Source organism: Eschrichtius robustus, chromosome 14 (assembly GCF_028021215.1).
Source record: "Eschrichtius robustus isolate mEscRob2 chromosome 14, mEscRob2.pri, whole genome shotgun sequence".
Classification (NCBI taxonomy): Eukaryota; Metazoa; Chordata; class Mammalia; order Artiodactyla; family Eschrichtiidae; genus Eschrichtius; species Eschrichtius robustus.
Window position 1 is genome coordinate 50,792,528 of NC_090837.1, and position 144,179 is coordinate 50,936,706.

Below are 144,179 nucleotides of genomic sequence, written 5' to 3' on the forward strand. Positions count from 1 at the left end.
ATAACAAGGTGTGGTAGATTGAATGCAATGATAACTGCTTAAATTTCCTCCTATGTTCAAGCTGCTCTTCCTATTAAAAGGTAGTCTATTTCAAGACGCTTCCCATGAGACTAGTCCTGCCAGCAGAATACAGAAGAAGTATTATGCATATATAAATATAATGCCAGTTCCAGACCTAGGTCTTAAGAGATCAAGCATCTTCCCTTCCTCCTTCACTGTTGGAAACCAGGATGACGTAAGAAAGCCTAGGCTAACTCCCGAATGATGGGCCACTACATGGAGAGAAACTTTATGGAGAAGAATCAAGTAACTCCAGCCAAAAGGCAGCACCAAGACCACAGCAATGTGAGTGACACCATCTTGGACCTTCCAGTCCCAATTAGGCCAAGAGGACTGACACATAAAGCATCTCTGCTAAGCCCTGTTTGAATTCCTGACCACAGAATTGTGAGCAATAAAACACCTGCTGTTTTTAGTCACTAAGTATTGGAGTGCTTTGTTAGGCAGCAACAGCTGAAACACAAGGTTGTATTATTTGTTCTCTTGCTTTGTAAAATTACCATAGTCTGTGCACAACGATTAAGAATTATTTAGTGAGCCACTCTGAATGCTAGTGAATATTTTTTTCCAAATATGTGTTTTAATTGTCTTAGCTCACGAAGGAGAATGTGTTTCTATGCATGTATCACCTTGTACTAACATTTACAAAATAATTAAATACTAATAAGAGGGGAAATATTTATAACAAATGAGAGTCGATATCCTCAGCTAGTAAAAACCTCTCTCAAATACAAAAGAAAAATAGTAACACCTCAATTTTAAAAATGGGAAAAGCCATTTCCATGAAGAACCATAAATGGTCAATAAACATGTGAGGAAAATACTTTAACTCAAGCTCACTAATTTAAAAGAAATGCAAGTTAAAATAACATGAGGCATCATTTTTTAATCTACTCAATAGCCAAAGAAAAATTTAAACCCTAAAACTTAAGCCAGCTAAGTTCCAGTGAAAAATGGAAAAATCCTGCATTAGAGGCGCAATGTCTGGGACCGCAGACTGTCCTTGAACTACGGCGACTTCGGCGTCTCTGGTCACACGTTGCCTGACTTTGGGCAGAGTCTAGCGCTGTAAAATGGGCATAAACAGCTATCGCACAGAGCAGTTGGAAGGCTCAAACGATACGCAGAGGGAAAAGGAATATAAGTGGTTGTTACTTTTTGTTCAGCCCGTTCATCCACGGGTTTACTTCTGTCGGCAGTACTGGAAATGCACAGGAATTACAGGAAAATCCAAATTACTTTCTGGGAAACTGGAGGTAAGATGACTCGGGAACGACAAGACACAAAGTCAGGAGGAAGAAAGCCAGGGTAGGAGGTGGCCGAGGCGTGCAGCAGTGCCCTAGGGGAGGGCGACGTCCCCCTAAGATCCCCGCCTCTAGAGCATCCTCGCCCTGCCGTCGACGCTCCGCGGGGCCCGCAGCCACCCCAGGAAGGCGGTGGGAGGGCTGGAGCCACGTGCTGATTGGCTGACTGTGAGCACGGGGTGGGGCGGATGGAGGTTCGGGAGGGCGCGCGAGCGGAAGGCCGCTAGCGCGCACTTCCGGTCTTTGTGGCTCGCAGCTGCAGGTCAGCGGCTCGCGCCCTGGCGGCTTCTGAGCTTCGCGGTGAGGGACACGGGGCTTGAGACGGAGCGGGGCCGGGGAGGGCGCGCGGCCGGGGCGGCGGGCGCTGGGTGAGGAGACCCGCTCCTCGGCCTGCCCATCCCCGGGTCTTGGCACCTTGTCCGGGCGGCGTCTCCGAACGTCCTGGGGACGCAGAGGAGACCAGCACTCAAGCCCCTGCTTTCCAGCGGAAAGGGCAGTTAGTCCCCCACCGCCGTGATTTCGCTGATGCTGCGATTTAACCGGGATATAAAAATAGGCTAGTGCGGCAGGGCTGGTTAATAAACCACAGATTTGTAGGCTAAATATTCTGTTCTCTAAAGTTAACTGTAGTGTTACTGTTCCGATGTACTGATCTGTCTTGCTAATTCAAGGGTACACCCTTCTATCAATATTCTCCCATCCAAAGATCAGATCATGATCGGTCTATATATTACAAAATTAAAAACAATTATTTGTTGCCATATTTCACTTTTTAAAATGTTTACTCCCCTATCTTCTAAGCTTTTTGAGAGTGGAGATTAACGTTTTTGCTTTTGTCTCTCTATAATATGACAGTTGCGCACATGGTAAGCATTTAACAAATACTTCTTGGTTAATTCCTAGGTAGACTCATTTATTCACGAGCAAAAACCTTTGTATCTTAATACCTGGCTCGGGACAGAGCCCATAATAAGTGCCTCAATGTTTGTTGAAGAAGCGCATTAAATACTAAATTTAATCGAATGGCAAACGTCCAACAATGTTTTTATTTAAATCAACTCATGTTTAATATGGATTTTTAAAAATGTTTTATTACTACCTAAATGAAAAGCACCATTATGTGCCATAGGTTAAAGGTAACTAAAAATAAATGTTTAAAAATCAGCATATCAAATCCTAGCTAGATACTGTTACCCATGGAAGTCTGAGGCCTATAGTTTATTTAAAAGGGAATTCTGTAAGTAACATCTTCAGAAGATGTTAAAGACAGACTATTCTCCTTGATGCAAACAGGATTGAAAGAGAATTGAAAAGGAAATTTCTCAATATGTGAGTCATGTTAATATTGCATTCTTTTGCCTCTAAAATAATTTCTTACAGCATAAATGTGGTAGGAATTCTACAAAATGAGAGACGTTGAATGAGGTGAGTGATTTTTAGTTTTGTCATTTGATTATTACTTAGTTACAGTCTCAAACCTGATCCCTTTCCATATATTACTTCGATGACTGATCTTTATCATTGTAAGTTCTTAGAGCGATGACTGATCTTTATTATTGTAAGCTCTTAGAGGTTTTTTTCATTGCTGTAAGTTAACAGTGCTTTTATATCCTTCAGGAAAGAAGAGATTACTCAAAAGAAACTCTGAAGTAGAGGACCCAGTTGTAGTGAGCTTTTTGCTAAGCTGTTTCACCCCAGAATGGCTATGGAATCCAGAGCAGTTTCAAACCCGGTACCTCAGAATTCTCAGGAACAAGAGCTAATACTAGTGAAAGTAGAAGAAAGCCTTTCTTGGGGTCAGAAACTTAAGCAGAATAGGAGTACCCGATCCTGCCAGGAACTGTTTCGCCAGCAGTTCAGAAAGTTTTCCTACCAGGAGACACCTGGGCCCCGGGAGGCTCTGGGCCGACTCCAGGAGCTTTGCTGTCAGTGGCTGAGGCCAGAGTTGCACACGAAGGAGCAGATCCTGGAGCTGCTGGTGCTGGAGCAGTTCCTGAGCATCCTGCCTGAGGAGCTGCAGATCTGGGTTCAGCAACACAGTCCAAAAAGTGGCGAGGAAGCTGTGACTCTGTTGGAGGATTTGGAGAGGGAATTTGATGATCCAGGGCAGCAGGTGAGAACAGGGAGATGTGATATGTTTTGGGAAAAGGAATGTACTTCTTGGAGCATGTGGCGGCATCATAAGAATGGGGTGAGAATTTGTCTCTACTGAACCATAACCCTGAAGTGACTACCAGGGCCATACCTGTTTCTGTCCTTAAACAGTTCTTTTGTTCCTATCCATCATCCCTGGAGATGTCTTCGGTGACCTCTTGGAGATTTTTACTAAGCATTTTCCCTAGGGATTTTCTCACAAAGAAATTTTCTCACAAATTTTACTGATTTCAGGTCCCAGCTAGTCCACAGGGACCAGCAGTGCCATGGATGGATTTGACACGTCTTGGAGCATCCCAGGAGTTAACAAACATCGAACTCCAGGCTTTAAAGAGACAGCTGAAACCCTGGGAACCTTGCCTTTCCCCCAGAAGCGGTAAGAAATAGAAACTCATGTGGGAACTGTTATCAGGCCTCTGGTCTTGAGGGCAGAGAATTAACGATATTTTACAGCATGCCCCATGTGAGCCTCACGTTTATTATTCTAGAGTGGAGGTGCTCACTCTTGAGCACCTTTGTATTCAGCAATCCTGATGAATTGCAGTCAGCCCTCCTTGTGTCAGTTTCCCCATCATTTATCCACTTATTCCTTCATTTCATGACTTAATAGGGTGCTAATACACATCTATATTGTGGTAGGCACTGGGTCTCTATCCTGAAAGAATTTTCAAGCCTAGATGGGGTGGTGGACAAGCAAAAAGGCAATTATAATACAGTATAGGGTAGTAAATTACAGAATAATTAATGTACTATGGGGGCACATATAAAGGCACCCACCTAACTCAACCTTAGAGGTCCAAGGAGTACTTCCTGGAGGGAGAGACATCTAAGCTAGGACTTGAACTCTGAGTAGAAGAAAGCCAGGTAAATAGGTGGGAGGAGGAGATTCCCGAGCTAAAGGGAAAAACTGTTTCTCTGCTCACAACATTTCTGACACTGCATATGTGGGGTTTTCCCTCCCATTAAGCAATTCTGACACTAACTACCCAGAACCAGTGCAGACCCCACAGGTTAAGGTTTCAGTCCCAAGAGACTGCCTCCCACATCAGATGCCAGTCGCATGTAATGAGTCCCCAGATTATCCACACTTCTGTCCGATTTGGCTGCAAATTGGTGGTTCCACAACCCCCTCCTCAGGTTTCATAATTTGCTATAATGGCTCACAGAACTCAGGGAAACACCTTACTTACCATTACCAGTTCATCGTAAAGGATAGAAATGAACAGCCAGATGAAGAGGTCCATAGCGCAAGGTCCAGAAGGGTCCTGAGCACAGGAGCTTCTGTCTCTCTGGAGTTTGGGGTTCACCACTCTCCTTGGTGCATTCACCATCCCTGAAGCTCTCTGAACCCCTTTGTTTAAGGTTTTTATGGAGGTTTTGTTAGGTAGGCATGATTAATTAAATCATTGGCCATTGGTGATTGATTAATTCAATCTCCAGCCCCTCTCCCTGGAGGTCAGAGGATGGGTCTGAAAGTTCTAACCCTCTAATCAACCAGCCCCCCCTGCCCTCCAAGAGTCAACTCATTAGCATAACCTCCGGCACCTTCTCATCTCTACCACAGAGGACATTTTCAGGGTTTTTATAAGCTCTGTGCCAGGAACTGGGGATAAGGCCAAATCTATATTTCCCACATTACAGTATCACACGAGCAAAGTCCACAAAATCCTGAAGGTGAGAGAATACAATCCATTCCGGAAATTGCAGGTAATTCAATTTAACTTGAAGAGAAAACTCCTAAGGGAGAGCTGGTTAAAGGGAAACTAGAGAGGAAACTGGGACGCAGGTTGTGAAAACGTGTCTGTCATCCTCATTCGTTTGTACAGTGCAGTGGGGAACAGTTGAAGGGTTTTAGACGAGTGAGTGACATGATCAAATTTGTGTTTTAGGACTCAGTTGCAGAGCAGGAATGGATTTGAGGAAGGCAAGAGTAGGGTCTGGTTAGAGACAGTTGTAATCCAAGTGGCCACAGTGAATAAATCAAGATGCATTGTGGTGAGAGGTGGGAAAGATCACGGCTGACTCCTGTTCTTCAGCATTCAACTTGAATTGCAGTAGCTGGTCATTGTTAAACGTGGAGCATGTGGGAGAGGAGTTGAGGGTGATACTCAGGTTTCGGTCTTGAACAACTTGGTTAATGGCGGTGCTATTCATATAAGTGGGAAAACATAAGGGAAAAAAATACATATGATGATGTGTTTAGTTTGGGACATTTTGGTGCTTGTCAAATATTTACAAGTAATATGGCCAATTAGCATTGGATACGAGAGTCTAGAGCTTCATAGAACTGGGATAGAACTGGGGATCTGGGGAGATATTAGCTTATAACATAAGTAGTGATTGAAGCTTAGGACATAGAGAGTTGGTGGAGTGAGGATATATGAGAGCTCAGAACAGAACCCTGAGGAACTCGTGTTCGAGTGATTGACCTTGAATCTAAGAAGGAACAGCCACAGAAATCAGGCTAGTGTATTTGGAAGAGAATGGCTCTGGAAGGAAGATGTGGTCCCAGTGTCCGTGCTACAGAGAGGCCAACTAAGTAAGATCCAGAAAGAAGCCACTGGATTTAGCAGCTATGAAGTTGATTTTGATGAGAGTAGTTTGGGGGGTGGGAGGTGCACAGGTATGGCAGAAACCAGATTACAGAATGGGAACGCGTACAGACAACCGTTTGAAGAAGCTTTATTCTCATTGGGAGTGAGGTTGCATGAGGGAGATGTGTAGGCAAGGAGCTTGATTTAAAAAGATGAGAGAGACTTGAATTTATTTAAATGCTGACGAACAGGAGTCAGCAGAGAAAGAGATTGAAAACAATAGGAAAGGAATAGTGGGTAACTGATCAACTGAAGTCTCAGAGGAAGCAGGAAAGGATAAATTTCAAACTGTAGATGTAGGCCTTAGTATTAGAAAGGAGGCGGGACCCTATTTTGACCAGTTAAAGAAAAAATACATGCAGATGGCTTTATCTTTGTAAGTAGAAGCATCTATTTTCTCTCATATAGAAAGGGAGTATTGAAAGTGGAGAAATAAAAAGTTGTTTTTTTTCTGTTATCATTTCAGATTGTGAGAACAATGGATCATCAACAAAGAAGGACATTTCAGGAGAGAAATCGCAAAGACTTCCCCAGGAGCCTTCATTTGGAGGAATTAGTGAACATGAAAGCAGTTCAGAGTGGCAGCATGGAAGTTCTACAGGGGAGAAATTAAGAAGATCCCCTTCCCAAGGGGGCAGTTTTAGTCAAGTAATCTTCACACACAAATCTCTAGGAAACAAAGACCATCCTGAGCCCCAGAGAAGCTTGATTCTAAATACAAACTCTATAACGTATCAGAAAGTTCCTACAGAAGAGAGACCTTACAGGTGTGACGTATGCGGGCACAGCTTCAAACAGCATTCTGCTCTAACACAACATCAGAGAATCCATACTGGAGAAAAGCCATACAGATGTAGCCAGTGTGGGAAGGCCTTTAGTTTGAGGTCCTATCTTATTATTCATCAGAGAATTCATAGTGGTGAGAAAGCATATGAATGTAGTGAATGTGGGAAGGCCTTCAACCAGAGCTCAGCCCTCATTAGACATCGGAAAATCCATACTGGTGAGAAAGCTTGTAAATGTAATGAATGTGGCAAAGCATTCAGTCAAAGTTCCTATCTCATTATCCATCAAAGAATTCACACTGGTGAGAAACCCTACGAGTGTAATGAGTGTGGGAAAACCTTTAGCCAAAGCTCAAAGCTTATTAGACACCAGCGAATTCATACAGGAGAAAGACCTTATGAATGTAATGAGTGTGGAAAAGCTTTCAGGCAGAGCTCAGAGCTGATAACCCATCAGAGAATACATAGTGGAGAGAAACCCTATGAATGTAGTGAGTGTGGAAAAGCCTTCAGTCTGAGCTCAAACCTCATCAGACACCAGAGAATTCACAGTGGAGAGGAACCTTATCAGTGTAATGAATGCGGCAAAACCTTCAAAAGGAGCTCAGCCCTTGTTCAGCATCAGAGAATCCACTCCGGGGATGAGGCTTACATATGTAGTGAATGTGGGAAGGCTTTCAGGCACAGATCAGTCCTCAGGCGCCATCAGAGAGTCCACACTGTAAAGTGACTTATGAATACAATGAATACTGTAAATACTTCAGTCAGGCTTCTATCTTTGTTAGTCAAAAGGGTTTAATTTACTTTGGAGTAAGACGCCATGGAGGTGGTTGTACAGTACTAGGTCTCAAATCAACCTGACTTTATACAGCACTTGCCAGTGCTCATGCACATTGTCCCCTGAAAGCTTTTCCTGTGACTAATTAGAAGAGCAGACAGAAGAATCATTGCTTCCACCTGTCTCTTACCAGTAAGAATACTCAGGAACTGTGAAAGATGGGACTATAACATTGAAACATCATTTTCCATGAGAATGTCACGAAGAGGGCACAGCAACTCTGTCACTGCATCTAATTGTCAGTGGGCCAGATTTGGAGGATGGTGTGGAGAGTATGAGGGACATTTTGTCTCAGGAATGCAAAAATTTTACTGACCAGTTAAGAACAGTGGCAGGGCAGCAAGATATGGGGAAGCAGTTTCATCGATGACTTATTGAGCCCAGGGCAGACCAGAAGTGAGATAGTGAAAAGAAAATACAAATTAAGTTATCCAACAGTTATTTTTTGAGTGGCTGCTTTGTGCCAGGCGCTAGGGATACAGTAGAAAATAAGACCATATCTTCAGTTTCACGGACAACACAAACATGCAGTGACACTGTGGTACGATCAGTGCTGTATGATGTTAAGGAGTACCTGACTCAACCTTGGATCAGGGAAGGCTTCTGAGAAAAATTATCTGAAGGATGAGTGGCCAGGAAGGTAGGCCAGCCAGGAAGAAAGTCTGGCACATCTGAGGAAAGGAAAAGGCCACTTTGCCTGGAGTATTCCTTTTGAGTTCCTTTTGAAGTGGATTCCTGTCTGTAGGAAAATCATGCATGTGGCCAGAATCTCTATTTACTACAGTGCCTATAGTGAAACATGAGCTAGTGGAGAAATTTGTTAATAGACAAAACCTGGAGTCCTTGGAGCATGGGATGGTGAGGAGCTTTGTCTTGGTTTGTATGACCCCAGGGTAAGGGTTAAAATGTAGTTTCCTTGTCCAACCTGGAGGCTAGGCCTTCCATGTGGGTGAGGGCAGGGGGCCAGAAAGAGCCTAGTCTAGAAGTTAAGAGTCTTAGAGTTCCAAATCTCTCCCTCGCAGACATAAGGGCTCCTTTGGTTCTTAAAGACGTGACCAGCGCTTCTGTCGGCTTCCTCCTAACTCCCCAGGCTCCGGGTCGGAAGCCGCTACGGCTGCCGTATCATTTGTCTCTGGGTCTGTAGTCCCACAGTTCCTAGTGCGCACCCCTAGGCTCAGGCGCTAAAGACTTCCTCCATTGCTGGGTCTGTTACTCTCCAGGCGCCTCACATGTGTTCAGTTTTGTCATATCAGCAGTATTTCACAGTCTTGTGAATTTTGTTAAAGACCACGCGAAAGGGAAATAACAGAAACGGTCCATCCAGAGAGACTGCCCTCTTCTGAGGGACCCAGCAGGAAAAGGATCCCTAGACGGGTGCTTCTCAGTGCAATGCAGAAAGGTGTGTAGGTTAGTCAGCAACAGAAAGACATGTTATTTAAAATACCTAATAGGTCAGAGTTATAACACACCTTACCAAAAATTCAAACCTTTGGGAATCTCGAGTCCTGTACATAGGTAGAGTTTTCATGAGGATAAATAGAGAAGTAATGCTTCTATTGTGGCATGAGCATGTACTAACCAGTAAGAATGGCAGGAGGACTAGATGTCCATGCTTGGAGAGAGAATGTGAGAAAAGAAAGGGCTAGGTTAAATAACAAAATAGCATGGTAAAGCTATTCAACTCATATTCCTCTTCTACAGAGTAAGATCCAATCAAACTAAAAAGGGCAGAACAAATGTTAGGAATTGATACAACATATATTACAAAAGGCAAATATTCTTTATATAGAGGGTTCTTACACGTATTGGTAAGAAACATAATAGGTACTTGCAAAGGGCTTTGTGTATATGTATTACTTCTCAGACAGCCCATATTTTGCAGATGAAGAAATGAAGGCTTGAGGTCATGGCTTACTCAAGGTCATGTAGCTACAAAGTGGTGAGGTCAGACTTTAAACCCAGGCAGTAGGAATCCAGAACGCGTCTGGGGAGCCACTTCTCTGTACTATCTCCCCATGAAAAAGTCCCAATAGAAAAAAGTAGTACATAAATAGGCAAATCACAAAAGAATAAATGCCAATGGACAGTAAATATTAGCCTTGCTAGAATTAAAAATGTATATTAAAGCAAGAGTTGAGATGGCACTTTTGCTCCCTCATGAAACTAACAAAGATTCAGGGAAATTGGGACTCTAATGCTGCTGGTGAGATGTGAATAGATGCTGTCTGTGGCAATCAATACCAGAAGCCTTAAACATTGCCTTTTGACTTTAAAATTCTACCTGGAAATGTATGCTTCAGAAACCATCATGAATGTATACAAAGTCTTAAAAGCTGTTAAAAGTGATGTTGATTAATACTAAATAAGAAAGCGTTCATATCTTAAGTAAAAATATAGGACGATATGTACAATATGATTTGTGTAAAAATATATTTATGCATTAAAAATATTGGAAATATATATAATCTCAATGTGCTATACTGGTTATATCTGAGTAATAAGATTATAGGAGATTTAATTTTTTCTTGTGTTTGTGTCTTCCAATTTTTTCTACAATAAATATCTAAAATTTCTAAAGTTAGAGAAAAAAAGGTTTAAAAGGGAGTGGAAGCCCGGGATAGCTGAGAAATTATCAAGAAAAGCATGTGCTTTCTATGGCATCTTTGTGCCTTCCAAGTCCTAGGCAGTTAGCTAACTCGTTAACTGATGTGTGACTTCCTAACTGGTAAATGACAATGGCAGATGTACTCATCTCACTAGTGTACAAAAAGAAAGTCTGCAAATTATAAATCTCTGTGAAAATATAAGTTATTTGCATGAAGGTGATTATAGTTGAGAAAAGCAATAGCCTTGAAGTGAAGACTTCTGTTCTCGTTAGTGCTTCTCCGTGAATTCTGCAGCCATAAGCAAGTCACCTGACAACTCTGGACCCTCAGTTTAAGAGAGCTGAAGTAGGTGATCTCTTACAGTTAAAGCTTCAACAGTCTATATGAAACAGAAGGGGCACCAAGTAGGTGGATGTCAAAGGTAATTGTTTTTTCCTTCACCAGAGTTGCCTGAGGAAAAGTAATCCATCCCTTTCCTTTCTGCTCAGAATCCTCATTTCTCTTGGTGTAGAGGCAGTCAACTGTTTACCTTAAATGGGTCCTGCGCAGATTCATGGATTTAAAAAGATGTGGAATTTAGGCAAAGTGCTTAATACCAGTTTCCTACCTCTCCACTCCTCCCTCCTCACTTCCACAGGCTGCAGTTAACACTGTCCAGATGAGAGGATTAGAAATTTAAACAAGTCTGACCTTGGTCTCTCCAAGCCCCCCAGTGAACAACTTTGCTTCTTTTGCCCCGTAAAGTGAATCCTCAGAGCAAGGAGGATTGCCGATCATTTCCATGCAGAAGGAACTGACCTGAAGAGCATTTCTGCAAAGTCAAGAGGAAGGGTGAGCAGGGTAGGCAGACCTACCCTCTGCTCTCTGATGGCCCAAAACCAGATGTTGCTGCTCAGTAACTTTATCGTTCACAGCTGTCTTGTCGGCAGGCACAAATGATGATAGATCTAAAGGGTCGTGGGGTGTTCCTGCACATGTGTGTCTATTAAGGACCTGCTGAGAGGGGTGGGGAAAGCTGTGGCATTCTCCAAGGCTCTTGCTCCCAAGGTGGGGAAGCCTCCTGATTCTTGTGGACGATGCGTCTGTTTGTAGAGGCTACTTGCTCTCATTCCCATGTTCTTTCAACCACAGTGCAGCTCCAGATGTCCCCTCAATTTTGTGACTTCACCTGGTGAACTGCAGCCCCAGGGACTAGGTATCGTTTCCAGACATGTTTTGGCCCAGGAATCAAAGCTAAGACCACCAATTCCCTGCCTTCTTCCCACAACTACTTCCCCCATTCTCCCAGCACATCTCCACTCGTGTTACGGTGCTCCCTATTACTGAATGATTAATTTCAAAGCAAAACTTAAAACTCAAATTTTATTACAAGACATCTTGCATTACATTCTAATACTAAATAGTTAAAGCATAAACAATGAGGTCCTACTGTATAGCACAGGGAACTATATTCAATATCCTGAGATAAATCATAATGGAAAAGAATATTAAAAAAGAATGTATATATATATGTATAACTGAATCACTTTGCTGTACAGCAGAAATTAACACCACATTGTAAATCAACTATACTTCAAAAAAATTTTAAAATAAACAGTTGAAGTATATAATCAAAAGTATAAGTGTTAAAATCAGTTACTAAAAATGATTTACCAAACAAGATTTTCACCAAAAAAAAGTACACATATATTAGGGTTGGGGGGTAAAAAAAAAATCTACTAGAAGTACTCCAAAATGTTAACAAAGTTTCTATGGATGGTGGGATCGTGGGTGATTTATACTTTCTCATTTTCTGTACTATCAACGTTTACAATTAATTCACAATCAGTGAAAAAAATATTAAATGGTATTAAAAATATGAAATCATTTGATTGTCACCCATAGGAAAAGGCAACTCTATCCATTTGAAGGATCTTTTTAGATTTCTGATTGGCCTCACTAATAATCCTACAACCTCTGGACACAAAAGCTGTCCCCCTAATTTCACCTCTCCTATTACCCACAACAGCTTTGATTATCACGTCTTTTTCAGAAGTGACAGTATCAGGAAGAGAAATCAGGACATCTTAGAAGAGGACTCAAACTTTCTCTTAAGTATTAACTGCCCTCAGCAATTGTGAGTTAATTAAAACTGCCAAAATAAAAATTGGAGAAGTAGAGTTTTGAGGAATATTCAACAAATATTCATTGCCCTCAAGTAGCTTAGTATCTGTGAGTCTGGTGATGAGCGGAGGGAACAGGAAATGAGGAAGGCAGACCTCCCATTCCCGTGTTCCTGTCAGCTTCCCATTTCCTGGGCGCCAGGGTCATGGGACACAAACACTCCAGTCCCCACTGTCCCTCTACCCTCCAATATGTATTCTTTCCTTGGTGTACAAACATGCGTTTTTCCATACAATGCAGCAAAGTCTCCCATCACACTAATTCTCCTCAGTACTTCAAGAGAACTGGGATAGGCCACCCAACTCAGTGACTAAATAGGAAGAGAGGAACAAACACCTGTCCTGGCTTCTGAACCAGGGGCCGCAAGAAAAAATTTCTGCCAGAGAGAAGAGTTCAGAGGAAGGGATGTCTCCAGATCCTCTGTTCATGCCACTGCACGTGCTATAACCTCTGCCTGTAACATTCTTCTCTTCCTTCTTGCCTTGGTCTGGCTAACTTCTACCCACCTTTTATGTCTCAGCTGAGATTTCATCACATCCAGGAAGCCTTTAGTGACTCATGGACCAGGCTAGGTACTCCCCTGCCATACATGCATTTCAACAGAACCATATATATATCATATATATATATCATATATATATCATATATCCCAATATCACATATATATCATATATATATATATATCCCATTATTCACCCCCAAAGTGAATTCCTAGTATTGCATAATTGTACAACTCTTACCCAAAGAGTTAAACTCTGGTGTGAGTTCTCTGATGCTGCATAAGGCCTGATCTATGCCTAAATGTTTTCTTACATTCACTACATTCATAAGGCTTTTCTCCAGTGTGGATTCTCTGGTGCTGGGTGAGGGCTGAGCTCTGATTGAAGGATTTTCCACATTCATTACATTCATAAGGTTTCTCTCCAGTGTGAATTCTTTGATGTTCAATAAGGATAGAGCTTCTACCAAAAGCCTTACCACATTCAATACATTCATAGCCTTTGTCTCCAGTGTGAATTTTCTTATGCTGAATAAGGGCTGAGCTCCGGCTGAAAGCTCTCCCACATTCACCACATTCATAAGGTTTCTCTCCAGTGTGAATTCTCCGATGCCTGATGAGCTCTGAGCTGCCCCTGAAAGCTTTTCCACATTCACAACATTCGTAGGGTTTTTCACCACTATGAATTCTCTGATGTCTAACAAGGTCTGAGCTCAGACTAAAGGCTTTGCCACATTCTTTACATGCATAAGGTCTCTCTCCAGTATGAGTTCTCTGATGTCTAATCAGCTTTGAGCTCTGACAAAAGGCTTTCCCGCAGTCGAAGCACTCATAGAGCTTTCCCCCAGTGTGAATTCTCGGTTGTATTATAACATTTGAGTTCAGACTGAGACTTCCTTCACCTTCATTACATTCCAGGACACTCTCTTCTGTGGAGATTTCCTTGTTGAAGCTTGCCAGGCTAAAATGTCTTTCCTGGGAAGGGAGCTGACTCATTTTGTCCCCTGAAGCACTTCCTTTTGGCTTCTCAAAATTGTCCAGACCTCCCAAAGCTTCTTCAACTACCTGTCCTGAAGGAGTTTCCCCAGGGAGTCGTCTTGAGGATATCATGGCTGCTGATGCCACACATTCAATAATTTCTTGCTTTGCTGTCAACAATTTGTCAGCCACCAGCTTGCCATCTAAAAATGTGAATAGAAAATGCAAGTGTCATTTGCTCCCTATGTTGGAAGAAAAGAAATTATTGTAGCAGAAACAGAAAATAAACCAAATGAAATAGGTATTTACTTATTAGAAGGAAAATTCTTAAAAACTAGCTTCCCAACCTAGAATTTAGAAAAGTGGCCTGGGGTAGTGAGAGGTGGCACCCTCAGAGAGTAATATAGACTAGAATGAGAGTCAGCATTGGAAAGGAGGGATGGTGAACAGGGCAAGACTTTAGTTAAAGGAGATAGTGATAAACAGGAGTAGCAGTGAAAGACCAGGAAGCTGGGAGACAATCTTGGGTTAGAGGAGAAGATGTGCTTTTAGGTAATGAGGGAAAGGAAAAGAGGAGATAGAGAGTAATTAGAATAAAGACAGATGTCTAAGAGTCTTGAATCAGCAGTGCTTCTACAAAAATAGGAGAGCAGGAGATACAATTAGGAAATGCTTTAGGGGTTAGAATTGGACAGAGGTAGGTGGTGCAAAGGTAAATTGCAGATTCTGGCAGGTTCTAAGTTGATCAAATGATTATAAGCAAATAGAATAAGACATGCAGAGCATAAGAAAAGGAATATTGTGAGTTCCTGACTCATTCTGAGGCCAGGTGGGAGTCTTCTATGTTCACTTTTTTATGTATAAATGGTCAAAGATGGTGCATGGAAACAAGAGGCAGATGTGACTGCCTGGTGCCAAACCTTCAGCTCTCACACGACACGCCCCTCTCATTTCTAGATTTCTAGTAACCCAGAACAGGAGACTACTGGATGATGGTTGAGGTAACTTCAATTATTTTGAGTGGGGAAAATCTGAAGAACTGTTAAGTTACTTTCGTCCCCCCCAAAGTCCTCTAAACTTATATGCATTTTACAGATCAGGAAACGAAGGCTCAGAGAGGCTATGTCACTGATGTAAGGCCACAGAATTAATAACTGGTAGTGTGAGGATTCAAACAAAGATGCTTAACATCAAGGCTTGCACTTTCCCCCTATGTCATCTGCTTTCCCTACTGGAAGGAAGTAGGGCTGTAGTTGCACTAAGAAAAAAATTAATTTAAAAACCATTTTTATTTAGCTTCAGAAAAGTCATGTTTTTCTATGAAAACAAATACTTCTTTTTGATATTCTTGGAGTTCATCACACTTTAAACACAACAATAAAGTCTCACAATGATTACCTGACCAAAGCAGAGGGCTATCCAGCTTCCCTTTTCCTCACTCCTTACCAGAAATCACAGATGGACAACACTGCCTCTTAGATTAGGACAGAACACTAAAATTCACACTGTTCTTGGATCTTATATAGAAATTTAAATTACTCAAGGCTATGCTCGTTCAAAAAGGGAAAATTTATGAATAAAAGCATAATATATAAAAAAAAAAAGGCAGAAGAATAATAAGCACCAACTTGGTTAAAGTCAGAGACCTGACAACCTAATGAGAAATCTTGTGAAAGTAGTAAATAGGTCAAATTATAAAGAGTATAAATTATAAAGTGGCAATAAAATTGTGTAGGGACAAATTTAGGGCTGTGAAAATTAGAAAAGCCATGTAATTTATAGGATTTAAAATACTTCTTCAAATTCTATAATCACATGAAGACAAATTATGAGACCAGAGAAAAATCTTGACCTTAGATGTATCGATCAGAAAAACATTAAGACTCTTATTCTTTCAACTATATATGTTTATTATATTTAAAAAATTAGGATAAACAGTTAACTAGAGTAATTCTTGGAAATGACAGAGATTAAAAGTAGAATAAGAGATGATTACTTGAATATTTAGAAATATCGGTACAAAAATAATCCAAATAATCTAATTGATATCTTCCAAGAATGAATGATAATTTACAATCAACCCCAAGGTCCAGATGCTGGAGGGCAGAGTACAGATTATAGGAGGCTCTTTGGAAGAGAAATAAGCCACACGTTCCTCTGTAGAAGAGCTCTTCTATATAACATCCCCTCACCCCATCCCACTACTTCCCTACCTTTTCAGTGACCTGTATGGTCTAAAATCATCTTAACTCGGGACTTGGCCTTTAATCGCACATGGACAAATATGATTCAGCCTTAATACTATATAGATGAGGCTCCACTACCCACGCAGATCCCCTTCACCAACAGGGTGCCTCCTTCCCCCAGCTGCTGTGAGTGTTGGCTCCTAACGACCCATAGCTGCCCTCTTCTCTGGAGCGTTGCCCTGGCTGATGAAAGCCACCTGGCCTAGGAAATTACTTCCACCCTCACTGCCCCCCAACCCCGCCTCAAGAAGGAACAACTCAGCAGTACAATTATGCTCCAGAGGGTCCTCCCAAAGCCCCACCTCATGGATTAAGCCAAGGCTAGGTTTTACCCGAGACCATATCATTGCTTGATCTTTTCCCTTCCTAACCCTACCTCTCTCACTCCATCACAGAGTTCTCCTGAGGAGCATGCCCTCAGTAAACCACCTGCACTCAAATCTCCATCTCAGGCTCTTCTTCTAGCAAAACATACTGCTAGGCTAGTGAAGAAGCTAAGGAAAATTATATATTGTATTATATATTATATAACCAAGAGTGTAAGGTTGTAAAAATGACATGGCAACTCTTACAATCCTATTAAGGTGGATTCCTCCAATGATTTAATCCTTATTGACCTAGGTAAAAGATGTGAAATGATCCACATTAATTCTTCAGAGGTGGAGCTAAGACCCTCAAGACTAAAAAGAGATCAGCATAATGAGATTTATCGGAAACCCAGTCAAGGCCATTCAAGACCATATACTTAGGAATCAGGCATAAACGGAGGATGAGGACATTTTGCTAAGGCCAAGGAAGGCTGGAAGATGGAATCACTGTGGCCATAAGTTGATTGAGTCAACAACATAATACCACTGTGAAGGGGCAAACAAATAAAAATATATAGAGTGCAACAAATAAGAGTTGGGGGTGTGTGTGAATCTACCTTGTAAATTGACCAGATCTTCATTAGAGTACTTTATTTTTTTATCCCTGTACTTCAAATGAATGTGGAGAAACTGAAGCACATCCAGAGGAATGAGCTGTGATGACTGGAGAGATGGAACACAGATGGAATCAGAGGCAGTGAGATGCTTAGTTAAAACAAAGTCAAAGGGCAGTGTACTCATTACCTTCAGTAACAGGTGTGTTTTATGAGGATTCTGCTAAACAAATAAAATAAAATGGAATTAAATTAAAGCTGGAAATATTCATATGGACACAGAGAAGAAGTTTAATACCGTTTTAGTTTGCTGGTCTGCCTGCCATAACAAAATACCATACACTGGATGGCTTAAACAACAGAAATTTATTTTCTCACAATTCTGGAGGCTGGAAGTCCAAGATCAAGGTGTTGGCAGGTTTGGTTTCATTTGAGGCCTATCTCTCCTTGGCTTGCAGTGGCTCCTTCCCACTGTGTCCTTATATGGTTGTCCCTCGATTTGTGTTATGTCCCAATCTCCTCTTCTTACAAGGACACCGTCATATTGGATTAGGGCTCACCCTAACAATTCCATGTTAACTTATTTACTTCTTTAAAGGCCCTATCTCAAATACAGTCATATTCTGGGGTACTGGGGGGTAGAGCTTCAACATAGAAATTGGGGGGGACATAATTCAGCCCACAACAAATATCAGTATGAAAAGCCCAATAACAACTTAAAAAATTACAGCACAGGGGCTTCCCTGGTGGCGCAGTGGTTGAGAATCCGCCTGCCAATGCAGGGGACACGGGTTCAAGCCCTGGTCTGGGAAGATCCCACATGCCGCGGAGCAACTAAGCCCGTGTGCCACAACTACTAAGCCTGCATGTCTGGAGCCTGTGCTCCGCAACAAGAGAGGCCGCGATAGTGAGAGGCCCACGCACCGCGATGAAGAGTGGCCCCCGCTCGCCACAACTAGAGAAAGCCCTCGCACAGAAACGAAGACCCAACACAGCCAAAAATAAATAAATAAATAAAAGCGAAATTCTTTAAAAAAAAAAAAAAAATTACAGCACAGTCTCTGTTCCTCAAGACCTTAAAAGAAGGAAATAGAAGTAATCTACCCTGATTTAGATATTTACCTACTTCACGGCAGGGGACTTGAGGAGATGATTTTTTAAATCCACTTGAATGTAGTTTTTGCTTGATGCAGAAGATATTTAAGTGGGCTTACTTGGCTAATGATGTGTGTGTGGGGGGGGGTGGCTGGGAGGGAATTTCCCAGGAGGTCTCAGTGTACAGATGCATGGATACCTTTGGTGAATGCCAAGGTCCAAGATCTAGCCCTTGACCTTGTGGCCTCATAAACCTAACTTTATCATCATACAATGAATAGATTTACCTCTTGGGGTTAACTCTCATTAGCCAAGCTCATGAAACTGAGCAATAAAACCATAACAAAAATTAATGAGTAATGTAACTGTCACACAGACCAGACTAGACTAATGTACGTTTTTATTATAGCTAAGCTTCATAGGAATTTAATAAGATTGCTTGGTAAAGATGAAATCAGAAGGGTAGTTGGGTGTAACAAACTTGTTAATGAGAACAAGTTACTAAGCCTGATGTACATGCTGCCCATAGGGATGATTTTGCCAATAACATAATCAAAGCCCTTTTGGTCAGCTTCAAATCCACCCTTCAGTGCCCTGCCTGTGCTACACTTCTCCCTGGCCAGCTGACAACGATGTGAGCTTTAACAGTAGGGGCTGAACAGACCCTGGAGGAGGAAGGGGCTTTTCTTCCTGGTGTTGGTGTGCTCTCTTTTTCCCTGCAACGTGTGGGGCATCCAGCAGTGCCAATCAGTTTCAGCGGCACCACCCCTGAGGGTGGCTTTGCAGCAAGTTCTGTGTCATGGCACCTCCCCATGGCGGGGGGGCTCCTGGCACCCTAGAGGGTAGCTTCTCAGTGAGTTCTACCCCCTAGAACACACACTTTCCCCCCACCCATGAATGGCTTTCCTTCGTACCCCAAAGAGCAGTTTCCCAGCAAATCTGCCAGAAAGCACTCAGGGAACATCTCCATCCAGTGGGCCATAGCTGTGTCCTCTCCAACAAGATCTGGATCTCAGTTCTGCCAGGGGAGGGGGAAGATGCAGCACCCTCTTGCAGATTTGTTCCTTTCTTGGGCGCTCTGCCTCAACCCTAGAGACTCCCTATATGTGTTATTTCTGTATACTTTATGGGGGTTTTAAAAACTAATTAGTAAGTAATCCTCTGTCATAGTTAATAATTCTTAACATTAAATTTTCCCTTTTCAAGTTACTATGTGGTTTCTCTTATTGATACATTATTCATCTCCATCTTAGGGACTGCCTTGCCAGTAGGACCATAATATTAAAAAACCAGAATACTGCTCTTTGAATATTATGGATATTATTAGAGAATTTTATTAGAGACCTTAATTCTTAACCCCAAATTAGAAATTATATTGGCATTTCAGATTCTAGGCAGAGCCAATGGAAGAATATTTCTAGGCAAGGGGGCTTTTTCACAGTACTTAACGACAGTCATGAGAAGCAGTTATTAAGAAAATGACCCATGCCACAGATTTAAGCCCTCACCTCCGCCCTCAACCCCAAATGGACTGGGGCTCCTCACCTCTCTCACAGAAACCCTGGGGCTCCTGAATCTCATTCTTGCCCTGGTTCTCCAAGGGCTGGAGCTGGATACTCAGTGACTTCAGTGCTCCCATAGATGTCATTTCCTTCCAGATCATTCCTTGGCCATGAGCTGTGTCCTAGGAGTAATCAAGTACCAACACTATGATTCTGAGGACATACAAGAGGAAAACCCATAGAATAACAGGGCAGGGCAGCCAGAGTCAGAAACTCATTCAGATGATTAGATAGAAAGCAAGACTAAAAGCTCTAGTGACTTGATCCCAGTGCACAAATAATAACCCAAAGGACAAAAATTTTATAATTCTCGGGTAGCCCAGTCAAGGCCACTCAGAATGGCTTCCTCATTAACTTACAATCAGTAAAACAAGCAAACAAAACACCTACTTACCTGTTGCCTTGGCTCGTCAAGCTCCTTCTCCAACTCCTCCAGCATCATCACGGCTTGCTCTCCACTCTCTGGTCGGTTCTCCCGAAGCCAGGTCTGCAGCTCCTCTGGCAGGATGGCCAGGAACTGCTCCAGCACCAGCAGCTCCAGGATCTGCTCCTTGCTGTGCACCTCTGGCCTCAGCCACTGACAGCAAAGCTCGCGGAGCCGGCTCAGAGCCTCCCGGGGCCCCGCGGAGTCAGAGTAACCAAACTGCCTGAACCGCTGGCGGAAGGCCTCCTGACTATAGGCATTTCCCTGAAGGCCAAAGTCCTGCCCCCAAACATAATTTTCTTCTTCGACCTTCACAATTATGAGTCCTTCCTGCTCTTTTGGAGCATGGTAGACCAAGGCTGCAGACTTTCCTGCCATTCTGGGCAGAGATAGCCTGAAGAGGCTGCCTAGTTGAAGTGGGGAGGGGACGGACGTCTGTGTCTGAGAGATTCTTTCTGAATTCCAATTCTTCAAAGAGCTCCTGAGGTGGACAATGCTAATATCACACAGGGAAAAAAATGTGTTTAGAATATAAATTCAGGTGTTTGAAAACCAGTTGCTACTGAGTGTAGCGCTGTAAAGAAAACTGACTAAAAGGGAGCTTCCAGGTAAACAATACATTTATAGATGATTCAGGATTTTTCTCAGGATGTAAAACAGAAAAGTTAAAGTATCACTGAAATAAATTCAACTTTTGGTAACAATGTTAGAGACAACATTAGGGATAATAAATAATGCTTATACATCATGGAAATCAGGAAAAACACTACAGTATATTATCACCTCTCAGAATAATAACCACCATTTTACTGAGCACCTACTAGATGCCAAGCACTAGCTAGATACTTAACATAAATTTAATATAATTTCCCTAATAATTCTATAAGGATAATCATAATTATGCCCATTTTCCAAATGAGGCTACTGAGAATCACAAGGGGACCAAAGACACACAGCCAGTAAGCAGCAGAACTGCTCTCTGCAACCAGAGGATTTATTAGCTCTTTCTATGAAGCCATAGGTTCTCCCCAAAGAAGGGAATTTGCACTTAATAAACCTACTATGGGCCAGGCACTTTACAAATACAATTTTATTGAGGCTTGTAAATAACACTAGTAGGTATGTATTATCATCCCCACTTTACAGACGAGGAAACTGAGGTTCTTGAAAGTTAAGTAATTTGCCCAAGGTCCCAAACTGGTATACGGCAAAGTCAAGACATGAATCTAGAGTAGCCCAACTCTAAAGCACTTGTTTTTTTAAATTACAGAATGGGTTAATGCCCAGGACAACCTTGGTTGATACTATAAATTAAGAATGAGGGTGGGGCTTCCCTGGTGGCGCAGTGGTTGAGAATCCACCTGCCAATGCAGGGGACACGGGTTCAAGCCCTGGTCTGGGAAGATCCCACATGCCATGGAGCAACTGGGCCCGTGAGCCACAACTACTGAGCCTGCGCGTCTGGAGCCTGTGCTCCGCAACAAGAGAGGCTGCAATAGTGAGAGGCCCGCGCACCGCGATGAAGAGTGGCCCCCGCTTGTCACAACTAGGGAAAGCCCTCGCACAGAAACGAAGACCCAACACAGCCAAAAATAAATAAATAAAAATAAATTAAAAAAAAAAAAAAAGAATGAGGGTGAAGGACTTCCCTGGTGGCACAGTGGTTAAGAATCTGCCTGCCAATGCAGGAGACAGGTTCAAGCCCTGGTCCAGGAAGATCCCACATGCCGCGGAGCAACTAAGCCCGTGTGCCACAACTACTGAGTCTGCACCCTAGAGCCCATGTGCCACAACTACTGAAGCCCGTGCGCCTAGAGCCCATGCTCTGCAACAAGAGAAGCCACTGCAATGAGAAGCCCGCACACTGTAATGAAGAGTAGCCCCCGCTCGCCGCAACTAGAGAAAGCCCACGCACAGCAATGAAGACCCACCGCAGCCAAAAATAAATAAATAAATAAATAATTTTTTTAAAAAATCTGTTTTCTACAAAAAATAAAAATAAAAAACTAAGAGTGAAAATGTTAGGAAAAGGTCATGGAGAATGGCCAGGGTGAATGTACAAAAAAAGGAAGAATTTTTCTTTTTTTTTTTTTTAATGTTTTTAGTTCTTTATTTACTTTTTTAAATTTTTATTTATTTACTTTATTTATTTTTGGCTGTGTTGGGTCTTCGTAGCTGCGCACGGACTTTCTCTAGTTGCGGCGAGCGGGGGCTACTCTTCATTGCAGTGCGCAGGCTTCTCATTGCGGTGGCTTCTCTCGTTGCGGAGCATGGGCTCTAGGTGTGCAGGCTTCAGTAGTTGTGGCACATGGGCTTAGTTGCTTCACGTGCATGTGGGATCTTCCCGTACCAGGGATCGAACCTGTGTCCGCTGCATTGGCAGGCGGATTCTTAACCACTGTGCCACCAGGGAAGCCTGGAAGAATTTTTCTTGACTTTAAGTCACAAGGTTCTGAGACAGCACAGAGGAAACAGGAATGGATTCCTTCATCCATTATCTCAACAATACTTGAGCTATGTGCTAGGCAGTGTACTGAACAGGACTCTCAGGATTCAGAGGTCTGTCTTCAAGGACTCCTAGTTTAATAAGGGAAAGTGACAGGGAAACAGGCAAACACAGTGCAATACATCCAAGGATGGAGGGAAGCAGACAAGGTAGCCCGGAAAGATGACTAAGACCAGGAAGAACTGCCTGCCTGGGGGAACCATCTCAGCAGAGTCTGGTATGAGTGAGCTGGGTGGAGCTGTAGAGGGAGGTCATTCAGGCAAGGAGCAGTGGGTATGAGAGAATGTAGCCCATTGAGGAAACTGCAGGTGATTCAGAAAGGCCAGACTCATGGCTATGGCTCAGAAACAGCCATGAGCATGGTCCTCAGACTTGCTGAATCAGAATCTCCATGGGTGGGGCTTCAATAAGTGCCACAAATGCTTCTGATGTGCAGCCAGGGTAAAAATCCTGGGCCAGAGCCTCGGCAGAGTTGAGGAATAGTGAGAGAGGAGGGACCTAAACACAGAGAAACTTGGGGGCATTTTTCTTCTTAATTTTGTGGTATTTGGAAAATACTAAATACATTTCTTTAGTTCTTATTATGACAACTGACATTTAAGAAATCCCATGATGATGCATTGTCAGATCTGGGCATCAGTATAAATACTATGCCTCAGCAACTTGTCCTCCATTGGGTGGCTGAAGAATTATCGCTGTTCCTTCTCCATCTCCTTCACAAGTCCATCCTCCTTTACATCAGAGTTCCACAGGTCAGCCCTAAGTCCACCACTGTTCTCATTCTCTCCCAGGCAATCTCATCCTTACCTTCGGTTACCATCAATCTCTAGTCTGGACCTCTCATCTGAGCTCCAGCCCTATTTATCCATTGTGACTCACATCCATCATAATTCTTTTTTTTAAAAAAATAAGTTTATTTATTTATTTATTGGCTGCGTTGGGTCTCTGTTGCTGCGTGTGGGCTTTCTCTAGTTGTGGTGAGTGGAGGCTACTCTTCATTGCTGTGCACGGGCTTCTCATTGTGGTGGCTTCTCTTGTTGCGAAGCATGGGCTCTAGGCGTGCGGGCTTCAGCAGTTCTGGCTCGCGGGCTCTAGAGCACAGGCTCAGTAGTTGTGGCACATGGGCATACCTGCTCCGCGGCATGTGGGATCTTCCTGGACCAGGGCTCGAACCCATGTCCCCTGCATTGGCAGATGGATTCTTAACCACTGTGCCACCACGGAAGCCCCATCATAACTCTTCTTGAATTTCTCAAAAGGACCTCAAACTCAGCACATCCAAGATCAATTGATGATTCCTCCCACCCCAACCTGTTCCTCTCCCAGTGATTCCCCTCTCGGAAGTAGGAACAACCATACGGCTGCACTGCCAGAAACCTGGAAGCATTCCTAACACTTCCTTCCTGTATTTAATGCAAATTAAGTCCTATTGATTTTACTTCCTATTTAAAGAATCTGCCCTTTCCCATCTCTGCCACCACCTTCTTCATTCCAGCAACTATCCTTCCTGTCACACTGTACAATAACCCACAGTCTGTTTATAGTGTAACCACAGTGACTTCTTCAAATTGCAAATCTGATCCTGTTCCTCTGACTAGTTTTAAAAAAGCAAAAACAAAAACAATAGATAACCAACAAGGACCTACTGTATAGCAGAGGGAACTCTGCTCAATATTCTGTAATAACCTAAATGGGAAAAGAATTTGAAAAAGAATAGACACAGGGGAGGAGGAACCAAGATGGCGGAGTAGAAGGACGTGCTCTCACTCCCTCTTGCGAGAACACCAGAATCACAACTAGCTGCTGGACAATCATTGACAGGAAGACACTGGAACTCACCAAAAAAGATACCCCACATCCAAAGACAAAGGAGAAGCCACAATGAGATGGTAGGAGGGGCACAATCACAGTAAAATCAAATCCCATAACTGGTGGGTGGATGACTCACAGACTGGAGAACACTTATACCACAGAAGTCCACCCACTGAGCCCCACGTCAGGCTTACCAACCTGGGGGTCCGGAAGTGGGAGGAGGAATTCCTTGAGAATCAGACTTTGAAGCCTAGGGGGAATCGATTGCAGGACTTCGACAGGACTGGGGGAAACAGAGGCTCCACTCTTGGAGGGCACACACAAAGTAATGTGTGCATCGGGACCCAGGGGAAGGAGCAGTGACCCTGGGGGAGACAGAACCAGACCTACCTGCTAGTGTTGGAAGGTCTCCTGCAGAGGAGGGGGGGGGCTCTGTTTCACCATGGGGACAAGGACACTGGCAGCAGAAGTTCTGGGAAGTACTCCTTGGCGTGAGCCCTCCCAGAGACTGTCATTAGCCCCACCAAAGAGCCCAAGTAGGCTCCAGTGTTGGGTTGCCTCAGGCCAAGCAACCAACAGGGAGGGAACCCAGCCCCACCCATCAACAGTCAAGTGGATTAAAGTTTTACTGAGCTCTGCCCACCAGAGCAACAATCAGCTCTACCCACCTCCAGTCCCTCCCATCAAGCCTCTTAGATAGCCTCATCCACCAGAGGGCAGACAGCAGAAGCAAGAAGAACTATAATCCTGCAGCCTGTGGAACAAAAACCACATTCAGATAGACAAGATGAAAGGGCAGAGGGCTATATACCAGATGAAGGAACAAGATAAAACCAAAGAAAAACAACTAAATGAAGTGGAGATAGGCAACCTTCCAGAAAAAGAATTCAGAATAATGATAGTGAAGATGATCCAGGACCTCGGAAAAAGCATGGAGGCAAAGATCGAGAACATGCAAGAAATGTTTAACAAAGACCTAGACAAATTAAAGAACAAACAAACAGAGATGAACAATACAATCACTGAAATGAAAACTACACTAGAAGGAATCAATAGCAGAATAACTGAGGCAGAAGAACGTATAAGTGACCTGGAAGACAGAATGGTGGAATTCACTGCTGTGGAACAGACTAAAGAGAAAAGAATGAAAAGAAATGAAGATAGCCTAAGAGACCTCTGGGGCAATATTAAACGCAACAACATTCGCATTATAGGGGTTCCAGAAGGAGGAGAGAGAGAGAAAGGACCCGAGAAAATAATTGAAGAGATTATAGTCGAAAACTTCCCTAACATGGGAAAGGAAACAGCCACCCAAGTCCAGGAAGTGCAGTGAGTCCCATACAGGATAAACCCAAGGAGAAACATGCCAAGACACATAGTAATCAAATTGGCAAAAATTAAAGACAAAGAAAAATTATTGAAAGCAGCAAGGGAAAAACGACAAATAACATACAAGGGAACTCCCATAAGGTTAACAGCTGATTTCTCAGCAGAAACTCTACAAGCCAGAAGAGAGTGGCACGATATACTTAAAGTGATGAAAGGGAAGAACCTACAACCAAGATTACTCTACCCGGCAAGGATCTCATTCAGATTCGATGGAGAAATCAAAAGCTTTACAGACAAGCAAAAGCTAAGGGAATTCAGCACCACCAAACCAGCTCTACAACAAACGCTAAAGGAACTTCTCTAAGTGGGAAACACAAGAGAAGAAAAGGACCTACAAAAACAAACCGAAAACAATTAAGAAAATGGTCATAGGAACATACATATCGATAATTACCTTAAACACAAATGGGTTAAATGCTCCAACCAAAAGACACAGGCTTGCTGAATGGATACAAAAACAAGACCCATATATGTGCTGTCTACAAGAGACTCACTTCAGACCTAGGGACACATACAGACTGAAAGTGAGGGGATGGAAAAAGATATTCCATGCAAATGGAAATCAAAAGAAAGCTGGAGTAGCTATACTCATATCAGATAAAATAGACTTTAAAATAAAGAATGTTACAAGAGACAAGGAAGGACACTACATAATGATCAAGGGGTCAATCCAAGAAGAAGGTATAACAATTATAAATATATATGCATCCAACATAGGAGCACCTCAATACAAAAGGCAAGGCTAACAGCTATAAAAGAGGAAACCGACAGTAACACAATAATAGTGGGAGACTTTAATACCTCACTTACACCAAAGGACAGATCATCCAAAACGAAAATAAATAAGGAAACAGAAGCTTTAAATGACACAATAGACCAGATAGATTTAATTGATATTTATAGGACTTTCCATCCAACAACAGCAGATTACACTTTCTCTCAAGTGCGCACGGAACATTCTCCAGGATAGATCACATCTTGGGTCACAAATCAAGCCTCAGTAAATTTAAGAAAATTGAAATCATATCAAGCATCTTTTCTGACCACAATGCTATGAGATTAGAAATGAATTACAGGGAAAAAAACGTAAAAAAGACAAACACATGGAGGCTAAACAGTACGTTACTAAATAACCAAGAGATCACTGAAGAAATCAAAGAGGAAATCAAAAAATACCTAGAGGCAAATGACAATGAAAACACGACGATCCAAAATCTATGGGATGCAGCAAAAGCAGCTCTAAGAGGGAAGTTTATAGCTATACAAGCCTACCTCAAGAAACAAGAAAAATCTCAAGTAAACAATCTAACCTTACACCTAAAGGAACTAGAGAAAGAAGAACAAACAAAACCCAAAGTTAGCAAAAGGAAAAAAATCATAAAGATCAGAGCAGAAACAAATGAAATAGAAACAAAGAAAACAATAGCAAACATCAATAAAACTAAAAGCTGGTTCTTTGAGAAGATAAACAAAATTGATAAACCATTAGCCAGACTCATCAAGAAGAAGAGGGAGAGGACTCAAATCAATAAAACTAGAAATGAAAGAGGAGAAGTTACAACAGACACTGCAGAAATACAAAGCTTCCTAAGAGACTACTACAAGCAACTCTATGCCAATAAAATGGACCACCTGGAAGAAATGGACAAATTCTTAGAAAGGTATAAGCTTCCAAGACTGAACCAGGAAGAAACAGAAAATATGAACAGACCAATCACAATTAATGAAATTGAAACTGTGATTAAAAATCTTCCAACAAACAAAAGTCCAGGACCAGATGGCTTCACAGGTGAATTCTATCAAACATTTAGAGAAGAGCTAACACCCATCCTTCTCAAACTCTTCCAAAAAATTGCAGAGGAAGGAACACTCCCAAACTCGTTCTATGAGGCCACCATCACCCTGATACCAGAACCAGACAAAGATACTACAAAAAAAGAAAATTACAGACCAATATCATTGATGAATATAGATGCAAAAATCCTCAACAAAATACTAGCAAACAGAATCCAACAACACATTAAAAGGATCATACACCACGATCAAGTGGGATTTATCCCAAGGATGCAAGGACTCTTCAATATACGCAAATCAATCAATGTGATACACCATATTAACAAATTGAAGAATATAAACCATATGATCATCTCAATAGATGCAGAAAAAGCTTTTGACAAAATTCAACACCCATTTATGATAAAAACTCTCCAGAAAGTGGGCATAGAGGGAACCTACCTCAACATAATAAAGGCCATATACGACAAACCCACAGCAAACATCATTCTCAATGGTGAAAAACTGAAAGCATTTCCTCTAAGATCAGGAACGAGACAAGGATGTCCACTCTCACCACTATTATTCAACAAAGTTTTGGAAGTCCTAGCCACGGCAATCAGAGAAGAAAAAGAAATAAAAGGAATACAAATTGGAAAAGAAGAAGTAAATCTGTCACTGTTTGCAGAGGACATGATACTATACATAGAGAATCCTAAAGATGCCACCAGAAAACTACTAGAGCTAATCAATGAATTTGGTAAAGTTGCAGGATACAAAATTATTGCACAGAAATCTCTTGCATTCCTATACACTAATGATGCAAAATCTGAAAGAGAAATTAAGGAAATACTCCCACTTACCATTGCAACAAAAAGAATAAAATACCTAGGAATAAACCTACCTAGGGAGACAAAAGACCTGTATGCAGAAAACTATAAGACACTGATGAAAGAAATTAAAGATGATATCAACAGATGGAGAGATATACCATGTTCTTGGATTGGAAGAATCAATATTGTGAAAATGACTATGCTACCCAAAGCAATCTACAGATGCAATGCAATCCCTATCAAATTACCAATGGCATTTTTTCTATAACTAGAACAAAAAATCTTAAAATTTGTATGGAGACACAAAAGACCCCGAATAGCCAAAGCAGTCTTGAGGGAAAAAAACGGAGCTGGAGGAATCAGACTCCCTGACTTCAGACTATACTACAAAGCTACAGTAATCAAGACAATATGGTACTGGCACAAAAACAGAAACATAGATCAATGGAACAAGATAGAAAGCCCAGAGATAAACCCACGCACCTATGGTCAACTAATCTATGGCAAAGGAGGCAAGGATATACAATGGAGAAAAGACAGTCTCTTCAATAAGTGGTGCTTGGAAAACTGGACAGCTACATGTAAAAGAATGAAATTAGAACACTCCCTAACACCATACACAAAAATAAACTCAAAATGGATTAGAGATCTAAATGTAAGACTGGACACTATAAAACTCTTAGAGGAAAACATAGGAAGAACACTCTTTGACATAAATCACAGCAAGATCTTTTTTGATCCACCTCCTAGAGTAATGGAAATAAAAACAAAAATAAACAAATGGGACCTAATGAAACTTCAAAGCTTTTGCACAGCAAAGGAAACCATAAACAAGACGAAAAGACAACCCTCAGAATGGGAGAAAATATTTGCAAACGAATCAACGGACAAAGGATTAATCTCTAAAATATATAAACAGCTCATGCAGCTCAATGTTAAAGAAACAAACAACCCAATCCAAAAATGGGCAGAAGACCTAAGTAGACATTTCTCCAAAGAAGACATACAGATGGCCAAGAAGCACATGAAAAGCTGCTCAACATCACTAATTATTAGAGAAATGCAAATCAAAACTACAGTGAGGTATCACCTCACACCAGTTAGAATGGGCAACATCAGAAAATGTACAAACAAGAAATGCTGGAGAGGGTGTGGAGAAAAGGGAACCCTCTTGCACTGTTGGTGGGAATGTAAATTGATACAGCCACTATGGAGAACAATATGGAGGTTCCTTAAAAAACTAAAAATAGAATTACCATATGACCCAGCAATCCCACTACTGGGCATATATCCAGAGAAAACCATAATTCAAAAAGACACATGCACCCCAATGTTCATTGCAGCACTATTTACAATAGCCAGGTCATGGAAGAAACCTAAATTCCCATCGACAGACGAGTGGATAAATAAGATGTGGTACATATGTACAATGGAAAATTACTCAGCCATAAAAAGGAACGAAATTGAGTCATCTGTTGAGATGTGGATGGATCTAGAGGCTGTCATACAGAGTGAAGTAAGTCAGAAAGAGAAAAACAAATATCGTATATTAACGCATGTATGTGGAACCTAGAAAAATGGTACAGATGAACTGGTCTGCAGGGCAGAAGTTGAGACACAGATGTAGAGAACAAACGTATGGACACCAAAGGGGGAAAACCACGGTGGGGTGGGGATGGTGGTGTGCTGAATTGGGCGATTGGGATTGACATGTATACACTGATGTGTATAAAATTGATGACTAACAAGAACCTGCAGTATAAACAAACAAAAAAACAACTAATACTAAACTTTCTTTGGGTTATTTGTATGGAAATATGTTAATATAAATGTTTCAGACATTACATGAAATTTCTAAAAATCTTGTATGTTCTGGTATAATGTTATAAGTCATAATTCCAGTTATTACTTTAAAATGTATATCTCAGAAATAACTAAATTTCCTTGTCAATTGCATTATTACGAACTTTCATCAAGTCTTTAACCGTGGTCATTTTCAAGTCTTTTGTCATTTACAGGCAGTTCTGGGTGTACTCTGATGCTTTCGCAAAAATGTTCCCATAAAAGGGTTTCATCTTCAAGGAATTCATGGAAAAGACTCTGACAAGTATAGGTTTCTGGTAACTGACTACACTGCTGAACTGAATGAATAAGCATTTTCAGAACTCTAATGGAAAACTGATGAATTCATAAAAGTGCTAACAAAAGATCAAGATGAAAAAAAAATAATTACTTGGGACTGAGTGAACTGATGAGGATGATTATAATTTTTGTGACTTTCTGTTTGAATAAAAAAAAAAATCCCACAAGGACTCGGAGGCAAAATTATACAAATCAATTTTCACTGCAAAGTAAAGGAGCTGTTACAGTGGAGGATTACTGGACTGAATGTCAATATTATGACACAATATGAGTGTGTTTCATGTTTGGTAATTGCAATCATTGTTGCTTTTGTTGTGGTCATCCATTTACAATGCTTGGTGTCAGTTTATTTATCTCTTGTAAAAATAAAATACAGTGTGTGTGTGTGAAAAAAAAATCTGATAGACAAAACAAAGAATAGATACAGGTATATGTATAACTGAATCACTTTGCTGTACACCTGAAATTAACAAAACATTGTTAATCAACTATACTCCGGTATAAAATAAAAATTAAAAAAGACAAACAAAACAAAACAAAATCCTTTAGCCAAGGTGAGGCTTTCTTTGACTGAAGTCACCTCACTTTACAGATGCCTGGGCCGCATCCCAGCCTGAGCCAGAAACTTGTGGGTGGGGTTTTAGATCTGTAAAACATTCCGCAAGTGATTCTGATGTGTAGGCAGGCTTGAGAACCCTGGGCCAGTCAAGGAGTCATGAGAGACACCATGAAAGAGAATTGCATTCCTTTCCCTCAGAGCACCTCTCTCATTTTGTCAGTATATATACTTCAGTAGGACTATTGGGGTAATACATATCTTCTCCATGATTAGATTGTAAGCTACATCAACATTTTTGCTCACCACTGTATTACCATCACCCAATCCAATGTGTGGTATACACCCAATCCAATGTGTGGCATAAGTTGAGTGCTTTGGACCAGAAGTGTGGATTTAAGTGTCAGTTGTTTATGGAGTTGTCTAGGGAACCCAGTGTGTGGGGGGGGGTGGCTGGAAGCACCTCTGGGAGATAAGATCCTGGTTCCAGTTAGCTCTTAGTCCAAGCAACCCAAGAACCTCCACGGCACCTTTGGACAATCCTGCTTACTGCAGTATAATGTATCTGCACTGTCTGCTTACTTAAACACTAATTGAGCTTTTATTATAGTCAAGTGCTGTCTACCTGTTTTAAGTGTCTTCATTCATTTCACCTTCATAGCACTCTGCGCTCTACAGTTTTACAGAAGAGAAACAGAGAAGTTATGTAATTTGTCTCAGGTCACATGGCTAGTAAGTGACGTAGTCTGGACTGTTTTGAAACCATATGGTCTGACTCCAGAGTCCATACTCTTGGATGTGTGTTCTGCTGAACTGCCCTTTCACATCTGCCTTCCCCCACCAAACCAAGAGCACTTTTAAGGACAGCCTGTGGTTTTCGCACATTTCTCTAACAATATTTATTGAGTGCCTACTTTGTGCAGGCACTGTGCCAGGCACTGAGCAAAGAGTTATAAACAAGACAGTGCCCTTGCATTAGAGAACTTAAAAATAGTAAGGAGAAGCAAATGTCAAACAAAAATCGCACGGAATTACCTGATTTAATCGTGATAAGAACTACAAAAGAGAGAGCAGAAAGTGCTCTGAAAGTGTCTGGTAAAAAAATCTAACCTAGACTGGGAAGTCAATAAGGACGGCTGAGAGCGGACTCAAAAGCGATTTCTGGGCGCGTGAAGTGGGAGGAGATATTCCATCAGTGCCCCTCCGACTCCTCTGCTAGCGGCCTGGCACACAGGAGGCGCCCCGTAAGTGCTTGTGGAGTCAGTCGACGCAAGGGCGGGTGGATGAACCGGCAAACGGACAAATGCATGAAAGATGGACGGACGGACTGATGGGCTGATGGACAGATGGGCGGGCGGACTGTAGCATCGAGGGGCGGCCACCTGGTGCAGCCGCAGGCTCTGCCCGGGGCCGAGGAAGGCCGAGGCCGGACAAGGGCGGTTTGGGAAACATCCAGGCCCGTGCTGCCGGACCACCACACTCACCCTTCGCTCCGCGGGCTGCGGGGACCGACCCCAGGCGGGGAGCAGAACGGCCTCTGGCCGCGCGAGCCGGAAGTGGGGGGCGGCGCGCCCCTCTAGGCCGCCCGGAGGACTGCAGCTCTGTGGCGGGCGCGCGGCAGGGTTCGGAGGACCGGTGCGGGGTCCGGGAGAAGGAGCGCGTCTCTGGGTGAGACCTGGTGGGGAGAGCCCCAGGTCGAAAACGGTTGACAGGCGACTGAAAGAGGAAAAAAGAAATAGAGATAGAGGTTAGTATAGCATCAAGGAGATAAAAATAGAACCCATCATCTGTAAATTTGGGGAAGAGGACCAGATCACATTCACACACCACAAACACGTTGACTGTCTGCAATGACAGTTCTAGAAGTTACGGGGATGACTGTAGGGGAAGAGCCTCTACCCTGGCATGGCGAGGGGACAAGGCGGAGATCAACCCTCCCGTCGACTGCAAGGTCGTGGGGACTGGGGCCGAGCCGAAGAAGGTCTGTAATTTCCCGTAGAATGCGCTACTCAAGCTGAGCCTTGCCGACCGAGTAAAATGGAGATTTGGAGGAGCGCAGGTTTCCCAGGTAGGGAGCGGCAGGAGCGAGAGCCCAGCGGTGGGACGTACAGGGCACGCTGGGGAGTTAGCCCAGCATCTTGGTTGGCCGGAACCTAGGCTAAGGGATGGGTTGGGGTCAAGTTTGGAGAGTTTCAAATGCCAGGCTAAGGAATTAGGAACGGATTTAGGAACGGTGCAGGCTATTTATATGTGAGATGGCCAGAACTGTACTTCAGGGCAGTATCTGACAGTACTTTGTAGAGAGGATTAAAGGGCAAAAGAGATAAGAGAAAGAGGACAGGCGGTTAGAAATGTGAACTTAGCAAGATTTGCTAGTATCTGAAAATATGATTGAAGATGGGGAAAGGGAATGACGTTACCAAGGGAGATCTTATGGAAAATAAACAGGGAATTATGAAATACTAGTACCTGGGGATGGGAAGAGGAAGAGTTGGTAAAGAAGAGGAGCTTCTCAGAGAAGTTTGGCCCAGCTGGTTCAAACATCATAAAAGGCAGGAGAGCATCTCAGGAGAGGGAACAGGTGACTAGGAGTTGTGCCAGAGAGCTGGAGATGATGAGAACTAAGGTGATGCTGGAATTAAGGCAAAGGGCAGAAGAAGGGTCAGAGAGAGATGTTACCTGAGGAATGTCCTTGCCAGGGGTTAAGAAGTGTATGGTAAGGCCCTGAGAATAGATAATAATTCCTTTTAAGAAATGTGATAATGCAGGAAGGAAAAAGAGAGGACACTGGTTGGTCTAGGCAACAGGATTGAAAGGTGTTTATTTGTTTTCTGAGGAGGGTAGAGACCTAATTATATTTGTAGAAAAAAGGTAAAGTGTGAGTGGGGAGAAAAATTCAAGATAAAAGAAAAGAGGAATAGCTGACAGGGAGAGAATAAGACTGGATAGGTCTCAGAAAACAAGATGAAGCATTATAATAAAAAATGGTGCATTTGGTCTATGTTGTCATGCTTTGAATGCAGACCAGCCAAGTAGTATCAGTTAGTAATGCTGATTTTACCAGTAAATATGTGCATGTACCGTTTGTTGAATTGTCACAAACTGAACACACTCATGTTAGTAGCACTCAGATAAAGAAACAGAATATTATCAGTCCTCAGAAAACCCCCTTGTGCTCTCCTCAAGCTGCTACCCTCCTCTAGTCCTGAAAGATAGACTACACTGAACCTTGAATACGATAGGTTGGCCTTGCCTATTTTTGTATTTTGTATAAATGGAACTCAATATGCACTCTCTTAAGTCAGACTTCAACATTGCTTGTGAAATTTGTTCATATTGTTTTGTACATGTACACTGTACATTTTCACTTCTAATAATATTATATTGTGTGATTATGCCAACACTCAAACATTTTATTACTGGTGAACATTATTGAGAGTGAAGTATTTAAGTCTCTAAGTACATTAATTTATTTTTGAATATTAAACCAACCTTGTATTACTAAGATAAATTCCACTTGATTATGGTGTATAATTTTTTAATATATTAAGGAATTTAATTTACTATTATTTGACTGAGAATATTTGTGTCCATATTGTTAGAGGTATTGGTCTGTAGTTTTCTTTTCCTGTGATATCTTTGTCTGGCTTTGGTATCAGAGTAATTACTGGCCCCATTTATTTTCTGGGAGAGATTGTGAAGGATTGGTATTATTCTTAAACTGTTTGATAGAATTCACTAGTGAAGTCATTTGAGCCTGTGCTTTTGTGCTTTACTTTGTTAGAAAAATTTTTATCACTAACTCAATTTCTTTACTTTTCATATATTTATTCACAGTTTCTATTTCTTTTCCAGTCAGTTTTAGTAATTTGTATATTTCTAGTAATTTGCCCATTTCACTTATGTTGTGTAATGTGTTGGCATAATGTTGTTTATAATAATCCCTTTAAATCTCTATAGGGTTGGTAGTGATGTCCCCTCTTTTCTGCTTTTGTTAATCTCTCTTTTTTCTTTGGTCAGTCTAGTAAAGGCTTGTCAATTTTTGTTGGTATTTTCAAAGAACCAAATTTTGGTTTGATTTATTAAAATTGTTTTTCTGCTTTTTATTTCATTAATTACTACTCAAATCATTATTACTTCCTTCCTTCTGCTTTTTTTGGTTGTTGTTAAGTTTGCTCTTCATTTTTAAGTTTCTTAAGGTGGAAACTTAGGTTACTGATAAGAGATCTTCTTTTCTAATATAGACATTTAAAAGCTAAAAAATTTCCTCTAAGCACTGCTGTAGCTGTGCTGTGAAAATTTCATTCTCATTCAGCGTAAAACATTTTCTAACTTCCCTTGTGATTTCTTCTTTGAACCACAGGTTATTTAGATATGGGTTGTTTAATTTCTAAATATTTTGGAGTTCCCAAATTATTCTGTGGCTTGATATGCCCTCTGGGTCAGTGGAAACACTATCAACCCCAGTCTCTGGGCCACATAGGTCCCATTGGCCCCTGAGCCACTCTCAGCTGAGGTGGCCTTGGTGTCTCAGCCCTCAGTAGTGGACCCACCCTCTGGGTACTCCATTTCCTGGATGTAGAATCCCAAAAGTCTGACAGCTTTCCTTTATTTTGTCCTGTCTCTGTCAGGAATTTCCCTGGTTGTCCAGTGCTTAAGACCCTGTGCTTCCACTGCAGCGGGCATGGGTTCAATCCCTGGTCAGGGAGCTAGAATCCTGCATGCCCTGCAGCACAGCCAAAAAAAAAAAAAAAAAAATTCGGTCCAAGATGGCAGTGTTGTTTCTGGTGCTATAACATTCTCAAGAGCCATGTTGGTCTTCTGTGGATATCAAGGGGATGCACACAATTGGATACAAGGGTCCTCCACAGATCCTTCCTATGGATAACCCCATTTCTATTCCTGGTTTCTGTTGAGATGGTTGATTGGATCCATGAATCACACATCTAACCTCTTCACCAAAAGGTTGTCCAGCTACACTCATGGCCTTGTCTCCAGAGCATGCTATCTGTGTAGGCTGAGGATTTTCCAAATCATCAAGTACTGATTCCTTTTTGCTTAACAGTTCCTTCCTCAATTTATCTCTTCCTCTCACATTTTACTATAATCAGCAAGGAAAAAGCATCAAGCCACACTTTACACATTTTGCTTGGAAATATCCTCAGTTAATTACCCAAGGTCGTCACAAGTTCTGTTTTCTGTCCAACAGCAGAATATGATTAAGCCAAGTTTCTGCTACTTTCTAACATCTATCACCTTTCTCCAGTTTCCAGTAATGTTTTCTTCATTTCTGCCTAAGACCTTTTTTGGCCACGCCACGTGGCTTGTGGGATCTTAGTTCCCAGACCAGGGATTGAACCTGGGCCCCGGCTGTGAAAGTGCGGAGTTCTAACTACTAGATTGCCAGGGAATTCCCCCCACCAGAAGTTGTTGGTTGTTTTTTTTTTAATTTTTATTGGAGTATAGTTGCTTCACAATGTTGTAATAGCTTCTACTGCACAGCAAAATGAATCAGCCATACATACACATATATCCCCTCCCTTTTGGATTTCCCTCCCATTTAGGTCACCACAGTGCATTAAGTAGAGTTCCCTGTGCTATACAGTATGTCCTCATTAGTTCTCTATTTTATACATAGTATCAATAGTGTATATGTGTCAGTCCCAATCTCCCAGTTCCTCCCATCCCCCCTTCCCCCTTGGTATCCATACATTTGTTCTCTACGTCTGTGTCTCTGGTTCTGCTTTGCAAATAAGGTCATCTATACTATTTTTCTAGATTCCACGTATATGCAGTAATATACGATATTTGTTTTTCTCTTTGTGACTTCAGTCTGTATAGAAGTATTTTTTTTAATGCTCATTATTTCTAGCAAAATTCTGTTCATGACAATATATGTATTCTCTAAGATGACAGAGGATTCCTCTACTGTCCTTTTCACTTCCTTCTGAGACCCTGCCAAAGTCACCTTTAATGTCCATATTTCTACTAACAATCTCTTCAAGGCAACCTAGACTTTTTGTATCATGAGCCTCAAAACTCTTCTAAGTTCTAGCCATTACCCAATTCTAAAGCCACATCTACATTTTTAGGTATTTGTTAAGGCAGCACCCCATTTCTGGTACCACAAACAGAGTGGTTTAATACAACAAAAATTGATTCTGTCACAGTCTGGAGCTTAGAAATCCAAAATCAAAGGTGCTGGCAAGGGCCATGCTCCTCTGAAGGCTCTGGGGAAGGACTGGTTCCATGCCTGTCTCCTAACTTCAGGTGCTTGCTGCCGTCCTTGGCATTCTTTCCCTGATGGATGCATCACTTCAGTCTCTGCCTCCACATTCACATAGCATCCTCCTCTCTCTGTGAGTCCCCTCTGTGTCTGAATTCATCTCTTCGTATATGGATACCAATCATTGGATTAGGGCCCACCTTAAACCAGTATGACCTCATCTTTACTTGATTACATCTGCAAAGACCCTATTTTCAAACAAAGTCACATTCGCAGGTACCAGAGGTTAGGAGTTGAACATATCTTTTGGGGGGGGAGGACACAATTCAACACAACAGTGTGGTAAGTAAACACTAAGAGTTGTTTAAACCACTGTGACTTGGTTTTGAAGTTGAAGACTTCAAATTTTTGCCAATGACCTCATTTGATTGAAGACAAAAGAAATAATTTGATCTGAATTCAACACTAAAGGTCTTGGAGAATTCTAGTGTTTCAGATACAAGCCTACCCATCTCTGCAAAGTGAACCTAAGGAACTCTGATTATATTGGCCATTATTTCCCCTTCTGAATCTGAGTTTTCAGCACTTGTTCTGTTTTTGAAAAGTCAAAGTCAGTTCGACATGCACATTAACATTTCAAAGGTGTTGTGTTGTAATTCAGGTGTCTTATTCAAAACAAACAGCAGCAGCCTACTCATTAATACGTACTTGATCAAAAGGAAAGTTAATTTTTTTTAATTTGGCTCCAAAATTTGGATTTATGTCCCTTTTTTACCTAAACCTAGAGATTGAGTTTTAAGTTGAAGCTCATTCTTTGTGAAGATTGCTTATATAGTCTAAGTATCGAAGAAAATTAATTTCCAATGCAATGTAATACATGGTAAGCAAAAGTTCTCATGTAGGTCTTCATGTTCAACTTTCTGAGGAAGAGGTCCATAGTTTTCATCATATTCTCAAAGGAATTATATTATCTCAAAGATTAAGAACCACTACTCTACAAACCATGCCTAAATCAGATATATGTTAGTTTGGCCTAGTTTCTCCCAAGAGGAAATGGAATAGGAAATAGAAATCAGGTAGAATATTGGGGGGGGGGGTAACATATCAGTTTCATTCTTGAGGCTCTGATATCATTTTCATGCCTGTATTACCACCCCTGATCTCTCTGGAACCCTCTGAATGTCTTTTACCTTACGAGATGAACCTCTTCAGTGTCAGCTGGAGTGGACCACTGTTGGGTCTAGGTTTGTTTTGGCCAATCCATCGAACTGTTGAACTCCAAGCTGGCTTCTCAGACTCACTCACAGAATGTAACATCTCTGGTAAGACTCCACAAAGCAACAAATCTAGCATAATCTGAAAGAACAGTTTGGTTTTCTTGGTTAAACACCCAGAAAATTTATGTTCACTTCATCACTTCTGGGTAAAAGATTAACAAAACCCTTACATTTGTACGTGAGAATTAACCTTTGGTTGACTTTCCCATTCTCTTTTACTGGAAACCTATTACAAGTATGTCAACTATGGCATTCTCATACACTGTTGGTGGGAATGCACAATGATTCAGCCACTCTGAAAAGCAGTGTAGCAGTTTCTTAAAATGTTAAACATACACTTAACCAGGAAAGAGAAAAAAGCATATGTCCATATAAAGACTTGTACACGAATGTTCATAGCACCTTTATTCGTAATAGCGAAAAAACTATAAATAAACCAAATGCCCATCAACTGGTGAATGGATAAACAAATTGTGGTGTGTACATCCAATGGAATATTATTCAGAAACAAAAGGGAGAAGGAGTGGACTATTGATACACACAGCAAGATAGATAAATCACAAAATAATAATGCTCAGAAAGAAGTTTGAGTGCAAAACAGAGTGCATTCTGTTTGATCCCATTTAAATAACTCTCTAGAAAATGCTAATTAATCTATAGTAACAGAAAGCAGAACAGTGGTTGGGGGCTGTGGTAGGAAAGGGAGGGATTATCAAGGGAAGGAGGAAACTTTTGGGGATGTGGTCACAATTTTCATTGTGGTGATGGTTTCACAGTTGTATACATATGACAAAATTTACCAAACTGTATAATTTAAATATTTGCTGATTATTGTATGCCTGTTATACCTCAGTAAAGCTATTTTTTAAAAAGCATCTGTACTCCCTACTTGGGAGGGCTGGACCCAAACAAGTTCCTTACATTTTATCAGGGTCTCATTCACACATCCCTGACATTTCATAAATCAGAACAGGGTCTTAGGCTGTAACAGAAAACTCTCTTCCTCTACCTCAATCATTACTTCAGCCAGCCACCATTTTCTCAAACCTATACCTTTTCCTCCGACATCTTAACCCAAGTCACATGTCTCACCGGTCTCAATACTTCTATTATTTCTTATTTCTATATCTCCCCCCCTGCCCCCGCCCTTATTTCCCAAGATATTTCCAAGGAAACAGCAATATCCTTTCCTACCCTGATGCCCTCCCCCACCCCCCTTCAGGTACTTCTCACCCTGATCCTTTAGCCACAGTGAGGATTGTATTGGCAAGCAAACATTTTAGGAGACCCCATGGCCTTTCTTGATAGCAAAGTAGGTGAAAATCCAGCTTCGCAGCAATTTAGGGATTAATTCCTGAGCATTATTTATTTTTAAGGCAGTGGTTCTCAAAGTGTGGTCCCAGGACCAGCAGCATCAGGATCGCCTGAGAACCTGGGCTCCCATGACAGACTTACTGATTCTAAACTGGCGTGGGGCCCAGCAATCAGTATTTTAATAGAGGCATGCCACTGTGCTGGGGGGAAAACCAGAGAGGACAGGAAGAAAGTTAGAATGGAAGCACACCAGCGAATCTGATTGACAGGTTTGGGGTTGGGTGGGTGGGGGAACGGATTAAAAAAAAGAGAGAGAGATAATTAAGGAAGAACTCATTACGTAGTCAGAAAACCTACCCTGCCCCAGGGAGCTTTCTAGAAAGATGTTTTCTGACATTCACGTCAAGAATTGGCAGATAGGAGGACTTCCCTGGTGGCGCGGTGGTTAAGAATCCTCCTGCCAATGCAGTGGGACACGGGTTCGATCCGTGGTCTGGGAAGATCCCACATGCCGCGGAGCAACTAAGCCCGTGCACCACAACTACTGAGCCTGTGCTCTAGAGCCCGCGAACCACAACTACTGAGCCCGTGAGCCACAACTACTGAAGCCCTCATGCCTAGAGCCCGTGCTCCGCAACAAGAGAAGCCACCGCAATGAGAAGCCTGCGCACCGCAAGGAAGAGTAGCCCCGCCTCTCCCGCGACAAAGCCAGCGCGCAGCAACCAAGACCCAACGCAGCCAAAAAAAAATAAAGAAATTTTTAAAAATCCGAAGTGATTAAGTTATGTGTGTGTATAAATATACACACACATATATATTAAAAAAAAAAAAAAAAACAAGGAATTGGCACACAGGGCCAGCCAGACCCCTCGCTACGGCTCCGCTGGGGCCAGATCCGCAGCTGTTCAGGGGTTAAATCTCGGCAACTCCCTGCCCCTACCTCACCTCGCCGCCCCCCGCCCCGCGCGTGCGCACGTGCGAGGCCACGCGCCATAGAGCTGAGCAATCCTCCCAGATTCCTAGAGCGGTCGGCGATGGCCGGTTTACATCTTGTGAGGCTTGACGGTGACCTGGAGAATACATCGAGGTATGCGTGATGTCGGCTCACGGAAGGCGGGGGAACTCGGGTGATCTGCCCTCCCCAGCGGCCTTGCAGCGCCACCGCTGAGTCTTGAGTCCGTGGGGAGTCGAGCCTGCTGACGTGGCCCCCAGGCGCGGCTCCTGGGCATTGCGAGCTGGTCGGTTCTCGGCCTGGTGTGCTTTTGGTACGCGGTCAGCCCTTGACTAGCCTTGGGTTCAGCTGAATGAACACCAGAAACTTTGGGGGCGGGTGGAATCCAGAGCTTGGATGCATTCACACGAATCAGCGGACGAATGTGTGAGTGTGAGAAGAACGGAAGGAGAGAGAGACAGATCATGATAATGGATCAGTAGTGTCATTTCGGTGTAGGAGGGGCAGCGAATAACATAGAGCTAAACGCTAGGGCAAAATTCTGAAATTCCCTCCCCTGCCTTATCTTTACAGTTATATCCTGATTTTGATAGCATTAACCCCCGGATTATCTTTGAAGATCTCTAGATTTGGAATAGAGAATGTATGTCCAAGAGGGGTGATGCCTGACTCCTGAATGATAGGGAAAGAAGCGTAGTAAATTTGAAAGAAAAGCACTTGAAAGTTAAATGAGATTTTGTTTTCTCTTTAACTTCTTTTACATCTAGAGGATGTTTCTGGTGGTCTAGTCTCAGAAATTATATCTCCAGCCTCCACAATGATTCCCTTCCAAGTCCAGTGGTGCCCAGTTGCCTGCAGGTCTCAGACTCCTATGTGGACAAGAAAAGCTTAGTGAGGAGATGGTAAATCTCCAGTTGCTCCCTGAGGTGTCAAGTGTCCAGTGGCAGTCCATGGAGATCCAATTCAATTATGAAGCTCAAGAACACTACCTTCTGTCAGGTGAGAAGCAGTGTGTATCTTTCTTAGTGGTTTGGGTGGGTTGGGGGGTGGCGCCGTGTTACCTTGCTATGTTAGTGTCTTCAAGTGCTATTGGTATTCCTCGTGTCTTCAAGTGCTATTGGTATTCCTCATTGCCTACCCCCCACTGTATTAGGCAGTACCATTTCTCTTGTGCTCCAAGCCCATGGCTTTATTGTACATTCTGGCAATCAAATTCTCTTGGTTTTCCTTCCTCTCCTTAAGTCCCCAGTGTCATCCATTTTTCCCATTATAATCACCTTATTACCAATCTGTCAGTGTTTGGTATTTGCCCTTTAAAATCTTTTCAAGTCCTCATGTACTGTCGGGGCATAGTTAAAAGTTTTGGAGTCTGACACCTGGATTCAAATACTAGCTTTGTCATTTACTAGCTTCAGTAAGTTACTTACATTTTTTAAAAATAATCCTGTTTCCTCACTTTATAGGTGTATAATAACTCATACCTTGGAAGTTATTTTGAGGGTTGTGTCTATCTATTACTCCATAATAAAGGACCCCAAAACTTAGTGACCTAAAACACTAAGACATTTTTCAACCATGTTATTTTCTTATGGTTCTGTAGGTCATCATCGGCTTGGGCTGGGTTCAGCTGGGCAGTTTTCTTCTGGAATCACTCATGCTCAACTAGGGCCAGGGTCTATGTTGGTATCAGTCATAACATGTCCAGCTGTTGGTGCTGGCTATAGCTTGGGTCACGTATCTCTGGCAGGCTAGCCTAGACTTTTTCACAGGGCAGCTAGTTTTTAAAATCAGAGAGAGGGATGCATAAGCACTTTTCTAACCTATGTTTGCATTACATTTGTTATTTCATTGACCAAAGCAAGTCACATGACCAATTCCAGAGTCATTGTGGGAGAAAACTACACAAGGATATAGATATTAGGAGATAGGATCATTGGGGTCCATTACTACTATAACAGATACCACAAGCACTAGATAAGATTCCATATATACGGCTCTGAGCACATACCTGGCTGGTAGTAAATTCTTTACGAATGGTAGTCACTGTAGTTTTTAGTAAGATAATCTTGGTGCTGACTTTGTTCAGATGTTCTGCAGGCTCTCATTTCCGCATCATATTTTGCTGCTTTTTGATTTTGGTCTTCCCATTACTGCTGTTTTGCCTATGAAATTAACCTTCTGTTGTCCTTTTCTTTTACTCTAAATCTTTTGTCTGTCTTTAGTTTTGGAGTATCTTTTATTTTATTTAGTTTCTCTCTCCTGTATTTAGAATTTGTTTTTCCTTAAGAGTCTATTCTAAGGCATCTAGCTCTCTTCTTTCCTGAGAATCACTGAGAATCACTGCCTCCTCCTTGTTGTTTAACATAAATTGACATACATACTATATGTGTTTGTGTCTCTTAAGAGTGTGTATAAAATAACTTTTTTTTATGATAAAGCAATATAATTATATTAAAGTGCATTTATAAAATATAGAAAGGCACAAAATAGAAATTTTAATAACCTACAACTCCACCATTTAGAGATAGTCACTGGATACATTAATACATCAATACATTAATGTATCCTTCAAATCATTTAATTAACTGTTCAACAAATATTTATTGTTGGTAAATGTTTATTAGTTCATAAGATCATAGCTTATTAATGATTATTAACCATTAATATAATATTATTAGTTACTGAGGGTTTACTTTGTGCCAGCCACTGTTCTAAGTTCTGGGGTTGTAGCAGTGAACTAATCAGAGAAGCCTTTGCCCTCAAGGACTTTACATTCTAGTAGGGGAAACAGGAAATATATAAATATACAGTATAGTATCAGATAGTGATAATGGTTATAGAGGATGTATCAGTCAGGATTCTGGCAGGAAACAGATGGCTCATTCAAATTGGGTAATTCAAAGTTTCATAAAGAGGATGGGAAGGATTACAGAATCAACAAGGGATGGAGAACAGCGTACACAAAGCCTAAGCTGATAGTCATAACTATCCTCTTCCATCACCCACTCCGTATTGCCCTTACCTTCTGCCAGAATCTCAGTGGCACAGAGTTCTTTATCTAGTCAAATAAAATAAACCTTTTCTAGATGACCTGAGTGCTTGATGATCCTGCCTCTTTCAGGTTACTTCCGTGAACCATTGACTGGGCCTATTAGACATGAGAGAACTACGAGGCACCCCCACTGAGTCCTCTGAGTTCCAGTGGCAGCAACCATTTCCCCACTGGTGATTGGTATCAGTCATTCTGGCCAGTAGAGTGACCCCATCTCCGCCTGCTGGTTTGGCAGTTTGAGGAGCCCAAAATGCTGAAGCAGGAAGCAGTCTCAACTTCAAATTTAACAAAATTATGACTTTGTCCCATGGTAGAGGTATTTTTCCTTTGAGAATCGGAACCCTGAACCCACCAAGCCCAAGATTATAGGGATAGGAAGCAAAAATAATATAAGTGGATTATGAGGTATATAGTAAGAAGAGATATTATTACTTTCTCTACCACCCTTCGTTCCTATACCCATGTATTATGGCCATGGGGAAGACAACACTGTTTATCGCCCTTTAGCTTAATGCATATATTGCATCCTGTATGACAGCACCCCAAACTTATCAAGATGTTGTTGTCTAGCTTGTCCTGTAACTGAGCCTACATTTAATCATTCCACCATTATCACAATCCACTTACTTCTGGATGATGGGACATGCGGTAAGACCCATGAATTATATGTGTATGAGCTCATTGCTTAACTTCCTTCCCTGTAAAATGACTCCTTTGGAGGTAATATTATAGAGAATACCATGATAATAAATACGGCATTCTCTTAAGTCAATGCAAATTTGTATCTAGACTATGTACTTAGTCCTTTGAAGTTGCTGCCCTTTCCATAATAAAAGGGGTCAGATGTAATGAATCTGTCCCCAAGTGGCTAGCTGGTTCCTCTCTAGGGAATGGTACCTTATTAGGGCCTTAGTGGTTGGCTACTTGGGCACATAGCAATGATTATAGGCATATCAACCTTGATAAGTGGAGGTCCATATTGTTGAGCCCATATATAGCCTCCATCCCTGCTGCCATGACCTCTTTGTACATGAGTCCATTGGGCAAACATTGGTAAAAAGGCTGATTGACATTCATAATATGAATCACCGTGCCCATCCTTCTGATTGAGAGGCTTCTCCACAGTGGATGCCCTTTGGTGAGAATTCACATGGGCCACAAACATATTCATTCTTTGGTTCATCCTCATACCTTTCCTCCAGAATTCTCATTTCTTGTCTTCCAATCTTGTTCTTTCCAGGTACCTAACTAATCAAGTAACCCATTAGTCACTATCCATGGATCAGTATATACATGTATCTTAGGCTATATTGCCTTCCATGGAAAGTAGACAACCAGGTGTATACCTGAAATTCTGCCCACTGGAAGGATTTGCCTTTACCAGCATGTTTAAGGCCACCCCTGAGTGGGGGTGTAAGTGAAAGGTACTCACTTTCAGCTGGTGCCCACACACTGGGCAGGCCCATCTACAAACCAGTTCTGTACATTTTCCTCCTCTGTTAACTGGTAATAGGGAATTCCCATAGGGCCATGAATATAGGTTGAGGGGGAGAGGTAGTGGAGCAGTAGGAACAAGTCCTATGGGAATCTGAGTCACTCGCACATGGAATATACTTGTCTTCCAGATATGCTTTTATAATGGAATACTGGCTTGTATGTTCAATTTTATGAATTGATGGGTCAAATAACAACTAATACATAGTGGTCAGTTTGCAATAGTTATTTGGTGCCCTGTGGTCAAGCATTAAGTTTCTATTAGTGCCCAAAAGCAAGCCAGGATCTGCTTTTCACTTAGAAAATTGTTGGCAGAAGACAGTATGACCTTACTCCACTGTGGTTCTCTTATAGAGGCTTGCAAGAGGCTTCATACAGCAACCATGACTGCTGCAGACACTTCCAATACCATTGGTTATCTTGGTTAATAAGGGTCATGTGACAGGACAGCTTGCATTGCAACATGGTCCTACTGCAGAACGTTTTTTTACTCTAAGCCTCACTCAAAAGTAGCAACCTTAAAAAAAAAAAAAAAAAAAAGTAGCAACCTTGCAAGTTACTCAAATTGATCATTTCAGCACATTTACTATGGTATCTGTTGCCTCAAAAATGCAGGGCCCACCAAGCATTGTGCCTTTCTGAGGTGGTAACAGTTGGTTAGAGAGATAACCGAAGGGAAAGAATAAGCCATGTAACCATCTGAGAGAAGAGTCTTCCAGGTGGAAGGAATAGCAAAAGTCAGAGGCCCATAGATATAGCAGGAACAGAGTAAGCCTGGGGTAGACAGGTGATAGGGGTGGTTTAGAATGAAATGAGGGTAGAGAGAAAGAAAGGGACCAGATCATATGGAAACTTCTAAGTCACGGTAAGGACTTAGAATTTATTCCCAGTGAAATGGGAAACCATTGGAACTCTTTACACAGGATAACATGTAAAGATCACTCTGACTGTTGTATGGAGAGCAGGAGAAAGGTAAGTTAGCAGGAAGAAAGCAAATGATTTAAGAGAGTAGTCAACTATGTCAAAAAAATCAAGAATAAGATTGAAAATTGACCACTGGATTTGTCAAGATAGAGCATATTAGGGACTTTAATAAGTGCAGGTTTGATGGAGTTACAGAGATAAAAGCCTGATTGCATTGGGTTAAAAAGAGAATAGACTTGATGTTGGTTAGAAAATAGAGCAATGTGAACTATATACACCTGATGGAAGTGTGAAGTGGCTTAACCACTTTGGAAAAGTCTAGTTGAAGACCTAACAGTTCTGATCCTAAATTTATATAACCTAGAGAAACATTTGGATATGTGTATCAAGACAGACGTACCAGCATATTCATATCAGCATTGTTTGAAATAGCAAAATGTTCTTATGCATTGAAGAAGAATGGATAAATCACTTGTGGTATATGTCACACTATAATAGTGAACATGAATGGACTACAGCTACACACATGACTGTGGATGAATCTTCCAAACATAATGTTGAGTAAAAAAAACAAGTCACAGAATACGTATGGTATGATTCCATAAATGTATAAAGTTCAAAAACATGCTGTATTTGCCTGCTAGGGCTATAACAAAACCACAGACTGGGTGGCTTAAACAACACAAATTTATTTACTCAGTTCTGTGCATTAATTTTAGTCATCTATGCTTTGCTTTCTTCTAGAAGTCTTATAGTTTTAGCTTTTATATTTAGGTTTATATTACATTTCTAGTTAATTTTTGTGTATAGCATAAGGAAAGAGTCAGTTAATTTTTGTTATTATGATATCCAGTTGTAACACTTTTTTTGAAAAGAGACTACCCTTTCACCATTGAATTATATGGGCAACTTTGTTGAAGGTCAGTTGTACATACATGTTTGGATCTATTTATAGACTCTGTTCTATTCCATTAATGGATATGTCTATCCTATGCCAGTACCTCGCTGCCTTGATTCCTGTAGCTTTGTAGTAAAGCTTGAAATCAGGGAATATAAGCTCGCTTATTTTGTTCTTCTTTTTCAAAATTGTTTTGACCCTTCTCTGCCTTTCTACACAAAGTTTAGAATCGGTTTGTCAGTTTCTACGAAAAGGCCTGCTGAGATTTTGATTGGGGTTGCATTGAATCCATAGATCAATTTGGGGAGAATTTCATCACTTTAACAATATTAAATCTTCCTATATGTAAATGATGGCATATATTTCTATTTATTAGATCTTTAATTTCTCTCAGCAACATTTTATAGTTTTCATTATGCAGATATTACACATATTTTGTTGAATTTGTTTCTAAGTATTTCATTTTTTTGGTGCAGTTGAAAAAAATTGTTTTTAATTTTAGGTTCTAATTGTTCATTGCTAGTATTCAGAAATACAATCAGGTTTTGTGTATTGCACTAATAAAATCATTTACAAATTCTAATAACTTTTTAAAGACACTTTCGGATTTTCTGTATACGTGACTGCATAGTCTATAAGGCAGTTTGACTTGTTGTATGTCTCATTTATTTTTCATGTCATATTGCATTGTCTATGAATATTGAATAGAAGTTGTACAATATTGAATACAAGTAGTAAGAGAGGGCATCCTTGTTTTCCTCCTTTGTTCCTAGGAGAAAAGCATTTAATGCTTAACCATTAAGTATGATGTTAGCTGTTGGTCTTTCTTTGCTTTTTATTGAAGTAGTTAATTTACATGTAACATAGTTGATGTTTGGATTTAAATGTACCATCTTATTTTTTGTTATTTTCCCATATTTTGTTTCTTTTTTGTTTTTCTTTTTTCTCCCTTTGTGCCTAATTTAATTATGTTACCAAGTTTTTTGTTTTTCCGTTTTTTTCTCTATTAGCTTATTGTTTATACACCCTTTTATTGTTATTTAATTGTCACCTAATAGCAGCCTTTCTCAAATGTGATTCTGTGAGAGAATTAAGCCAAAATGCTCTAAGGCATCCACTGTAACTTACATATTAATGTTTCTCCTGTACATCTATTGATTTACTTGGTATCTACCATCTTTGGGAGAATTAAGAAAATAGGCAAATTATTTTCTTTTTATTTTCTTGTGGAACCCTAGTTGAAAAAGGCTGCCTTAGAAGTTACAACATACACATTTGATTTATTACAGTTTATCTTAATTTACTATTTCTAGGATAACCCAAAGACCTTGTAATATTTTAGTTCTATTTATCTCCCTCCTCTTGTGCTATTTTTGCCATGTATTTTAACTCTACATATATATTGTAAAATCCATGAGACATTCATATTGCTTATATCATTCAGTATATACACATTTAGATTTACCGCAATACTTTACTTTTTCCATTACCCTTTGCCTTTGGCAAAGAGGATAAGCCTCCACTTGGAGGCTTGGGATTTTGGACTTTAGCCCTTGAAATTAATCTTTGTCATGTTTTCAGCTCTCTAGATCATTTGCAGTCTGAGAATGGTGTGCCTTTTATAGTAAACACCACTTAATAATGGAATGATAGTCTCAAGAATTTCAATGGAGCTCCCATGTTCTCTACCATTACAGCCCTCTGGTATTGTTGAGCAGAGGAATAATCTCCTCAAAATCAACTCAAAAGAGATTTCTGATCCTACCTCCCTAACCTTTTTACTGGTCCACATACCTTAGTAAGGAAGTTTGGTCACTGAATATGGCTGTTCCCAAAAGGATCATGTTTTCTAGGCCAATTCCTTCTAATAATCAGGGCAAAAGAGGTGGAGGACTATGTAGACCTATTTTTGAAAATGCAGGCTTCTTTTCTAACCATTCCTGGGCTTGATGCTTCTTTCTTTCCCCTAATGACAACATGTGACCAGCCTGGTTGGTATACACTCACAGTGACAGCCTGGCTGCCACTGCCTCCTCCTCCTCTCCCTCCCTTTCACCTCCTCCCCCACTCCTTCACCCACGTATTCATTCATACTGACTACTTTATATACGTCAGTAAGTTGTTTATGTATTAGCTCTAATATAGTCAAACTTTCCTTATCACTGTAATTAGGTTTCAGTATTCCCAGTTCTCCTGTGACAGACATATACAGAATATATCTGATAAGCCACTTCAATAAACGATTATCCATTACTTGTTGATTCTTCTTTATTTCCCTCTCAGAAGATAATTTTTAGTATTTTCATAGGAAAATACTAATCTATTTCACCTGAAACTTTCTTACAGTATGGAGAACACATTACATTTATATTTTATTGTTCTAGATGGTGAAACTAAGGCCAAGGTTGGAGAGCTGGCTTCCAAGGAGGAAATTACAGCAAAAATTGAACCATTGACTGAAGAGTCTCGTAACCCCAGAGATGATGTTCTCCAGGATCATGAATGCAGAGAATTCTGTGGATTTGGGGATAAATTCAATGAAAAGGATCAGAACCTCTTCAAAAGAAGACAACATAACTGTGATGAATGTGGGCAAAACTTTGCTTGTAGTACAGGCCTTATTAGGCATCGAAGAACCCATTGGGAGAAACCCTATGAATGTGATAAGTGTGGAAAGGCCTTTAATGTGAGCTCAGCCCTGGTTCTGCATCAGAGAATTCATACTGGGGAGAAACCCTATCCTTGTAATTGGTGTATTAAAAGTTTCCGTCGGAGCTCAGACCTTATTAAACATCAAAGAGTCCACACTGGTGAAAAACCTTACAAATGTGATGAATGTGGGAAAGCCTTCAGTCAGAGCTCTGATCTTATTATACATCAGAGAATACATACAGGAGAAAAACCCTATCAGTGCAGTCATTGTAGTAAAAGTTTTAGCCAGCGCTCAGACCTAGTTAAACATCAAAGAATACATACTGGAGAGAAGCCTTATACATGTAACCAGTGTAACAAACATTTTAGTCAGAGTTCTGATGTTATAAAACATCAAAGAATCCACACTGGTGAGAAACCATATAAATGTGATGTGTGTGGAAAAGCCTTCAGTCAGAGCTCCGATCTTATTCTACATCAGAGAATCCACACTGGAGAGAAACCATATCCATGTAATCAGTGTAGCAAAAGTTTCAGTCAGAACTCAGACCTTATTAAACATCGAAGGATCCACACTGGAGAGAAACCCTATAAATGTAATGAATGTGGGAAAGCTTTTAATCAGAGCTCAGTCCTTATTCTGCATCAGAGAATTCACACTGGAGAGAAACCCTATCCATGTAATCAGTGTAGCAAAACCTTCAGTAGACTTTCAGATCTTGTTAATCATCAACGAATTCACACTGGAGAGAAGCCTTACCCATGTAACCAGTGCAGTAAAATGTTTAGTCGAAGATCAGACCTTATTAAACATCATAGAATTCATACAGGCGAGAAACCCTATGAATGTGATGAGTGTGGGAAAACCTTTAGTCAAAGCTCAAACCTTATTCTGCATCAGAGAATCCACACTGGAGAGAAACCCTATCCATGTAACGATTGTACTAAAAGTTTTAGTCGTCGTTCAGACCTTGTGAAACATCAGAGAATACACACTGGAGAGAAACCGTATGCATGTAATCAGTGCAATAAAAGTTTTAGTCAAAGCTCAGACCTCACTAAACATCAGAGAGTACACTCTGGGGAAAAACCCTATCATTGTGATTGTTGTGAGAAAGCCTTCAGTCAGAGTTCCGACCTTATTCTTCATCAGAGAATTCACACTGGAGAAAAACCATATCTATGCACACAGTGCAGCAAAAGTTTCAGTCAGAACTCCGACCTTATCAAGCACCAGAGGATCCACACTGGGGAAAAACCATATAAATGTAATGAATGTGGGAAGGCTTTCAGTCAGTGCTCAGCTCTTGTCCTACATCAGAGGATCCACACTGGGGAGAAACCATATCCATGCGATCAGTGTGGCAAAAGCTTTAATCGGCGCTCTGATCTCATTAACCATCAAAGAATCCACACTAATGAGAATCCATATAAATGTGATGTGTCTGGGAAAGCCTTTAGCACATGTACTGATCTTACTGAACACCAGAGAATCCACATTGGAGAGAAACCCCACAGGTGTGTTCAATGTAGCAGAAGTTTTAGCCAACTCTCTGATCTTATTAATCATGAGAAAGTCCATTCTGGGGAAGACACTCTAAATGTGTTGAATATGGGAAAACCTTTAGTGTATACACCAACTTTATTCAGTACCAGAGACACTCAGCCAGAAAAAAATCTTATGAATGCTATGGATGATTATGAAAAAGGTTTTAATCAATGCTCAACTTTTGTGCTACATTAAAAAAAGACACACACACACTAGAGAGAAAGCATATTAATTCAATTTTTATAATGAAAGTTTAACTCAGAGCTCAGACATTACTAAAGAAAATTTCTGAGGATGAATCCTGTGAGTTGTTGGAAAACCTTCAATGTGAAAAAATTTTTACTGAATGTCAGAAACAATGGAAAAAATTTCTATCTGCTGTAATGTAAGGAAAGCTCTAGTCTTTTATTCAAACACTACACAAGAGGAAAGTTTTATCATTATAAGAAATGTCTAACCATATTAATGCAGAACCTTATCAGATACTGTAAAAATCAGTGTGGTGTTGTGTGCAATCAGAACTCAGAAGGAAATGTATTAGTGTTATAATCTCAAACCTTTAGTGAGCCCAGCTCACCTATTGCATATCAGAGAAGTTATTTTAGAGACTGTAGGGAAAACTTAAACCCTTCCCATATCTTAATTGGCATTCACTCTGATAATCCGCATACCACTTACCTCCTGACAGCTGGAGAATCCTATCTTATGCAAACATTAGTTATTAAATTCCCACTGTGTGAACATGCTATGCTATGCTGGTATTAAACTTACTAACTGCGTAACTCTAGTGCCCCATTTTCTGAAATATCCTTTTTTTTGGGAGGGGGCCAAGTTTTGGTCTTCCTAGTGAGCATGAGTTTTCAAGTTCCTGTGGTGTTCACAGCAAACATGAATTTATTTTGCTCTTAATAATGTAGCCCATCCATAAACTTCAGTGGTTTGAAATTACTTCTTCAACACTACCATTGAATTACAGTTTCTAAATATGTGAAACAATTTTTTAAAAAATAATTCCATATGTTAAAGTGTGAATATTTCTCTACTACTATGTTTATCCTGTCTGTCATCTATAGATGGAACAAAAATGTTAGCTAAAGTAACACCCACATGACTATATTGCATATTCTGTCTAAAAATAAAAAGACCTATTGATCTTTTTTTTAATGGCAACATTCATCAGACTTTGTTTGTTGATTTCTGACATATATATTGATAATACGCCATGTGTACACAATGTTTTCAACTGAAAAACAGAAACACTTTTTAAAAATAAGAAAAATTGTCTTTGTGGTATTAACCATTTGTTAAAATCCTGCTACTGTCATTTACTTTGACTATCCCCCATAATTATCCAATTAATATTTTAATGTAACATACATTGTTAAATTATTATGTGCAAGGCATTTTTTTAGGTTTTGTAGTATACACAAAGAATATACTGTCCCCAAAAAGCATGTGTTGTACAGTGATAAAGGCTGATGTATACAGAACATATATGGCTCAATATAATCATAAAAGTTAGGCAAGATGCTTATAAGAGCTCACAGGAGGTAGGGTTCAATTCTGATTGGAAAGAAAAGGAAAAGCTTTGTGGAGCTCCTGAGATTTGAGTTTTGAAGGATGGGAGTAGAGGCATAAAGGCAGAGAAGGAATAATCAACAAAGGCACAGAAGCAAGAAAATATAAGAAGTGACATAGAGTATGGTGCTTAGTCATTAATTCAATAAATATTCAGTGTCAGGGACTGTACCAAGTGCTGCTGAAGAAAAAATGATTCCTGCCCTCATGCTCAAGTGTTTAGGAAAATAATGACTGAAGCATGTACTTAAAAGAGTAAGAATAACGTGGAAATTAAAATGAAGTAGGAGAAAAGACAGTTAAGAAATGTGATGCTAGGGCTTCCCTCGTGGCGCAGTGGTTAAGAATCCGCCTGCCAATGCAGGGGACACAGGTTCGAGCCCTGGTTCGGGAAGGTCCCACATGCTGTGAAGCAACTAACCTGCACTCTAGAGCCCTCAAGCCACAACTACTGAGCCTGCGTGTCACAACTACTGAAGCCCGTGCACCTAGAGCCTGTGCTCCACAACGAGAAGCCACTGCAATGAGAAGCCCGTACATCACAGCGAAGAGTAGCCCCCGCTTGCCACAACTAGAGAAAGTCCACACATATTAACGAGGACCCAACGCAGCCAAAAATAAAAATAAATAAATTTTTTTAAAAATTAAAAGAAAAAGAAATGTGATGCTAAACAAGCAGACACTTCAGCTTTCTGGGGTTTAGTGTCATCTGTAAAACAGAAAAGTACTAGGTATGGTTGGAATAGATTTCATATTTCTGCATTTTATTCTCAAGGTAATGGGAAGCCATTAAGATCTTTGAACCAGGGAATGGCATGATCATCTTCCTGCTTTCAGAAGAGTCTAAAATTAAAAGGAGGAGCAGAAAGGAAAACTATTTGGGAAGTCTGGAAGTAAAATCACAAGATCCAGAAGTAGAGGAGCTAAAATGCATAGACATGATGATAGGTTGAGAAGTGAGTAGGGAAAAAAAAGCGTACAATCAATTATCATCTGTTCTTTAGGGAATTTTAAAAGTGAAGAAGAAAAAATAAGATGATCAAATTTATATCTGAAGGTTAGCCATCTTTCCTGAGAATAAACGTTAAGAGCCAACTGCTTACTACACGTTACTATCTAGTGTCCTACAAGTAAACTCAAATTCATGAAGTTGACACACACCCATGATATCTTCCTCCTGAATCCCCTACTAAACACCTTGCCATCCAGATAAAATAACTGGTTGCTATCCTACACTCCTCACTCTCCCCCAGTTTTCTAAATCTACTTGCTCACTAGGTCATTTCTGAGTTACAAAAATAACACTGCCTACTGTAAAAATTTAAACAGTAGTGAAGTATACAGAGTAAAAAGGGAAGAGAAACACAGAGAATTGGACCTGACATTTTATGCCAGTTGATTTCCCCCAGGCATTTGCTGATTCTCAAACTAGCAGGGCAAAAGGCCAAGAAATCTAACCAAAGGACACTGGAAGGTCAAGTGGAACTCAGCAAACTCACTGTGATAGTGGATAAAAATTGGGAATACAGGACATGCCAAGTAGGAAGTGTTCTTATAAACACCCCACAATTTCAAGGTAAACATTAAAAGGCTATATATACCCTCAGAATAAGAATGAAATATGTGTGGACCAAGTCTAAAGAAAGTCTGAAATGCAATCTCAAGTCAGGTCAGCCTTTTAGTGAATTAAGTTATCTACTCCTAATCTAGCTGCCAATGAGAAGAGAAAAAAGGGTGAATCCTGTCTGGAGAATGACAACCTCATCCAGAGGCTATAACTAACTTTTCATGCACAATGTCCAGTGTTCAAATCAAAAACTACCAGAATCATTAGAGTCATAGACATTAATATAAATTCACACACCCATGCAGATGGATAGACCAGAAACAGTTACAGAATGTGTGTATACATGGGTTAGTAAATATATATATATATGTGTGTGTGTGTGATATATATATATATATATATATATATATATATATATATATATATATATATGTGTATATATATCACACACACACACATATACATACATATATAACATAGCTCTGTTCTCTGAGAGGACCCAGGGCAATGATACTCCAGTATCAATAGGCATACCTAGCTCATGGTTTGTAGATAGCATTCTACAAATAAAAGGAACCAGTGCTCCTTTGAGAAATGGCTGATTCTAGGGCTAGGGCAGGGAAAATACAAGATGAGCCAGGAGCATGTTATAGCACCAGAAAGTAAGCAAGAACTCAAGAAACAAAACACTGGGAGCAGGTCAAAGGAACATAGGAGCCAACCTGAAAGTGTTCCCAAGGCCAAATAAATATACATGGGTCCATACTGATATAAATAAATATGGCAGAAGAGACAAATCTTCCTTATGGAAGAATTCCAAATAATATATGTAGATTTTCCCCCCTCAGGATGTGGAGTTTAATCCCCACCTCCCACTCCTAGAAGAGGCTGGACCTGTTGACTTGCTTCCAAGGAATAGAGTATGGGAAGGGAAAAATAGTAACCACAGTGGAGAAACCTGGCAAAAACTACTTTAACCTAAGGTTTCTTAACCTCAGTACTATTGACATTTGGGGCCAGATAATTCTTTGTTGGGGGTGGGGGCTATTTTTTCCACTTATAGGATTTTACGTATCATTCCTGGCCTTTCTCCACTAAATACCAGTAGCAATCCTCCCCCTGCCCCACCAGTTACAACAACCAAAAATAGACATTGCTAAATGTCCCCTGAGGGCAAAAATTACACCTGCCAGAGAAGCACTGCCTAAAGTTTAACAGCACCAGTGATGTGTGGATATCATGAACCACTTGGTATGATGTAATAAGAAGGTCACTTCAGCTCTGTATATTCTTTCCAAAAACGTATAATCTCAAAATAACTAAAGTCAGAAATGAAAGAGGGCACATTACTGTGAATATTATAGAAATAAAAAGGATCATAAGAGAGCACTAGGAACAGTTGTACACCAACAAATTGGATAAACTGGACAAATTCCTAGAATCATGCAACCTACCAAGTGAATCATCAAAAAATAGGAAACCTGAATAGAACTATAGCTAGTAAGCAGATTCCCAACGAAGAAAAGCCCAGGACCAGATGGCTCACTGGTGAATTCTACCAAACATTTAAAGAAGAAACACCAATCCTTCTCAAACTCCTTCAAAAAATTAAAGAGGAGGGAATGCTTTCAAACTCATTTTATGAGGCCAGAATTAACCTGACACCAAAGCCAGACAAAGACACTACAAGAAAAGAAATCTACAGACCAATATCTCCTATAAATATTGATGCAAAAACCCTCAACAAAATATTACCAAACAGAATTCAACAACATATTAACAGGATTATACACCATGACCAAGTGGGATTTATTTCTGAAATGCAAGGATGGGTCAATCAATGTAATACATCATATTAACAGAGTAAAGGATAAAAACCACATGATCATCCCAATTGATGCAGAAAAAAAATTTTTTTTGACAAAATTCAACACCTTTTCATGATTAAAAAATAAAAAACACACTCAACAGTCCAGGAATAGTACTTCAACATAATAAAGGAAAGTACCTCAACATAATAAAGTCCATATATATAAAACTCACAGTTAACGTCTACTCAGAGGTGAAATACTGAAAACTTTTCCTCACAAGAATGCCTGCTTTTGCCACTTTAACGTAGTACTGGAATTCCTAGCCAGAGCAACTGGCAAGAAAAATAAATAAAAGGCCTTGAAATTGGAAAACAGGAAGTAAAATTATCTCTCTTTGTAGATAACATGATCTTATATGCAGAAAGTCCTTAAAATTACACACACACACACAACTTGTTAGAACTAATAAATCAATTCAGCAAAGTTGTAGGATACAAAGTCAACATGCAAAAATCAGTTATGTTTTAATACACTAACAATAAACAACCTGAAAAATAAATTAAGAAAGCAATTCCATTTAAAATAGCATCAAAAATAATAAAATACTTAAGAATAAATTTAACCAAGGAAACAAAAGACTTGTACACTAAAAACTACGAAACATTTTGAAAGAAATTAGACACCAATAAGTGAAAAGATATCCCATGTTTAATACTACCCAAAGAAATCTACAGATTCAGTGAAATCCCTATCAAAACCCCCACAATTTTTTTCAGAAACAGAAAAATCCATCCTAAAACTGATACAGAATATCAAGGGACCCTCAATAGTCAAAACAATCTTGAGAAAGAACAAAGTTGGAAATCTCACACTTCCTGATTTCAAAACTTACAAAGCTACAGTAATAGAAACAGTGTGATACTTGCATAAAGACAAATGTGTAAACCAATGGAATAAGATAGAGAGCCCAGAAATAAACCCACTCATAGATGGTCAAATGATTTTCAATAAGGGTGTCAAGACCATTCAATGGGTAAAAGACAGTTTTCTCAGTAAATGGTATCGGGAAAACTGGATATCAACATATAAAAGAATGAAGGTTGACCATTGCCTTACATCATATACAAAAATTAACTCAAAGTGGATCAAAGGGGACTTCCCTGGTGGTCCAGTTGTTAAGACTCTGCACTTGCACTGCAGGGAGCACGGGTTTGATCACTGGTCAGGGAACTAAGATCCCACATACTGCACAGCATGGCGAAAAAAAAAAAAAAGAGGATCAAAGACCTAAACATAAGAGCTAAAACTACAAAACTCTTAGAAGAAAACATTAAGAAAGTCTTCATGCAATTGGATTTGTCAGTGATTTCTTGGATATGACAACATGAGCATAGGAAACAAAAGAAAAAATAGATAAATTGGACTTCATTAAAATTAAAAACTTTTGTGCATCAAAGGACACTATTAACAGAATGAAAATGCAATCAATGGAATGGGAGAAAATATTTGAAAATCGTATATCAGATAAGGGATTAATATCCAGAATATATAAAGAACCTCTACAACTCAACAACAACAAAAACTAACCAGATTTTTTAATTGGTCAAATGGCTTGAATAGACATTTCTCCAAAGATGGTATACAGATAGTCAAAAAGCACATAAAAAGATGTTCAACATCACTGATCATTAGGATAGCCATTATTTAAGAAAGAAAGGAAGGAGGGATGGAAGGAAGTAAGGAAATAATATTGTTGGTGAGGAAGTGGAGAAGTTGGAACACTTGCACAATGCTGATGGGAATGTAAAATGTTGCAGCCACTGTAGGAAACAGTATGGTGGTTCCTCAAAAAAGTAAACATTGAATTACAATATGATCCAGCAATTCCACTTCTGGGTATATACCCAAAATAATTGAAAGAAGGGACTCAAATATTTGTACACTGATGTTCATAGCAGCATTATTCACAATAGTCACAAGCTGAAAACAACCTAAATGTCCATTGACAGATAAATGGATAAACAAAATGTGGTGTATACATACAATAGAATATTACTCAGCATTATAGAGAAAAGAAATGTTGATATACACTACATCCTGGAGGAACACTGAAGACATCATGCTAAGTGAGATAAGCCAGGTACAGGACAAATATCTTATGATCCCACTTACATGAAGTACCTAGCAGATTGGATGCACTGAAATGGGAGTTAGTGAAAGCTACATAAGTAGAAAACATGAAGGCTGAAACATGGAGGGAAAAAAATTATAGAAGATACAGAAGAGAGCATAGGAATCATATCTGATATGGAAAAAAAGGCCTAACATACACATAATCTGAGTCTCAAAATGAAATAAGAGATGATGGGACAAAGGCTATATTTAAAGAAAGAGTGGTCAAGAATTTTCCAACCCTCATGACTAATCAAGTCATACATTAAAGGAGCACCACAGACACCAAAAACTACAAAGAAAAGTATACCTGGGGACATCATAGTACCAAACAAGAGCACAGAAAAAGAGAAAAATCGAAAAAAGGGGAAAAAACATTATATTCAAATAAGCAACAAATAGACTGAGGTTTAACTTCTCAACATAAAGCCAGAAGATAATGAAATATCTTGGAAGTATAACTTTCAAAAGTAAAGACAATGTGAAGACATTTCCAGACAAACAAAAATGAGAGAATTCATTGCTCACATACTCAAACAAAAAAATACTAAAAAGAGTTCTTCAGACACAAGGAAAAAACAGTTTAGGAAGAAATGAAGAGCCATGGAAAGTGCAAATCTGAAGGTAAATCTAAATGAATATTAACTGTAAGAAAAGATAATAATGCCTAAAGTTAGGAACTAAATACATTCTCAGAGAGATGGTAGAAGTACTAATTTATATTAGGTTTTAATAAACCAAGGGTGCATGCTGTAATCGCTAGAGTAAAAGAGGAATATAACTAACAAATTAACAAAAAGTAAAATGGAGTAATAAAAATTGTTGATTAATCTCAAAGAAGGCAAGGGAAAAAGAATATAAATAGGCAAGACAAATAGATAACAAATAGGATCATGATAGATGTAAGCCCAAATACACCAGTAATTATATTACATGCAAGTGGACACAAGACAAAGATTCTTGACTAGAATTTTTTAAATTAATCATGTAGTACTTACTTGAGATACAACTACCAGAATCCAGGAAATTTAAAATACAAGTATGGAAAAAAGATACTGTGTTCAAACACTAACCAAAAGAAAGGTGCTAATAGCTGTACCAATAGCAAACAAGAAGTAGACTTTAAAGCAAAAGTCTTACTAGAGATAAAATGGGGCATTTCTATTGATGAGTCAATTTACCAAGAAAATAGAAATATTCTAAAAGTGTATACACCTAATAATTTTGCTTCAAAGTATATAAAACTAAAATTGACAAAACTAAAATGAGAAAGAGATAAATCTACAATCCTAGTCGGAGACTTTTCCACAACTCTCTTAGTAAAAGAGGACAAGCAGAAAAAATGTCTAAGAATATAGTATATGTGGACAATATGATTAACAAAATGACCTAATGGACATATTAGATAACAGTACAACCAACAATGACAGAAACCTTGATTCTTTTTAGGTGCACAGAGAACATTTTCCAAAACTGAGCATATGCAGGTTTGTATATTCAGCAAGCATACGCAGCAAGCCTCAACAAATTTCATCAGATTGAAATCATTTAGAGTAGGGCTGTGCAATAGAATTTTCTGTGTCCTATCTGCATTGTTCAATACAATAGACACCATGGTCAACACAGTAGTCACTAACCATGCGTGGCTACTGAACACTTAAATGTGTGACTGATGAACTACATTTTATTCATTCTAATTAATTTATATAGCCACATCTGGTTAGTGACTACATATTGGACAGCACAGACTTAGCATATGTTTTCACATAACAATGAAATTAGCTAGAAATCAATAACACACACATTTTTAAAAATTCCCAAATGTTTGGAAATTAAGAAAAACAATTTAAATTACCCATGGGTAAAGGAAGAAAGCACAATAGAAATTAGAATATATTTTTATCTGGATAATAGTGATATTATTAGGGGAAAAAAGGCTAAAATTCAATGATTTGAGTATCCATCACAAGAAGTTAGAAAAAGAATAGCAAGTAAATCTAAAGAAAGTAGGATGAGGTCCATAAGGGTTGTTCTGGTTTCTCATCATAACTTAAAGAGAAATATTCACAATGTCCAGAGCCCTTGATGTCCTGCAAATGAAGGAAGAGGAGGTCCTCAAATTCCTTACAAAAGGAACCCACTTAGGGTGACACCAGCCTTGACTTCCAAATGGAACAGTGCCTCTACAAAAGGAAAAGTGATGGCATCTACCTCATAAATCTGCAGAGAATCTGGGAGAAGGTTCTTCTGGCAGCTTGTGCCATTGATGCCACTGAAAACTCAACTGATGTCAGTGTCGTAACCTCCAGAAGTACTGGCCGGCAAGCTGTGCTGAAATTTGCTGCTGCCGCTGGAGCCACTCCTACTGCTGACTGTGTCACTCCTGGAAGCTTTACTCACCAGATCCAGGCAGCCTTCCAGGAGCAGAGACTTCTGGTGGTTACTGACCCCAGGGCTGCCCACCAGCCTCTCACACAGGTGTCTTATGTTAACCTGCCCACCATTGCTCTGTGTAACACAGACTCAACTCTGTGCTCTGCGGGCATTGCCATTCCCTACAGCAACAAGGGAGCTCACTCAGGGGGTCCGAGGTGGTGGGTGCTGACCCTGGAAGTTCTGCGCATGCGTGGCACTGTCACCCGTGGACACCCACAGGAGGTCATGCCTGGTCTCTACTTCCACACACACCTGGAAGAGACTGAAAAGGAAGAGCAGGCCACTGCTGAAAAGGCTGTGACCAAGGAGGAATTTCGGTGCGAATGGACAGCTCTAGCTCCTGAGTTTACTGCTACTCAACCTGAGATCCCAGACTGGTCTACAGGTGTGTAGGTGCCCTGTGTGCCTATTCAGCAGTTCCCACCTGAAGACTGATCTGCAGCTCCCACTGCTCAGGACACTGAATGGGGAGGGACGACCACTGATTGGCTTTTTTTTTTTTTTTTAATTTTATTTATTTATTTATTTATTTATGGCTGTGTTGGGTCTTCGTTTCTGTGCGAGGGCTTTCTCTAGTTGCGGCGAGCGGGGGCCACTCTTCATCGCAGTGCGCGGGCCTCTCACTATCACAGCCTCTCTTGTGGAGCACAGGCTGCAGATGCGCAGGCTCAGTAGTTGTGGCTCACGGGCCCAGTTGCTCCACAGCATGTGGGATCTTCCCAGACCAGGGCTCGAACCCATGTCCTCTGCATTGGCAGGCAGATTCTCAACCACTGCGCCACTAGGGAAGCCCTGATTGGCTTTAAGCTGTTCTCCCATAGACCTTAAAGAGAAAATGGAAATGAAGTTGATGAAAAATTAACAGTTTCTTTAAAAAAAGAAAATAGAAGGAAGGAAATAGTAGAGCATGAATTAATGAAATAGAAAGCACACATTTTAAAAAAGAAAAGCCAAAAGCTCATTTTTGGGAAATAAAATTGACAATCCCCCAGCAAAACTGATCAAGAAACAGAAGTCCTGTTTGTCAATGTAAGGAATGCAAAAGTGGCCATCAGCACAGATCTACAGCAACTACAGGTGTAATATAAAGGATATGATTCATAATTTTACCTAAAAAATTATAAAATTTACCCAAAATTAACACAATAATAAATATAAAATCTGGGACTTCCCCAGTGGCACAGTGGTTAAGAATCCGCCTGCCAATGCAGGGGACACGGGTTCGATCCCTGGTCGGGGAAGATCCCACATGCCGCGGAGCAACTAAGCCCGTGCGCCACAACTACTGAGCCTGCGCTCTAGAGCACGAGAGCCACAACTACTGAAGCCCACGCTCCTATAGCCCATGTTCCACAACAAGAGAAGCCACCTCAATGAGAAGCCCGTGCACCGCAACGAAGAGCAGCCCCCCGCTCACCGCAACTAGAGAAAGCCAGTGCGCAGCAACAAAAACCCAACACAGCCAAAAACTTAATTAATTAATTAATTTAATTTAAATAAATAAATAAAATGTCCAGCTCAATGGCTTTAAGAAAGAAAAGAAATATAAAATCTAAATAGCTCTGTGTCTATTAAGGAAATTATTGGGAATTCCCTGGTGGTCCAGTGGTTAGGATGCGGCACTTTCACTGCTGGGGTGGCCAAAAAGAAAAAAAAAGGAAATTATCTGCAACTTAAATTTTTCCCATCAAGAAGAGTCCAAGCCAGATATCTCAGCAGGGAATACTTCCAGACATTAAAGGAAGAAATAAAGCACTCTTACACAATCTCTTCAAGGTAAAAGAAAAAGACAATACACTACCCAACTAGTTTTATGCAAGCTGTGGATTATGTTCCTTACAGAAGAAGATTTCCTTCCTGGAACTAGACCAGAAGGCATGGCTTTCCCAAGGATTTTGGCACACGCATTTCTCCGCATCTCCCTAGGATGCCTTTCAGGCCTTTGATCACTCCAGCTGTCAGGGAGCTGCATCCGAGCCTCCAGGGCGTATTAAAAGGAATCTTTTTCCAACAGTTGGGATCCAGTGGAAGGCAGACTGAATCTAACTGTCTACAATATCATACAATGCATATTTATCACTTACACTACACTTCTCCAGACAGGGTGTTTGTTATTTGTTTATAAATGTGGTTCTGTTTAAATGCTTTCATTAAATTTTAGTCTGCTTACTCAATGATATAGCTAATTACATGGGGCCAGTGGAATTCCCAGACTGTCAGTTGGTCAAGCGGGCCCTATAGAAAACTCCAGAAGAATGGGAATATTCCTTTCCTGTAAGCTATGCTTTAGGGAAAAAGTATTCTTCTAAATCAGGGGTCTACAAACTACTGCAGGAAGGCCAGCCAGCCACTGTTTTAATGGAACACAGCCTCACTCATTTGTTTGTGAGTTATCTAAGGCTGCTTTCTGCTATAAAGGCAAAGTTGCATAGTTGCAGCAGAAACTGTATGGCCCTCAAAGCTGAAAATATTTACTATCTGGCCCTTTACAGAAAAAGTTTGCTGACCCCTGATCTAAATGGGAATTTTTTTAACTTTTATTGATTTTTTTTTCTTTTTGCTGATTATAAATGTGCTGCTAGCTTGCTGTTAAAAAAAAAAAAAAAAAGATACTATGTAAAAGAATAAAGATAAAAGTCATTTATCTCCAGAAACCTACTTAGCAAACTTAGTATTTTGATGAGTGCCATTCTACATATATATTTGTGTACTTTTGTCCAAAAATGATATTGATGATGGCAAGTGAAAATTTTCCCATTGTTGTATCATAAACATTTTTTAAAATAAATTTATTTATTTATTTGTTTTATTTTTGCCCGTGTTGGGTCTTCGTTGCTGTGTGTGGGCTTTCTCTAGTTGTGGTGAGCGGGGGCTACTCTTTGTTGCTGTGCGCGGGCTTCTCATTGCGGTGGCTTCTCTTGTTGCACAGCATGGGCTCTAGGCGCGTGGGCTTCAGTAGTTGTGGCTCACAGGCTTAGTTGCTCCATGGCATGTGGGATCTTCCCGGACCAGGGCTCGAACCCAATGTCCCCTGCATTGGCAGGCAGATTCTTAACCATGTGCCACCAGGGAAGCCGTATCATAAACATTTTACACATCCATAAACATAGCTCTTCATCTTCATTTTAAATATGGCTGTAGGGGATATTTATAACTGCTTTCTCAATATTCCCTTCTCCCTCTCCCTGCCCCAAGCTTTCTCAATAACAGCACCTTACCTGATTTTCCTTTAGTAATTCACTCTCTCCCTTTCGGGGCCATTAAGTTTTCTTTAACTTTGAATTTTGAGATAATTTCAAACTTATAGAAAAATTGCAAGAATAGAACAAAGAATTCCTATATATGCTTCACCCAGATTCCCCAAGTATTATTTTATCACATTTGCTTTATAATTCTCTATCTACTTATGCTATATACCCAGATATATCTATGTCTATATATATAGATATGTAAAGTTTTCCCTGAATTGTTTAAGAGTAAGTTGCAGACACAGTGCCCCTTTGACATTCAAACAGAGCGAGAAGGAAGAGGATTTTGAGCAGAGAAGTGACACAGTCTGACTTACATGATCTGGATGCTGTGGGGAGAACTGAGTGAGGCAGAGTAAGCAGGAAATCAGGGAGGCTATGGCCTGACCAACTGGGAGGACAAAATTGCCACTTTCTAAGATGAAGAAGACTACAAGAAGAACATGTGTGGGGAGAAATTAAAAATTTGATTGGGGCATGTTGGGTTTAAGATGCCTAATTAGTCACTGTACCAAGCCCAGTTTATAAGCCTCCTCCTATTTGCAGGGCCAGACTTTCTCCTCTGTGATACTGATGACCCTCTAAGAAGACTGCCTGCACCAACCTTTGAGGTTGCAGGCCCACCAGGCTGCAGGTAGAGGGAGCAACTGACTCCCCCTGGATCTCTGGCCTGCCACTCCTCCTGTGCTATTGCGTTGTCTTGGAACCTGACTGCTGGAGAGGCTGAATGGTGCACCTGGAAGTGTGGAATTGATGTTCTGTGGTGAAAACTGACCAGAGGGCGAGCGAGGGGAGCCTGCAGAAAATTCTTCTCCCTCCTCCTACCCCATGGTGAGGTGAGATGACATAGTTCATGCCATTTGCCCTCTGAAGATAGTGAGACTAAGCAAACAGCTGTGCCTACGCTGTAGACACTCAGTAACACCCACCTGTATTTGTTCTCTCTTTTTCCCTGCTTCACCACCCATTTACCTTCAGTCATCCTGTTCCGGGATTGCATCACCCCAATAAAGTATTAACAATAAGGTTTAATTTTATGCTGTTTTCTTAGGAACCCAGAATAAAGCAGGTATCAAAGTGGAGATGTCTGGTAGGCAAAGGGATATATGAGCCTGTAGTTCAGAGAAGAGATCTAGGCTGAAATATAGATTTTGGAGTCCTAGGTAATAAAGATCTAAGACCAGATGAGATTACCTAGGAAGTGAACATAGGTAGAAAAAAGAAGAGATTTGAACACTGAGCCCTCAGGCACTCCAACATACTGAAGTCCAGAGAGGTGAGGAAATACCGGCATCGAGACTGAAAAGAAATGTCGCACGAGGTAGAGAAAAACCAAGCATGTTGTTTCTTGAAGCCAAATGAAAATACATCAATTATGCAAAATACTGCTGATGGCTCAAGCAATATAAGCAATAAATGAATATTGAAATCAGCAATATGGAGGTTAGCAAACTTGATTAGCACTCTTGTTTTGTTTTGTTTTGTTTGGCCACACCATGCAGCTTGCGTGCGAGATCTCAGTTCCCTAACCAGGGACTGAACCTGGGCCACGGCAGTGAAAGCACCGAGTCCTAACCACTGGACTGCCAGGGAATTCCCATTGATTAGCACTCTTTATGTGGAGAAGAATTTGTGTAACATACAGTAATGTCACACCTCTCATTCCTGTTATAATTTGTATCTTCAACTTTTTTTTTTTCCTGATCAGTCTGGCTAGAAGTTTATCAATTTTATTAATCTTTTTTAAAAGTTAGCTTTTGGTTTAAATAGAGTATAGAAATTGATTTTTCTCTCGTTTTTCGGTTTTCTATTTTGTTGATTTCCAATCTAATCTTTATTTCTTTTCTTCTCTTTACTTTGGGTTTAATTTATTCTTTTTCTGGTTTCTTAAGGTGGAAGCTGAAGTAATTGAGACTTTTTTTTTTCTAGTATAAGTATTTCATTACTAAAAATTTACCAATAAGATCTGCGTCCCAGAGATTATTTTTTTCAAATATTTCTCTATTCCTCCTCCCTCCCCTCACCTTCAGGAACTCTAATTACTCTTACACATATTAGGCTGCTTGAAGTTGTACTACAGCTCTGTTCAATTTTTTAGTGTTTTATTTGCCCGTTTTTCATTTTGGATGGTTTCTTTTGTTATGTCTTATCTACCATGATTTTTTTATTCTTTTCTTCTATTATGTTTAATCCACAGTTAATCCCATCTGTGCGTTTTTTAAAAATCTCAGACACTGTAGTTTTTATCTCTAAAAGCTTAATTTGGTTGCTTTTTTATAGCTTTCATGTTGCTACTGAGCATGTTCAATACTTCCACTAGCTTCTTGATCATATGGAATAGTTTAACAATTGTCTTAATGAGCTTGTCTAATTCTTTGTCATTTCTGGGTCAATTTGATTGAGTGGTTTTTCTTATTATGGGTTGTATTTTCCTGCTTCTTTGCATGACTTATGAGTTATCCAATTTTTGATTGGATGCCAGTCATTTTGTATTGTATGTTGTTGGGTACTGAATATTTTTAATATATATATTCTTGAGCTTTGTTCTGGGATGTGTTTAAATTACTTGGGCAGTTTTATCCTCTTAGGTCTTGTTATTAAGTATCTTTCAGGCAGTGTTTAGTCTAGGGTTCATTTTTTTCTCCTATGCAGGCAAGACTACTATTCGAACCCAGAGTTTCTCAACCTCCGCACTATTGATATTTAAGGCTGGATAATTCATTGTAGGATGTTTAGCAGCATCTCTGGCCTCTACCCGGTAGATGCCAGTAGAGCCCATCTCCTCTGGTTATGAAAACCAAAAATGTCTCCAGATACTACCAGTTGTCTCCTGGCGGGGGTGGGGCAGGGCATAAAACTGCCATCGTTTGAGAGCCATTGCTCTGACGTCCTGTGACTTAGGAGGTTTTCTGCCCTCGCCGATGGTACTACTACTGGCACTTTGTGAGTTCCAGTGATTTTTTCCCCCTAATCCTTCTGGATGATTCTTTCCCCCACCTCAGGTAGTTTCTTTACACAGGTGTTCATCAGCACTCAACTGAATACTTGTGAGGGACCCTCTGCAGATCTCCAGCATTTAGGTCTCTCCTCTTTGGTACTCTGCCCTGCCAATCTAGTCACTTGGCCTCTCAGGGCCCCTTGCTCCATCATCTCAACTTAGGGAGACGGTCAAGCTCTGCTTGAGTTCTCCCTCCCTGTGCTGTAGCCTAGAAACCCTCTCCAGGCAGTATACTGAGGGAACCCAAGTTTGCTTCATGTTTCCCATTTCAGGGATCACGTCTCTCCCATCCTTTGCTTCTGTTTGATATATTTTGTCTGGTATTGTACTTGTTCAGGCAGGTTAGTCATCTTGGTCTGAAGGCTATGTGAGTGACTTTTTTTTTTTTTTAATTTTTAAATTTAATTTAGTTTAGATTTATTTATTTATTTATGGCTGTGTTGGGTCTTCGTTTCTGTGCGAGGGCTTTCTCTAATTGCGGCAAGTGGGGGCCACTCTTCATCGCGGTGCGCGGGCCTCTTACTATCGCGGCCTCTCTTGTTGCGGAGCACAAGCTCCAGACGCGCAGGCTCAGTAATTGTGGCTCACGGGCCCAGTTGCTCCGCGGCATGTGGGATCTTCCCAGACCAGGGCTCGAACCCGTGTCCCCTGCATTGGCAGGCAGATTCTCAACCACTGCGCCACCAGGGAAGCCCGTGAGTGACTTTTAAAAAGTATATTTGCATGCTAATTAAAAAATTCAGGAGAGAAAAATTTGATAATGCAAGAGGTGAGGATTATTGGGGTATGCCTTTGAGTAGGTGTGAGAGGGTGGCTTAGATCCAATGAAGATGCTAGCCTCAGGCAGAAGCACAGTTGATCCAAAGTTAAGAGGAAAGAGGCACTAAGATTAACAAACCAAGATATGGACATTTTGTTTACTGTTTTCTAGATTTTTCTTTCTGTTTTAAACATGGTATAACAGGTATAGATGGGGATAGGTAAATAGAGAATAATATAGGCATAGAGAGAACATAAAAATGTTAATGGGCTGTTACTATGTGGACTCATGGGTGACTTTTGGGGTGATTTCTACTTCTAAACTTTTCCTATATTAGTTTATATATTAATAGTATATTATAGAATTATATATATTTTTAAAGAATTCAAAGAAACGAGATAGGGGCTTCCCTGGTGGCACAGTGGTTGAGAGTCTGCCTGCTAATGCAGGGGACACGGGTTCGAGCCCTGGTCTGGGAGGATCCCACATGCCGCGGAGCAACTAGGCCCGTGAGCCACGACTACTGAGCCTGCGCGTCTGGAGCCTGTGCTCCGCAACAAGAGAGGCCACGATAGTGAGAGGCCCGCGCACCGCGATGAAGAGCGGCCCCCGCTTGCCGCAACTAGAGAAAGCCCACGCACAGAAACGAAGACCCAACACAGCCAAACAAACAAAAACAAAAAAAAAAGAGAAACAAGATAGCTGGACACTGCTTTGTTCTATTCTCAGCACCTACTCATTACACTCCTTTGCCCAAAACCTCTAATAGTTTCCCATCTCATTCGAAGTAAAAGTCATAGTCCTCACCAATGGCTAACCCGGTCTTCCATGATCTGGCCCTACCCTCCACCCTTAACTCATTTCTCTGGCTTCATCCACTACTTTCCCCCTTTTCATTCTGCTCCAGCCACACCGGCCTCCTTGCTGTCTCGAACAAATCAGGCATTGCTCCTACATCAAGTTCTTCACACTTGCTGTTCCCATGCCTAGAACATCTTTCCTCCAGAGTCTCGTGGACTTCCTTATACTCATTCATATCTTTCCTCAAATTTCACTATCAGTGAAATCTTCCCTGGATAACCTATCTAAATTGCAATACTTTTCCTCCTTGATGTTTTGTGATCCTTTCTTTCCCAATATATTTTCTCCTTACCATTCATCATGTCGAACAATATGCTTTCCTTTTTTTCCACTGCCATAAGTAGTTTCCAAAATCAATAGATGTAAAACCCCGAACACTCTTGGACCTGAGCAACTTCAAATCCAGAGGCCTGAAAATTTTAAGAGGACTCCAGAGAACCTTGCTGGGGGGAGGCAGGGGAGTGGAGGCCATGGGGAGGAAGTCCAAGGGTCACATACAGGGGATGCTTCAGGGAAACACCCCAAGAGCAATGGTTGGAGGTGGGTACAGCATAGACTCAGTAGTGTAATCCCGTCTTGAGTCCCAAGTTAATGAATCTGTAGGAAGGACGGAAGAGAAATGCCAAAGACCTGATTGTGTGAAGTTTTTCATCTATAGACACTGTCAACACCAATGTTCAGTTATTGTTGGAATTTAAAGTATATGTGTGTGGTGTAGAGAGTAGAGTAACAAATGGCAGAGGTTGACAGAGGCCAAATCATGGAACGCCATGCTAATTTTATTAACCTATGTAGTGCATTAAGTCTAGAATTTAAAATTACAAAGGTTTTCTAAAAATTGATAAGAAAATACAAATAACCTATATTAATCAGGACAGAAATCCAATTTAATTACCTTAAACAAGAAAGGGACTTTATTGGCTCACAAAACGTTAAAGTCCAGAGGTAGGGCAGGCTTTAGGCACAGCTGGATCTAGGGCCTCCAGAAAATTGACATCAGAACTTAGTTCTCATTCCTTTCTGCTAGCCTCTGAGTTTCCCCTCAGACTCTTTCCACATGGTACAAATTTTCAGGCTTACACAGTCCTTAGTTCGTGAGATCTCTGTCGAGCGTTCTTTCCAAGAGTTCCAGCAGAAGTTCTGTTGAGGGCTTTCTTTAGCCTGGCTTGAGTTACATGCCCATTCTTTAATCACTGTGGCTAAGGAGCTGTGGGACTCAGGAGGGCCAGGCCTGGTTATGTACTCACCTAAGCCACAGGGAATGGGTTCCCCACAATAAATAAGGATTCTGTTATCACAAGATGGGGAAAGAGATGCTGAACAAAAACAACATATATCCACACATAACCCAACAGAAAAGCAGGTAAAGGATACAAACAATCCATGATAAAACTATAAATGGCCAATAAATATATGTAAATAACCTCAACCTCACCATTAACCAGGGAAATGCAAAATGATCCTTTTTTTTTTTGCCCATCAGATAAAAATTATCAAGTGTAGGTAAGGCTATATGGGGAAATGAGCACTTTCTATACAGTTGGTGAAAATAGAAAGTTATGAGGGCCTTTGGGAAGGCTAAGGTGGGTCTACCAGAGCACACCCTTGGTCCCAACAATCTACCTTATACTCCATTCTAAAGACATATTCACACACATGCACAAAGAGATATGAAAGAGATCTTTACTTCGGCAATGTAATAGCAAAAGAAAAAAATAAGGGAATAGTTAAATAATGGTATTTTCATAGTATTGAATACTATTCAACCATTAAAGAAATTTAAAGACCTCAGGATCTGTTTGAGACAAAAAAAAAAGCAAGCTGCAGAATACATATATATGATCCTATTTATGTAAAAACAGCATTTATATGTGTATGTATATTCACATGAAAATTACAGAAAGGAGACCAGAAGAATGTATACTAAACTGTGGGCAGTGGAATGTGATAGGAAACGCTGCAGAAAAGGGTCTCTCTTCAGTCTTGTGTAAAAGTTAAGTACACTGAGATGGTAGTCATTTATACTTCCATAATTTAAAAAAAATGGGGAAACGCAATTCACAATAGGAAATGAAAATGGCCAATAAACATATGAAAAGATGTTCCTTCTTATTAACAAAGAAAAGAAAGATAAATTTTTGCCTATCAGAGTGGCAAAAATATTGAAGGATTCAGGGTTGGTGGGAGTGTAGGCAAAGAGGCACTCTGACTACTGATGAAGTTGTAAAGTGGTACAATCTTTTTGATGGTATTTCTCAAAATGTTAAATGTGCATGTTTTCTGACGCAGTAATTCCACTTCTAGCTATTTATCCCACAGAAATACCCACACAGGCAGCAAAATATATACGGATGTTAACTCTACCTTTACCTATAATAAAGAATCAGAAATAACCAAATTACCTACCAATAGGGGTTGGCTAAATAAGTTACAGTGTATTGATGCAATGGATTAGTATGTAGCCATAAAAAAACAATGTCTACATCAAAGTGGGAGGGAGAGGAGGCAAGTTTCAGTGCAGTTCATGTAAAATAGGGATATGTACCTACCACACTCATATGATCGCTGTGAGGATTAAGAGTTAATCCATGGTAAAGCACTTCCAACAGTGCCTGTATACAGTGACGTGTCAGCTATTAACACGTTTTTGCTTAATTATGTATATGTCTAAGCCTGGAAGAACAGCAAACCAAATAATTACTTCTGTGTTAAGACCATGAAAAGGAATGCCCTATTTCATTTTACATTTCTGTACTGTAGAAAACTCAAACGAGCATGTTTTAATAGCTTTTACATTTGTTAACCATATGATAAAAGCATAAAGTTTATCAATCAAGGTTTAATAGCCATCATTCATTGCACTGTGAAAAAATATACATCCCTGGAATTCACAGAACTAGATTTGAGTTTTAGCTCTAATTGCCCACATGCAAGTCTCACAATCTCTAAATCTTGCTTTCCTAGTCTACAAATCTAAGTGAGATAGGTAAAGTGTCTAATCCAATGTCTGGCATGTAGATTACTTCAGTACACAGAACTCTCCCTTGAACTTACACAAATGTATTAGACATATTGCTGAATGATCAAGTGCCAACTGGGTGTGAATGTGGGGAGTTCAACCTCCAAGAAAACCAAAAGATAATTTAGCAGTAATGAGCAAATAAGTGCTCAGTGGCTACTGGACAGGCATCAGCAGTCTGCATGCCGTTAACAATGACTGCTCATTTGATAACCCAACAGATGCCACTGCTTGGCAACTGCCAGATCACCACTTCATCAGAGGCTGGGCACCCCCCCTAGAATCGCCAATATGATTATCTGTGTTAACGTAAATGAATGTCTGGATGAAATCATAAATCACCAAATAGTTATTTAAAATCAATTTGTCTAGCGGGAACTTAGACTAACCAGAGATGGCAAGTACACAGGCCATCACTTCCTTTTCATGTGTATTGTCACACAGTTTTTTTGGGTCCAACCCATTTTCCCCCCAGAGCCTTGCCTTAGTTTCAGAATCCTTTCTAAACAACGTACAGGTATCGGAGATGGCAAGACAACCTCATATTTGCCAACTCAAATACTTTCTCTAAGCTCTCACATTATACCAAACATCTTTGGCATTTATGAAAAATGTACCACAGGGAAGCTTCTTTGTACATAGGAAAAATAAGATCTAAAAAAAACCATGAAATTCTAGCCACCAAGAGGTTATTCCCTTCTTACCTACTCTGATAAAAGAATTCTGTCATCCCAGCAGTATTCCAAATATGCCACCTCAAAACCTACTTGGAAAGAAGCCAGTTATAAATAAATAAATCAATCAACCCAAGACCGTTTTATCTTAGAGTGGAGGAATTTATAGCTTTATTGGACATTGACTTGTTTCCTCTCAGCCACAAAGAGAAGACCCAAACAAAAGTCCCTACATATTCTTGTATAACTTAAAATACATTATATCATTACTACATATTTATACTTCAATAAATCTTAATCTATAAAGCACATTTCTTATAATTGTTATCAGAAAATCTATAAACAAGCTCCATTCTGCCTCACTTCTCCACCAGCTGGCCTCGCATTAGTATGCTTTTTAACAGGCTCATGCAAATCTCACCTTCCATTTTTTAATTTGATCCAAGTACCAGATGTAACCAAAACCTCTGGAACTATGAAATATTTTTATTCACATGGGTCATTTTCCACACAATTATGCCCACTATAAAAAAGCCTTTTCTCATATCTATATTTTAACTTTCAGAGTTTTCCACTAAACAGAACCACAGTACTTGGGATTCTCAGACAAGGAGTATATGATCCTACTACTACAATGTGTATTATTTTTATACATTAAAAAAATGTGTTAAGACTTAAAATGAAAAAAAAAAAAAATAGTTCCACCAACTCTGACAGTTAATAAACTAGTTGTTATAACCTAGTTCTTTTTTTTTTTTAAATAGAACCCATTCAACTTAACATGTAAGTATAACCTCAATGCTACTAGAGATTGATTAGCTTTTTTTTTTTTTTAATAAAAGACCCACAAACCTCCAAACTGTGATAGTTATCTCAGACTCACCTCTGAAGATTGCTGAAGAGCTGGCTAGCTCTTTGAGCTGAGTCTTCCTTTACCCAAATACAACACCCTGGTAAGACAACTATGGCTCTAGGAGTCTCAGAGGTGGGGGAAGAGGCTAACTCACATGCAACAGCTTTGTACCAACCCCCAATGATTTACAGTGGAAGAAATACCTACCTAATTATGGCAGGGTTACAGTACCTAGCACAGTGCCTTGTCGGTAGAAAATTTAATAAATGCGTGGCTGCTTTGTTAGCCTGGTGTTCAATTCTTTTGTATCAAAAGAATAAAATCGCAAACCTGATACTTGTTGCCCACCTGTCAGGGATTTTTCTGTCCTTAACAAAAATGAAGGAAAAATAATAACGACTTAGATCTTCAAGTCTTTTGTTTTCTAAAAGCCAAGACAGACCATCACTCTTGTTTACATTTGCCCTTCAACACTGCCATTCACTACAAATCTTTCCCTAGTGTTATAATTTCTACCTTCATAGTTTTACAACTGTTTATTGTTTAGACTGTCCACTTTCTAATGATACATGAGAGGACATTATTTTCATTAGTGGGATGCTTCCCAATTACAGGTAAGATGAGCTATTTTTGAGTTTTCCTGCAGGCAGGAAACTAACTACACCTAGATAAAATCTTGATATACTTCAATTCTTGGATCAAAGTATTTGTCAATCTTCCCCAATCTAGGTGTCCCATTCACTTTTTGATGTTTCATCACCATCACTTCTTATCTGAGTTTTAAGGCTCATTTCACTTTGAGGTTTTTGGTCATCCTTTATCTTCTATTTTCTGAATGCATATTCAAATTAGGTAAAAGAAAACTGGTAAATTTCGAAAAATGGTTTCAGTTTTCAGATTTTACAATTCCTACATTGCTTTTCAATGTAGAAAGGAATGTATCCTTGTAAAGAACATTTCAATGATCAACACAAATAACATATCTGTCTAAGAAGGAAAGTTTTAACAGAGGGACAAAGAATCAGGTAGTTCATCATTCGGAAAAATAATAAGAATATAAACATCACATGGAAGATTTAGGCATTAACACCTGAATTAAGTTTAAAATTTCAGTTTCTAGGCAGGTATGACACCATTTCTTTCAAGATAAGATAATAATAGTGGGTGAAGATTTTCTACATTTCCCAGTGGATTTTCTAAGTCTATAGGAAAACTATTATGTATCATCTCATGTTAATTTTGTCTTCATTTCAGAAGAAAAAGACCTGAGTGCTGATTTTTTTTTTTTTTTCATTTCTTAAACTTTCACAACATTGAGAAGTTTCTCTGCATTGTGTCTTCGCTGATGTCTAAAAAGATTTGAGCTTTGACTATAGGATTTCCCACACTGAACGCATTCATAAGGTTTCTCCCCAGTATGGATTCTCTGATGATTAATAAGCCCAGAATTCTGGCTAAAAGCTTTTCCACATTCGAGACATTTGTAAGGTTTTTCTCCAGTATGGACTCTCTGGTGTTGCACAAGGATGGAACTCCTGCTGAATGCTTTCCCACACTCAACACATCCATAGGGTTTCTCCCCACTGTGGATTCTTTGATGAAGAATAAGGGCTGAGCCCTGACTGAAGTGTTTTCCACATTCATCGCATATATGTTGTTTCTTTCGGGAGGGATTTCTCTTTCTTTCAAACCTGCCCTTGGGGAAACAGGTTTCTCCATATTTAAAAATTTGAGGAACACCTATATTGAGAGTGCCAGGAACTTCATGAGATTCTACTGCTGAAGGAATCTCCTGCTTTGGAGCTAGCGCTCCATTTTCAGTCCTAGCATCATCATCTGAAATAAACAGAAAATGTAAATATCACTCATTTCCTATTCTGAGAGGAAAGAAACATGAAGAAAAATTTTTTTAAAAAATGAACTAAAAGTAAATAGCTTGCATACGTCTATAAACAGCACTATGAAAACTGGTGATAAGGTTACCTACTCTCAAAAAAGAAAAAAAATGAAACGACTGATTATGAGGTTAATGAAGTGAGAGCATGGGAACATATGAGAAATTAAAAGGTTGTATCCTAATAAAAGTGGTAACATAAGGGAGTGGGTTATACAATAGTAGTCAAAAACCAAAGGGCAGAAAAATGGCAGATTTTTTTAGAGAGTCTAAGTTTGTTAGAGACAGTCAAAGTGATACAGCTAGGTCTGGAGAAAAATAAAATAAAATTGGCCATTAGAAATCATTTTAATATTCTTTTGCTTTGAAAAAGGGAGAAATTATATCAAAATACAATGTGTAAATAACCACCAATCTGTCAGAAAGTGACTATTTCTAAAATGAGCAGGACAAGGCAGGTCACAACCAAGATCAGACTAAAAGGAGAATATAGGAGTCCTGACAAGAAGCTGAAGGTAAGCTGAGAGTATCCTGTGTTAACTTGGGACATGACACTTACAAATTCAATGCACCTTTAATAACTGAAAGTTTTCCTTTAAAAGCAGCCTCATGTATTTGGTATTTGTCATGGTATTTAGATGAGTTGTTACTTCCAGGCCTCAGTTAGATGTGTTCAGTGAAAGAACGGCCCAAATTACCAACATGAGGTACCATCACCCACCTGTAGGCAGGCAGTGATTATGAGCGAGTCTCCTTTAAGACCTTCCTGAAACTTCAAGGCTTAAAGAATAAACACAGTTACTAAAGGGTGAACAGCACTGCTCAAAAAAGTTGTAAACAGTGAGCAAGTCTGTATCAAATGATTAAGAAAGGGACAGTCAGAAAAGAAGGCTGACAAAGAGACGCTGAAGAGTTAGAGGGGATCAGTGAGGTCTGGAGACTTGAAGAACAGAGAAGTGAGTGTGAAGGTGACAAATGGCACACAAAGAATTGAGCTCCCAAGTGTGGTAGAGACCGGACTGCTAAAATGAGGCTACTTAAAAAGAGGCGAGAATTATCCTAAAGTTCAGGCAGGGGAGAAGTTCCCAGGAAGATGCCACCTCCAACAACCAAAGACAGTGGTTCTCAAACTTTAAAAGAATGCCCCATAATTCAGAGGGGAAGCCTGCTCAGAGCTCATTACACTAGCATTACCTCTAACTACCTCAAGGAATGATTCCCAAAGCAGTCTCGAACAAAATTTCATTTTAATTCATATAAATATGAAAAAGAAAGGTAGCGGTTTTAGGAATATACGGGGTTGTATCAAAATAAGTAAGTATGTGGCTTTAACTGCCAAGATACTGGGAAAGAATAGCCTTAGTGAATTATGAGCTTTCTACGTAATTTTTCTGTACTTATATTTATCATAGCTAGTGGCCATATTTTTGCATAAATACTTAGAAAAGGTGAAAAAAAGAATTTTCTCTAAATACCATTTCTACAAAAGAAGCTTCTTAGGAAACAAAAATGACTTTAGGTAGGATGTTTGAAGAAAAAAAACACACAAAAAATGCTAAAAATTCAGAAAACGCTTCAGTAATAAACTATAAACAAAAAAACTAGATTTGAAGAGGTATCAGGTAAGCTTATTGTACCAGGAAGAGTAGGCAGGAGACTAAAAGGATGTGAAACAGATGGCAAATAAGCAATACTGCATGCGAAACAGAGGGACCTGGTCTACAGGTGGGTGCTGGCTCAGAGTAAGGCAAATGCCAGCCTGAAATGGATAGGCCTTAAAAGAAAGAAGTAAAAGAGAAGAAAAGGCTGATGATGTTAATGTCGAGGAATAAAAGACCTGAGGTTAGCAAACCAACTGTTATTAGAAAAGAATTGAAATCCTACAGTGTGTCTATGTCTAAGCAATCAAGTTAAGGTGATTACCACCCCCTCCCTCACAGTAAAAACAAGCAAAGAGTTCCGGACAAAAGGCCCACACCCTCTTTCACCCTCCTGCCCACATGGGGTCCTCACCACAGTGCCTTAGGGAATGGAGCTCCCAGGATGCCCACTTGAGCTGGTTTTCCACGGCATCAAGCTCAGAACTTGGTAATCCCTGAGCTTCTTCTTGAGATACCATCTCCTCTACTAACACTTCCCGTTTTCGTCGTCGAAGAGAAACCTGGAAATGATAGGGTTTGGTTCAGTTGAGAACGAACGTGATGAGAATCAAAACTAAATGCACACAAAAGAAACCATACAGAACATATGCTGCAGAGGCCTAGATGGCAAAGAAGCATAGATAATGGCCGGGGGGGGGGGGGGTGCGGGGGAGCGACACAGAAACATAATTTTAACTTAGTTGAGTGGAATTAATTCAGCAGCTGCGCCTACTGCCATGCCAATGCTCCTGACCCACGAACGTGACACATCAGGCTTACCGGCTGTCCAGGGTCATCCAGTTCACTCTCTAAATCCTCCAGCACCGTCACTGCCTCCTCTCCATTCTCTGGATGATGCTCTCGAACCCAAGTCTGTAGCTCCTTGGGTAGGATGGCAACAAACTGCTCCAGTACTACCAGCTCCAAGATTTGTTCTTTTGTGTGTGTCTCTGGCCTGAGCCATAGACGGCAAAGTTCCCGAAGCTGGCTCACAGCTTCACGGGGCCCAGGTGAATCCTGGTATCCAAACTGCCTGAATCGCTGCCGGAAAACCTCTGGGTCAGGGAGATGGTTCCAGGGGATACTTGACCCCTCTTCGCCATCAGGATCCTCCTCCAACTTCACTCTCAGAATTTTTTCCTCTTCATCTGGAGTTGGGATGATAAGTATTGAATCCTCTTCCACTGACTGTGCAGACATCCTGATTTATAATACTTCAAGAAAAGACAATCAAGGTAGGATATAGGCCTCAGGGAAATACCCTGTTTTCTTCACAGGCACTCCTGAGGCACAAGAAATGAAAAATATATAAATGACCAAATATTCTAAGAATTTGGACACATACTGATTAAAGGAAATAAAAATGTATTCTTTTACTAGGTTAAAAATTCCAATCAATAACCTAAACCAGAAGTTGGCAAACTACAGCTCATGGCCAAATTAGCCTGGTGCCCATTTTTGTACAATGCTTGTACTAAGAAGAGTTTTCACATTTTGACATGGTTGAAAGAAATCAAAAGAACACTCCATGACGTGTGAAAATGATATGAAATTGTCTCCATAAGTTTTATTTATTTGTTCACGCTACAATAGCAGAATTGAGTAGTTGCAATAGACACTATAGGGCATGAAAAACCTAGCATTTACTCTGGCCCTTTACAGAAAAAGTTTGCCTATCTATGACCTACAAAACCTATTTCAACAATCAAAAGAATCCAAGTAAGCACCAGACCACTTCAGTGTTATTTAAATGCATCTGACCCTTGAACACATTATTTGCAATTCATAACTGGTGTTCCCTGACACACTTAGGTCACCTCAAAAGCAGGGACTGCTTTTTCATTATCTGCTTAAAAAATTTCTTTTGACAAATGTGTTTTAAGGGCTAAGAAATATTTTCAAAATGTTTAAGAACTCCCTGGAGTTATAATATACGTGAAAAAAACATTCACTTGCTCAGTAACAGATACATAATGTCGATCAAAATTAACCACTATGTGTTATAAAACTTAAGTATTAATCAGTCACCCACCGCACCGTAAGTACCTTTACATTTGTAATGACAGGCATTAATCACAGTAAAATTCTTCGAAGAAAAGGCACTCTCATAACACCGTAACTTCGTGCAGTGGTGCAGACTCTTGTCCTTACACTGGGTGACTCACAGGCTCCCTGGCTTCTACCTTCAGGGAAACCTTGTGCTATTTCTGATCCTTTCCTTAGTATTTGCACAGTCATGCCCATGCCATTGTTTACAATACCCATTAGGAATGAGCCATGCAGCTACTATTGAGTACCTATTCAGGACCCGGAATGTGAAAGCCAGTAATTTCCAAAAAACTTCCCGTAACCCCGTGAGACTAGGAATCGGAAAAGATCTTATTAGGTAATATACATACAGGTGTAATTAAATACTCTGGAGTGTGGCGGCCTTACAAACACGTAGGTTTGGCCTACAGATTCGTTTGTTCCTATTCCAAGACCCTACCTTATCGACGGCTCAAACAGTCTACAAAAAATAAATTTCTCTTCCTTTTACGTTCTCATACAGCACCCTGCCCGTGGGACGTGGGGAGGTGCAGGGAGAGCAGGCTCGCGGTCCCGACGGTGCGTGGGCGGGGAGCCCCGTTCCAAGTGACCTCCCCACTCACTCCTGCAGAGTGCCGCTGCGAACCCCGCCCCCACCCCAGCGATTCCAGCCCTTCTTCCCCGCACTCGCGGCGGCGGCTTTCGTTAGACCAAGAGCCACCCTGCCACAACAGCGTCGAAGCCACGGTACTTCCGCCCGCGGCCGGCTGAACTACAACTCCCGGCAGGCCCCGCGCGAGGTCCGCCCACTCCCACCTCCGCCCGAAAAGAATCCCAGAACTCTCCGCGAGATGCCAGGGCCTCGAAATAGAACAAAACCGGCCGATGGGGGAGGGGAAGGCAAGGGTCGCGGAAGACACAAGGGGTGGAGGAGTCTTCGAAGGTGCTGAAAGCCCAATCTGGCTTTCCGTCTACCCCTCGCCGTCCCCCAACTGCCGGGCACGGAGATCGCGGCCTGCCCCCCCGCGCCTCCCGGGAAGCCGAGAAAGGTCCCCGCCAGGCTTCTCCGCTGACTCTTGCCAAAGCGGTCCGCAGCCCGTAGCCCAGAGTCCCCCTCACGCCCTTCCCCCCACCCTCGCGCAAACCTCGGGCTCGGGAACCGCAGCCGCTTCGCTGTGCACGGCGGACGCACAAACGCCACTCACAAGCGGTTTCCCAGCAGCCCCCGGCGCGGACTGCTTCCGGTCTGCGGGCCCCAGGAGGCGGGGGGAGGCAAAGCACCGCGTTACCATGGAGATGCGCTCCGGGCCGGGGGAAGGGCTGTCCGACGACAATGACTGCTTTGAGGCTACGCTTGGCCTGGCGCCTCTTTCCTCCGGATAGCCCAGCCTTCTGTGTTCCGCTTAAAAGACAAGGAAAAGAAAGAATTCTGCCACTAAGATAGTCTTACGGTTTCATAAGCCTTTTCACATGCATTATCTCATGTGATCCTCACAGTAATCCTCTGACAGAAGTAACAAAAGCTAATGTTTATGAATGCTAACTAAATCGTACCAGGCACTGTCACCATGCTTTACACGTATTGTAATTTAATTTTCACAACAACTCTAAGATGGTAAGAACTTTTATTATCCCCATTTCACAGCTGAGATAATCGCGGCACAAGTAAATAGCTTGCCGAGAGCTCATAACTAGTAAGTGGGAAGCAAGATTTAAAACCAAGGCATCACTCTAACCTTTGCCTCCCACTTGCTATGCTATAGAGCTTTAGTATGACCAATTTATGTGTCAGGTAAACAAAATGAGACTCTTAACCAAGAGCTTTGGCAATGATCGCACATTGAATTTGCAGAATGCGTGGTCACCTTCTGACTTCAGGCTTGACATTTTATACTACAAAACAGCTGCCAAAGTGATCGTTTAAAAACATAAATCAGATCATTTCATCCCCTATTTAAAGGCCTTCAGTGGATCCCTACTGCCTTAATTATGACATAAAAACTCCTGACATTTGTCTCTAAGGCCCCCTGTAATCTGTTCCTTGCCCCCAATCCCATCTCCACCCCACCCCACTCCCCAGCTCTTAGGCTCATTGTGGCCCAGGATCCTCAGCCTCCCTGACCACCTTTCCTCCCAGAAGCCTCCCCACTCTCAAGCACCGGGTAGAAGTGAGCCCACTTATTCATTTCTCTGTTTTTTGTTTTGTTTTGTTTTTCTCCATAAGTCCCCTAAGGGCAGGGACCTTGCCTGTCTTGTTCACCACAGTATCCCCACCTAGTAGTCCCAGGATGCTGACTGCCTGGTACATAGAGAACTCAATAAATATTTATTGAATAAATGAATGAAGCGTGGGCTGCTCAGATTGCTGCCTTTGCTAGGTCACATGTCAGGCCTCAGAAACCACACAAAAGAGCCCTGTTGTTTAAGGTCTGTGTTAGAAGTGCAGGTCCAGCCTTCCAGAAGCATTCCAAGATCCTCAGTCTTCAGCTTTCTGCCTCTTTCAGGAAAGTGCCCTTTGCAAAGAGCCCTCAAGTCTCTGCTGGATTCGTGAATGAGAGAGCAAGTGAGTGAGAAGCTGATGGTATAGCACTGCTCTACTCTCTGACTAGAGCTTTGCCTCCCCAGAACCCCTGCGACTTCTGATGCCTCTTCTCTCTTTCTTCATTTAGGAGGTTTCCGAAATCCAGACTTTTTTCTCTCCTGCTTGCCTACTGTCACCAACCTACTTGGCTGCTCTTCCCAACCTTTCTCTCTTCTGTGATTCTAAAAGCTAGCTCAAGGCATTTTTGGTTTTTGTTTTGCTTTAAGAGTTCTTTTTTTTTACACCTAATTAATGTTGGAAAACTAAAAAGATACACATCAAACAGAAATACTTGGGGAGATTAAAAATGTTGCAAAATTTTACAAAACGCTTTAGCTGGGATTCGTACTATCATTCCTAATTCTGAGAGAATAAATGGAAACCACGATGAAGTTTTCCTCTCTAATTTACTCGTTTGAGGGCAGGGACTACCAACCCCGGTTTTGAAACACCATCCTTCTGAGCCCCACTATGTGAGCTCTTTCCTGAATGGTGGCCCCTGTTGCTATCTTAAAGATCTAGTCAAGATAGAGCATCATGGACTTCCCTGATGGCGCAGTTGTTAAGAATCCGCCTGCCAATGCAGGGGACACGGGTTCAAGCCCTGGTCTGGGAAAATCCCACATGCCACAGAGCAACTGAGCCCGTGCACCACGACTACTGAGCCTGTGCTCTAGAGCCCTAGAGCCACAACTACTGAAGCCCGCGCGCCTAGAGCCCGTGCTCCACAAGAGAAGCCACCACTCTCCACAACTAGAGAAAAGACCATGCGCAGCAATGAAGACCCAGTGCAGCCAAAAATAAATAAATTTATTTAAAACAAAAAAGATAGAGCATCATGATCCTCTGGGCAACCTGATTTTGATTTTGGGGGGCCAACACTGTGTAGGGAATAGCTCCGTGCCAGTGCCTGACGACCTTGCACATATGTACAGAGGCCACAGAAACGAGGCTTGTGCTGCAGCTGATCTGAGTCTTGGCAGAACACCTTGCGATCCTCCTGGAACATGAGAGGCTCAGGAGGAGCTGCTATAGGCCATTTGCCACTCAGCTCCCTGTCCTTCCAGGAGGCTGTCAGGGAAGTTTCTCCAGGCTTCCCAGGTTGTGATGAGGCTTTCTGCCTCACCAGCCTAGAGTACAGCTGCAGATTATATAAAGGTTTAGATATGCAGTGTGGCATTAGCCCCTCAGCAACAAGGGGTCCCACATCTCAGGTTGCAGTCACCCAACTCCTTTTGTTTTGGTGTCATCCTTTTGGTGTGTGAGACAAAAGCTCATGAGGAGCTGACACCTTTGGCTACTCTTGCTTTGTCTCTGTAAGTAATAATCTGTCTAAATCTAAAAACGGCTTGTTGTTTCTTTACCAGCCAAATCTTTTAACCTTGCCTTGAAAGCATCTCATCCATTAATTAATGGTAAAAATTAAAAGCAAACAAACAAACAAAAACAGACAGATGCTACCTGGCTGAGTTCCAGAGACCTAGAAATAATTAAAATGAAGTCATGATTCCCTCTTTTAACATTACCATCTTGTTCAGGAGATAGACATAGAAAACAAGTATTTACAAGACAATGTAGAAGTACTACAGTAAAAGGGCTTAAGAATACCAGCAGGAAAAAAAAAAAAAAAAGAATACCAGCAGGGGCACCTAAATGAATTAGTATGCTGAAGGGGAACGGAGGCACCCTGAGATGAAGGAAGTGAAGTAAGAAAAGTTTTCACACTGAACAAAAACACAGACCTTCAGATTTGGTGTTATCATATTTCATCCAAAAATTATCTTTTCTAGGATTTTCTCTAACAATTATTTTGGAGCTCTCATACCTTCTCCTCAGCTCAAAAGTATCTCCCTCTGGGCACTTAAAATACACTGGTTAAATATTCCATTTTAGCTAATAAAGGCACTGCACCGGGAATCTTTTCATTGCAAGTGACTAAAAAGGTAACTGTGGCAGGCATTGTTAGCTTCCTACGTAAAGCACTCCCCCTTACTTCTAATACACCCCTCATTTTTTTGATTTTGGGGGCCAACACTGTGCCCAGCCCATAGGTAATAAGTTGTGATTGAGCTAAACCATCCATGACTTCTCTGTTTCTCTTTGCCATGTATTCACTTTGCCTCCCTAACGGCTAGGAATGGCCAAATGATTCTGTTCTGGTCAATGAGATGTAAGGGGCAGTAGTTTGTGTATGTCAAGAAATTTATCTAACTCATGTAAGTTGTCAGATGTGTTAGCATAAAGCTGTTCATAATATTTCCTTAATATCCTGTCTACAGGATCAGTAGCGATGTCCCATTTTTCGTTCCTGAAATTGGTACTCTTGTTTCTTTTTCTTTATCAGTTTTTCTTGAAGTTTATCAATTTTATTAATCTTTCAAAGTAACAACTTTTGGGTTCGTTTATTTGCTCTATTACTTTTGTTTTCTATTTCATGGAGTTCTGCTCCTTTTAAAAGAAATTAATATACGGTAAAATTAGTTCTGTTTTAGCAGATAGCTCTAGGAGTTTTAAAACATGTACAGATCGTAAAACTACCACCAAAATCATGATACAGGATAGTTCTATCATTCCACAAAACTCCCTCAAGATGTACTCACAACTTTCCTACTCCCTAACCCATGGCAACCACTGATTTATAATCCATCAATGACTTTTACACAATGTAATACAAATGGAATCATAAAGTATTTAACGTTTTACATAACTTCCATTAAACATACTACCTTTGAGATTCATCTATGTTGTTGCATGTCTCAATAGTGCATTTCATTTTATTGCTGAATAGTATTTTACTGTAGGTATCAGTTTGTTTATCCATTCATCCATGGAAGGACTTTTGGGTTGATTCCAGATTTGGGCGATTTTGAATAGAGCTACTATAAGTATTAATGGACATGCTTTTGTGTGACCATAAGTTTTTATCTCTCTAGAGTAAATATCTAGAAGTGGAATTGCTGGATCACATAGTATTATGGACTGAATATTTGTGCCCGCCTCCCAAACTCACACGTTGAAACCCTAACCCGCAGTGTGATGGTATTTGAAGATGGGCCCTTTGGGAGGTAATTAGGTTAGATATGGTCATGAGAGTGGGGCCTCCGTGATGGGATTAGTTCCCTTATAAAAAGAGACGTAGAGAGCTTGCTTCCTCTCTCTCTCCACCTTGTGAAGACAAGGCAAGAAGATGGCCATCTGCAAGACAGGAAGAGAGCCCTCACCTGGGAACCAAATCAGCTGGCACCTTGACCTTGGATTTCCCAACCTCCAGAACTGTAAGAACTAAATTCCTGTTATTTAAGTCACCCAGTTTATAGTGTTTTGTTATAGCAGCTGGAGCTGACTAATATATATGATTTTTGCTTTTTTTAGTTTGAATAAATTGAATTTTAAAAAGTGAAAAAAAGAAATATTGAGCCAAAATCAATGTTTGGTACATAGAGTATGAATCTGGAAAAGCACTATTAAAAATTATATCTATCTCTATATTATTTTAATAGTGTGTTTCACAGAGAAAAATGTTTAATTTCGATGAACTCCAGTTTATCCATTTTTAAATTTTATGGCTAGTCCTTTTGGTGTCATAGGTAAGAATTCCTAACACCAGGACCTGAAGATTCTCTCATGTTTTCTTCTAAAAGTTTTATATTTTTACATTTAATATTAGATGTATGATTTATATTACATTAATTTTTATATAAGGTATGAATTATAGGTTGAGAGTTTGTGTATATGTGTGTTTCCATATAGATGTCCAATTGTTCTATTTGATAAAAAGTTTGTTTTGTTTTTATTGCATTGCATTTCCATCTGTTTTTTTTTTTTTTAATTTATTTTTGGTTGCATTGGGTTTTCGTTGCTGTGTGCGGGCTTTCACTAGTTGCGGCGAGCAGGGGCTACTCTTCGTTGTGGTGCGCAGGCTTCTCATTGTGGTGGCTTCTCTCGTTGTGGAGCACGGGCTCTAGGCGTGCAGGCTTCAGTAGTTGTGGCATGCGGGCTCAGTAGTTGTGGCTCGAGGGCTCTAGAAGGCAGGCTCAGTAGTTGTGGCGCATGGGCTCAGTTGCTCCATGGCATGTGGAATCTTCCCGGACCAGGGCTTGAACCCGTGTCCCCTGCATTGGCAGTGGATTCTTAATCACTGCACCACCAGGGAAGCCCTCCATCTTTATAAAAAAAATCAGTTAGCCATATTTGTGTGGATCTTTTTCTGAACTCTCTAATATGTTACTTTGATCTCTGTGTCTATCTCAATACCACATCTTTGATTACTATAGCTTTATAATAATTGTTTAAAATCTGGTAGTGTGAGTCCTCCAACTTTGTTTTTCTTTTCAAAATTATTTTAGGTATATATAGTTCATTTAGCATTCCATAAAACTTTTAGAATTAGCTTGCCTATATCTACACAAAATATCCTACTGAATTCTGTCAGAATTGCATTAAATCTATTGATCAATTTTATGGACAACTGGCATGTTAATCATATTGAGTCCACCAATCCATGGATACACATTATATCTCTCCATTTAAATTTTCTTTGATTTTATTCATCAGCATTTTGTATATTTCAGTGTGTAGATCCTGCCCATGTTTTATTCAATTTATTTCTGAGCATTAACTGATTTTTGGAGCTATTTAAAATGATATTTTAAAGTATCCAGTTGCTCACAGCTGGATTTATAAATATAATTGATTTTTGTTTATTGACTTGTATCCTACAACCTTGATAAATTCCTGTATTAGTCAAGGTTCTCCAGAGAAACAGAACCAATAGGATATATATCCATATATCTGTATCTATCTATCTAAGTAAGATATGTTCTAGAAGTTGGCTTACAGTTATGAAGGCTAAGAAGTCCCGCAATCTTCTATCTGTAAGCTGGGGAATCAGGAAAGTTGGAGAAGTAATTCGTTCTGGCTGATGTCTGAGAGGCAGGAAAAAATGGATGTCTCAGTTCAAGCAGAGAGCAAATATGCCCATCCTTTGCCTTTTCAGGTCCTCAAGAGATTGGAGGATGCCCACCCATATTGGTGAAGGTGAACTTTTTTTTTTTTTTAATTGAAGTGTAGTTGACTTACAATGTGTTAATTTCTGTTGTACAGCAAAGTGATTCAATTACATAGGTACATTCTTTTTCATATTCTTTTCCATTATGGTTTATCACAGGATATTGAATATTTCCCTGTGCTATACAGGAGGACCTTGTTGTTTATCCATTCTATATTTAACAGTTTGCCTCTGCTAATCCCAAACTCCCAATACAAGGGTGAACTTCTTTACTTAATCTACTGATTCAAATGCTAATCTCTTCTGGAAATACCTTCACAGGAACACCCAGAAATAAGGTTTTACCAGGTATCTGGGCATCCCTTAGCTGAATCAAGTTGACACATAAAATTAGCCATCATAACTCCATCATTAGTATTTTGAAGATTTTTTATAGAGTCAGTGAAATTTTCTATGGAGATAATCATGTTATCTGTGAATAGGGAAAATTTATTTAATTTCCAATCTGTATTATTTTGATTTCTTTTTCTTTGCCTTATTGTACTGGCTAGGACTTCCAATTCAATATTGAGTAGGAGAGGAAAGAGTAGATATCTCTTAGGGGAAAAAGTATTCAGTCTTTCACAATTAAGTATGATCTTAACTCTAGAGGTTTCTGTTTGTTTGTTTTGGTTTTTTTGCTTTATGTAAGACTTTATTGGGAGCAGTTTTAGGTTTACAACAAAATTGAGAAGAAGATATCCCCTGCCCCTACACATGCATAGCCTCTCTCGTTATCAACATCACTCACCAGAATGGTATATATATATATATATATATATATATATATATATATTTTTTTTTTTTTTTTTAAACCAAGGATGAACCTACATTAACACATCATAATCTCCCAAAGTCCATAGTCTACTTTAGGGTTCACGCTTGGTGTTGTACATTCTATGGGTTTGGACAAATGTATAATGACATATATCCATCATTATAATGTCATAAAGAGTATTTTCATTGCCCTGAAATCCTCTGTGCTCCAGCTATTCATCTCTCTACTCTCCCCCACCCCTGGCAACTTTTCACTGTCTCCATAGTTTTGCCTTTTCCAGAATGTCATACAGTTGGAACCATACTGTATATAGTCTTTTCAGGTTGGCTTCTTTCACTTAGTAATATGCATTTAACATTTCTCCACGCCTTTTCATGTCTTGATAGCTCATCTCTTTTTTAGCACTGATTAGTATTCCATTGTCTGGATATACTGCAATTATCTTTTCAAATTAATGTTTTCGTTTTTTTGGATACATACCCACGACTGGAATTGCTGGGTCATGTGGTAGTTCTATTTTTAGTGTTTTGAGAAATCTCCATACTGTTTTCCACAGTGGCTGCACCAATTTACCCTCCCATCAATAGTGTACAAGGGTTCCCTTTTATCCACCTCCTGGCCAACATTTGTTATTTGTGTTCTTTTTGATGATAACCATTCTGACAGGTGCGAGGTGATATCTCATTGTGGTTTTAATTTGCATTTCCCTGATGATTAACGATATTGAGCATTTTTTCATGTGCCTGTTGGCCATCTGAATGTCCTCTTTGGAAAAATGTCTGTTCAGGTCTTCTGCCCATTTTTAAAATGGGTTGTTTGTTTTTTTGATGTTGAGTTGTATGAGTTGTTTATGTATTTTGGATATTTACCCCTTATCGGTCATATCATTTGCCAGAGAGTATGTTTAGTTCTGTAAGAAACTACCGAACTCTCTTCCAACGTATCTGTACAATTTTGCATTCCCACCACCAGTGAGCGAGAGTTCCTGTTGCTCCATAGCCTCATCAGCATTTGGTGTTGTTGGTGTTCCAGGTTTTGGCCATTCTAATAGGTTTGTAGTGAACTCTAGCTTTTTAATAGATGCCCTTTATTAGTTTGAGGAAGTTCCTATTTTTTCTTATCAGTGAGTGGTGAATTTTGTCAAACAAACACTGTTTCTGCATTAATTGATATGACCATGTGGTGTTTTCTCTTTGAAACTACTAATCTGTTGTGTTTCTTTGATTTTGAATACTGAGTCAACCTTATAGTCCTGGGATAAACCCCACTTGGTCCAGGTGTTTTATTCTTTTTACACATTGCTGGATTCAGTTTGATATTTTGTTGAGGAATTTTGTGCCTCTGTTCCTTAAGGATTTTGGATTGTAGTTTTCTTTTTTTGTACTGTCTGGTTTTTTTCTGTTTTTCAATCTTTTATTCTCTGGGTTGTTTAAATTGGATGATTTCTACTGATCTATAGCTATTTCCTCTGTCATCTACATTCTTCCATTAAGCTCATCAAGTGACTATTTTATTTTGGTTGTATTTTTCAGCACTAAAATTTCTGTTTGGGTCTTCTTTATACCTTCTATTTCTTTGCTGATGTTTCCTGTCTTTCCATTCATTCACCCTTACTTCCTAAGCAGGGTTATAATATCTGATTAAAGTCTTTTTCTGATAACTCTAAAATCTATGTCATCTAGGCCTTGATATAATTTGATTTTCTTTCTGTTAGCAAATTGAGATAGTCTGGTTCTTCCTATGCTTAGTAATTTTGCATTGTAACTGCACATTTTGAATATTATGTTATCAGATTCTGGGTATCATTTAAACCCTAAGTTGAAGGTTGACTTGTTTGTTTGTTTTAGCAAGGAGCTGCCCTTGTTAGGGTCAGGTTACAAGGTCTGATCTGCATTGTTTGGGCTTTCCAAAGTCAGTTCAGTTTCCAAACATTTCTAGTCCTATGTATATGCCACTCAGTGGCCAGTCTGGATTCTGGGCGGTAGTCTGCCCTGTAGCTCAGTTCTCAATGCCTGTGCTCTGATGTTTAGGGTCAGATCCATGCATGCATAGTGTAGAGGTGAGCAGAGGAGTTCATACACTACTTGTGGGGATCACTCTTGATCTCTCTAGTCTCTGCAACAAATGCAACACTTTCTCACTCCTTGAGGCCTCCCTTACTAATCTTCCAGCTAGAAAGCTGGGGTTTTATTTTCCCTGCTCTGATATTTACTTCTCTCAACTACATCTGCATCCTGGTCAAAGGAGTGATAGGACACTGAGAGAATAAAAGTAATGGGGATTGGCACCATGCTCTTGGGACCAAAGCTCCTCTGATCAGAGCGAAGGGTTCCCCTCTCTCTTAGTTTAAGGTGCCTTCCCTGTGACCCCTGCCATTGCTGTGCTGCTGCTGCTGCCACTGCCACTGCCATAGGGAGAGGAGTTGAATGAAAAAAAAAAAAGATGCGGGATTTCCCCTATTCTCTGGACCCTTAGAAGCCCCTTTCCCATCCCTGGGGCCAGACACAGAACACTTCTCTTGGAGTTCTTCTCTGTGTGCACTTCAGGGTTTCAGGTTCCCTTTGAGTCCAGGCCAGGTGATACCAAAATGGAAAAAGGGTAAATTCAGTGGAACTTGAAATTCTAGTCTTCTTCCCCAGTCTGCTTGCTGTTATTTACATTGAGGAGTCCTCAGGGAGCTGTTCCATGCTTTCTGTCCAGGATTCTATGGGAATCTCTCTTTAGAGAGAGACAGGTTGGAGTGTACTGACTCCATCTTGCCTAGAACCAGAGCCTCTGTTTTTATTTTGATGATTTTCCCCCTTTGGCTTACTTTAGTTTTAAATTGCTCTTTTGTTTTTTCCCTGACTCCTTCTTTTTTTTTTTTTCTTTAATTAATTTATTTTTGGCTGCGTTGGGTCTTTGGTGCTGTGCGCAGGCTCTCTCTAGTTGCGGTGAGTGGGGGCCACTCTTCATTGTGGTGCGCGGGCTTCTCGTTGCAGCTGCCTCTCTTGTTGTGGAGCACGGGCTCCAGGCGTGAGGGCCTCAGTAGTTGTAGTTCGCGGGCTATAGAGCACAGGCTCAGCAGTTGTGGCGCACGGGCCTAGTTGCCTCTCAGCATGTGGGATATTCCTGGATCAGGGATCGAACCTGTGTCCCCTGCATTGACAGTTGGACTCCTAACCACTGCGTCACCAGGGAAGTCCCATTGCCTGGCTTCTTAAGGTAGATAATCAGATCACTGATTTTAAGTCTTTTGTCTCTCCTAATATAAGTATTTAAAGGAATGGTACCTCAGGAAAAAAAAAAACTTGTTACCTCAGGGCTTCAGTCCTGCTTATCTGTAGTACTCTTGGCTCCTTCCTCCACAGGGGTCCGCTTCATCTTCCAGCTGTTGCAGCACTGCCTGCTGTCATAACCAGTCACAACAACATCTGGAGATAGAAAAGCATCATCTCTCTTCATGTCTCTTTTTTTTTTTTGACCGCGCTGTGCAGCATGTGGGATCTTAGTTCTCCGACCAGGATTAAACCCTCGCCCCCTGCAGTGGAAGTGCAGAGCCTTAACCCACTGGACTGCCAGGGAAGTCCCCATGTCTCTTTTTTAGAAGAAAGCAAACTTTTCCAGAAGCCATGCAGCAGGCTTCCCCTAATGTCTCATTGGTCCAAATTGAGTGATATGCCTGTTCCTAAATAAAAATTACTTGCAAGTGGAATAGGATTATCATAATTGGCTTAGACTAATCATTTGGGGTTGAATGAATATTAAAAAAAATCAAACTGTAAAACCACCTAGGTGACAAGACTGCTAATAGCCAATGAATCAAAAGTAAAATTTAATGGACTAACTCAGTTCTGATGCAGCCTCACTGACATGTCCAGCTGGAGATATTCTACCTAGAACCCTGACAACTCCTTCTTCAATAGACTGGAGCCAGCAAAGCTGCATAGAAAAAGACTGCAGATGTCTACCCGGCTGAATCATTAGCTCTGACAGTAGAGTTCCTTAGTTTAGCTGCCACTCAATGTCATTGTAGTCTTTAAATAAAAATAATCCTTCATTTGAAGACAAACCAGTTAATCTGAGCTAAATTCAAACTCAAGTATGATTAAGAGAGCCAGATAATAAGATATATCCATTAGCTTAAAATTTCAGGAATCAATAAAGTAATTAACTTAGCATATAGCTTTATATAAGGAAATACATTGAATCCAAGATGGAAATTATAACTAATTTTAATATTATTTACTAGCCATCCAGGATTTGTAGCCCATATAGTCCATTCAAATCTTCTTTTAGGGCTGCTGGGATGGTCTCATCATTGCCTGTCCTAAGTGTTAGTGGCAAAGAGAAAATTATTTGTTAGTCCCTTCACCAAACACTTGTCTGGATTTTATCTTCCAGATCTTCTGCTTTTCAGCATTCCATAGGGTTTCTTCTTATTATTATTCCTTTTTTTTTTTACTAGAATATAAATGTTATTAGGACAGGATTATAGAAAAGTGATTTCCTTCTTGTTTCTTCCAATGCTCTTGTGGTAAAATATACATAAAGTTTACCATTTTAACCATTTTTAAGTGTACAAATCAGTGGCATTAAGTACATTTATAATGTTGTACAGCCATCACAATTATCCATTTCCAGAACTTTTTTATCACCCCAAACAGAAACTCTGTACCCATTAAACAACTCCTCATTCCTCTCTCCCCCCGGCCCTGGTAACCACTATCCTACTTTGTCTCTATGAATCTGCCTATTCTAGATACCTCGTGTAAGTAGAATCATACAATATTCATCCTTTTTTGTCTGGCTTATTTCACTTAGCATGTTTTCAAGGTTCATTCATGTTGTAGCATGTACAAGTTTCCTCTGCTATCCCATAGCAGGGAGTTTCTATGAAACCTTTCGGAAGCCGAAATGGTGTAAAGCAAAGGATCGATTACTTTACGACACATCTTGCTAACAGATACGTGAAATAAATCAAGATAAAGCACATATGCTCACAGGCACAGTTCAAAGCTATGGCAGCTTGATGCTGAAATGCTTGGTGTAGTTCCAGGGAAGGAGCTTGGCTGTGCCAGTCTTGCTGTTTGGGGAGCATGCTGTCTCTATTACGGAGGGTTAAATAGGTACTAATGTAGGTCTTTCATAAAAGTGAAGTGATGGAAAGCAAACTTTCAAAAAGCAGAGGATACCTGTACCTGTTTTCACAAACTGAAATAAATCTGAGGAGGATTTTCACTTTTAAGGAAAAAGGCAAAAAGCGGTGATAGCATTCAGCATTTGTTTTGGCGGCAAGTTGTTATAGAGGCAGCAAGCAGCCCAAGCACCTAGAGTGGCACCGCCAAGCTCCTTCCTGGAGGAGCTCAACACCTCAGCATGAAACTGCCATAGCTTAGAACTGTGTCTACGGTAATTGCTTCTTTGCTTTACACCATTTCGGCTTATGAAAAGTTTCATAGGAACACTCTACTTTCAGCTAGTGGAGAAAAACCTGTACTAATGTAGGTCTTTTGTGAAAGCAAAGTGGTGTAAAGTGAACTTTTGAAAAGCGGGGGATACCTGTATCAGAATTTCATTGCTTTTTAAGGTTAAATGATATTCCAGTTGTATGTGTATACCATATTTTTGCTTATCCATTGATTTATTGATGAACACTTGGGTTGCTTCCCCCTTTTGGCTGTTGTAAATAATGCTGCTATGAACATGAGTGTACAAGTACTGGTTTGAGTCCATGCTTTCAATTCTTTGGGGTATATACCAGGAGTGGAATTGCCATACCATGTGGTAATTCTATGTTTAGCTTTTTGAGGAACCACCAAACTGTTTTCCACAGTGGCTGTACCATTTTACATTCCCATCAGCAGTGCACAAGGGTTCCAGGGTTCCTCCACATCCTTGCCAACACTTGTTATTTTTTGTATTTTTAATCAGCCATCATGATGGGTGTGAGGTGGTATCTCACTGAGGTTTTGATTTGCATTTCCCAAATGATTAGTGATGTTGAACATCTTTTCCTGTACTTACTGGCCATTTATATATCTTCTTTGGAGAAATGTCTATTCATGTCTTTTGCCCATTTTTGAAATGGGTTGTTTGAGTTTTGTTTTTGTTTTTCCTGTTGAATTGTAGGCATTCTTTACATATTCTGGATAATAACCCTTTATCACATATAAGATTTGCAAATATTTTCATTTCACAAATATTTGAGTGCCTATTATGGGCATGTACTGTGCCTGATGCTTGAGAAACACGTGAATGAGGCAGCTCATGCTCTGAAGAAACATAGCATAGTGAGGTCAATACAGGAGTAGATATAGTATCCATTTAGTGGATAAAAAACTATCACATTGAAAAGTGGAGCTTATTTATTTATTTATTTATTTTAATTTATTTATTTAATTTTGGCCGTGTTGGGTCTTCGTTTCTGTACGAGGGCTTTCTCTAGTTGTGGCAAGCGGGGGCCACTCTTCATCGCGGTGCGCGGGCCTCTCACTATCGCGGGCTCTCTTGTTGCAGAGCACAGGCTCCAGACGCGCAGGCTCAGTAGTTGTGGCTCACGGGCCTAGTAGCTCCGCGGCACGTGGGATCTTCCCAGACCAGTGCTCGAACCCGTGTCCCCTGCATTGGCAGGCAGATTCTCAACCACTGCGCCACCAGGGAAGCCCGGAGCTTATTTTTTATAACTGATGTTTTTGCTTCTTGAATTCCCACCCCATTGAGTGGGGAGTGGTGGTGATGAAAGAGTTGAATTAAATTATTCGGTCCATTTTAAGTTCAACTCCTTATCATGGTTATTTCTCCCTCTGCCCTTCTCTGCTATCTGGATGTCTGGGAAGAGAGCTTACATTCCCTGTGGTGAGGTGGTGCTGTGGATTGGGTCTCAGGTGGCCTTGCTATCCTCCTGATCCTCTCTGGTTTCTATTCTGGGCAGCTAGTCTGCTGTGGTGCTTGCTCACCAAACCTGCAGCAGCAAGTGATCTGTTCTTCTGGTGAGGCAGGAGGCCAGTTATCCCTTCCTTCATGATTTGCCTCCACCTTGGTTCTAGCCACCCCTCTAAGGTGTAGCTGAGACTCACAGTTCTGGCTACAAGTTCCACAAAGTTACTTTGTCCAGTGATCCCAACTCTCCAGGTGGTTCAATCAGCTACTTTCCAAGGTCCCCATCGGGCAGGGGGAACGGCTACATATCTTCTAAGTCACATGGTAGCTGGTAGACTCTTTACTAACTCTGTATTGCCATTTTTACAATAGTCCAGTGTTGGAGCACGGGAAGACTGTTCAGCAATTGTTTTCCCAATGCACTCAGTGACAAGTAAGCCCAGCTTTCTCCCCTTTCAAGTTCTCTCCCAACCCCCTCCAGCATTTCTGCAGAGGTGAAATGTCACCTGTGTCTGACCTTCTTTTTGTCTCACCATTCCCAGGATCAGGAGGGCTTTTATTTATTTTTTTTCTTTTACTATTTCGTGATTTCTTTCTTCTCAAAGTATCATTCCTCCTCTTCCTTGGGCCATATTTGCAGTTTGATATTTTATTTTATCTTTTAAAAATTATTGGAGTATAGTTGATTTACAATGCTGTTAGTTTCAGCTGTACAGCAAAGTGAATCAGTTATACATATACATATATCTACTCTTTTTTAGATTCTTTTTCCGTATAGGTCATTACAGAGTCCTGAGTAGAGTTCCCTGTGCTATACAGTAAGTCCTTATTAGTTATCTATTTTATATATAGTAGTGTGTATATGTCAGTCCCAATCTCCCAATTTATCCCTCCCCTGACACTTCCCCCCTGGTAACCATAAGTTCTACATCTGTTACTCTATTTCTGTTATGTAAATAAGTTCAACTGTACCATTTTTTTTTTAGATTCCACATATAAACAGCATCATATATTTGCCTTTCTCTGTCTGACTTACTTCACTCAGTATGACAATCTCCAGGTCCATCCATATTGCTGCAAATGGCATTATTTTGTTCTTTTTTATGGCCGATTGTAGTTTGATATTTTAAAAATATCGTATTTCATGTGATAAATGTAATGCCAGGGTGAGAACAAATTGCTATGGAATCAATAGAAAGGTGTGGAGGTGGTCCCAACCTACTCTTAGGATGTTAACAGTAGGCTTCCTGGAAGAAGTGGCATTTAAGCTAAAACCTGAAGAATACACAGGAGTTAGATAAAGTGCAGAAGCTGGAAGAGAGTTTAAAAGGAACACATACAAAGGCCCAGAGGCAGGAGAAGGACTTCTAATTCAGAATGTCTTTGGCATAGAGTATTACAGAGGCAGTAACAAAAGAGAAAGCTGAAATGGTAAGCTGTGGTCACATCATGAAGAGCCTCAAAAACCTTGTTTAGGAGTTCTGGCTTTATATTAAAAGCAATGGGGGGAAATCCCTGGCAGTCCAGTGGTTAGGACTCCATGCTTTCACTGCTGAGGGCCCAGGTTCAATCCCTGGTCGGGGAACTAAGATCCCACAGGCCACGTGGCTTGGCCAAAGGGGGGGAAAAAAGGCAATGGGTGGCTTGTGTTTTAAGCAAGGAGGGTACATAATCAAATTTATGCTTTAGAAAGATCACTGTGGTTGAAAGAGATGGATGCATATGAAGGAGGCAAAACTCAGGGCCATTTTGCTCCCCCCGACTCAGGGATTAGCCACCATCTTGAATTTTTAAGAATATGCTAGAAAAGTCACATCAGCATATTTGAATGTTGAAGAGATGTATCCTGAAGGAAGGCAAAAGGATGAATAAAAAAGAGAGAGAATAACTGATGGCAGCCAACATCCTTCAGAGGTGGGAAGGAATGCTGAGGGACCAGAGAAGAGAGACCCCTCTTTCATTCTGAAAGGAAGGGGAGAGGAAATGATGGGTGAGATGTAGATAAGTTGACAAACTTGGTAGAGTTCTCATCTTTTTTTTTTTTTTTTTTGATAATGAAGGAGGCAAAATCATAGCCATCTGCTCATGAAAAGGAAAGTGGCCAAGGAGTATGGCAAACACTGTCGGCTGACTCAGTGTGGTTCCCAATCCCCATCTGCCCTGCTGCTTTCCCTCTAGGAGTTGAAAACACTTGCTTTACTAGACACACCTCCAACAAGGAAACATAAGCAGAATTTTGCTGGGGTTTCTTGGAAAGCTTTCCCTTTTCCTAGTAGAGGACATGGCCATGGCTGGAGTCCCTCTTCCTCTCTGACTTGACCCCAGATGCCATTCCCAGAGCTGGGACAGCTCTCTTGCATATCTGAGAAAATAAGTATGAAGGAAAGGCCCAAAGAAGTGCACAAGACAGCAGCCAGACAAGTCATTGTTCAGCTGCTGATTGACAGACAGCAGCAACTCGCCTCCAGATTTCTGGTTGCAAAGTCTAATTTGTCTAAGCCACCAAAGGTGGATTTTGTATTCAGAAGCATTCCTGATACAGGAAGTTTCAAGGACAGTGACAAACATCTGACCTGGTCTCTGAAGAGAATGGGAGAGAAAAAGAGGGAACATAGGACTATAGATAATAATAAAGGCTCAGATGAAGTGAAATTCATTTAAAAAACACCAATTCATTTTCGAGTATTTACTGTGGAAATTAATCAGTTTGATGGGGTGCTAATATGCTAATTTTATCAAGGTTACACCAAGTCATATTAATTCTCCAGTTAGATAAACTAGCACCTTCTACTTATTAGGAGACCTATGTAAGTGCAAGATAACTTAGAGTACTCAGTGACACCCTTTAAAGATTTGTTATTCTAAGATGATATGATTCACATCACTGTCTGGTGGAGAAGTTCAGATTATTCACACTGAAGACAATGTAATCTTGCAAACTTTATGGCAGAAGCAAGTGAAGAAAGATGCTTGCCTCAGAATATTTGATTTAGATTCTGTCATTTTATTCACATAGTATCCAAAAAACTCTTTCCATGATTAAGCAGTAATTCACAATACATGTATCTTTTGAGGCATTTGCTGCTTTAATAGATGGCTTGTTCCTCTCTTTAATTACAAAAAGAATGAGACCCAAATAAAAAGACTCCTACATTTTTAATAAATGAAAATGTACAAAACTCAATACTTATTCATATTTACTAGAGCTACAGAGTATAATCACTATCAGAAAATTCTAAAATTAAAATTTGTATTCTCCTCTCCCCTTACTAATCTAATATTTATCAATATTCTAACTAAGCAGAGCACGTAATCCCACATTTGTCTCAGGAGTTACTCCAAGCACTAGATATGACTGGATTTTCTGATAATGAGATGTTCACACTTCATGAGGAACAAAGAAGTTCACCATGAGGCCTATCTTCCCTTCTCCTTCTAAGGACTTTCATTTCTCATGGTTGCCTCCATATTGGGTAACGGTGGCACCATGGGAGACACGACAATCCATGTATTCTTGTAATACATACAGAGTTTTATCAAGAATCCCTGGAAAGGGGGACATTATGTTATATTGTCAGAATATTTTAAAAAAATACCAGTCATTTACTTTTTAAACAAGAGAATCTGATTGAATTAAATGTGGGTTAAACTCAATGGACTCTTTAAATCGAACTTTAGTGATTCTCTCATTTGTACAATAGTATCAAAATCCAAGGTCTTAACATCATGATAAATTGCCTAGAAACTCATTTACTAAGAATGCATAAGACCCTGAAAAGGTTGTCCTGTGATGCCTGAAACATGTTCACAGCTGATTTATGCCAGAACAGAGGCCATGAAGAACTCTGAAGGATAGTCATCAGCTGTTAAGGGTTTCCATTTGCAGGTAAGTACGCTTCTCCATTATGTGCTGCACTTACCAGGTAACATCAGTCTTGTTTGGACAGTCTTTTCTTCATCTTCCTTATTTCTTTATGTTAAGGTGATCATCAACTTTATATAAGCACCCACAGATAACTGTTCATTATTAGAACACTCATCATATTTAGGCCACTTCCTGAAGACATGTAGAACAAATCTTAATGCTTTCACTGAGATATTTCCAATATAAATTGTAAAGGAGATAATTCTTTTTTCCTACACAGGAAATTACTTAGTATCATCAGCAGTATATATAGATGATATTATACATCAACTATACCTCAATTTTAAAAATTGAAACAAAACAGTATGTAGGTTCTCAGGTTTTCGTTAAGAGATGAGTAAAGTCCCTTTACTCATCTGCTTCCTAACAATGACCCTGGACATTTCAGCTTAGGTCTTGAGGTACATATTCTTTTGGGTCTCCTCAATCCTATTCTCATATTTTGAATCTGGTAACAGAAAATAAAACAGGAAATTTTATTTTATTATTATTATTTTTGGCCATGCCACGTGACTTGGAGGATATTAGTTCCCTGATCAGGGATTGAACCCAGGCCTGAAGCAGTGAAAGCGTGGAGTCCTAACCACTGGACTGCCAGAGAATTCCCAGGAAATTTTTTTAAAAAACTGATTTAATCTTTGGCCTAATAACTCCAATGTGCAAGTAATGAAATGGAGAATACCCACTTATATACTAACTCACACATTCCTTCTCAACAGGGAAAATGTACTTGTCTAAAAAGGAACATACTAGTTCATTATTTGTGTTAATAATGGAAACAGTAGAACATGTCTGAGAGTATCTTTTCAAGAGTTGCACTAGGGATGGAAATCCAATTTAAGCTTTAGAATCTCAATCATCTGAACTGACACTGTACTGAAAAGCAGAAAAGCAAACAATGCTGACAGAAAATATTCTACATTCTCTCCTGTGGCTTTTACAACCTTTGAAAGGAAATTGGTGCCCACTGAAACTACCGATTTATACTAAAGGAGTATTGGTGCCTTGTGTCTGCTCCCCTGTTGAAAAAGTTCTCAGTAAATGCTTTGACTCCCTCACAGCACTGATGGGACTTTTTCTCCAGCATGTTTTTTCCTATGTCTGAAAAGATTCGAGCTCTGACTAAAGGCTTTCCCACATTCATGACATTTGAAGGGTTTCTCCCCAGTGTGGATTCTTCGATGTTGAATCAGGATTGCACTTCGGCTGAAAGCCTTTGCACACACGTCACATGTATAAGGTTTCTCTCCACTGTGGATCCTCTGATGTAGATTAAGGGCTGAGCTCTGACTAAAGACTTTCCCACATTCATCACACTTGTGTTGTTTTTTTCGAGGACGGTTTCCCTGCCTTCTTTCAAACTTTCTATCTTGTTCACAGGTTCCTCTAAATGTGAAACTCTGGGAAGCATTCATCTGAAGAGTGTTAGAAACTTTGTAATGCAGTTCTTTGCCTGAAGAAGTCTTTCGCTTTGAAGCTGATTTCACATTTATAGTTCCGGTGTCTCTATCTGAAATAATACATGGAAAAGCAAATGTAACCAGTTCTCTGTTCAGAAGGAAGGAAAACGAAATAGAATGATCCAAATGAAATATATATAGACTATTTTTTAGCTGGCATGTTTGAAATATAGCATCACAATGTGGAGGATGGAGAGGGTAAGGCAGAAAACACTGAGAAGATCAAAAGGTGAAAGAGAAGGTTTATATACTGATGAGGCGGGCAACTATAAAGACGAAAAGCTCTGTGCGAAAGGTAGAATGGTGAGTAGAGGTAAAAAGATACATTAGAAACTGAGGAAAGTCTGGAAGAAAAGAAAGGGCCTAAAAGATGAGGAATTATTGGAGAAGCAGAGGAGCAACTGAAGGAGAGGAATTAAATGTGGTAGTGGGTAGCAATAAGCAAGATGTAGTACAAGAGTATCAATAAACAAAAGTTATAAAAATAAATGAATCAGTCTTTAGACTGTGACCTTGGGGTCCCTCAAAAGGGCCTCACGGACTGCCTGACGGCAGAAGAGGTGGGCTGAGACTGCTTGTTCCTGCTTTAGTCAGAGTAGCTGTGTTTTCATCTGTTTAATATATTGCAACTCCGCATAAAATTTCATTGAGAAGAGGGTCATGCTGCTTAAAAAAAGGTTTGAAAATCCAGATGGAGATGATGTCAAGGATTCAAACATCTGAACAATATTATAAGAATCTTTGAGAAGGAAATAAGGACAAAATACTGAGAATGTGCATTGGCAGGATATATAATGCTGGAAGTTCCCACAGGAACAGGAGGCAGGAGGGGAGATTGGAGACCTCTTACAGAAAGCAGCCTAGATGTGTGTGATGGGTGGGCTGAGAGGCCACCTTCCCACCCCCCCACCATGAACTGAACCCTGCCCCTCACCATTTTGTCTTAAGGTGTGAAGCTCCTTCGATGCCCACTGCAGTTGTTTTTTTGTGGGCTTAAGCTGGCTACGTGGTGTCTCCTGAGTGATTTCACAAGTTGGTAGCTTCTTTGCAAGCATGTCCTCATTTCGTCCAAGAAAGACCTAGAAACAGTTTGGTACTAACTGAGGCTGAAGAAGGGAATCAGGTTGGGACTTGAAGATAAAATAACAGAGAAGAAACTATCCTGGGACACAGGAAAAGGGAGGAAAAAGGCAGAGGCGCGTTCTGTTTTCTGGCACAGCCGGGAGTCCACTCACCACACTCTACATTTAGTTGTGCTGAGTGGGAGTACAATTTGGGAGCTCTCACCCCAGTGATGTGCCAGAGCTCCTGACTCAGCCTTGTCCCTCATCCCCACAGCCCCGTCTCACCTGTTCAGCCGCCCTGTCATGCTCTTTCTCCAGCTCCTCCAGCATCACCACGGCTTCCTCTCCACTCTCTGGTCGGTTCTCTTGAAACCAAGCCTGCAGCTCCTCAGGCAACATGGCCAGGAACTGCTCCAGCACCAGCAGCTCCAGGATCTGCTCCTTGCTGTGCACCTCTGGCCTCAGCCACTGACAGCAAAGCTCGCGGAGCCGGCTCAGAGCCTCCCGGGGCCCAGGTGACTCCTGGTAGTCAAACTGCCTGAACCGCTGGCGGTAGGTCTCTGAGCTGTAGTAGCTGCTCCAGTGGCGGCTGGAGACCATATTACAGGCCTGCCCTCCCTCTTCCACCTTCATTACCAGAATGCAGTCAGGGTCTTCTGAAGTTTGTGTAAGGAGTTTTGATGTCTCTCTCAATTTTGCAGACATTTGGACTGGGAATAGCTCAGAACTGCTAGGCTTTAATCTTCAAGAAGGTGAAACTCTCCTTATGGACACTCCTAAATATGATTAAAGAGACAAGTGGAAACAAGACAAAGACAAATGCTTCTTAGAACGATACAACTAAGATTAGAAACATAAGACTGTACAGAAAGTGCTGCCCTTAATCTTAACATAAACCATGCTTTCAAAGAACACTTCCTTCTTTAAGAGAATCAAAGAGCTCAGAGGCATTAATTTATATACATGAGTAATTCGCAATTTATTCTGAAAATCATGCACATGAGGCTGACTAAATATCACAATAAGAGATCAGCCAGGGTTGCAGAGGAGCTCCTGGAGAACAGAAATAAGGGAAGGCTGAGGAAAGTTATGACTCTGGGTCAGCCTCGAAGAGCCAGTTAATTTTTTCTAGACTGCCACAAGGAGCTCTAAGGAATAGTCTCACGAGAGAAGTACTTTTGCATAGATTTTTTTTTTCAATGCTTACTAATTTTTAAAACAATATTACTTTGGCATTAAAGGGACCATTCAAAAGAAAAAAGCATATTCCTCCATCTTAATGTATTTCCATTTTTTCATGTACATGTCCACTGCTCATCTGTGACATCCATATTATTTACTTAATTATCTCTTTATTGTAGAATATTTAGGCTGTTTCTAATTTTTACTATTATAAACAATGCTGGGAAGCACATTTTCAGAAAATATACTATTTTCCTCCTTTCATATTATTTCCTTCAAAGATGTCCCAAGGACTTGACTTACTGGGGTCAAAGGAAAAGGGACAAATATCTTGCTATGTATTATCAAACAGATTATAGAAAACGCTGTATCAAATCACAGTGTCACCAGCAACATAGTGATGTATGGGGGCAACAATTCTCCAAGTATCACTAGCTTGTTAGCAGGATGGGGGTGGGAAGACACTTTCCTTAGTAGCATTTTAGTATATGTATCATTAGTAACTGATAACTAATTTAAACTGTTATATGTGCCCCTATTTTTCCTCTTTACCATTTTTTTCCCCACTTCACCGAGAACTCTTCTAGGCACTGAAGATATGGCGGTGACCCGAACAAAGCCTGCGGCTGCATAAAGCTTATATTCTAGCCCGGGAAAGACAAGGTTACCAAATAAATGACACAACTTTATACAGTGCTCCACAGCTGAAACGCAGAGAATTTACTATGTGCTAAGCACTCGTCTAGGGATCTTAATAAATATAAACTCATTTAAATCCCCACAAAATCCCTGTAAGGTTCTTTTCATCCCCATGTTGAGGAACCCGCCAGGGCAAGCTCAGGTAACGAGACCAAAGGCAAAGGTGCAGAGCTGGGGTCTGAGTTCAGGCCATCCACATTTTCTACGGTGCTGCGCGGTCCAGAGCCGGTGGCCGGGGTCCCAGCGCAAAGAAGGAGCAGCAGACCCATATGATCCTGAGGCGGAACCGAATCTGGGATCGAGACCGGAGCGACAGGTGGGGTTTGAGGCCACGTGTCTGGAGCCGTCTAGGGGAGTTACACAGAGGGCCCCTAAGCTAAAGCATCCTCTGGAAGTCGCAGGAGTGGCCACCGGGACGCACTTTGCGTCTCCCGCACCAGGAGCGGAGTCTGTGCCGGGTCCACAATTGCTCTCAGTTCCACCCAAGAGACCAAACCCCCAACACCGCGCGAGGGTCCGTAACGAACCCGGTCCCTGGAGGGGAGGGTTTCGCCCAGAGTCCCAGATCCGGGAGTCTTTCCCGAGGGGACCGACTCTCCCTTGGAAATACCTCCTCTGCTGAGCCTGCTCCCGATGGTCCCGGGACACCTTCCTCCACCACACGGCGCCGCTCCCGGACGGAAACCCGACTCCGCGAGACCACACGAGGAGAATGGGCGCGGGGGGAGGGTGCGCGGGAGGTCAGGTAAGCGCGCGGAGGGTGATGGGAGGAGGTCGGCTTGGGGGGCGGGGGTCAGGCGCCACGGGGTACCCGGACAAGGAAAGGGGGTGCACGCACGCGCTGTGAGAGGCCAGGAGGTGCGGGGACGAGGTGGAGGCCGCGGAGAAACGCCGGGGGCGTGAGGAAGAGGTAGCCGGGGTGGGGGCGGGGAGGGGTATGAAGAGGGGGTGCGCGGGCGCGTGTTGGGAGTGGTGGTGGGGCTACCGTGAGGTGGCCCCAGGCCCGCGGCCATCCCTTCCCCATCCCCCCGGGTGACGGTCGCTTCTCCCGGAGGCCTAGCAGAGCGAAGAGACCTCAACTCTCACCTCCGGCCTAGGAAGGACGACCCCGCGTTTTGGGGGAGAAGCCGGGGAAGCGCCCAACGGGCCGCTGCTTCCGGTCCTCGCGGCGGGGAGGGGGCGGGGCTCAGGATGCCTGGGCGGTTGCCATGGAGACGAGCCGAGGCCCGCGCCTCAGGCTTCCAGAGAGGTAGCTCTTGGACTGCGGGGAAGAGCGAAATACCGACGGATGGGAATCCAGCTGCTCGGGATCCCCGTTCAAAGAAACCAGCAGTATTTTTTCTCAGAGTACTTTTACTTACATTATTTCGTTTACTCTTTCGATAACCCAGTACGTTTATCCCCATTTTACAGGGAATAAACCCAAAGTTTCTGTGACTTGGCCAAGGTCACGGAGGAGACTCCCGGGCTTTCTACCGCTACGCACAACTTTCTGTAATACCGTCTGCGCTCCTGAGGCTGGCTACGCTCCGAGTATCGTCCTAAGAAATGGGTTTGACCCTCCCATCCTCACCCCATGTTTTCACAGGAGAACCTAATGGCCCTTGAAAAGGTGTGAACCCGCGCACGCACATATTTTGGCACCAATATATACATATATATGTCCTCTGATAATCTTGAGTAAATTTAAAAATAAATTTGAGGCTAAATGAGCTACAAGGCCACAGCCCCACATATTGTCTCCCTCCTCCACCCACTTTCCCTAGGGACTCTTGGAGATATACTTGTAGAGGGAAGTAGGGAATCAGGGAGAGGACAGCAATGCTTGAAAATTAATAAACGACAATAAGAAGAAAAAAACCCTTTTGGTATGAGCAAACAAACAACAAAGAAAGGTATATTAGTAATGGAGTCTGAAGTGATGAGAGAAAAGGCTGGTTTACTCAGTCTATGCCAGACCTAGGGGATTAGTGGAGAAACTTGCATCTTAATTAACCTACAATGATATTAAATTTGAAGAATTTATTTTTTTAAGAAAGTCTTGCTTCTACAGCGGTATTTCATGGGATAAAATTTTTTGCTGAGTTAATTGCTAACACAAATAGCAAGACAACCCAAAAGTGTACAAGGGAATGTATTTATGGTGATGATGGGTAGGTTAAATGACTCAAGGCAACGAGGAATCTGAAACAGATCCTCAAGGGCAATCTTGGCAGTGGTGTGAAGTCATAGAAGGTGGTTTAAGGAGAAAATGGACAGCAGTCAAAAGCTGCAAGGAGAATAAGGAACTGTGAAAAGCCATGTGATTTGGCAGGAAGTCAGAGGTGAGTTCATCAGTTAGGATTCTACCAAATAGCTGGACCCAAGAACCTAAAGTTTCTTTTAAAAAAGGGAGGCTTCCCTGGTGGTGCAGTGGTTAAGGATCCGCCTGCCAATGCAGGGGACATGGGTTCAAGCCCTGGACCAGGAAGATCCCACGTGCTGCGGAGCAACTAAGCCCACGAGCCACAACTACTGAGCCTGTGTGCCACAACTACTGAAGCCCGCACTCCTAGAGCTCTGCAACAAGAGAAACCACCACAGTGAGAAGCCCACGCACCGCAATGAAGAGTAGCGCCTGCTCGCCGCAACTAGAGAAAGTGCGCGTGCAGCAACGAAGACCCAACGCAGCCAAAAAAAAAGAAAAGAAAAAAAAAGGGAGCAAATGTAAACGATTGCTTGTAATAAATAGTTCACAGTAAGCTTGATAAAGGGCAGGTTTTTGTTTGTTTTTATTTTTTTAATGTTTGGGTGGAAAGAAATTAACAGGAACAAACTAGTAGAGCAAGCATCTAGCTGTATACCAGATGCATGGTAAACACTGGGAATTCAGATGTGAGGACAGATTCTTTTTTTAAAAAAAATATATTTATTTATTTGGCTGCGTCGGGTCTTAGTTGCAAGCATGCGGGATCTTCGTTGCGGCATGCAGGCTTCTCTCTAGTTGTGGCTCGCAGGCTCCAGAGCATGCGGGCTCAGTAGTTGTGGTGCTCCAGGTTAGTTGCCCCGCGGCATGTAGGATCTTAGTTCCCTGACCAGGGATCGAACCCGCGTCCCCTGCATTGGAAGGTGGATTCTTAACCACTGGACCACCAGGGAAGTCCTGAGATACAGATTCTTGCTCTTTAGGAACTGATAGACTAATTAAGGAGAAGAGTATATAAACTGACTCTTCCAAACAAAGTGGCAGATGTTCTGATGGAGCTACCTACAGGATGCTACAAAAGCACAAAGAAAGGGAGGTGCTGGGGAGAGCTGAGTGTTGATACATTTCAGACTGAGGGACCAGCGCAGAGAGTTTAGATTTGTTGGATTGAAGGATGTCAAAACATGAGTGGCTGCGGATGAGGGTGAAGAAGTAAGCAGGGGTCTAGTTTTGAAAGATTTGGCAGGCCAAGTAAAAGGCTGTGAACTAAAATTTTAAGCAGGGTCTTGAGCGAGTGGCTCAAGCATATCTGCAATTCAGATAGAATTCTGATGGCAATGTGAAAGATGGGTTTGAGTGGAGACCAAACTGAAGATAGGGTGACCAGCTCTGAAGCTACTGCAAGGTTCCAGGCTGCAACTGATGGAGGTCTGAACTAGTGCACAGGGGGGAGAGGATGGAGGCAGATTCAGGAAATATTTGGGAGGCTGGTGTTTGTTGGATGGTAGGCTGACCATTGGGTGGATAGTGCGTGATTAAAGTTTAAAAAAAACAGTATGAGTAGGTTTGACAGTGGCTTATGTGGACTTTTGAGGGGAGTTTTCGGTAGCCTGAATCTGAGGCTGAATGAGATGCTTTAATCAATACCATACAATCACACAACACAAAATTGGACACTTTGTGAGATTATGTGAAAGTAAATATCAAATGTGCTCTATATCTGAATGCTTCTCCTGTATATTAAACTCCTTGTAAATTTCTTCTTTTTTTTTTTTTTTCCCCTGCGTGGCGCAGCTTGCAGGATCTTAGTTCCCTAACCAGGGATTGAACCCACACCCTTGGCGTGGTTCAGTGAAAGCTTGGAGTCCTAACCACTGGACTGCCAGGGAATTCCCTCCCTGTAAATTTTATAAGCTACTTATAAACACAGTGAAGGAAGAGGGCAATCACTTTATTTATTTATTTATTTTTAATTTTTGAATTTTATTTTATTTATTTTTTTATACAGCAGGTCCTTATTAGTCATCAGTTTTATACACATCAGTGTATACATGTCAATCCCAATTGCCCAGTTCATCACACCACCACCCTCCACTGCTTTCCCCCGTTGGTGTCCATACGTTTGTTCTCTACATCTGTGTCTCAATTTCTGCCCTGCAAACTGGTTCATCTGTACCATTTTTCTAGGTTCCACATATATGCGTTAATATACAATATTTGTTTTTCTCTTTCTGACTTACTTCACTCTGTATGACAGTCTCTAGATGCATCCACGTCTCTACAAATGATCCAATTTCATTCCTTTTTATGGCTGAGTAATATTCCATTGTATATATATATCACAACTTCTTTATCCATTCGTCTGTCGATGGGCATTTAGGTTGCTTCCATGACCTGGCTATTGTAAATAGTGCTGCAATGAACATTGGGGTGCATGTGTCTTTTTGAATTATGGTTTTCTCTGGGTATATGCCCAATAGTGGGATTGCTGGATCATATGGTAATTCAATTTTTAGTTTTTTAAGGAACCTCCGTACCGTTCTCCATAGTGGCTGTATCAATTTACATTCCCACCAACAGTGCAAGAGGGTTCCCTTTTCTCCACACCCTCTCCAGCACTTCTTGTTTGTAGATTTTCTGATGATGCCTATTCTAACTTGTGTGAGGTGATACCTCATTGTAGTTTTGATTTGCATTTCTCTAATAATTAGTGATGTTGAGCAGCTTTTCATGTGCTTCTTGGCCATCTGTATACCTTCTTTGGAGAAATGTCTATTTAGGTCTTCTGCCCATTTTTGGATTGGGTTGTTTGTTTCTTTAATATTGAGCTGCATGAGCTGTTTATATATTTTGGAGATTAATCCTTTGTCCGTTGATTCGCTTGCAAATATTTTCTCCCATTCTGAGGGTTGTCTTTTCATCTTGTTTATGGTTTCCTTTGCTGTGCAAAAGCTTTGAAGTTTCATTAGGTCCCATTTGTTTATTTTTGTTTTTATTTCCATTACTCTAGGAGGTGGATCAAAAAAGATCTTGCTGTGATTTATGTCAAAGAGTGTTCTTCCTATGTTTTCCTCTAAGAGTTTTATAGTGTCCAGTCTTGGATCTCTAATCCATTTTGAGTTTATTTTTGTGTATGGTGTTAGGGAGTGTTCTAATTTCATTCTTTTACATGTAGCTGTCCAGTTTTCCAAGCACCACTTATTGAAGAGACTGTCTTTTCTCCATTGTATATCCTTGCCTCCTTTGCCATAGATTAGTTGACCATAGGTGCGTGGGTTTATCTCTGGGCTTTCTATCTTGTTCCATTGATCTATGTTTCTGTTTTTGTGCCAGTACCATATTGTCTTGATTACTGTAGCTTTGTAGTATAGTCTGAAGTCAGGGAGTCTGATTCCTCCAGCTCCATTTTTTTCCCTCAAGACTGCTTTGGCTATTCGGGGTCTTTTGTGTCTCCATACAAATTTTAAGATTTTTTGTTCTAGTTTTAGAAAAAATGCCATTGGTAATTTGATAGGGATTGCATTGAATCTGTATATTGCTTTGGGTAGTATAGTCATTTTCACAATATTGATTCTTCCAATCCAAGAACATGGTATATCTCTCCATCTGTTGATATCATCTTTAATTTCTTTCATCAGTGTCTTATAGTTTTCTGCATACAGGTCTTTTGTCTCCCTAGGTAGGTTTATTCCTAGGTATTTTATTCTTTCTTTTGCAATGGTAAATGGGAGTGTTTCCTTAATTTCTCTTTCAGATTTTTCATCATTAATGTATAGGAATGCAAGAGATTTCTGTGCATTAATTTTGTATCCTGCAACTTTACCAAATTCATTGATTAGCTCTAGTAGTTTTCTGGTGGCATCTTTAGGATTCTCTATGTATAGTATCATGTCCTCTGCAAACAGTGACAGTTTTACTTCTTCTTTTCCAATTTGTATTTCTTTTTCTTCTCTGATTGCCATAATGACATTATAGAGATAGTCACTCCTCAACTTTGTATTCACCTTCATCACGACATTCCTTCATCCCAGCATATTTGCTTTCCACCTAGTTAAAGGCTTTTAGTGGCGTGGCTCTGTTTCCATCTGTGCATATAACCATTTTTTTCCTTGCCCAGGGTGTGTGAGGCAGATGTGTTAGAGACAAGCTGCCGTATTTCTATAAGGATAATAGGTTAGAAAGTCAAGAAATTTAGCTTTAGAAATAAAAAGCAATTTGCCTGCAATGGAACTATGGTTTCCAGAGAGTGGTGGATAGAGTGTGTGTAGCAAGTCCAAGTGTGGATGCACATTGAATGGCTATGAGAGTTTGGATGTGTCCCTTTGTGGAAGATACAAATGAAGTACCAAGTTAGGAAAACAACTAAGGAGGCATCCCAAACTGAGTTCATGTTCTTCCCCTTATACCCTCAACTGGCCCCGCTCCCCCATTTCCTTGCTTTGATAGTGAAAACTACTGTTAACTCCATGTTCCAGGCAAAAATCTTAGAATTCATCTTGGACTTTTCCCTCTCCCTCATTCTACTACACCCAGTGGGTCCAGAAGTCAGCAGAGGGACCTGGTTCATTCCCTGACTCTGCCACAAGCTAGCTGTGGGCAAGTTCCTGCAATTCTCTACTCCTCATTTCCTCATTTATAAAATAGGGATCATAGTAGTCATCTCATTGGCTGAAAATTAAATAAGATAATGTACGTAGGTAAAGTTCCACAGGTGATTCCAGTGGACAGCTGTATCAGTTTCCTGGGGCTTCTGTAACAAAGTACCACAGAATTGGTGCCTTAAAACAACAGAAATTTATTCCCTCACAGTTCTGGAGGCCAGACATCCAAAATCAATTTCACCGGGCTGAAATCAAGGTGTCAGCAGGGCAGCACTGCCTCTGGAAGCTCTAGGGGAAAATCCATTTCTTCCCTCTTCCAGCTTCTGGTGGCTGCCAGCATTACTTGGCATGTGGCTGCATCACTTCAATGTTCAAGGCCAGTATCTTCAAGTCTCCCTCTTCCTCTCTCTTGTAAGGTTAGATGTGATTGCATTTAGGGTCTACCTACCCAAAAAATCAAGGATAATTTCCCTATCTCAAGATTCTTAATTTAATCACCCCTGCAAAGACACCTTTTCCAAATGAGGTAACATTTACAGGTTCCAGGAATTAGGATCTGATATCTTTGGGGACCATTTTTTGGGGGTCTACCACAACAGACAAGGTTGAGAATCTCTATATTAGGTAGATAAGGAACTGCCTCAAAAGGAAAGCTTTGGAAAAACAAGCAGTTAAGAGGAGAGTTCTAACCCATGGTCTATGGGCTCTCTATCTGTGTGCCTGATGTGGTAACCCCTAAATACATGTGGCTAGTTAAGTTTAAATTTAAACTAATTAAAATTAAATAAAATTAGAACTCCAATTCCTTGGTCACATTTGCCAGTTTCAAATGCTTGTAGCCTCATGTGGCCCATGGGCTACCATATTGGACAGCACAAATACAGAACATTTCCACAATCGCAGAAAGCTTTAATGGACATCATCTCTCACCCCTGAAATATGTTTCTAGATGCATATGTTCACTTGTCTGGGGACAGGGTCTAACAGAAGACACAAGTTACCAACACTGACAAAGACCAGCCTGTTGATGTGTTTTATTGGCTCACTGTTTTAAAATCGAATCGGTTCCTAACATGGACATTTTGATTCAATACATTTAAAAAAAAATCACACTACTTCTTTTGAAAAACTGAAAAATCTAGGAATACTGATCCCGCATTCCCTCAGAGCAAACATTTCCTGGACAAAGTATCTGCTACCTGCTTTAGACAGATCATGCTTTCCCCAGTTGCCAATGTCCCCACCTGCCCCCTGCCATTTCTATCACTAGTCTAGCCTCTACAGGTTAGTGGAGTTTGAGACTTCTGATCTTCATCTTCTGATTCTCAAAGATGTCCAAGATTATCGCTTCTCAAACTTGAATGTATCAATACATACAGATCACTTGGGGATCTTGCTGAAATGCAGATTCTGATTCAGTAAGTTTGAGGTGGGACCCGAATTTCTGCATTTCTAATACATTCCCAGGTGATGGTAATGTTTGAATAGCAAGGCTCTGATGGAATCTAGAATCTATTTTCTATCAATAGAATAACTTAGTGGAGAGCCAAATTCAAGCTGCCAGAGACATGTTCTGAATATTGGAGAAGGCACAGCACTAGTAGCAGTACTGAACAATTGGTAAATGAGGCTTCTTCCCCCATCTTTAAAATGGCTTCTTTGGTATTTAATAGTGAATTTGTACCAGTTGAAATCCAGTTTAATTATTCACAGATATGGGTGGAGATGTTTTTAATTGCCCACTCAGCAACTGTTTTTGAGGTAAAGGCTGCCAATATACTTAACATAAATCATTTTACCAAAACATCTGAAGAGGGGATTCCCTGGCGGTCCAGTGGTTAGGACTCAGCGCTTTCACTGCTGAGGGCCTGGGTTGGATCGCTGGTTGGGGAAACTAAGATCCCTCAAGCCTCAAGGCGCGGCCAAAAAAAAAAAAAAATCTGAAGATGATCAAACAACCTGAAAATGATGCACATCTCCCCAGTGTGGATTCTTTGATGATCAATTAGAGGGATAGGACTTGTCCCCAGTGTGTATGCTCTGAGGCTGAATAAAGGTTGAGCTTTGAGTAAAGGTTTTTCAAGAAAATGTCCCAGGACTGAAAGACAAGAATTCACAGATCAAAAGGGCCAGCCCTTTGTGTACTCAACACATGGGATGAAGACCTATATCATTATGGAATTTCTCAAAATTTGGGAGAGATTTAAGATCCTAAAAGCTTCCAGAATCTAACAGGCCACAAACTAAAAATTGAAAAACAAGATGGTATTAGACTTCTCAGTCTAGAAGGTGATAAACAGTGCCATCAAAATCTTGAGAAAAATTATTTCCAATTAAAATCCTGTTGGGAAGTTCCCTGGTGGTCCAGTGGTCAGGACTTAGCGCTTTCACTGCTGTGGCCAGGTTCAGTCCCTAGTCGGGGAACTAAGATCCCGCAAGTCATGCGGCATGGCCAGAAAAATAAATTAATTAATTAAAAAATTAAAAAATAAAACCCTGCTGGATCATTATGCAAAGCGAGAAAAAGGACATTTTCAGGCATGCTAAGTATTAAAAAAAAGTTACCTTCCATGCAGCCTTTTTCAGGAGACTATTGGATGTCTACCAAAAAGAGAGTAAACCAAGTAAGAAGATATGAATAGAGGATTCAACACAGGAGATAATTAAGGAAATTCCCAAGAGGGTGATGAAAGGAGGTCCCAGGTGGCAGTCGGAGTTAAGCAGCAGAGGGATGGAGAGCTCAAGGAACATGACTTCAAGGGGAAAAACAATGGTGCAGTGGAGTACTGGGTGTGTTTGTTTTGTTATGTTCCAGGGTTGAGAGGAGATTTATACTCTGGCTGAAAGTCAGTGGAAAAATTAGTGGTAGATGGATAGAAGACTAAATAAAGGGGGAAAACAGTGTTATCATTTATCATTAGATCCAGGTAAACAAAATGGTATATAAGAAATTTAATTATAGTATATCAGAAGGCTTAGCTATGGATAATATTTATATAGTCATAATAATGTAAACACTGAATTCTTATCTAACCAAAATAGGTTAGAAGTATATTGGGAGGATTGAGGTTGTGGGGAGGAGAATCCTGTGTGATGAAGGTGCCTGTGGATTTATAAGAGAGCTAAGTCCTTATCTTCCATAATATGAGCTTAGTCAATGATAGTTAAAGTGAAATATCAAGAAGAAATAGCTGTATTAACAAGTTATTTTTAAAGTGTAAGTAAATCCCCGTAGAAACAGCTATAAGAGTTGAAGGTAGATGCAGTCCTGGGGAGCAGGGGTTGGGGGAGGGACTGCCCTTGTCCATTCTAGGTCTTGTAGACCAATTTGACTTTTCAATTATATGTATTATGACATCAGTTATAGAGAATAAACTATCATTGCACCTCCCATCCCCTTTAAGCCTTCTGTATTGAGGCTTCCACCCTCACCCCCTTACTAGTCTTCCCTGTTGCCAAATCTAATTCACTTGTTTTAGTTCTCATCTTCTCAGAATTTCACATTATTGACTACGGTACTTCTTCCACTTTGAACTCTTTGTCCTTCATTTTCACTACTCCTCTGTCTTCAGGTTCTCTTCCTTCTTCTGAACACTCTTTACAGTGGTTCCTCTTGCTCTGCAATCCCACATATTGAGTGTTCCCCATTGTTCTGCCTTTGGTTCCTGCACTTTTCATGTTGTAGGCTCTCTGTGGGCCAGCTCATCTATTTCCACCTGTAAGCCTTCACCAACCATCTCTAAACTAATCAGTTCCAATTTACATCTTGAGCCTGATCTTTTCCTTGAGCCTCCTCCCCACAGAGCTGAGTGCTGATCAAACATGACCACTTGTTAAGTCAGACAGAGAGAGAGAAATACTGTGTGATATCCCTTATATGTGTAATCTAAAAAGAAATGATACCAATGAACTTATTTACAAAACAGAAACAGACTCACAGACTTAGAGAATGAACTTATGGTTACAGGGGGGAAGGAGGAGGGCCAGGGATAGTTAGGGAGTTTGGGATTGACATGTACACACTGCTATATTTTAAATGGACAACCAACAAGGACCTGCTGTAGAGCACAGGGAACTCTGTTCAATGTTATGTGGCAGCCTGGATGGGAGGGAGTTTGGGGGAGAATGGATACATGTATATGTATGGCTGAGTCCCATTGCTGTGCACCTGAAACTATCACAACATTGTTAATTGGCTATACGCCAATATAAAATAAAGAGTTAAAAAAAAAACAAAAAACAAAAAAAAAGCATTACCACTTGTTTGTTTTACAGACACCTTAAACTAAACATGAGCTACTCCTCACTTCTCCCACACTCACCTGTTTTTCCTCCTTGTCTCTTGAACTAGCACCACCATCCACTCATTCCCCCCAGTAGAGGTCTGGAATCTTCCAGATATGTCTATTTCACTCATGTACATGTCAGGCAGTGTCTGTGTCCCATTCATCCTTGGGCTCTCTGTGTCCTTTATTCCCTTTATGGTGGCTGGCACATTGATCTCTACTTAATTCATGCTCCATAAATGCAGGAATAAAAAAGAAGAGGATCATATTGATAAAAGGGTCAGTTTCCCACTAGCAATGGGATGATGGGAGTGGACTGGAAACGATATGAAATTTGATGTATACTGGTAGTGGGAGTCTAGGGTAAGGTCTGAGGTGATGAAGGACGAAGTCAAAATGTTAAATCTGAAATTTAGCGAAGAGTGTTCAGATGGATTTAAAGGCATAGTTACCAGAGAAGACAGATAATCCACGAGGAGGAGAGTGCAGTGGGTCAGAGAGCTGCTGCAGGTACATATATTGCAATAAAAGCATAATGGCTTCATGACAGTTTAATGTGAAGAGATGAAGATAATACATTTCATACAGTACTGAACATCCATGTCTGGGAAGACAGTAAAACCCAATGAGAGGGAGACAAAAGGTAGAGTTTCACAGTCTGCTGTAACCTTGGGTGTTTAGCACACTGTCTATGTGGAGTCTTGCTTCTTGCCTCTCTCCCAAAGCATGGGGCTCCAGATGTTCATTTATGAGTTGGTTCTCTACAAACTGCAACTAAACATTTGGTGCTGTATTAGTTTCTTAGAGCTGCCATAACAAATTACCACAAACGGTGCCTTCAGACAACAAGAATTTATCTCGTGGTTCTGGAGGCTAGAAGTCTGAAATCAAGGTGTTGGCGGGGCCATACTGCCTCTGAAGGGCCTTTGCCTCTTCCTAATTTCTGATGCTTGCTGGCAATCCTGCATCACTCCGATCTCTGCCTCTGTCATCATATGGCCTTCTTCCTTCTGTGTCTAAGTGTGGCTTCTTGTCTCATCTCCTTTTAAAGGATTCATTGGATTTAGGGCCCACCCTAATCCAGTATGACCTCATCTTAACTAATTACATCTGCAAAAAATGTCCATTTCTAAATAACGTCACAGGGGCTTCCCTGGTGGCGCAGTGGTTGAGAATCTGCCTGCCAATGCAGGGGACACGGGTTTGAGCCCTGGTCTGGGAAGATCCCACATGCCACGGAGCAACTGGGCCCGTGAGCCGCAATTACTGAGCCTGCGCGTCTGGAGCTTGTGCTCCGCAACAAGAGAGGCCGCGACAGTGAGAGGCCCGCGCACCGCGATGAAGAGTGGCCCCCGCTTGCCGCAACTGGAGAAAGCCCTCGCACAGAAACGAAGACCCAACACAGCCATAAATAAATAAAGTAATTAATTAATTAAAAAAATAAATAAATAACGTCACATTCTGAGCTTTCAGGTGGACATGAATTTTGGGAGGACACTATTCAACCCAGTTCAGTGTGCCTTTGCCTTTTAGCAGTTTATTGCAATTCACCGTTCTTTGCCTGCTCTGTAAACCTGAAATTGGCCTCCTAAATATTTTCCCTTTACCCACAAACATGATGTTACGATTTGTCAGTAGGGGGCGCTGGAGAAACGTTGTGGGAGGAAGGGGTTTCCCTTCCCCGTTCTGGTGTGCTGGCTCAGCTTGTGGCTCTCCAGGATCCAGCAGCAGCTCTCCCTGCAGCAGTTTTCTCCTGCACCCTCTCAGGCAGTTTCGTAGCACACTGCCTCTAGTGAGATACTCCCTTGCCTCTAGAGGGAAGACTTCCAGCAAGATCCACTACCATGGCACAACAGTGACTCCTTTCTATCCAGTGAGCCATGACTGCACTGCAGAGGAGGCTCCTAATCAAGTAAACAAAATGACAGACTTGGTATATGTAAGTCAGTCCCTTACCCCAGTCACCCCAGTGCTTGCTCCACGGGCCATAAACAAAGTGGCCACAGTGGCAGGGATGGAGGCTATGCGTGGGCTAAAAACACGGACTTTACCTACCCAAGACTGACCTGACAAGCATTACTGCTGAGTGTCTAACCTGTCAACAGCAGAGGCCAAAGCTAAACCTCAAATGGCACCACTCCCCATGGGGACCAACCAGCCACCTGGGGCAGATTGATTACATTGGACCTCTTTCATCATAGAGGAAGCAGAGGTTCATCCTCACTGGAATATTCATGACTCTGAACATGGATTTGCCTCCCCTGAACATAACACTTCAGCCCCACCATCTGTGTACTTATGGAATGCTTTATCCATCATCTTGGTATTCTGCGCAGCACTGCTTCTCATCAAAGAGCTCATTTCACAGCAAAGGAAATAGAACAATCGGCTTATGCCCATGGAATCAACTGGTCCTACCACATACCCCATCACCTGGAGCCGTTGGCCTAATTGAAAGTTGGAATGGACGATTCAGTTGTGGTGCCAGTTGGGAGACAACCCCCCAGAACAATGGGATTCTGTCTTACAGGGTAGAGTATAGGCTTTGAATCAGTGACTGTTATATGATGTTCTCTCTCCTGTAGCCAGAACACATGGATCTGGGCATCAAGGGGAGAAAGTGGGAGTGGCTCCTTTCACTCTTAAACTCACTAAGAAGAAATGTTCTTCCTTCCCCAGAAACTTTGAGCAATGCTGGCTTGGAAGTCATAGTCCCCAGGGGAGGAATGTTTCCACCAGCAGACACAATGGTTCAATTGAATTGGAAAGTGAGAATGCCTCCTGGACATTTTGGACCTCTTATACTATTCACCAACTGGCCAGCAAAAAAGGGTGGGGGTTACTCTAAATGAGGTACTTGAACTTGGGCTGCTGCTACACAATGCAGGCAAGGAGGACTATGTCTGAAACCCAGGGAGTTATCTGGGAGTGCTTCTTAGTACTTCCATGCCTAATAGCGAAAGTTATTGGAAAACTACAGAAACCAGGAAAGGCAGGACTGAAGACTCAAACCCTCTTGGGAGTGAAGGTTTGGGTCACTCTGGTAGGGAATGAACTCCAACCAGCTGAATTTCTGGCTGAGGATGGGGAAAATGTGATGTGGACTGGGCAGTGGAAGAAGGAAGAGATGGGTACCATTGACAGCCTCATAACAAAACACAGAAATAATGGCAGTAGTAGCTTCGTATATATTCTCATTACGTATATGTGTGTTTATTGAATATACTAAACATTTTCTTCTTCTATCTCCTTTCTATTTTTATGTTACATACATGTAGTTGAAAATTAACTTTACAATTTATTCTTTAGGTGACAGAATATTCAGTGGGACTCCACCTGAACTTGAGGAGTGATTAATATAACCATTGATGGATATGGTGCCTGTTGGAACTGTGTGCCTCTACATTTTGAAGAAGAGGTGAGAACTTTACTTTTAATACAGAAAGTTGTATTTTGTTACGGGAAAAATTAGAGGTGTTTTATTGATGTACAGACGTTCAAAGCTGTGTAGAAGGCTGCACATGGAAGCTGAAGAGCCAGAGGGCTCTCTCTCCTCACTTGTATTGCTGTGACACAGCTCCAGCTCTTCTTTGAACCTTTAAGTGTCTCTTCTTGTCCTCTCCAATTTGAGACACAGCTTGTATCACCATGAAGTTTCTTCCAATTTCCCTATTCTGTAGTGATTTTTTTCTTTTCATGACCCTGAAGAACTTGACTATATCGCACATTTAGCATCTAGTTGTACTCTGAATATAATCTTCCTCTCCTTATTTGGTGCATTACACTGCTCCTCCACCAGCCCCAGTCCATTTGATCCTAAGCTCTTTTAGGGCAACGTCTCATTCCTTTTTTGCATCATCCACCAAAAATACACACATGAATACACACGCAATGAATATCTCTTAATTAACTGCCCTTGCTTGCCGCACTGATTGTCTGCTTCTTGCTCCAAATTTACTGTTTCAGCTAATACAGTGTTTCCCAACCTAATCTGACTAGAGATCGCCTTTGACATTAATATGTCAAACTTACTCAAAATTACTTGGAAATTTTTAAAAATTCATCAAGTTTTGCTTGATATAGAGCAGGGATTTATGTAAAATATTTTATTCTGGGTTAGTACATTGTATCATAATATGACTTTCCCCCACTACTTAAAAATAATTATATAAGAATTAAAATGACATACTGTAGTTCCAAAAAAATTAAAAAATAAAATTACTATACGATACAGCAATTCCACTTCTGGGTATATACCCCAAAGAATTGAAAACAGAGTCTTAAAAAGATATTTGTACATCCATGTTTATAGCAGCCTTATTCACAGAAGATGGAAGCCAACAAGTGTCCATCAACAGATGAATAGATAAGCAAAATGTGGCATAAACATACAATGAAATGTTAGTCAGCCTTAAAAAGGAAGGGAATTCTGACACATGCTACAACATGGATGAATCTTTTTTTTTTTAAATTAATTTATTTAATTTATTTATTTTTGGCTGCGTTGGGTCTTCGCCGCTGTGCGCGGACTCTCTCCAGTTGTGGCGAGCGGGGGCTACTCTTTGTTGAGGTGCACAGGCTTCTCATTGCAGTGGCCTCTCCCGTTGCGGAGCACAGGCTCTAGGCGCACAGGCTTCAGTAGCTGTGGCACGCGGGCTTCAGTAGTTGTGGCTCGCGGCTCCAGAGCACAGGCTCAGTAGTTGTGGCGCACGGGCCCAGCTGCTCCACGGTATATGGGATCCTCCTGGACCAGGGCTTGAACCTGTGTCCCCTGCACTGGCAGGCGGACCCCCAACCACTGCGCCACCAGGGAAGCCCAACATGGATGAATCTTGAGGATATAATGCTAAGTGAAATAAGCCAGTCGCAAAAAGACAGCTACTGTGTGATTCCACTTATATGAGTGTAATCAATAGAGTAGTCAAGCTCATAGAGACAGAAAGTAGAATGGTGGTTTCCAGGGGCTGGGGGAAGGGGTATGGGGAGTAGTTGTTTGATACAAAGTTTCAGTTTTACAATATGGAAAGAGTTCTGGAGATGGGTTGCATAGTAACATGAGTATACTTAACACTACTGAACAGTACACTTAAAAATGGTTAAGATAGTAAATTTTGTTGTGTATCTTTTACAGCAATTTAAAAAATCTAACAGAGTCCATAAAATAAAATTTATAGATGAGATTGTTTAGGAACCAATGGAAAAATTATTGAGAGAAATTAAAGACTGAAATAAATGGAGTGACATCTGTGTTCATGGATTAGAAGACCTGACATTGTAAAAATGACAGTTCTTTCTAAAATGATCTGTAGATTTCATGCAATCCCAATAAAAATTTCAACACTTTTTCTGTAAATTAAAAAACTGAGGTAGTCTTTGTCCGCGCCATGGAGCCTGGCCTGATACGGCGTTTAGCCCCGCGCCTGGGCATCGCCGAGCCGGAGGTGCTGAGGAAAGCAGAGGAATACTTGCGACTGTCCCATGTGAAGTGTACTGGCCTGTCTGCACGAACCACAGAAACCAGCAATGCAGTCATGTGCCTGGACCTTGCAGCTTCCTGCATGAAGTGCCCCTTGGACAGGGCTTTTAAAAAAAAACAAAAAAAACTGATACAAACATTTATATGGAAATGCAAAGACTTAAGAAGAGCCAAGACACTCTTCTTTTTTTCAATTGAAGTATAGTTGATGTACAATACTATATAAGTCACAGGTGTACAATATAGTGATTCATAATTTTTAAAGGTTATATTCCTTTTATAGTTTTTATAAAATATTGACAATTTTCCCCATGTTGTACAATATATCCTTGTAGCCTGTTTGATACTTAATAGTTTGTACTTCTTAATCCCTAACCCCTATATTGCCCCTCTCCCCTTCCCTCTCCCATCTGGTAACCACTAGTTTATTCTCTATATCTGTGAGTCTGTTTCTTTCTTGTTATATCCACTAGTTTGTTGTATTTTTTAGATTCCACATATAAATATCATACAGTATTTGTCTTTCTCTGTCTGACTTATTTAACTTAGCATAATATCCTCCAAGTCCATCCATGTTGTTGCAAATGTCAAATTTTCATTCTTGTTTATGGCTGAATAGTATTCCATTGTATATGTATATACCACATCTTCTTTATCCATTCAATTGTTGATGGACACTTAGGTTGCTTCTGTATCTTGGCAGTTGTAAATAATGCTGCTATGAACATCGGGATGCATGCATCTTTTCGAATTAGTGGGGTTTTTTTTTTTTCAGATATATACCCAGGAGTGGAATTGCTGGGTCACAGGGTACTTCTATTTTTAGTTTTTTGAGAAACCTCCATACTATTTTCCACAGTGGCTGCACCAATTTACATTCCCACCAACGGTGTGTACGAGGGTTCCGTTTTCTCCACATCCTGCTCAACATATGTTATTTGTGTTCTTTTTGATGATAGTCATTCTGATAGGTATGAGGTGATATCTCATTGTGGTTTTGATTTGCATTTCCTTGATGATTAGCAATGTTGAGCATCTTTTTATGTGCCTGTTGGCCATCTGAATGTCCTTTTTGGAAAAATGTCTGTTCAGGTCTTGTGCCCATTTTTTAATTGGGTTGTTTGGTTTTTTGAAGTTGAGTTGTATGAAGAAGAGCCAAGACACTCTTAAAGGAGAAGAATGAGGTGGTGGGACTTGCTCTGTTGGCTATAAAGATATATTAAAACTCTGCAGTAGCTAAAAAATGTGTTATTAATGTAAGAATAAACATACCAATGGAAGAGATTAAAGGTACCAGGAATAGATTCACACATACATGGTTAGTTGATGAGTGACACAAGTAGCACTGCAGAATAGTGGGTGAAAGGTGGTCTTTTCAATAAATGATGTTGGATCAATTAATTATCTATGTAGAAAAAGTAAAGTAAAATTTTATCCCTACCTCACACCATACACAAAAATAATTTCCAAGTCAATTTTAGGCCTAAATGTGCAAAGCAAAACAATAAAGATTTTGGAATATAACGTAGGAAAACATCTTCAAGGTATTGGGATGAGAGAGATTTTAAAAATAGGACATTAAAAGCACTAACCAAAAAAGGAAAAAATGACAGATTTGTCTTATTAAAATTCAGAACTTCTATTCATCAAAAGATTGAAAAGGCAAGCAAGTGTGGGACCTCAGGATTTTAGCTGTGCACCAAATGAGGGGGTAAATAACTAGTCTCATTTTAAGTGGTAGCACTGAAGATAGCTCCAGTCATTTTTATTTTTAAAAAATTTAAATTAAAGGATATACTGTATAGCATAGGTTATACCCATTATACCCATTATCTTGTGATAACCTATAATGGAATATAATCTGCAAAAATACTGAATCACTATGCTGTACACCTGAAACTAACACGATATTATAAATCAAGTATACTTCAATAAAAAATTTAAATTTTTAATGTATTTTAAACTTTTTATTAAAATATGGTTAATGTATCATATTATGTTAGTTTTAGGTTTACTACATAGTGATTTGACTTTTGTATACATTATGAAATGGTTACCACAATATATCTAGTAACCATCTGTCTCCATACAAAGCTATTACAATATTATTGACCATATTCCTTACGCTGTATATTATATCCCATAGCTTATTTATTTTATAACTGGAGGTTTGTGCCTCTTAATCCCCTTCACCTATTTCCCCCCAACATCTTACTCAGTTCCAGTAATTTTTAATAGTATTTTTGAAGGTTCCAGATTTGTTTAACAATACTGAGAGGACCTTACAGCTTCATCAGAGAGTTTGGACATTAATTTTGACAATACCTAGAAGACTAAGCAAATAAAAAAATGAAGCAATGTAATGATCTTCCAGGAGGAAAAACATACAAGGATATTACCAGGAGGAAAATATAATTATATAATACTTTCTGGTTCATCTGTGAATAATACTTACAAAATCATAAATCATAATATGGTAAAGATGATTTATTAATATCCTATTATTACTATATTTAGAATAGTTATATATAAATACAGACTAATATTAAATTAAAATTAAATATTGAAAGATATATTTGTAGTTAAATATATTTTAATTTATTAATATTGTATTACCAGTATTATTAGAGGAGGAGGAGGAGGTGGGGGTAGGGAAAGAACTAAATCCGCATCTTCCAAGGTAGTAATACTGTGTTCTTTGCCTTCTTCTCCACAAGAGGGCGCAAGGTGAATAAGATTTTCAAGTCCATTGTTTCAGCCAGGGCCTTCGGCTGTGACCAGGGACTACCACTTACCTCCATTTTGGTAGAGTTAACAAACTACTATTGTTAACATCTAAACAACTGTCTTTGAGGTCCGGGAACTGTTGAAGGGAAACCCAGATGAAGAAGTCATGATTTAAGCACTCACAATCTAGTGGGGTCCCGGGGGGAACAAAAATAATACATTTGGAGGGCATGCTAAGGGCCCAAGGAGTCCCACAGATAATGAGTTGGGGTGTTCCTTCCGAGAGGTTGGCATGGTTGGGGGTGATGCACTGGATGAGGCAGAGCGATGGAATAGACTGCACATGGAGAGATCAACTGTGGGAGCACTGAGGGCCCAGGGCTGCTGTGGGAATGCAGGAAATTCTTCACCAGCAGACTCGGGGCCATGATGAAAGAGGCGAAGGTTTCTTAACCAACACTCTGCCTGCAAACACTGGGCAGTTTCTGAGGTCTGTTCTCCCTTCTTTGTCCCTTGCAGTCTGCTCTGTTCCCTTAAGGGCCCATGACTTTCACACAGACACCACCCCTGCCTGCCCTGCCCCACCCCCATGACCTTCTTCAGGTGCGCTTCACCCTTTCCTCACAGAGGCCTTTCCTTATCCAGGGCCATTTCCTCTTATTCTTTCAGGCTTTCTCCACTTATCTGAGGGTTGCTCCCTGGTCTCTAGGCCTCTTCTCCTCTCCTGGACCTTCCTCCCCAACACCAGGATTGCTGTCCTTCTTCCCCCTGGTCTCACATCTGTCGCCCAGTCAGCTCCCTTTCTGGAGGGCTGGAAAGGGACTGACCCTCAGGACCCCTGGGGCTCCGGTGAATATGGCTGACGCTCTTTTCACACCTCTGCTTTTCCTTTTGTGGCCAGGTGTTCACGCTGTATCCTCGACATTTCAATCTGATATTTCCAAAGCAGTAGCACTGCTTATGGACTCTGAACTTGAAACATGAGAAAGTTCTGCACCGCCCTTTCAGATCTTAAACCTGGTTCCAAGTGAGCTTGTCTGTCGTGTGGTGTGATGGTGTGATGGAAATTACAGGGGTCACGATGCACAGGCCCGCCTCCTGGTGCTGACCTTCCCGGCCAGGGTACTTGGGCAAATGAAGGTACTCTGGGAGTCTCAGTTTCCTCACCTGTAAAATGAAGCCAATGAGAGCAATTACCTCATAGGATTGTCCTGAGAAGTAAATGAGGTAACAATAAATGAGGTAGTGTTTCCTAAGCATCTAGGAAATCCTTTACACTAAAAGGAAGTGCTAAAAAATGTAGCTATTATTATTATTTCTTCATCTGTGACACTCAGGTGGGATTGCCAAGGGCAGACTGAATGATCTCCAAGAGGCTCCTTCAAGCTCTTTCCTCTGAGTTTGTCAAATATGACTCGCCATACATGCTGCACGGGTTTTGCTTCCCTCCTCTGTCTCCTCATAGCTTCCTCATAGCTTCCCTCCTCTGTCTGTCTCCTCCGGTAACCCCCATGCCGCCCCAGCCCTAGGACACCTCAGTCAACAGCTCTTTGTGCTAAATTCCTCGCTGTTCGAAAGAGCGAGTGGTTTCAGTTCTGGTTGCAGTGGCTTCACCATCTGGGGAGTCAGCTCCAGGCAAGTGGCATCCACAGGACAAACCAGAGGAGTCATCACCATCTCTGCTCATAATCTGGTTTCTAGATATGAATATGGGTCAAAGGACACCGTATTGGTTGCCATGACAAACCACCTGGCGTATATAAATGTTTTCATTTCTATTCTGGAACAAAATCTCGCACAGCCTGCAATGGGACAGTGTTTCCGGGCCTGAGGGGAGGCTGAACCTTCACTGATGTGTCAAACTGGTCAGATTGTCCATTCCCCTTAAGACATTTCTGTTTCCTGGCATTTTGCTGTCTTCCTGCTTTAGAACAACAGCAGCCATGAGTAAACTCTTCACACATTGCACGTGCAATCAAGAGTGGCAGGATTGAGAAGCGGGGCTTGCGTCAGCCCAGTTCAGGCTGAATGACAGGTGCTGCTTTCCCAAGTGACAGAGGGAAGGCAGGAGTGTTTCGCAAGGACCAGGCTCAGGCCACTCAAATGAGAAAGCTGGCCTGGGGTCAACTTATATCCCAACCAAGGAGGCTGCCTGACGAGCAGAACCCCACAGCAGAGTACAGAGGCTCCATCAGACACCTAAAGGCTGAGGAAGGAGTCTTAAGTGACAGACCTGGAAAGAGATCCCCAGAGACTAGGTGTTCAAAAAAACCCACAAAAGTACTTCAGGGAGGAAAGTGCTTGCTTCATGGAGAGAGCTGATGCCAGAGCAACACAAAATTCCAAGTTGTACGAGGACTCCCTGCCCCACCTTCACCTCCACCCTGGGTGGGGTCAGAAACCACAGCAAAGGGTGGGGCAAAAGTCATAAACGAGGTTGGCAAGAAAACAGAAAAGTATCAGGACCTTTTCCCCTGCAGGTGTGATGGGAAACCCAGCCCAAACATGAAATTTAGTTTTATTATTATTATTATTATTATTATTATTATTATTATTATTATTATTATTATTATTATTATTATTATTATTATTATTATTGACACCATACTTTAATTAGTAGCCTTGCAGTGACTAGAGGATCTTTGGTTACTCATAAGTTACCAGAAAAATCTTCAGAGCTGCTGGAGCGCTTCTCCTCGGGGCAGGGGAGAACTAGCCCCACCTCAGGGGAAATGAGTGATGCTGTCTGAGCCCATCTCCATGAAGCCCGTTTGCTTCTTATAGAGGCCAGGCTGGCAATCCACGCCAGAGTTAGGAGTTCAATGGAGTGGCCATAAGGAGTGACAGTGGCTGTCGGCTTTATTCTAGTGCAGGATGCCAAGCCCCAAGACGAGCAGAGGGCTTTTCACATCTCCCAGAAGCAGGGGATCTCTGCTGAGCTGGATAGGATGGGGGGTAGAGGAGAAGGGAGGGTGTGAAATAGACTATTCAGAGGGAGTGGATGTGACTGTGACCGAGGAGTGCAGAGACCCTGGTTGGCGGGGCTGCTGCTCATTTGAGATTTGTGACATCTCTGTCCCTTTGATACCTGCTTCTTGGGTCCGATGGCTGGATGATTAAGGTTAACAAGCACTGGGGTTTCACCCCCGTGTAGAGAAAGGCTGCAAGAAGGGCATTAGACGGCAGGTGGTGACATGCTGGACCACAGGTAGTCTGGGCCGGATGAGGAAGAAAGGGAGACACTGGCACTGCAGACCGTGCCCTGTGGGTCCAGGTGTTGGAGCTGGGATCTGTAGAGAGCGGGGGCCACAGGAGCTGGAGGTGCCAGGACAGCAGGCTCCCCAGCAAGCTTCTGAAGTGGGGCATCTACTTGAGAAAATAAGATCTGGGCTTAGGCTGCGGGTGCTGAGGTGTAAGGAGAGGATGACTGTAGAGATGGTGAAGGACTGAGAAACCAGAGTGTGGTGGTTCATCCATTGTAGGGAATTGACAGGGGACAGGTAATGTTAGGGGAAACACTGACTGAAACCGCCCACCCTGGCCAGGCACCACAGTAACCATCTGCATGAGTTATTTTACAACAGGAGGCCCTGGTAAGGAACATGGAACTAACAAGCCACCACCAACCAGGAGAATTCCAGAAAGATCAAAAGGAGACGCCAGTCCATATGTCCTACCAACCTCCCAGAATCTTCCTCGCTGGAATCCATCTTGGCTGAGTGATGCGTGCGCCACCAGGAAGGACTCTGAGTCAGAATGATTGGCCAGAGACAACCCGGAAACTAACACCATTACCAGAAAACCAGAGACTGCGAGCCATGTGGCAGAGCAGCTCTCCTGGGTTCCCTTACCCTCCTGCTCTCCACCTGGGTGCCCCTTCCCAGTAAAGTCTCTTGCTTTGTCAGCACGTGTGTCTCCTCGGACAATTCATTTCCTAGTGTTAGACAAGAGCCCACTCTCAGGCCCTGGAAGTGGCCCCCCTTCCTGCAACAGTAAGAGGACCAGGTCAGTCAGTCAGGTGCTGCAGTTGCTGCAGAGTGAGGTGAGTGGAAGTTGGCCACAAGGAGAATCATGAGTGGTAAAGTCTTCAGGGCATGAGCTCAACTTCAAGGGAAGAGAAATGGATTAGAAATGGACTTGGATGTTTGGAATGACTGGAATGCTGCAGTGTGATATCCAGTTATTAAGCTCTGGTCCTTACACACACACACACACACACACACACACACACACACACACACAGCCTGAGCTGACCGGGGCCTAGATCAGTAGCTGGCAAATTGCTGGGGAGGAGGCCTGGCACACTCCCCTGGAGAGAAGCGTTGGGGAATAAGCCCCCAGGCCCATCAACAAAACAGGGAGGGAATGAAGGGAGGGGCAGAAAGAGTGGAGGGGTGGCAGACAGCAGGGGAAGAGGAGGGTGTGGTGTGCAGGTGCAAGCAGGACGAGACCTGAAGGGTGGTTGCAGGAGCTGGTGCGAGACGCTCAGGAAGGCAGGGGAGGGCAGGGGTGTGGTGTAGATGGTGGATGACAACTGGGTCAGGCGTGAGGAAATGGAAGGAGCAAATTCAGACAGTTCTTTCAAGAACTTTGGCTAAGAAAGGGCGGGGAGAGATGGGGCAATAACAGCAGGGAAGGTGTTTTTATGATGGGTGAGGTTTGAGCATGACAAAAAGCCTGCTTTTTGTTTAAATGCTCCTTGGTGGGAGCATGTTAAAGCCGATGTGATTATCTAGTCAGCCTGTAAGTAGGGACGCTCATGGAGGTCTGCCTCTGACAAGACCGTGATGGCAACTGATCACATGTATATTACAGCACCGTGGCTCTGACATGAAGTTCCACCTGGGGACAGTGTGGGTGGGACTGGACAGCATCTGGATTATTTAGATGCACTACAGGCTGATGGGGGAAAAAGTTCAAGGATGAGGAAAGAGGAGAAAGAAAACTCAGAAAAATCTGCGTGTAAATGGAAATTATTTTTAAAAATCTACCAACACCTGAAAGTTAACTATGTTGGATTTAAAAACGAGTATCAAACCTCCCCAGAGCTCTAAGACGCTTGCCTAGAGCCCACGGGGTCTATGGACATCCAAGCATTGGTGGGGGTGATGATCCCAATTTTAGGAGAGAGACCAGCTAAAGTCAGAGTGTATCTGATGACTAGGGACACCTTCAGCAGTGCATAAACCCATGCTGTTTGTTCCAGCTCCCAGGGAAAAAAGGGTGTGGAGACTGGCATTTGCAGGTTGCAGGCAAGGGAGGTTAACTTGGAAGAAATGGGCGTATTTTATAACAATACAAGCTACCAGGGAAGGACTTCAGGATGGTGAATGTCAGGATTGGTTAAAATGTGATTAAATGACATCATGCCTCAAAAGAACAAAAGTAAAATTGAATTAATTAATTAAAATTAAAATTGAGTAGAATGAATTTAACTGCTAAACCAAAGCACATAAATTATGTTTTTAAAAGGTAGCAGAATTCTGCTCCTGGCCAAGGTGGGGTAGCAGAGACTGTGTTTACCCTCCTACCTGAAACAACCAAAAAAAAAGAAAAAGAAAAAAGAAAAAAAATGGATGAAATATATGAAACAATGGTTTTCAAGAGCCTAGACATCAGGCAACAGAGTACAGTGATCTCTGAGATAAAGGAAACAAATGATTGCCCCAGCTTATTGCTTTGAGAATTTTCAGGTGACAGTACCGGGAAAGGGACTCAAGCATAGCAAGACCCAACTGCACGGTGCCTATAAGAAATCCATTTAATATAAGGACATAAATAGAGACAGAAAGCAAATTGGTAGTTGCCAGGGTTGGGGGGAGGGGAAATGAGAAGCAACTGCTTAATAGGTCCAGGGTTTTCTGTTGGGGTGATGAAAACATTTTGGAACTAAATAGAGGAAGTGATTGCACAACATTGTGAATGCACTAAATGCCACTGAATTGCACACATTAAAGTGGTTATTTTGATGTTATGTGAATTTTTTTTTTTTTGTAATTTATTTATTTATTTATGGCTGCATTGGATCTTCGTTGCTGCACATGGGCTTCCATAGTTGTGGCTCATGGGCTCTAGAGCGCAGGCTCAGTAGTTGTGGCACGTGGGCTTAGTTGCTCCGCGGCATGTGGGATCTTTCCCGACCAGGGCTCGAACCCATGTTCCCTGCATTGGCAGGCGGATTCTTAACCACTGCACCACCAGGGAAGTCCCTGTTATGTGAATTTCACCTGAAAAAACAAAACAAAACAAAAACAAAAGCAAAAAACCAACTAACCAGGCATACAAGAGAACAAAACAACCAGCAGAAACCAGAGACCCGCAGAAGATCTAGAGAATGAAGTTATAAAACTCAGACTGAAAATAATTATGCTTGCTGTGTTCATTAAGAGATGAAAGATGAAACTGAGTATTTTGACAGAGAAATATAAACTGTAAAAAAAAAAAAAAGAGAGAGTGTTTTGTTGTCCAGTATTCCAGGTTCATCTCTATGTGCAGGGTCTCTGATCTTGGACCTGACTGGTTCCCAGGAAAAAAATCACAAGTTAAACCATTGGAGGTCATACCCTTGTATGTATACTTTTATAAAGTTTTGGGAAATCCATTTTATTCCATAAAAGTGCCAAAGCTGTTAGAAAATAAATGAAAACAAATATAAAGGTTACAAAACATCAAGTATATTAGTGAAAGAAGTATGTGTAAAAGACATTGTAAATGTTCATTTGTGGGTGTTTTTCTACACGCTTTTAATCTGAGGCATTGTGGAGTTTAACTAGTTATCTTCATTCAACTCATTCGATAAACACTTACTGAGCATCTTCAAAAAAAAAAAAGAGAAATTCTAGAACTGTAGGTACAACAATCAAATTAGTTCAGTGAATGGGTTTAACAGTGGAATAGAGAGCTGAAGAGAGAAGTAATGAATTTTTAATGGCTTGGAAGACAATATCCAGAATACAGTATTGAGAAGTGAAGGTAAGAGGCAAAGAAGTTACAGAAAGGAGTCTCATAAGGAGGGGAGAGGACGAGGGGGACAGAGCAGTATTTGAAAACTTAATAGTTGAGAATTTTCAAAAATTGATGAAAGATATTAAACTATATATTTATAGCTGACTTCTAAACAGAAACAGTGGAATCTGGAAGACAATGGAATGATATCTTCAAAATGCTAAAAAAAAATATCTGCCAAAGGATGGTGTAGAAAACAAATGCTCTAGCAGTTCATAAATGGGACATTAACTTAGGACAAGAGAAAGATGACAGGATTACAGAAGATGGGTAAGGATTGAGCAGGCCACTAAAGAGGCATTGACAAGGGATGTTTCCTAGGCAGGTGGTCAGGAAATCTTAAGGTCTGTTGGTGGAACAAGGAGTCAGTCTGTTCGGGTGAAGTTGGGCAACAATTACTAGGGTTGGGATAGAAGTTGAGCCTGGAAATAGTCAGTAGGAGCAGGATGGTGAATGATCTCATCCTACAGGTGATGGGAAATACTGAAGGTGTTTTTATGGCATCCTTGCCTTGTTTCTTGGTAGAATACTGCTGCTAAAAGTCTTTCTCACAATTTCCTGGTATAGGTATAAATCATGCTGTCTCTCGCTACTTTACTATGAGTGAAATGAAATTTAGATAAGTGCCAGCTTCAGCCTGCACTATACTTTTACTCCCCTGAGAGGAAACATTAAATTACCATTTTAAAATAATCCAATTGCAATGAATCTTATTTCCCCTTTGATTTGTTCCTCTGGAGCCAGAGTGAGACAGTAAAGCAGGGAGGGAAGAGAAAATAAACAAGTTCCTTTTCAAAGTTGTTTCCACATGGCTGACCTTTTGAGTTATTTTCTCATTTTTTAAGCACCACATTCCTTTTAGTCCTAACTTTCCCTTTCTGTCTTCAGAAGGTCAGAGATACTCCTTATAAACCCATACTGTCTTAATCAGTCCACGTGAGCTGTTTTGCTTTAACTGTGTATTCCTCACCTCTGAGTGCCACTCCCCTTTGCCCCCCAACCCAGAGTCCAACTCTGATATGTTTGGTGTACATACTTGCATAATTCATTAATCTTTAAAAACTATGGTGTTCTTTTATGTATATTTTAATTACATCAATGGCACTTGCTTTTAGGATCCTATAATTTGACCTACTGGACTAAACTCTTAATTTTCTAGTCCATTCTCTTTCATTTGCATCTCTTGGAATTTTTTGTTTTTATCTATTTCCTTTAAGATTCCTCAAGGTGCTCGGCATGATAAATATCAGGAAAATGTAAATCAAAACCACAATGAGGGACTTCCTTGGTGGTCCGGCGGCTAAGACTCCGAGCTCCCAATGCAGGGGGCCCAGGTTCGATCCCTGGTCAGGGAACTAGATCCCACATGCCGCAACTAATCCCCGGGGTGGCCAAATAAATAAATAAATATTTTTAAAAAAACCACAATGAGATATCACCTCATGCCTAGAATGGCTATTGTCAAAAAGACAAGAGGTGACAAGAGGTAACAAGTGTAGAAGAAGGTGTGAAGAAAAGGGAACCCTGGTGCACTGTTAGTAAAAATGAAAATTGGTGCAGCCACTATGGAAAACAGTATGGAGTCTCCACATATGATCCAGCAATTCCACTTTTGGGTATATATCCAAAGGAATTGAAATAAAGATCTTGTAGAGATATCTGCTCTTCCATGTTCATTGCAGCATTATTCACAATAGCCAAGATACAGAAGCATCCTAAGTGTCCATCAATGGATGAACTGATATTTTTTCATCTGATTTTATTTTTATTCCCATATTGAACACGGAGATGGAAAAATAAAGTCTTATATTAAGCAGTGACCAAAAAATGTTACTATGGAATATTTTTCAGCTATAAGAAAGAAGAAAACCCTGCCATTTTGGCAATTTGTAAATTTATTTATTTTATTTATTTATTTTTGGCTGTGTTGGGTGTTCGTTGCTGGGCGTGGGCCCTCTCTAGTTGCGGCGAGCGGGGGCTAGTCTCCGCCGCGGTGCACGGACTTCTCACTGCAGTGGCCTCTCCCGTTGCGGAGCACAGGCTCCAGGCACGCGGGCCCCAGCAGTTGTGGCCCGCGGGCTCAGTAGCTGTGGCGCATGGGCCCAGCCGCTCCTCGGCATGTGGGATCCTCGCGGACCAGGGCCCGAACCCGTGTCCACCTCGTTGGCAGGCAGCCTCCCAACCACTGCGCCACCAAGGAAGCCCCATTTTGGCAATTTGGATGAACCTTGAATGCACTGTGCTAAGTGAAATAAATCAGACAGAGTAAGACAAATACTGGATGGTATCACTTATATGTGGAATCTAAAAAAAAATCAAACTCAGAGAAACAGAGTGCTTTTAATTACTCCTATTGCAGCATCCTACAAATTATATGTTATGCTTTCATTTTCATTCTCTTCAAAATACTTTCTAATTTTCTGTTTGACTTCTTTTTGATTCATGGGTCATTTAGGAGTGTGTTATTTAGTTTCTAAATATTTGGGGTTTTCCCGAGATCTTTCTCTAATTGATTTCTAATATAATTCCATTTCTTATAAGCAGCATATGGTTGGGCCTTGCTTTTTTATGCAAACTGACAATCTGAGCATTTCCATTTTATGTGATTATTGGTATGGTTATGTTTAAGTCTCTCATCTTGATATTTGTTTTCTATTTGTCCCATTCGTTCTTTGTTCCTTTTTCCTCTTATTCTGCCTTCTTTGGGATTGAATGAGGATTTTTTTTTTTTATGATTCCATCTTATCTCGTTTGTTGCCTTACTAAGTATAACTCTTTGTCATGTTACTTTAGTGCTTGCTTTAGGGTTTATAGTATACATTTTAATGTATCAGGTGATATTATACTAATTCATACATATTATAGGAACCTTACAACAATATACTGCCATATCTTTCCTCCAGCCTTTGTGCTATTGTTGTCATATATTTTACTTCTAAACTTCACAATATATGGTTATTATTTTTGCTTAAGCAGTCAATTATCTTATAATGTGATTTAAAGGATGAAAATGTTTTTTATATTTACCCATACAGTCACTGTTTCTGATGTTCTTCGTTCCTTTGAATAAATTCAGTTTCCATCTGGTATCTTTGTCCTTCTGCCTGAAGGACTTCTTTAAATATTTCTTTAGTACAGATCAGTGGTGATAGATTCTTTCAGCTTTTGTTTGTCTGAAAAAGGCTTTATTTTGCCTTCTTTTCTGAAAGGCGTTTTTGTTGAGTAAAGAATTTTAGGTGGACGGATTCCCCCCAATACTTTAAAGCGTTGCTGCATTGTCTTCTATCTTGATTTTTTTCCAATGGGAAATCTGCTGTTGTTCTTTGTCTCGATGTAATGTGTCTTCTTCCCGCTGCTAGCTATTTTTAAGATTTTCTCTTTATCATGGATTTTGAGAAATTTAATTATGATGTGCCTTGGTGTAACTTATTTTTTTGTGTGCTTGGGTTTTATTGAGTTTCTTAGTTCTGTAGGCCTATAATTTTCATCACTTTTAGAAAGTTTTTGGCCATTGTTTTTACAGATTTTTTTCCCTGCCAATCCTCTCTATCCCCTCGTCTTCAGAGACTCCAGTTGTGTGTATATTTGACCACTTGAAGTTATCCCACAGTTCACCGATGCTCTCGTCATTTATTTTGTCTTTTTTCTCTGTGTTTTGTATATATATATTGGATAGTTTCTACTGGTATATCTTCAAATTCATGAATCGTTTCTTCTCTAATATCTGAGTAGTTGCTTTAGGGTTTATATTGTATATCTTTAACTTATTACAATCTATCTTCAAGTGATATTATATCACTTCACATACAATACTTTACTTATGTTTCTCTCTTCCTAGCATTTATGTCATTCATTTTATACATCTGTTATAAACTCCACAATACAATGTTATTACTTTTGTTAAGCTGTCAATTGTTTTTTAAAGAAATTTAAATAATAAGAAAAAATCTTATATAATTACCCATGTAGTTACCATTTCTGGTGCCTTAATTCCTTTGTGTAGATCCAGATTTACCTCTGACATCATTTTTTCTTCTGCCTGAAGGATGTCCTTTAACATTTTTTTACAGTGCACGTCTGATGATGATGAATCCTTTCAGCTTTTGTATGTCTAAAAATATTTACATTTTGCCTTCAGTTTTTGAAAGATACTTTTTCATTGGGTGTAGAATTTAAGGTCAACAGTTTCTCCTTTCAGTACTTTAAAGATATCGCTCCATGTCGTCTTGCTTATGTTGTTTCCAGTGAGAATTCTGTGGTTCTTATCTCTGTCTCTATGTACATTAACATCCCCCCACCTCCTGCCCCAGCTACCTTTAAGATTTTCTCATCACTGTTTTTTATTTTTTCCTAATATTTTGTGACTTGGTGTAGTTTTCTTCTTCTTCTTCTTCTTCTTCTTCTTCTTCTTCTTCTTCTTCTTCTTCTTCTTCTTCTTCTTCTTCTTCTTCTTTTTTTTAAAGTTTGGGATTCATTGAGTCCCTTGGATCTTTGGATTTATAGTTTGCAAAACCTTAGAAAAAATTTCAGCCATGATTTAGTTAAATGCCTTTTTGACCTTCCATTCTCTTCTCTGCTGTGAAGACTCCATTAATATATATGTTAGGTTGCTTGAAATTGCCCCACCGTTCACTGAGGGTCTTTTTTTTATTCTTTTCTTCTGTCAAATCTAACCTGCCGTTAATACCATCCAGTGAATTTGTCATTTCCTACATCGTAATTTTTATTCTAGAAGCTTGATTTAGGTCTTTTAAAAAATATCAATATATCTCATACTTCTATTTAAGTTTTTGAATATATACAAACCATTTTAATTGTCTTAATCTCTTTGTCTGCTTATTCTAACAACTGTCTGTTCTGGATTGGTTTCAATTGATAGATTATTGTCCTTATTGTGAATTATAGTTTCCTGCTTCTTTTCATTACCTGGTGACCTTTGTTTCTGAGACATTGTGGATTTTACATTATTGGGTGCTGGATATATTATTTTTGTTGTTCTGTGAATTTTTTTTTAACATCTTTATTGGAGTATAACTGCTTTACAATGGTGTGTTAGTTTATACTTTATAACAAATTGAATCAGCTATACATATACATATATCCCCATATCTCCTCCGTCTTGCATCTCCCTCCCACCCTCCCTATCCCACCCCGCTAGGTGGTCACAAAGCACTGAGCTGATCTCCCTGTGCTTTGTGGCTGCTTCCCACTACCTATTTTACATTTGGTAGTACACATAAGTCCATGCCACTCTCTCACTTCGTCCCAGCTTACCCTTCCCCCTCCCCGTGTCCTCAAGTCCATTCTCAATGTCTGCGTCTTTATTCCTGCCCTGACCCTAAGTTCTTCATAACCATTTTTTTTTTTTTTTAGATTCCATATATGTGTGTTAGCATACAGTATTTGTTTTTCTCTTTCTGACTTACTTCACTCTGTATGACAGACTCTAGGTCCATCCACCTCACTACAAATAACTCAATTTCGTTTCTTTTTATGGCTGAGTAATATTCCATTGTATATATGTGCCACATCTTCTTTATCCGTCTGTGAACGTTCTTCATGTTTGTCTGGGATGCAGTTACGTTTCTTAGAAGAAGTCTGTTTTTTTAAATTCTTACTTTTACGATCTTGTGGGTCCAGAGTATTGCTTAGTTCAGGGCTAACTATTTCCCCTTACTGAGGCAAGGCCTTCCTGAGTGTTCCACTCAATGTCCTGTGAATTATGAGTTTTTCCAGTCCGGCTGGTGGGAATAGGCACTGTTCCCAGCTCGGTGCCAGTGCCAGGTGCTGTTCTCCAATCCTTTCAGATAGGTTTGTTCCCCTAGCTTTAGGTAGTTTTCTGAGTCCTGTGCTGGTCGTTTCTCTGCTGAATACCCAAGGGTGACCCTCTGCAGATCTCTGAGATTCCCTCTCTGTCCTAAGCACTTTAGCCACCTTGATTTCCCTGTGACTCTCAGCTCCCCAACTCAGGGAGACTGCTATTCGCTGCCTGCGTTCCCTCTCCCTGCACTGCAGCCTGGAAACTCTCTCAAGGCAGGAAGCTGGACAGCCACAGGACTCACCTCGTTTGTTTCTTGTCTTGCAGGTTAATGTTTCTTGTTACCTGATGTCCCATTGGAGTCTTTAAACCTGTTGTTTCATACATTGAGTCTTGGTTGGTTGGTTGGTTGGTTGGTTGGTTTGAGACAGGAGTATAGAATCTAGTCCCTGTTACTCCATCTTGAGTGGAAGCAAATATTCCTTCCTTTATTTTCTTAGTTTGAGATTTTAAATAGTCTCCATAAATATCTTGTACATTCTTGAATTATTTCTTTGATAGTTCTCTTCCCTCAGTTTTCTCTGTTCCTTCCTTCTGAAACATATTTTTCTGCTCTCTTCATTGTCTTTGTTTCCAAGTTTTATTTTTTTATCTGTTTATTTGATTTCCAGATTTCGTGTCAGGTGATTGTCAATTAAACTGTCAGGTGATTTCTGGTTTCTCATTCATATTTAAGAGGATATTCATTTAAAACAAAAGTGGAAACTCTTGCCTATTTACACAGTAGTAAATTTTATATTTACACCACAGTTAACTTCACCAAATTACGCACTCACCCTTATATCCCTTATTCCAAATTTCCTCTCTTTATTTATTTATTTTTTGCTAGAATTTTTCCTCCAAGATTGCTCTCAAGAAGGTTTTTTGTTTTTGTTTTTGTTTTTTTTCTGTCTAGTAAAACTCTGTAGACTTTGTGTGCCTGAGGATACCTTTATTTCATCCTCACATTTGAATAGTAATATAGGGAATTCCTTGGTGGTCAAGTGATTAGGACTCTGCCTTTTCATTGCCGTGGCCTGGGTTCAATCCCTGGTCAGAGAGCTAATAGCCCACAAACCGTGCAGCATGGCTGAAAAAAAAAGCTTCTGTAAAGTGAGTCTGTGTGTTTGGTTTTTTTTTAAATAAATAAATAGTAATATAGCTGGATATAAAATTCTAATTCAAAGCTTTTTTTCTGTAACACTTTCAAAATCAGCATTCCATGATCCCCTCATATCAGTAGTTGCTGTTGACAAGGTTGATGTCTGTCTGGTTCTGGGCTGTCCTTGGATTCTCTGTCTCACATGGAGTGCATCTTTTTTTCTTTTCCAAATATCCTTAATGAAACCAGGAGGCCAGATACCTCTCAAGAGAAGGGTGATGACTGCATGTAATTAAACCCTATCTGCAGCTGGGGCTGAAATTCCCACCATAAGATCTGTGAGGCCAGCCACTGACCACCCTGCATAATCGATTCTGCAACTAAGGGAAACAGCCAACCACAGACTCATGGAAAACTCAAAGTCCTCTATCAGTTTGCTCTCAGAGAACTTATTATCAAGTATAAATTCCCAGTGGCAAGGCCAATGGGGGGTGGGCATGGGGCCATGCCCACTCTGGGTTCCAGGTACATCTGGGATCTATTTAGTTGGAATGAAATGCCTGCCACTGTGTCCCTCTCCAAGGCTTCCACTCAAGACTGCTTGAAGGGATGCTTGGCTTGGGACAGGAGGAACGGGTCTCAGGAGTGAGGTAGTATGCTTGTACTGTTTATGGAACACAGTGATGCTGGCAGGAGTCTTTGGGAAAGAAGTGATGGAAGAACACCATGCTGGACAGCATACGTGTGTGTGTGTGTGGGTGTGTGGGTGTATACACAAACACATTCTTCAGATGAAAAGATATGTTTCAGTCAAGGTTTCCCTCTTTGAAGTAAACTTGATGAATTTTGCTCATTCTTATTCTTACCAAGCTCAGATAGGTACAATAAATAGGACCTACGGATTTCCATTCTTCATGAGGTCGCCCAGGAAATTCACCACCCTCTGCCATCCCCAGTACACTTACTTATGTATCCTGCTGGCCAAAGTTCATTCAAAATATGGAGCATACATATGGTTTTAGTTCAGTTTTCCCCATCTGTGGGGAAGCTCTCTGCTGGTTAAGGTATTGGGATTGATTGTCCTAATAGGCAAGGTGTTGTGTAAGGAAGGCTGTGGTAGGCAGGATAATGCCTCCCCTCTCAACCAAAGATGTTCATGCTCTAATCCCTGGAGCCTGTGAATATGTTACATTACGCGGCAAAAGGAACTTTGCAGGTGTGATTAAATATAGGTCTTGAGACAGTGATGTTATTCGCGATTATCTGGGTGGGCCCAACCTAATCACATGAGTCTTTAAAAACAGAGGTCCTTTCAACTGGATCAGAGAGATGAGAGGGAAGAAAAAGGAGAGATTCAATGTGTGAGAAGAACTCAACCTACCATTGCTGATGATGAAGATAGAAGAAGGGGCCCCCAGGTGGAGGAAAGTGGTGGTCTATAAGAGTTGACAACAACCCTCAGCTTACGGCCAGCAAGCAAACAGGGGCCTCAGGTCTACAACTGCAGAATTCTGCCAACAACCCAAATGAGCAGGAAGTGGATTCTTCCCTAGCACTTCCAAAACAGAATGCAACCTGCTGACTCCTTGATTTTTAGCCTAGGAAGATGATGCATATATCAGACTTCTGACTTCCAGAACCATAAGATAATGTATTTGTGTTGTTTTACACCATGAAGTTTGTGATAATTTGTTACAGCAGCAATACAAGGCTACCACAGAGCCTTACACAAATGTCAAAAAACAGTCAACAAATTCAGATGACTGTAAATCCTGTGGGAAGGTGACCTTGATGTACGCAACCTTGGGTATTACTATGTTCCCAGATACTGATCTCAGGGACATATGCCATTGATTATAAAATGCACCCTTACTTTATAGATACTAAAATGTGAAAAAAAAAAAAAGTGGTGCCAGGCAGTAACACTGCATCTGTTGTGTGCCTTAGGTTTAATATCGTCTTCTCTTTTTGCTCAGGAAGAAGGTCAAAATCAAGAGCCCAGAGCCATGGCCAGCCTCTCTAGCACAGGTGAAGCTAATAATAAAAGAGTCCCATGAATTAAACTGTAAGTGAAAACAATTGAACAACCCTCCAGCTTACTTAGAATAAAATATCTACCTATGAAGGTGGCCATTTTAAATTTTGTTCCATCTACATATTTTCAGCTTTATATTATGGAAATATTCAAACACGTACAAAAAATAGAGAGACTAACATAATGAGCGTCAATGTACCCATCATCCAGCTTCATCAACAACAATAATCTAGTTTCATCTCTTTCTTCACAGCTTGGTTTTTGCATGGGAGTATGTTAAAGCAAATCCCAGCCACCATGTAATTTCACCGCCAGAGGAGGATATTAAAGGAATTTTAAAAGAAACTATTCCTTTGGCATTATTACACCTAGCAAAATTAATAAGCACTTGAGGTGGACCATTAGGCATGAAGCTATAAGGTGGAATTAGAGGGGAAAGGCTAGGAGTAAAGTGTTCAAGTCTGTATTAGCTTCCTGTTGCTGCTGTAACAAATACTACAACTTTAATGTCTTAATACAAATTCATTACCTTGTCTTGAAGTTTTGGAGGTCAAAAGTCCAAAAATCAGTGTCTGTGGGCTACAGTAAAGGTGTTTGTAAGCCTTCATTCCTTTCTGGAGCTCTGGGGGAGAATCTGTTTCTCTGACTTATCCAGTTCCTAGAGGCTGCCCACTTTCCTTGGCTCATGGCCCCCTTTCCTCCATCTTCAAAGTCAGAAATGTTGCATGGCTCTGACCATTTTCTATTTGGTGGTTACATCTTCCTCTCTGTCTGTCTCTTCTGCTTCTCTCTTCTACTTTTAAGGACCTATAGATTACATTGGGCCCACCAGGATAATCCAGGGTAATCTCCCTATTTTAAGGTCAGCTGGCTGTTAACCTTAGTTTCATCTGCAAACCTAATTCTGCTTTGCCATCTAACCTAACATAGTCACAGGTTCCAGGGATTGGGATGTGGACGTCTTTAGGGGACCATTATTTGGCCTGCCACAAGCTCCCTCCTCAATCAGGTGTATGGTTGGGGACAGCGGCCAGGAGAAGCAAATAATAACAGTATCTGGAAAACCATGAGAGAAAAAATTCAAGTTCTACACAAGAAGCTTCAGGGAAAAGGCTTCCGGTATCCCTAATCATGAGGAAAAGAGATACAAAAGATGCAAGGAAAACTGAGAAACTCCTTTGCATGATTTGCCAGCCCTGGCTGTGTGTGTTTGCAGAAGAAGGGTGGTTGTAAGGTCCTTCCTTTCTCTGTCTACACAGGGATTTAGTTGTGATAGGAAAAGTCACTGTAGAACTTTTAAAAATGATAGGAATGTAAACCAATGATGATGATAAGCCTTTGGCCCGTTGGTGAGGTGGCTGCCACTTGCCGCCGATGTGCATTTGTCAGGAAGGCCCAGGGTCCCGGAGAGAAAACAGCGTCAGGATGAGAGGAGGGACCCCAGCATCCCCCTCTGGGAGTCAGCTTACAAACAGGCCACGTTGACTTGGGTGTGAATCACACTGGTCTGAACAAGAACACAAAACCCAAGAAAAAATATTGTTGAATGAGGTGATTTATGACTTCCTTTTATCTCTTCTTTCAAAACATTAAGAAATGTCAGGCTTAGTTTGTTCAGATTTATTACAGGTTGCATGGAAGAGGGAAAAACTAAAAAACAAAACAAGACCAAAAACTTGTTGTTTGGCTCACACCCATCTCTTGGGCATTGTTTCTAGGCATGAACTGCATTTTTGTAAACCGTGGTTTACCTGCAAACCTTCCTTGCAGGAATAGCTGACTGTCAGAAACTGCTGACACGTGCACACTCGCACAGTGATCTACACTGCTGCTTGCTGCTTATTGTTCATTTGTAAAACCTCTTGATTGTGAGGTTAATTTGGAAACCATCTCCAAATACGGTCACTTTGGTGTTTCTCACTCATATTTTCTGTTTTCTAAAATTGTATTATTAATATGGTGCAACTCTCTAGTTTTATTAAACTAGCAGCACTTTGTTCTTTGTATTGGTGTGTGTGTGTCTGTACACACCACACACTTTTACTTGTGCATGGGCATAAAGGAAACAACGAGCCAAACAAACAAACAAATACTGTTCTACTTCCACGCTGAAGTGACTTTTAAAGGCTTGTTGGGTAAGACATTTGAGTGCAGGGCAAGTTAGAGCAAGCAAAACGTTGGAGCAGACTTATAACCGTCATATCTGAATTTTAGTGTAAAACAAAGCTGTGGCTACCACCACGGTTGTGGAACGTGCTCCTTATATTTATTTGTTCAGCTTCAAAAGAAAGGCTAGTCCCGCCTTTGTCACACGCAGGCCATGTTCAACGAGCCACCAACCCTCCTTGGGGCCGGTGTCAGAGGACAGACACAGGGACCCCAGACACTCGCAGGCTCCTCTCTCAGGCATGTGGGAGGAGGGTCCCTCTTGGGGGCTGCGTGGGCACCTCAGCACTGCCCTCAGCACTTGTTACCCTCAGGACCGATCTTGCCAGGCTTCCCTTCCAACTCTGCCAAGGACGTCTTTGAGACAGAGGCTGATGGAAAGAAAGTGAGTGGGAAGCAGCTCAACTGAGCTTTCACTCCAGGAGTTCCACAGTGTTGGTTGTGCTGTTTGACTTTAGAAGGGGCCTGTCCTCCAGTTTCAAGCGCTGCTCAGTACTTGAGTACTCGTGGCTACTCCTGAATCTGGGACTCTAGGGAGGAGGGAGAGCCCCTTGCAGCCAGGAGAGGAACAAAAGGAAGCCCTGTGAGCCGCCTCTGCTGTCATTCATCACAAAAGGCTCCCTTCTGTCTCCTATTTTGCCTAAGGGGAAGGGTTGGCAAAATCTGAAAGATCTCTCTCTTTGCTTCAAAAGAAAAAATATAACAAGGGAGGGAGAGAGGGAAGAAGAGAGAGAAGGGATCAGTTCATCTTTTGTTGGGAAGAACTTTAGGTCTGTAACAACAACAAACACCAATTGTGGCGGGCGGCCTCAGCCCTGAAGAAGGCGATCCAGGCCACATTAGAATCCAGGGAATTTGAAATGGCGGCGTTTGTGGTGCCTTGCAGATTTCCACTGGCAATTTCTTTAAAGCCAAAGAATTATAATTAAGATAGAAATGGATCCAATTATATCTGCCTCCTGTCTGAAAGGATGTAGCTGGTAATGAGAATCACATGTCTAAGCTTCAGCTCCTATTTCCAAGCAAGTTGTCCCATGAGAGAAATTCCTTCTTTTCAGCAAAGCTCAGTAAACCACATTTCTCCCTCCTCTTTGGCTACTGTGGTTTTGCACTGATTTTTAAAAGTCCAAGCAATGGAGCTTCAGTCATAGTAAATGCTTCACTTCTCTCTCCTTTCTGCTCTCTATGAGACACGTCAGGGTGATAAGACATAGCGTTTTGTTTCAAAAATGGAGATCAGGAGAGTAGGAGCTCTTAGCCTTAACCAGCCAAGATGCACCCTCTCAGGAATGACAGACTAGGTAGCTCAGGCTGTTGCCACCTGGGATGTTGTCAGGCTGTGAGAAAGTGGCTTGGTTACGGAGGGGAGGGGAGGAGCTTACTAGGTGATGGGGAGGCCAGTCTTGGGGAGAATTTTACCCATGGGTGAGGGAGGCTCAGAAAACATGGTGGTCATCAGAGTGCCTTGAAAATGGCAGAGCCTGTACGGGGACAGAATGCCATGGTCGCCAGGAATATATAGATTACGTAACAGTGTTGTTCTTATCATTGTTACTACAGCGACTCATGACAGATTTGGTCTGTGTAGCTCGGATCCATTCAGGCACAGCAGGGTGTCCCAACACTCTTCTCCTAACTGGAAGCTCTAGAAGCAAGAACAGGGGCAGAGTCAGCTGTCCTGGTGCCCAGCTGTTATAGACATCCACGTACAAGTCTTTGGGTAGACATGTTTTCGTGTACTTAGTAATTATGTGAATATCTTCTCTGGTGAAATATCTATTAAAACCTTTTGCCCGTTTTTAATTTTTATGTATTTATTTTTAACATCTTTATTGGAGTATAATTGTTTTACAATGGTGTGTTAGTTTCTGCTTTATATTGCTCTTTTTTTTTTTTAATTTTTTAATTTTTGGCTGCGTTAGGTCTTCGTCGCTGCACGTGGGCTTTCTCTAGCTGTGGCAAGCGGGTCCGTTCTTCGTTGCAGTGCTCGGGCCTCTCACTGCGGTGGCTTCTCTTGCTGCGGAGCACAGGCTCCAGGTGCAGGGGCTTCAGTAGTTGTGGCTCGCGGGCTCTAGAGCGCAGTCTCAGCAGGTGCGGCACACGGGCTTAGCAGCTCCGCGGACTGTGGGATCTTCCCGGAGCAAGGCTCAAACCCGTGTCCCCGCATTTGCAGGCGGATTCTTAACCACTGCGCTACCAGGGAAGCCCTATTGCTCATTTTTTTATTGAGTTTTTTGACTTACTGAATTGTAAGAGTTCCTTATATATTCTAGATAAAAATCTTTTATTAGACATAGATTGAAAATACTTTCTCGGGCTTCCCTGGTGGCGCAGTGGTTGAGAATCTGCCTGCTAATGCAGAGGACACGGGTTCGAGCCCTGGTCTGGGAGGATCCCACATGCCGCGGAGCGGCTGGGCCCGTGAGCCACGATTACTGAGCCTGCGCGTCTGGAGCCTGTGCTCCGCAACAAGAGAGGCCGCGATAGTGAGAGGCCCGCGCACCGCGATGAAGAGTGGCCCCCGCTTGCCACAACTAGAGAAGGCCCTCGCACAGAAACGAAGACCCAACACAGCCTAAATAAATAAATAAATAAATAAATAAATAAATAAATAAATAAACCTTAAAAAAAAAAAAAAAGAAAATACTTTCTCATAGACTGTGGTTTGTCTTTTTTTCTGAATTGTACCTTTTGAAGAGCAAAAGTTTTAAATTTTCATGAAGTCCAATTTATTAATTATTTCTTTTTGTATCATACTGTGCTTTTTGTACAATAGCATCTAAGAACTCTTTACCTAACCCAAGGTCACAAAGATTTCATAGAACGTTTTCTTGTAGAAGTCTTATAGTTTTTGCTTTTACTTTAAGCTTGTAATTAATCTGGGGAGTTAATTTTTGTATGTGTCATGAAGTAAGAATCTAAGTTCATGTTCCTCCATATGGATATCCAGTTGTCTCAACAACATTTGTTGAAGACCACTGTTTCTCAACAGAACTGCTGTGGCACCTTTGTTGAAAATCAACTGACTATAAATATAAGGGTTAATTTCTGAACTCTGTGCTCTATTCCAATTATCTGTATGTCTATCTTTATGCCAATACCACATTTTCTTGATTACTGTGGCTTTGTAGTAAGTTTTGAAATCAGGTAGTGTGAGTCCTTCAAGTTTGTTCTCCTTTTAAAAAATTGTTTTGACCATTCTATGTCCTTTGCATTCTCACATACATTTTAGGATTCGCTTGTCAGTTGCTATAAGAAATTCTGCTGAGATTTAGATAATGATTCTGTTGGCCAGTTTGGGGAGAACTGCCATCTTAATAATGCTGTTCCTTTCAATCCATGAAGATGGAATATATCTCTATTTATCTCTTTAAATTGTCCTGTATTCTCTTTAAATTCTCTTTTTAGTTTACAAGTCTTGAGTTAAATTTACTCCTAAGTATTTTATTCTTTTGGATGCTATTGTGAATGGGATTTTCTTAACTGTGTTTTTGGACTTTTCATTGTGAGTTTGTAGGAAAAATTGATATATTGTATATCGATCTTTTACCCTGAGATTTTCTACATGCCGGGTTGTGCTGTCTGTGGATAATAACAGTTTTTCTTTTCCAATTTGCATATAATACATTTGGTTGATCTTTCTTGTTTCATTGTACTGGCTAGAACCTTCAGTATTATGCTGAATAGGTGAGAACAGATATCCTTTTGCTTTCAATCTATTTGTGTCTTTGAATTGAAAGCGTGTGTCTTGTAGACCAGCAGTCCCCAACCTTTTTAGCACCAGGGACCGTTTTGTGGAAGACAATTTTTCGACGGACTGGGGCTGGGGAGATGGTTTCGGGATGATTCAAGCACATTACCTTTATTGTGCACTTTATTTCTATTATTATTACATTGTAATATATAATGAAATAATTATACAACTCACCATAATGCAGAATCAGTGGGAGCCCTGAGCTTGTTTTCACTTGCCACTCACTGATAGGGTTTTGATATGAGTCTGCAAGCAGTTGATTTATTATGGTCTCTGTGCAGTCAAACCTCTCTGCTAATGATAATCTGTATTTGCAGCCACTCCCCAGCA

The 144,179-nt window shown here is 40.9% G+C and overlaps 5 protein-coding genes across 8 annotated transcripts; 2 read left to right on the plus strand and 3 right to left on the minus strand.

Moving 5' to 3' along the window:
- The first annotated feature begins 1,644 nt into the window (after window positions 1–1,644).
- ZNF397 (zinc finger protein 397) lies at window positions 1,645–52,361 on the plus strand. 4 transcript variants are annotated; one of them, XM_068563722.1, is made up of 6 exons: window positions 1,645–1,664; window positions 2,745–2,789; window positions 2,982–3,477; window positions 3,753–3,894; window positions 6,579–7,619; window positions 50,021–52,361. In XM_068563722.1, exons 3-6 carry the CDS (start codon window positions 3,064–3,066, stop codon window positions 51,772–51,774), a joined length of 3,351 nt encoding a protein of 1,116 aa, XP_068419823.1. In that variant the 5' UTR covers window positions 1,645–1,664; window positions 2,745–2,789; window positions 2,982–3,063; the 3' UTR covers window positions 51,775–52,361. The 4 variants fall into 4 exon arrangements, with proteins under 4 accessions (XP_068419823.1, XP_068419822.1, XP_068419820.1 ...); XM_068563721.1 differs by lacking the exons at window positions 1,645–1,664; window positions 50,021–52,361 and adding an exon at window positions 2,143–2,230 and having other exon boundaries at window positions 6,579–10,087; XM_068563719.1 differs by lacking the exons at window positions 1,645–1,664; window positions 2,745–2,789; window positions 2,982–3,477; window positions 3,753–3,894; window positions 6,579–7,619 and adding exons at window positions 41,052–41,145; window positions 41,778–42,009 and having other exon boundaries at window positions 49,763–52,361.
- On the minus strand, window positions 13,253–20,611 carry ZSCAN30 (zinc finger and SCAN domain containing 30). Its single transcript, XM_068563725.1, has 3 exons — window positions 20,201–20,611; window positions 19,790–19,928; window positions 13,253–14,184 (listed from the first exon to the last, which is right to left on the minus strand). The coding sequence occupies exons 1-3, from the start codon at window positions 20,606–20,608 to the stop codon at window positions 13,253–13,255; spliced, it is 1,479 nt and encodes a 492-aa protein (XP_068419826.1). The 5' UTR covers window positions 20,609–20,611.
- An 8,515-nt stretch (window positions 52,362–60,876) lies between the features above and the next one.
- On the plus strand, window positions 60,877–61,536 carry LOC137776990 (small ribosomal subunit protein uS2-like). Its single transcript, XM_068563726.1, has one exon. It carries the CDS (start codon window positions 60,877–60,879, stop codon window positions 61,534–61,536), a length of 660 nt encoding a protein of 219 aa, XP_068419827.1.
- Window positions 61,537–72,844: 11,308 nt separating this feature from the next.
- Window positions 72,845–80,349, minus strand: ZNF24 (zinc finger protein 24). Its single transcript, XM_068563723.1, has 4 exons — window positions 80,264–80,349; window positions 77,871–78,373; window positions 77,464–77,611; window positions 72,845–75,392 (listed from the first exon to the last, which is right to left on the minus strand). Exons 2-4 carry the CDS (start codon window positions 78,288–78,290, stop codon window positions 74,854–74,856), a joined length of 1,107 nt encoding a protein of 368 aa, XP_068419824.1. The 5' UTR covers window positions 78,291–78,373; window positions 80,264–80,349; the 3' UTR covers window positions 72,845–74,853.
- A 17,040-nt stretch (window positions 80,350–97,389) lies between these two features.
- ZNF396 (zinc finger protein 396) lies at window positions 97,390–103,879 on the minus strand. The gene is made up of 4 exons (XM_068563724.1): window positions 103,802–103,879; window positions 101,120–101,610; window positions 100,705–100,849; window positions 97,390–99,820 (listed from the first exon to the last, which is right to left on the minus strand). The coding sequence occupies exons 2-4, from the start codon at window positions 101,537–101,539 to the stop codon at window positions 99,366–99,368; spliced, it is 1,020 nt and encodes a 339-aa protein (XP_068419825.1). The 5' UTR covers window positions 101,540–101,610; window positions 103,802–103,879; the 3' UTR covers window positions 97,390–99,365.
- Window positions 103,880–144,179: the final 40,300 nt, after the last annotated feature.

What these genes read in the sequence shown, in the direction of transcription:
- ZNF397 (XM_068563722.1), top strand. Translation starts at nt 3,064, where the DNA reads ATGGCTATGGAATCCAGAGCAGTTTCAAACCCGGTACCTCAGAATTCT. An exon ending in TTGCCTTTCCCCCAGAAGCG is followed by an intron (nt 3,895 to 6,578) that starts GTAAGAAATAGA and finishes TTATCATTTCAG; the next exon opens with ATTGTGAGAACAATGGATCA. An exon ending in CCATCAGAGAGTCCACACTG is followed by an intron (nt 7,620 to 50,020) that starts TAAAGTGACTTA and finishes GAAGAACCCATT; the next exon opens with GGGAGAAACCCTATGAATGT.
- ZSCAN30 (XM_068563725.1), bottom strand. Translation starts at nt 20,608, where the DNA reads ATGGCAGGAAAGTCTGCAGCCTTGGTCTACCATGCTCCAAAAGAGCAG. An exon ending in TTGACGAGCCAAGGCAACAG is followed by an intron (nt 19,929 to 20,200) that starts GTAAGTAGGTGT and finishes GATTACTCCTAG; the next exon opens with GACACAGCTCATGGCCAAGG. An exon ending in CCAGGGTTTCTGTGAGAGAG is followed by an intron (nt 14,185 to 19,789) that starts GTGAGGAGCCCC and finishes TCACATTTTTAG; the next exon opens with ATGGCAAGCTGGTGGCTGAC.
- LOC137776990 (XM_068563726.1), top strand. Translation starts at nt 60,877, where the DNA reads ATGGAACAGTGCCTCTACAAAAGGAAAAGTGATGGCATCTACCTCATA.
- ZNF24 (XM_068563723.1), bottom strand. Translation starts at nt 78,290, where the DNA reads ATGTCTGCACAGTCAGTGGAAGAGGATTCAATACTTATCATCCCAACT. An exon ending in TGGATGACCCTGGACAGCCG is followed by an intron (nt 77,612 to 77,870) that starts GTAAGCCTGATG and finishes TATCATTTCCAG; the next exon opens with GTTTCTCTTCGACGACGAAA. An exon ending in CCATTCCCTAAGGCACTGTG is followed by an intron (nt 75,393 to 77,463) that starts GTGAGGACCCCA and finishes TGTTTATTTCAG; the next exon opens with ATGATGATGCTAGGACTGAA.
- ZNF396 (XM_068563724.1), bottom strand. Translation starts at nt 101,539, where the DNA reads ATGTCTGCAAAATTGAGAGAGACATCAAAACTCCTTACACAAACTTCA. An exon ending in ATGACAGGGCGGCTGAACAG is followed by an intron (nt 100,850 to 101,119) that starts GTGAGACGGGGC and finishes AACTGTTTCTAG; the next exon opens with GTCTTTCTTGGACGAAATGA. An exon ending in TCACACCTTAAGACAAAATG is followed by an intron (nt 99,821 to 100,704) that starts GTGAGGGGCAGG and finishes GTATTATTTCAG; the next exon opens with ATAGAGACACCGGAACTATA.